Source organism: Procambarus clarkii, chromosome 43, assembly GCF_040958095.1.
Source record: "Procambarus clarkii isolate CNS0578487 chromosome 43, FALCON_Pclarkii_2.0, whole genome shotgun sequence".
In the NCBI taxonomy this organism is placed as follows: Eukaryota; Metazoa; Arthropoda; class Malacostraca; order Decapoda; family Cambaridae; genus Procambarus; species Procambarus clarkii.
In genome coordinates, this window is record NC_091192.1 from 38,631,487 (window position 1) to 38,775,665 (window position 144,179).

Here is a 144,179-nt window from a genome sequence, read left to right on the forward strand (position 1 = left end):
GACGAGGCTTCTCTTGATGATGTCATTGACCTCGTTGTGTCTTGCATGCCAGCCCTTTGTGCTTCCGCAATGCAACCCATGCAGTCCGTATTGGTCTGCTTCCACCCTGTTGCAAATACACTTGTATTCAGTGTGAATTGGGGCACCAAGGCGGAGGGCTACTGCTACACGAAGGGATTCTGGATCTAGGCGCGTGCCCATTGCTGACATGGGTACTGCCAGGAGGAAGTCTCCTGCATGGGGGGCACGCACTGCTCTGAGGCGGGCTTTCTCCTTGTCTGATGTTGCGACGCTGAGCATGGCATCAGCTACTTTTTCCACTAGAGGGTGGTCCCAGCCGGTCTGTTTGTGTTGTTTTGTTGGCTCTATAATGGTTGCTGGGGCTGCAAGAACATCCCACTGATTTGAACATTCAGTGAAAGCAGGATCGTGTATTCCTGCTGAATCTCTCAGGGTTGCAGGTAAAATATCTCTGACGAGGTCGTGCGATGCATGAGAGGAGGAAAGGAAGGCTGGTAGAGCAATTTGGGAGGCTGTCCGGACACCAAGGCCGCCGAGTCTTACAGGAAGGGTTGCTTGCTCCCACTGAGAGTCGTCCAATGGCAGGTTCAGGACTTTCACCAGCATGGACCTCAGAAGGGTGTCATACACATTTAACTTAGGGCTGCTGTAGGATGGAGAACATCTCAGAAAGTAGGTCAACTTAGGGAGAGACAGGCATCTTGTAAGGAGAAAGAGAGCATCGTGGGCATCAATCTTGTCAATCCTGTCCTGCATTCTCTTTAGGTCAGTGATTTTTGCAACCAGGACCTCCTCGATTGCTCGTGGGCCAATGGGGGCACCCAGGAGAGTGCAGTCCGGTGGCTCGACAACGAGAATGTCTGGAAGAACATTTTGTATTTGCCCAGTGATGTCTGGGTTGCAGGAGATTATTTCACATTTGGATGCATTGAGAATGAGGCCTAAGGCTGCTCCCTGCTCCTGGATTTTCCTTATATCCTCCAAAATGGTTTCCGGAGTTCCAGCTAGAGTGCCATCATCCAGGTACCAGATGTTTAGCTCGCTTGTCAGACTATCAGTGACCTCTTTGATAGTTAGGCAGAAAAGGAGGGGGGCTAAGGGGTCACCTTGTTGGACACCTTCACAGGAGTTTATTTCATGCTCCCCAAAAAGAAGCTTAGAGTCCCCACTGTAGCACGATCGGATGAATGGGTAAAGGGGACGGAAATGGTTGTGTACAGCCCTGAGGACAGCGTCTCGTCTGACTTGATTGAAGGCATTTTTGAAGTCAAGCTTTCAATTATATATATATATATATATATATATATATATATATATATATATATATATATATATATATATATATATATATATATATATATATATATATGCGGAAAATCCACAGAGAAATATGAAATGAGGTGAACGTTTCGGCTTTGTTAAAGCCTTTGTCAACACCAGACTGACTGAGTCAGTCTGGTGTTGACAAAGGCTTTAACAAAGCCGAAACGTTCACCTCATTTCATATTTCTCTGTGGATTTTCCGCATAAAATGATCAGTGTTTTGTGATCGTCAATTGCATATATATATATATATATATATATATATATATATATATATATATATATATATATATATATATATATATATATATATATATGTCGTACCTAGTAGCCAGAATGCACTTCTCGGCCTACTATGCAAGGCCCGATTTGCCTAATAAGCCAAGTTTTCCTGAATTAATATATTTTCTCTAATTTTTTTCTTATGAAATGATAAAGCTACCCATTTCATTATGTATCAGGTCAATTTTTTTTTATTGGAGTTAAAATTAACGTAGATATATGACCGAACCTAACCAACCCTACCTAACCTAACCTAACCTATCTTTATAGGTTAGGTTAGGTTAGGTAGCCGAAAAAGTTAGGTTAGGTTAGGTTAGGTAGGTTAGGTAGTCGAAAAACAATTAATTCATGAAAGCTTATTAGGCAAATCGGGCCTTGCAAAGTAGGCTGAGAAGTGCGTTCTGGCTACTAGGTACGACATACATATATATATATATATATATATATATATATATATATATATATATATATATATATATATATATATACATATATATATATATATATATATATATATAATATATATATATATATATATATATTTAGCACACTGCCTTACCAAAGAGCTAATTGACGTTCATTAAGAAAGAAGGCGGTTTGAGCTCTTATTATTATTATTGCCTTTACTTTTAATTACCTTACTGCTGATGTTGACAATATAACTAACATTAATACCGCTCCCTTTAATACTATTACGACTCCTACCACTACTACCACCACTACTACCACCACTACTACCACCACTACTACCACTACTACTACTGGGAATGTAACTAGCATTGAGAACATGAATGAGTCACTAGGAGGACTCATAGTTCATTCACTTGAATAAGAAAATCAACTGGAGCTCTGAGGGGGGACTCGAACCCGCGACCAAGGCACTGCTAGCCACAAACTCAACCACTGTACCCTCCCTACCTCCCTGACTTACTATAATTTATACAACCTGGGATAACCCGACAGGAAGTCTGGAGACCTCTACTGAACCCGTTCCGAATATGACACACAAACACCCAAGCCCTCTGGTGCGGGTAAAGTAGGCCAACAGGTTGTATAGCTTTTACCAAGTCAGTGAGATCGAATAATGGTGAAGGAAGCAATATATGTACTCAGTTCGTGCTAAAGGCTCCTGAACGATCAAACACTCAGTAACTTGACCCTTATGAACGCTAACCAGAAGACACAGCTCACTATATATGCTGCATGGGTAACAACTTGCTCAAAAAGAACTCGTCCAACACTAACCGGTACGACCTGCAAGAGACTAATGTTTTTTTCTATGTCTTTACATGCTCACTTTAGGGGCCCCTCAGCCCCCCAGCGTTCTCAATATATAGACAAGACCACAACATCTCTTTCAAAGACCCTCACAATGCACGAGTAAAAGGATATGAATTTATCTGAATTTACCTGACACTCTATTCTAGTATCCTGGACAAGGATAGGAAGCCGATGACTTGTCATGGAATCCAATATTTGTCCTGATGATTTTATCCAACTGGATTTGAAACACGAGAAATGTTTTGATATTTACGGCTTCGGCGGGTAGGCGGTTCCATGGGTTTATAACCCTGTTGGTTCAAAAGCATCAGCTGCTTTCTGTACACTCTGGCTTGTTGAGCTTGTTGCCGTAGCTCCTTGTCTGTGTCCCGTCTCAACTTTTAAGAAGCTGTCTGTATCATTATTCTTCAAATTATTCAGTATTTTAAAAGTTTTGATGAGATCAGCCCTGTCATGTCTGGTTTGTAGTGGTGTTAGCCCCGTCGAGGCCCCTCAACCGTTCTTGATACGAGGGATGACAGTTCTAGGATGATTTTTATTTCCCGGTGTTGAATTTTCTCCTAAGCAGCCTAAGGAGCCGGTCGGCCGAGCGGACAGCACACTGGACTTGTGATCCTGTGGGCCTGGGTTCGATCCCAGGCGCCGGCGAGAAACAATGGGCAAATTTCTTTCACCCTATGCCCCCTGTTACCTAGCAGTAAAATAGGTACCTGGGTGTTAGTCACCTGTCACGGGCTGCTTCCTGGAGGTGGAGGCCTGGTCGAAGACCGGGCCGCGGGGACACTAAAGCCCCAAATCATCTCAAGATAACCTCACGATAAGCAACCATATGTCCTTCTGAAGATGAGGTCTCCATGCTTGGCTACAATAACTCAAGCGGAGGCGCACCAGAGATTTATAGAGTTGAATAACTACCATCTTTTCCTTGGAGTCAAAGGATCGTCTGATTATTCCCAGGGTTTGGTAATTGTTTTGAAACGCAGCTTCCACTTGTGCAACTTTCAATTAAATAATGGAAACTCAAGTTGAGGTTGAGAGGTAGTTTAAAACAACTCTCAAATAGCTATGAAAACAGTCATTACAAAATAATGATTTCATATTCCGCAGGTCATGACCTATCACGTGACCTGGGCCAGCCTTGTGACGTCACTTAGATACAGAGAGAATACCGTCGGTTATTCCGAACAGGGAATATTGGGCACATCAAACACCGCTTAAGTCGACCACCTTAACCGACTCGCAGAAGAACGCTCTTGAGGCATTCTGCCAGTCAGGACCGTGAGGCGAAGTCTGAGTGGCAGGGGGAGAGGCGGAGAGAGAGAAGGATGAGAAGAGAGGAATAGAAAGAGAGAGGTAAGTGGAAAGAGGGATGGAAAGAGCGAAGGAAGGGGAAAAAAGAGTTGGGGGAGGGTGAGAGAGACAGATCTAGAGAGAGAGAGAGAGAGAGAGAGAGAGAGAGAGAGAGAGAGAGAGAGAGAGAGAGAGAGAGAGAGAGAGAGAGAGAGAGAGAGAGAGAGAGAGAGAGAGAGAGAGAGAGAGAGAGAGAGAGAGATAAGAGCAGAGAGGCTGGCAGGTTGGAGGTAATATCATCACAAGACCATAGATATTTTGCCCTCAAAGCTATCAGCTGATTGCCCTCCCGAGCGCTCATTTGAGCACTAATGGTGTGCTGAACTGTGCTCAAACCATCCACCGCTCAATACCATACCAAATACATGTTCCCTCTGTATACCGTATACTCCAGGCGCCTCTCACATCTGCTGTATGCCAACACTGTTCTTGTATCACCAAGTCTCCCATCACACAGTCCTAAATCAACATTTCAGGAATGGCTGTAACTTAGAGTATCTTGAACTGTATCTCCGAGCGTGTCGGGGATCCTTACATAGGCTCACACACACACACACTTGTGTAACCTACACTCACAGGACTCCCTCACACTTGTGTAACACTCACAACACTCCCTCACACTTGTGTAACACTCACAACACTCCCTCACACTTGTGTAACACTCACAACACTCCCTCACACTTGTGTAACACTCACAACACTCCCTCACGCTTGTGTAACACTCACAACACTCCCTCACACTTGTGTAACACTCACAACACTCCCTCACGCTTGTGTAACACTCACAACACTCCCTCACGCTTGTGTAACACTCACAACACTCCCTCACACTTGTGTAACACTCACAACACTCCCTCACGCTTGTGTAACACTCACAACACTCCCTCACACTTGTGTAACACTCACAACACTCCCTCACACTTGTGTAACACTCACAACACTCCCTCACGCTTGTGTAACACTCACAGGACTCCCTCACACTTGTGTAACACTCACAACACTCCCTCACACTTGTGTAACACTCACAACACTCCCTCACACTTGTGTAACACTCACAACACTCCCTCACGCTTGTGTAACACTCACAGGACTCCCTCACACTTGTGTAACACTCACAACACTCCCTCACGCTTGTGTAACACTCACAACACTCCCTCACACTTGTGTAACACTCACAACACTCCCTCACACTTGTGTAACACTCACAACACTCCCTCACACTTGTGTAACACTCACAACACTCCCTCACGCTTGTGTAACACTCACAACACTCCCTCACACTTGTGTAACACTCACAACACTCCCTCACACTTGTGTAACACTCACAACACTCCCTCACGCTTGTGTAACACTCACAACACTCCCTCACGCTTGTGTAACACTCACAACACTCCCTCACGCTTGTGTAACACTCACAACACTCCCTCACACTTGTGTAACACTCACAACACTCCCTCACACTTGTGTAACACTCACAACACTCCCTCACGCTTGTGTAACACTCACAGGACTCCCTCACACTTGTGTAACACTCACAACACTCCCTCACACTTGTGTAACACTCACAACACTCCCTCACACTTGTGTAACACTCACAACACTCCCTCACGCTTGTGTAACACTCACAGGACTCCCTCACACTTGTGTAACACTCACAACACTCCCTCACGCTTGTGTAACACTCACAACACTCCCTCACACTTGTGTAACACTCACAACACTCCCTCACGCTTGTGTAACACTCACAACACTCCCTCACGCTTGTGTAACACTCACAACACTCCCTCACACATGTGTAACACTCACAGGACTCCCTCACACTTGTGTAACACTCACAACACTCCCTCACACTTGTGTAACACTCACAACACTCCCTCACGCTTGTGTAACACTCACAACACTCCCTCACGCTTGTGTAACACTCACAACACTCCCTCACACTTGTGTAACACTCACAGGACTCCCTCACACTTGTGTAACACTCACAACACTCCCTCACACTTGTGTAACACTCACAACACTCCCTCACACTTGTGTAACACTCACAACACTCCCTCACACTTGTGTAACACTCACAGGACTCCCTCACACTTGTGTAACACTCACAACACTCCCTCACGCTTGTGTAACACTCACAGGACTCCCTCACACTTGTGTAACACTCACAACACTCCCTCACGCTTGTGTAACACTCACAACACTCCCTCACACTTGTGTAACACTCACAACACTCCCTCACGCTTGTGTAACACTCACAACACTCCCTCACGCTTGTGTAACACTCACAACACTCCCTCACACTTGTGTAACACTCACAACACTCCCTCACACTTGTGTAACACTCACAACACTCCCTCACGCTTGTGTAACACTCACAACACTCCCTCACACTTGTGTAACACTCACAACACTCCCTCACACTTGTGTAACACTCCCTCACACTTGTGTAACACTCACAACACTCCCTCACACTACGGGGGGACTGACTGTGTGTGTTGACCTTAAACCTACAGGATTATTCAGGCCTAAATTGCCTTAGGGACCAAGCAGGCAGTATATATATACTTCGGTCCTGGACGTAGTCGCAGGTCTACAGTAAACTCTTGAGTGTATACATATATAGAAGCGGGGTACACCTCTCTGTGTATATCCCTGAGGATTTACAGCATTGTCAGTTACAATACTTTACTGAGGACCTTAAGGTTAGGACGAAACAGGTGTGGGAATGTACAAGCCGCAGTGTCTCTGTGCTTTATAGACCACGCGGGTACCAGTCGTATCGTACACAAGGCGATTCGTCAATGAAAAATGCCTATCTTGAGGTTATCTTCAGATGATTTCGGGGCTTTTTAGTGTTCCCGCGGCCCGGTCCTCGACCAGGCCTCCACCCCCAGGAAGCAGGCCGTGACAGCTGACTAACACCCAGGTACCTGTTTTACTGCTATATAACAGGGGCATAGGGTGAAAGAAACTCTGCCCATGGGGTCCCTCGATTGTTTCAAGCACGGGTTGGACAAGTATATGAGTGGGATTGGGTGGTTATAGAATAGGAGCTGCCTCGTAAGGGCCAATAGGCCTTCTGCAGTTACCTTTGTTCTTATGTTCTTATGTTCATTGTTTCTCGCCGGCGCCTGGGATCGAACCCGGGACCACAGGATCACAAGTCCAGTGTTCTGTCCGCTCAGCCCCCTGTTACCTAGCAGTAAATAGGTACCTGGGAGTTAGTCAGCTGTCACGGGCTGCTTCCTAGGGGTGGAGGCCTGGTCGAGGACCGGGCCGCGGGGAAACTAAGCCCCGAAATCATGTCAAGATAATCTATAGCTACCTCTTGTGGACGAGTTCTCCCACTACCTGCCCCTTCCTCGTCCTCACTTCCTTCACTTCACTTCACTGCTGTTCCTCGTCCCTTGATCTGGTTTAAAACCTGTCCCAAACTCTGTACTCTCTCATGTGCTCTCACAAACCCCAATGTACCTTGTTCAATATATAAATAAATTAATCAAATAAAACATAAGAACATAAGAACAAAGGTAACTGCAGAAGGCCTGTTGGCCCATGCGAGGCAGCTCCTATCTATAACCACCCAATCCCAAAAGAAATCAGATTACGGAACCCTTTAGAACTTTTTGCTCACGCGTCTTCTGCTTGCTTCCATCATCAGAAAAGCCAACTGCTGAGTAGTTCACTGGTGTTCACTGTCCATCTCTCGTTACAAAATGTCATGAATAATGAAGAGTATTGGCTAAGAAATCGTGGAAGAGTCCCTCCCAAACAACTCTCTTTCCACGATCAGCGTTTCTTATGATATACAAGAATTTTGTTATATGATAAATATATCGTTACCTCATTCGCCTGTTCTTCCCCAGTGGTCACAGCAGCAGCTCCACTCCTTGTTACACACACACAACACACACACACACACACTGCGTAATGTGACCGCACATCCCACCCCCGGCTGGTAAGAGCGTTTGGTTGTACACAAAGCTGCGGTTCTTCACACCGTCACCTTGAGAGGCCTCGCCCCACACATCTTATCTCCTGCAGGAGGAGGCAAGGCCAGCTCTCCTTTAACGCCCTCGCCGCTGTCTCTTATCTGTCAGTCTCCGCCCAGCCTCAAGTTTACATCCACTTTGGCTACTTCCAATGTGCTGATAACTCCCTCCAGTTCCGCCCAGACAACATTCCAGTTTACTCTTCACCACAGTTTACTGTCTTAGCTAACTTACTCTAGCTTAGCCTAACCTGACAAGCTTAACCTATCCTAGTTTAGCCTAACCTGACGAAATTTACCTATCCTAGATTAGCCTAACCTAACAAACTTAACCTAGCCTAAGGAAACCTAGCCTAATCCAACGAAAAAACAGCCTAACGTAACTTAATCTAACCTAGCTTAGCCTAGCATAGTCTAACGAATATTAATCTAACCGAATGAAACTTAACGTAGGCTACCCTAACTCAAGCCCAGTTTAGTGTCCCCCCCAAACACCTCCAATGATTATCTATGAACTCACGAATTCGCTCGAGGTCCACCTTGTATGTGAGAGGTTGCCAAAGCGTGCACATGCGCGCGCTCGTACGCCTCGCTGTTCAGAGTGCGTATCGACGCCCAGTATCCGGAACGCATCTAAAATGCTGACGCCATGACACCGCCAGGAACACGTGTCAACGCTGACCTGTAATTATGACCGAATGAGACCGAATTTCTGCCTCATGTCTGTGCCTATGCCAAGTGTACTATTGTCATCAACCTCATTAATGTGATTTATTTGTGCATGTCTTTGCGCTGGAGGTGCAGCTCCTGGACCCCAGCCAGAGGGGATGCGAACAATGTGTGTGGCACTCTTGACTTGGCTATAGTGGAAGCCTCACGATTCGTAGAGGATTCACTTGAATCCCACGATGCTTTGTTTTTCAGCATGTGGTGGTGAAGTGGTGTAATGCGCGTGCTTGGGAGTACCCAGAGTGCAGGTTCGAATCCTCAACATGGCTCCTACCGATTTTCACGTCCTTATTTATATGATAATTGGGTGAACCAGTTGGAGCAGTATGGGGGAGTTGAACCAGCATACAGGCGTGGTGAACCACTAGCACCTGGAGCTGAACCAGACGTGTGCCTTAACCCGTCTAGACCACTAGACCTGATTGAATACCTTTATGCCCTGTCGTAATGGTCTACTAGTGAGCTAATGTGCATGCCTGGTAATCACCGGGACGCTGGTTCAAATCCCCCGCAGTTCCAACATATTGTCCCATTGATATTTCAAGCCACGGTGATTTCTTTGTTGTATTGAGCGCCTGACAGCGCTTCGGATTCATAGTCCTGAGGTTCCGGGTTCGATCCCCGGTGGCGGCAGAGACAAATGGGCAAAATGTTTCTTTCACCCTGATGACAAAAAAACTCAGCCTCCGGAGAGTGTCACAAGCCTCCGGAGAGTGTCACAAGCCTCCGAAGAGTGTCATAAGCCGCCAGAGAGTGTCACAAGCCACCGGGGAGTGTCACAAGCCTCAGGAGAATGTCACAAGCCTCAGGAGAATGTCACAAGCCACCAGAGAGTGTCACAAGCCACCAGAGAGTGTCACAAGCCACCGGAGAGTGTCACAAGCCACCGGGGAGTGTCACAAGCCTCAGGAGAATGTCACAAGCCTCCGGGGAGTGTCACAAGCCTCAGGAGAATGTCACAAGCAACCAGAGAGTGTCACAAGCCACCAGAGAGTGTCACAAGCCACCAGAGAGTGTCACAAGCCACCAGAGAGTGTCACAAGCCACCAGAGAGTGTCACAAGCCACCAGAGAGTGTCACAAGCCACCGGAGAGTGTCACAAGCCACCGGAGAGTGTCACAAGCCACCGGAGAGTGTCACAAGCCACCAGAGAGTGTCACAAGCCACCGGGGAGTGTCACAAGCCACCAGAGAGTGTCACAAGCCACCAGAGAGTGTCACAAGCCACCGGGGAGTGTCACAAGCCACCAGAGAGTGTCACAAGCCACCAGAGAGTGTCTCAAGCCACCAGAGAGTGTCACAAGCCACCAGAGAGTCTCACAAGCCACCGGGGAGTGTCACAAGCCACCAGAGAGTGTCACAAGCCACCAGAGAGTGTCACAAGCCTCCGGAGAGTGTCACAAGCCACCGGGGAGTGTCACAAGCCACCGGGGAGTGTCACAAACCTCAGGAGAGTGTCACAAGCCACCAGAGAGTGTCACAAGCCACCGGGGAGTGTCACAAACCTCAGGAGAGTGTCACAAGCCACCAGAGAGTGTCACAAGCCACCGGGGAGTGTCACAAACCTCAGGAGAGTGTCACAAGCCACCAGAGAGTGTCACAAGCCACCGGGGAGTGTCACAAGCCTCCGGAGAGTGTCACAAGCCTCCGGAGAGTGTCAACAAACGTCAGACCAGGCACAAATTGAGCAGTAAACGACAACTCGACATATGAGAGAGGCGTCACTGCTCTCCATAATGACCCCGACAGAATAATGAGTGAAGCGACACAGGACAGGTGGGATCCAACATAAACAAATGTTAGTGTCAGCAGTTAAGACCCTAACACCAATTATGCATCAATTAAGCAACAATTATGCACCAATTACACACACCAATTAAATAACAAACAACAGTTAAACACCCATCACCAATTTCATACTCAATACAAATTATGCATCCAACATCATTTAAGCAGTAAACCAATTAGGCACCAAACATCGCTTCAAAAACCAATTAGGCCCCAAACATCGCTTCAAAAACCAATTAGGCACCAAACATCGCTTCAAAAACCAATTAGGCACCAAACATCGCTTCAAAAACCAATTAGGCACCAAACATCGCTTCAAAAACCAATTAGGCACCAAACATCGCTTCAAAAACCAATTAGGCACCAAACATCGCTTCAAAAACTAATTAGGCACCAAACATCGCTTGAAAAACTAATTAGGCACCAAACATCGCTTGAAAAACTAATTAGGCACCAAACATCGCTTGAAAAACTAATTAGGCACCAAACATCGCTTGAAAAACTAATTAGGCACCAAACATCGCTTGAAAAACTAATTAGGCACCAAACATCGCTTGAAAAACTAATTAGGCACCAAACATCGCTTGAAAAACTAATTAGGCACCAAACATCGCTACAAAAACCAATTAGGCACCAAACAAACAAACAATAACTAAGCCTCAGGCAGGAACAGAACAACCACAGTGGCTGGGAACGCGCGAATCAACATCCATCTTGCAAAAGCTTTTGCAACAAAAGAACTATTGAGTTTGGCGTCAAGAGATAGTGACATGTCAACGAATATTTGCATTTGTGAAATTGGGCACTTGGACACCCCCCTCCCCACTGTTTTTAAGATTAACATGCAAATTATATATATATATATATATATATATATATATATATATATATATATATATATATATATATATATATATATATAATGTGTGTATATCACGAAAATAAACACGTGATTAAGAATGTGACAATGTCAGACCACGGAGGAAAAATGAAACAGGAAATTTCCTTAAGTACTTTCGTATATTAAATACATCTTCAGAAGGTCATTTTACAGATCGAGTGATGGGTATAAATAGGCAGGAAGGAGTGGTGAAGTAAGGTGAGGTACAATACTTGGACAACGCAGACGGCCCATTGGCCCATCAGATGCACCCAATTGACACATCCGATGTAGCCCAATGGCCCATCTGAAACAGCAGACATACAAGCATAATATATAGGTAATTATAACTTAAAGAAGTAAATATATACAATAAATTAGTGAGACAAATGTTTTTCAATGATTCTACTTAAATCGCCCTTTAGCTGATCTATTAGAAATGGATCTAAGTTATATAGACCACTGCTAATATTCAAATTACTTTCTTTGGTGATCTGTATCAAAGCAGATTCAATTATGTTTCTGTTATAGGTGCTTTTACAATTTGTAAAATACCTTGTAAGGAATGTAATAAGTTCTATGTCGGGCAAACATCTAAAGATTTAAAATGTAGAATATCGCAACATAAATACTCTGTAAGACATGGCCAATTGTCTAATGCTTTGTTTGTGCATTTGTCAGAAAAAGCTCACCAAATTGATTGGGAGAGTGCTTCTTCAATAACAAATTGTAAAAGCACCTATAACAGAAACATAATTGAATCTGCTTTGATACAGATCACCAAAGAAAGTAATTTGAATATTAGCAGTGGTCTATATAACTTAGATCCATTTCTAATAGATCAGCTAAAGGGCGATTTAAGTAGAATCATTGAAAAACATTTGTCTCACTAATTTATTGTATATATTTACTTCTTTAAGTTATAATTACCTATATATTATGTTTGCATGTCTGCTGTATCAGATGGGCCATTGGGCTACATCGGATGTGTCAATTGGGTGCATCTGATGGGCCAATGGGCCGTCTGCGTTGTCCAAGTATTGTACCTCACCTTACTTCACCACTCCTTCCTGCCTATTTATACCCATCACTCGATCTGTAAAATGACCTTCTGAAGATGTATTTAATATACGAAAGTACTTAAGGACATTTCCTGTTTCATTTTTCCTCCGTGGTCTGACATTGTCATATATATATATATTATATATATATATATATATATATATATATATATATATATATATATATATATATATATATATATATATATATATATATATATATATATATATATATGTTGTACCTAGTAGCCAGAACGCAATACTCAGCCTACTATTCAAGGCCTGATTTGCATAATAAGATAAGTTTTCCGGAATTTATATATTTTTTCTAATTTTTTTCTTATGAAATGATAAAGCTATTCATTTCACTATGTATGAGTTAATTTTGTTTAGTTTGAGTTAAAGCTAACATAGATATATGACCAAACTTAACCATCCCTACCTAACCTAACCTAACCTTGTTCGCATTTGTGATCCTTACGTGTGCCCCAAAGAATGAGGTGATTTGATAAAATACCATGCCCAAGATTACCAACAGAGTGCCGGCGGGGGGGATGGGGAATTAGCCTCGGCTACCATCCTCTTTTGTCCGGTCGTGTTGGTCGAGCGGTTAAGGGATCCTGTACATCAGATGCATTGCTTCTGGCAGTACGGGTTCGAGTCACTTCTGGGGTGTGAGTTTTCAGTTGCATATATACCTGGAGACCGTTCAGGCTTGTTCGCATATATATATATATATATATATATATATATATATATATATATTATATATATATATATATATATATATATATATATATATATATATATATATATCAACTCTTATCATATAACTTAACTCTAAAACAAATGTAACATTGTTATATATTTTACAATTTAACGCAGTTCGCTAGTGTTGTGTCGAGTCATTACGGTCCATTGTATACTTAATTTAAGCATTGGGCAATTGGAGTCCGGGAGATGTGCATCCGGATGTGCGGAAACCAATCCGGTTTTGTCCATTTGCATTTCAAGTGGTATCTGGATGATTGGTCTTATCACTGATTGCATCCAGATAAGTGTTCTTATTACTGATGGTATCCGGATAACTCAGAGTTCAGTGTTGAGAGGTCCAGCAGGCCAAGTGTGGGAAGTCATAATGAGTATAAAGTGCTAAGCCAATATGACTACATAGCACTTGGAAAAGATATGAGAACAAGGAGCTGGGATATGAGGGCAGGGACCTGGGATATGAGGACAAGGAGCTGGAATATGAGGACAAGGAGCTGGGATATGAGGGCAGGGAGCTGGGATATGAGGGCAGGGAGCTGGGATATGAGGACAGGGAGCTGGGATATGAGGACAAGGAGCTGGGATATGAGGGCAGGGAGCTGGGATATGAGGACAAGGAGCTGGGATATGAGGGCAGGGAGCTGGGATATGAGGACAGGGACCTGGGATATGAGGACAAGGAGCTGGGATATGAGGACAAGGAGCTGGGATATGAGGACAAGGAGCTGGGATATGAGGACAAGGAGCTGGGATATGAGGGCAGGGAGCTGGGATATGAGGACAGGGACCTGGGATATGAGGACAAGGAGCTGGGATATGAGGACAAGGAGCTGGGATATGAGGACAAGGAGCTGGGATATGAGGACAAGGAGCTGGGATATGAGGACAAGGAGCTGGGATATGAGGACAAGGAGCTGGGATATAAGGAGCGGGAGCTGACGTAAATAAATTTACCAACGAGCAGCCTGTTGATGTAGCGGGTAATGTCGTTGCCCGCCATTTTGTTGGCGCGGTGAAGGAGGCCGGGTAAAAGGGTGATCTTGGTGGAGGCAGCAGACTGGGCCGGCGGTGGTGGTGGTGTGGATAGAGGTGGTGCGGTCGGCCGGGCGCGGCGTCCCCAGGGGCCGGGCGCGGCGTCCCCAGGGGCCGGGCGGAGGTGAGGGAATAGCATGTGTGTGTTCCCGGAATTCCCGGGTAAGACCGGGAATTCCGATGGGAGTGAGTTTGCTGGTCGAGGTATGATGGTGGAGGAAGCGGTAACAGTTGTCAGGACAGCGCTTCGGATTCGTAGTCCTGTGGTTCCGGGTTCGATCCCCGGTGGAGCAGGAGACAAATGGGCAAAATGTTTCTTTCACCCTGATGCCCCTGTTAACTAGCAGTAAATAGGTACCTGGGAGTTAGACAGCTGCTACGGGCTGCATCCTGTGGGGTGTGTAACTAAAAGGAGGCCTGGTCGAGGACTGGGTCACAGGGACGCTAAGCCCCGAAATTATCTTATGATAACCTCAAGATAACCACCATCTTTTGGATTATGGCTACTGCCACATCAGAGTTACCCTCGTAACTCTGAGACGAGCCTTGTCGCAAACTTCTGAATCTTTTCCAGTTTCCTTATGTGTTTCTTCAGATGGGGGCTCCATGATGGCGCGGCATACTCTAAGACTGGCCTCACGTAGGCAGTGTAAAGCGCCCTAAATGCCTCCTCACTTAGGTTTCTGAATGATGTTCTAACGTTTGCCAGTGTAGAGTACGCTGCTGTCGTTATCCTATTTATATGTGCCTCAGGAGTTAGATTAGGTGTCACATCCACTCCCAGGTCTCTTTCTCGAGTCGTCACAGGTAGACAGTTCCCCTTCATTGTGTACTGTCCCTTTGGTCTCCTATCACCTGATCCCATTTCCATAACTTTACATTTGCTCGTGTTGTGTGGGAGTGTGCGTGCGATAGCCATCATAAACTGCCTAAAATACACAATATCGCCGTCATTCCCACAGTAGTTATGTCAATATTAACACAACCTTTTTTAAAACTTGCACGGTGCATAAAAAAAACATATAGGAAGGAGCGCATGTTTTACCCGTTGAGGCAGATGCAGGTTGCGGCGGGCGGAGATAAGGGCCCCGGCCGCTGTAGCCTCTTGTCGATACCGAGCGAGGCGCCCTTGATGGACAAGGCCAACCCCAGCCTCAAGAGCCTCCCGCAACACTATACTCGATAAAATATATATTCCTGTATTATTTATCTTGTTTTTACCCTTTTCCAAAGTAATTTTTTTGGCAATTAATGCAAAACACTTTTATAACAAATTCACAAAGAAACAGTCAGAAACGGACGCGGGAAAAATTCGCGCCATTTTTTGTTAATGTTGTGTATCTTTTATTCCCGCTCTTTTTTATACACAGAAAATGAGAGTTCTGTCAGTATACGCGCGACTTAAATCCTCAAACGGCATTTAGGATCGCAATCTCGGCAACTCTAAAACTTATTTAATGTAACTTAAACCGAACTTTTCCCGCAAACTTGGAATCTCAAGTAGAGAATTCCCGCTTATTAATTAGACAAAAATATCTGGACAATGGCACTCCGAGCTGGGAGGTTTCAGACGCCGCCATCTGCAGTGTCTCGTTACCTTTTATTTACCAACACTCTGGCTTGGTCGGTTGTGATCCTGTGTTGGAGAGACTGTCTCGGCTTGAACATTCTCGGGTTGGTATTTCCATGACCTTTCTTGAGTGGTATTTCAGTGACCTTTCTTGGAAGGTTCGCTCTGTTTGTCTTGTGTAGTTCTTTCATGACTTTCCTTGGTGTTTCTAAGACCTTTGTTACATAATAAGCCACAGGAAGAGCAATCCGAAATACCATAGAGCTTAATGACTTCAGCACCCCTAAATAATTTACATAACGTGATTTGTTTAAACTAAAAAATATATCTATATTTTATATAGCGATGTCTGCATCTAGAAACTTATAGCCTCTTGCAGCTTTTAGTTCCAACACAACTGCAACATATGAACCTACGTGTAGTCTTACAAGTCTAGCAACTTGTAGTCTTACATGTTTGCAATATCAGCGCCATTAACTTACCTCCAACCTACATTTGTGCAATGTCGACACCTGCGATATCAAACCCTGTATCTTGCAGTATTGGCATATGTAATTTGCAATCTCGGCATCAACAAGTTTCAAATCGTGAATCTCTGGAAATGTTGTATGCAATGTTGGAGTACCACAGCCTTATGGGGCGTGTTGCCCAAGTCTGACCCCCACCCTGCTGACCCCAGCCTCGACCCCCTGCCTGTTGACCCCAGCCTCGATACCCTGCCTGCTGACCCCAGCCTCGACACCCTGCCTGCTGACCCCAGCCGCGACCTCCCCTACCTGCTGACCCCAGCCGCGACGCCCTGCCCTGATTTTTATATTAATCAAATATAAAAATACGGTACTGAAGTGCTTAATAAAACTAACCCAGTGTAGCAAAATAGGGTTAAATAATACTCAAATTAACGAAACAAGAAATATAATTATCCCGTTATAAAACCGTAGGTAATTAGGCTCACTAAAACCGAGTTAATTTAGCCTGAGCAGAGCGCACCCATATGGAGACATTAATCATCCATAACGGGTAAATAATGAGTCAATAATGTTTAGAGCTGATAACAATGACATTATGGCTGTAAACAATGAATACATAATGTATATAGCTGGTAAACAATGAGTCATTAATGTTTAAGAGCTGGAAAACAATGCGTCAAAAGTTAAGTTTCTTCAGTACCAGACAAATCCGTCCTCTCATTTCATTTAAGTGGAAAATAGAGAAAACGGAGTGCAAGCTGACGGTTAAGCACAGTTACCCTAACGGTTAATCAGTTAATCAACCAGTTACTCTAACGGTTAATCAGTTAATCAACCAGTTACTCTAACGGTTAATCAGTTAATTAACCACAGGTACTCTAACGGTTAATCAGTTAAGCACAGTTATTCAGTGTAACAGGTGGACTGTTAAAAAGCATAATTAGTTTACTATTTATGACAGCTACTATGACATTAATTAGTCCCACCAATTACCCATTTTTTGACAATTATTCTGGAGGCCATATTCCAACCCGTTCTCACGGATTGCCGCTCCGTAAAAAAATATCCAACTAAGTTATCCAAATATCCATTTCTGCCTAAGTAGAAATGTAAGAATTCCCCCACTCCCTTCAGCAACCATTCCTAACCTGCATAAAAAAGTCAAAATTACGGTGTTTTAATATGTACTATTACGTTGCATTTTAAGAGACTCGTCGATTTTGCGTCAAAAAATGCGACACGTTGAGCGCGAGGACGGATGGTTTTAATACAACCCGTTCTCGCAAATTTAATAAGTCAATATTGACTTATTAACTACGTGCATAGGTGATATACTAAACGTAATAGATACCCTTAAAAAGATTCATAGAAAACACCGACCTTACCTAACCTTGTTAGTATCTTAAGATAAGCATCTTATTGCTTCGTAATTACAATTATTACTTAACCTATACCTATTATAGGTTAGGTAATAATTGCAATTACGAAGCAATAAGATGCTTATCTTAACATATTAAGTAGGTTAGGTAAGGTCGGTGTTTTCTATGAATCTTTTTAAGGGTATCTATTATGTTAAGTATGTCACCTATGCACATATTTAATAAGTCAATATTGACTTATTAAATTTGCGAGAACGGGTTGTTTAATATGATGACGGAGCCCGTTCTCTCTAGATCTTAAAAACGTTCTCTCTCTAGATCTGTTGGCCTACCCAACAGCTTACGTACGAACTTAGGCGACCCCACATAATCTATCGAGGCCGAAGCGCATTAGTATGATGGAGTATCACGGTGGATTAAGTGTGAGGATAGGTAATAATTATAACACGGCAGTTATGCTATATAATTACTTATTTAATCATGTGAGTTATTGCATTTAACATTTACTCAGCCTCATTACCACCAGACACACACTCATTCTTGCTAAAACCTAACGAGTAATTACAGATGTCGGCATTGTCCTCACCTGTTCAAACATTTGTTTACAATTCACATCTAATAATTCATGGTAAAGAAACTTTCGTAATAATTGAAGGATTTATATTCTACAACGTTTCGTTTCCCTCTGGAACATCTTCAGGTAAAGTATGAAAACATAAGATGCAATTTTGGGTTAAAAATACATCTGGAAGGGGTGAAGTTGTGTGAGGGTGAGGTGAAAGGTCGAAGGAATATGTGGGCACTCAAATATAAGGTAAGGAATTGGGGTATAAGGTAGGAATAAGGGGAAAAGGACACTCAAACTTTGGATAAAACATTGCGTAAAACTCTGATACTCTCGGTGGGTGGGGGAGAATGTTACGAATCCGGATTCAACGTCCGAGCCTGGAGCAGTGACAACCACGCCATCTGTGGGTCAGCTCCCGAAACCCCCGCCAAACGAACGACGACACCTAGTGAGGACAGCGTGTACTGGCCTCGAGGACCAGTTTCCAGTCTGGTTCAGCGCTCAACACCGCCGCTCCTGACCTCTGGTGAGGTGGTGCTCCGACGACAGCGCCATCTATGGACTGGATACGTCAGGTGTTAGTATCTGAGCCTGTGAGTGTGGTGTATTAGTGTCCCAGTTATTGATGACGTGTCTGCTTACAGAGCCGACCTGGGACTACTGTGTTGAAGGTGGAGTCAGTCTACCCGAGGCAGCCAGTCTCCATACTGTGAAGTTTGCTGCAGCTGTTGTGACGTCGTCCCCCCGGAAGAACACTGTGGTGTGTTAAGCCTGCCAGTGGAGTGGCAGTGGAAGGATTTACCCGGGACCGACGGTTGGAGACGGTAATCCACTGGGGTATTGAGGACAGGAGGGTGATTGGTGATATCACACGAGACTCCTGTCTAGGGCGTACCCCTTTTATCGTTCGTGGAGTGGCCGTACCAGCCTTGGTGGCTCAGTACCTGCCGGCAGACCTGCTGGACGTGTGGTTGACGGCCTCCACGACGGTGCCCCCAGTGGACCTGTGTTGTGGCTGACCTGTGGCCAGGGTAGACTCGGCGTTCTCAGAGGACACGTCTTGAGGCCACGAAGAAAGCACCGCGGACTCAGCACCTAGCTTCGAGGATCCATAGTCTCCAGCAGAAGACTACAGTGTTGATCCCCTTGTATAGTGTTAATACCCTCCCCTTGTGCACGTTTTACTTTTATATATTTAATTGGTGTTGGTGAATATTATATTATATTAAGTTCTTAGCTTTCTTTCCCTACTCCCTCTAAGTTACTTGCGTCACGGATCGCATCCCTTGAAAGCCTCTACTGGCTTGGGGTCGGATATATATCTTCCTCTAACGACATCAGAGTAAGAACCCCGTTGCGTCCCGAGAGGGCCGTAACAGAGAATTCGCTAGAGATTTCGTTATCTAGTGATGTTTGATGAGATCCAGACCTGAGTGAGATGTTTTGTTGGTTTTGATCTGAGTTTGGTGAGATCTGAGTTGTCGCTATACTTATAAGATAAAAAAAAGACCCACTCTGAATATACAGAATAACGACTTCGCTACCTTGCCGACACTCAGACCTAGACCTCACCAAACATCGCTGGATAATGACGAAAACCACACTTTATATGCTGAGCGTGATCGGCGACCATGCTGATTGATTGATTGATTGATTGATGAAGATTAAGCCACCCAAGAGGTGGCACGGGCATGAATAGCCCGTAAGTGGTGGCCCTTTTGAGCCATCACCAGTATCAAAAGCTGATACTGGAGATCTGTGGAGGTGCGAAAGCACCCAGCATGACGGGAGATGTCTCCCTTATGAATGTGTTAAGATGAAGATGAAGCAACCCAAAAGGTGGCACAGGCATAAATAGCCCGTAAGTGGTGGCCATTTTAAACCATTACCAGTATCAAGAGCTGATACTGAAGATCTGGAGGTGCGAATGCACCCTGCATGACGGGAGATGTCTCCCTTGTGAATGTGTTATGATGAAGATGAAGCCACCCAAAAGGTGGCACGGGCATGAATAGCTCGTAAGTGGTGGCCCTTTTGAGCCATTACCAGTATCAATAGATGATACTGGAGATCTGTGGAGGTGCGACTGCGCCCAGCGTGACGGGAGATGTCTCCCGGACCAAATGGTGACCAGATGGTGGCGACCATGCTCTCCTCTGTGTGACAATAAACATGGAGTACCTCACATTAATGAGCTCAGCATAACAAACATGGAGCACCTCACTATAATCAGCTGAGCGTGACAAAGCGCCACGCTGAGCGCCACACTGCAGAAGTAACACAATATAGCCCAGCGTACCACTTACAAGCCCGAGGAACATGACTGCCATGTGTAACGACCTCGCATGCTAATTATCAAGTCGTTAGGAAGTGTTGGCCCCGGTGGGATGGGGGTGGGGATGTGAAGCTGTGTCAGGTTTCGTGTCAGCTTAAACCAATGTCTTGCTTGTAATTATGAGCCGTGATATGATTGTATTCTTGGCAGGAAGTACAGTGTGGGGCGAGGCTGGAGAAAGGCTAGGCTACTGAAGCTTACATAACGGCTGAATAAACGATAAATAACAGTAAATTAAGGAAAAAACACACACACACATAGGATAATTTTTTCAAGCTTCTCACCTGCTACAGTTTCCACCACCAGTTAAACTTATATAATCATACTCATCGTCACTTTAAGACAATAAACGTAAAATTTTCAGAAATAACAAAGTTTTAAAAAACATCACAAAGGCATTTTCTCCGGCACTGTGACTTTTAATTTTAAGCAACTCTTTTTAAATTGTATATAGTCGTAATGTCTTGACGCTTTATAATGATAGTTCCCTTCCCTGCTTTTTAAACTTTTACAATGATAAAAATCCACATTTAAAGTGAACAACAAAACATCAACTAATATTTTACAGAATATAACACAAATATAAACCTTTCAGTTTATAGATGGCACAGATTGGCTTAACAACGTCTCGCCTCTCATTCCACCACAACTACTGGTGTTGTTGGTTGCCCTGACTCCTGCAATTGTGTGACAAAGTGGTCATCACCGCAGCATCAATGGGCACGAGCGTGTGTCATGTGCGTAAAGTGAGGAACAATCAACTTGAAGCATTAAAGGTGTATGCGCGGTAATTAAAGTAACTACCTATGTATAATCACACACAGAAATCACATTAACGAGATATTTCAATGACAAAATCAACTGGAGCTTTTAGGTGACTCGAACCCGCGACTAGCAGACTGCCAGCCGCAACCTTTACCACTGGAAGAGGTTACTTCAAGTAGTAGAAAGTGAGTATTGCGGTTGGCAATATTCACTGATTAAGAGTAACTGATTTGTGCAAAGAATATGGCTGAAAACAACCCAACCCCGCATATAAAATGATGGGATGACTGAAACGTTACTTTCATGTGTGGATCGAGTTAATTGGTTTAATAAGCGTCTTATGATACGACACCTCGGGTGTCCTCGTATCTCACGGAAGTTAACAAGCAATCATCAAATGATTAGTGAGTTTGTGTGTTCTTTCATAGCCTATCCGCCTTTCAGTCATCCAAAAGTACTAATACTGTACTTATAGCTACTACTCTATGCATGGAAGTACACAATTTTCAATGTTGCATCCAAAATATTCCGTTTTGTTACTATTAACTTTGGAGAGCCAAAGAAAAGTCAATATCCAAACCTAACTTTGCCTATCTTAAGATTATCTTGAGATTATTTCGGGGCTTTAGTGTCCCCGCGGCCCGGTCCTCGACCAGGCCTCCACCCCCAGGAAGCAGCCCGTGACAGCTGACTAACACCCAGGTACCTATTTTACTGCTAGGTAACAGGGGCATAGGGTGAAAGAAACTCTGCCCATTGTTTCTCGCCGGCGCCCGGGATCGAACCCCGGACCACAGGATCACAAGTCCAATGTGCTCTCCGCTCGGCCGACCGGCTCCTCAAAATCCCCAAGTCTAAGTCTAAATCTTACTCATCTAAGTAATCTAAATCATCTAAATCTAAATCTAAAATCCCCAAGTCTGCCTAAGTCTAATATATAACATACATGTATTAAATCATGCCTAGAACTACCTATTTAGGCCTAGCCCAGCTTAAGTTAGATTTATAGTTACTCTTTAGTTTTGGGTACGCCCTTTAGAATCAAAATATTACAAAACATGAACTTTTGGCTACAAGTCTAGATTTTGTTAATTTCATCTCTATTTAAATAAATGTAATAGCCAGTTCAAAAGCAACATTTAAGTTGTGAGTACTTAAAAACAGTCGAATTAAGCTGATCCACAGAACACCCGTAAGATAGCATAATGTTTTTGTCTACTCTCCTTGGGTATAACTATAGCCTATATTATATATATCCTTATATATAGTTATAACTATAGCCTACTGGCAATGATGCACCTATGCTTGGGGATTATTTCTTCACTGTTTCTTGCAAGCACTGCTAAATTTGTGCCTGGGAAAATAAAATGAAGAAAGACTTTTTCTTGAAATCCGTATCTTAATTAACCTCTTTAAAAATATTGATGCTTGGCTAACTTTGTATATAATTTTATGTATCAAACTTATACGGTATCATAATCAACGATTTTAAGCGTAGGCTATACCCATAAACATTTTCTTTCAATATTCCTGTAATGTTTAGTTCTATAATATTTTACCCAAAGAAAAATATTTAAGCGTGGCAAAATTCTCAGTTCAGTGGCAGCCTTCCATAGAGCTGGTTTCACCCTGCTGTAAAATATGTCTTGTGGCGTGACCATAAACTCAATCACATGTCCAGAGTAAATTCTCAGACCGAGCGGAAAGATTTCACGACGGACATTAATGTGAAGTCTTGGGGCTCGCATACCACAGCAGATCTGTGCTTCGCCTTACTCACGCAACCCACTAACACACAAACACTGACATAGACCCACACACACATACACACGTAACCAAGCAACCACTTTCCTCCTCACTCGCACACACACGCAGTCAACCACATCCCCCCCCCTCCCCTCCCAAACGCAACCAACCACCTTATCTCCACCCTCCCACACACACACACACGCAACCTGCCACTCCCACACTATCAACCACACACACATACACACGCAACCTGCCACTCCCACACTATCAACCACACACACACACGCAACCTGCTACCCCCACACTACCAAACACACACACACACAACCAACCACACACACACGCAACTTGCCACCCCCCACATACAGACGCGTAACTAGCCACCCCACACACGCACTCAACCCCTCCACACCCATCAAAAGCACCCTCGTTACTACCCAACTACCCACCCCAGCACACTGTAACTGCCGTCCTTTGTACCAAAAAGATAAGAAATGCACACAAATGTTCACATTTCCAGTAAACTCGAACATGACAATAGCGCAAGAAAATCCTTTGAAGGTTAAATCCCACAGGTATGAAATACTTGGATTGCTGCTGTGCAATCATACTCAGACTTTTATCCGATTAGCATTGCAACGGTGTATTTCCAATAATTTGAGACTGTTGTATAATGCATGTGACGCCATACAGATCTATGCACAAATATTGTGACGAACAATGAAACAAATCAAGATATATTATCACAGTTGCTACGCACAAAGGAAATTAATTAAAACCAGCTCAGGGGAATTTCAAGTTTTATATCCTCCTCATTACCCACTATAATGTGATGGGGATATCAGAGAGCAGAGTGGAGAAAGACGGTCAAGAATATTCTAAATATATATAACTCAGCCTCCGTGGTGTAGTGGTAAGACACTCGCCTGGCGTTCCGCGAGCGCTATGTCATGGGTTCGTATCCTGGCCGGGGAGGATTTACTGGGCGCAATTCCTTAACTGTAGCCTCTGTTTAACGCAACAGTAAAATGTGTACTTGGATGAAAAAACGATTCTTCGCGGCAGGGGATCGTATTCCAGGGACCATAGGATTAAGGACTTGCCCGAAACGCTACGCGTACTAGTGGCTCTACAAGAATGTAACAACTCTTCTATATATCTCAAAAAAAAAAAAAAAAAAAAACTTCCGTCGAGTAGGGTCTACGACCTGAAGTGAGTTCCATCACTACAACATCGCTTCTCTTCAGCTAGACCCGACCCGACCCGACCTAACGTAGCCAAAAGAAGAGATAATATTTTGTCTGTTATATATGAACAAGGAGTTGCGTCATAATCTTATTCCTGCTCAAGATTCTAGTGGTTCCTTCACGATGTGCTGCAGGTTACATCACGTGTAAGTCCCGGGACCTTAACACACTGACTTGAAACATGCCAAGTATTCCACTGCTCTTGAAGTGATCACATTTATCTTTCTCCCGGTTATGAGTGTTGGCCAAATTCAATCCTCGCTTCCTCACACACCTTGTCAAGTTATACGTGACCTTTCCACTCGGATGGGGAACCTTTACCAGTTATCCGTCCATTCCAAAGGGGCTAAACCCATCCCAATACACTCGCCACAGTCTTAACTTACCGACGTTCGTATTTTATATCCTTCCAGGAGGCAATTAAATGCGTTATCCAACGCACAACAAAATTAGTTTTATAAATAAATGAGTAAAAAGAACCTTTTTTTATTTACATTACAACATTAAAAAATACAACGAATTAAACTACTCACATACATTGCCAACTGAACGCGACACACAAGACGTACCTTAAAACCCGATTGTGGTGAGCAACGGAGACGGGCCTAGTTTGAGGGAAGACGGCGGGGCCGGCGGGTAGGTCCGCACTGCTCGGTGGCTCAAGGCAGACTGATACACCAAATGCATTCCAGCCCTGCAGTTGCCCCGTGTGGATTTTCGTTGTTAATTTCGGCAGTAAGAGTGAGATTGTTCCAGTTCCGGGATTAAAGATGATATAGTTGGATAGTTCATTCCCGGGCAAGGATAATATTCAGGAGTCAACTATGGATATGAGAGAGAGAGAGAGAGAGAGAGAGAGAGAGAGAGAGAGAGAGAGAGAGAGAGAGAGAGAGAGAGAGAGAGAGAGAGAGAGAGAGAGAGAGAGAGAGAGAGAGAGAAAGGATAGTTGGAGAACAAGGAAAAACATGATATAACGATGTTTTATTGATGAAATCCTATTAAGCTAAATGTATATTTTCAGAGGAGGAGGATGAAACAGCAGAAGGCTCTCTCTATAATCTCCTTTCTCTCTGGTAGCAAAGTTGGCACGAAATAGGAGAGAAATCATGTGTGCATATTACAAAACCAAATAGAGATTTAGATTACCTGTCCCAATGATGACCAGAAACAATGTACCAAAATGCAAACAAGACGACAAAACGTTAATAACCATACCAATTATTCGCAGAGACTAAGTCACAATAACAAGGCTAGAAACGAATCAACCAACGCATACATATGGCATGAAAACAGCGACGTTTCGGTCCGTCATATGCAAGGACCTGTAACTTATAAGATCCACGGACCAAAACCTCGTTTCTCATGTCATTGTATGTGTTAGTTGGGTTGTTCATACCAATTATAGTTAAATAACCAAACACGAGGATAATACTATATAAAAATAAATGACAAACGAATGAATAGCCTAATGTTTCCTTATCAAAACCCTAGTAGCCACTCGTATGCAGATCCATGTTTACGTCGTCTGGCTCTAGGGATGAACACCGGCCGATTCCAGCCGAACGTGGGAGATCCTTTGATGATAATGACCTTATTAAACACGATTAAATGCCCCCCTAGCGAGGAGAGGCGGATAGCTGAACCAGACGGCCCAGAGGTCAGAGGTCAAACAATATATATATATATATATATATATATATATATATATATATATATATATATATATATATATATATATATATATATATATATATATATATATATATATATATATATATATATATATACACACACATAATAATAGAGGGGAACCTCTCTCAGAAAATTTGATATTACGACGAACTGAAAAAAAGCCAAGAAACCTCATGGAAAACAAAACTCCGGTTTCAAACCATTGCAATATCTTTTGAAGGGTGGCATTGGGGGGCGACCCCGACTGGCCTATAACACTCCCATACCCCGTTTTTCCCCACGTGTCATCATGGAGAGTTGGGTGAGGCTAGCCCTAAGCGTAGACTTACTTTGGACAGACAGAGACTCTGACAGACAGATATTCTTTTTTATGTATTGATATGAAGCCGTTACTGTGGATATATCTTGTGAAATTTTTAGTTTCCTTAATTCAATCTTCAAATACAGCTTCATTATTATTAAAATCAAATGTAAGCATAGAATTCGTTATGTAACCTCATTGGTCATGCCTTTTGGTGAGCCTAATATCCAACATCATCAACTAGATGATTGGTTGGGAAAGGTCTCAAGAATATAATACAAAGTGTTCTCTTTGTTTTGAATAAATAAACTTCAAATGCATGTTTGCCAAACTGCATACCAGTTAAATGGTGGGGTTTTCCTCCTTGACTGGTGCAACTCTTAATTAATTAATTGCCACAGTATGGTATTCAGCTTTAAATAACCTAAAATCTCACAAAGCTGTCTGAAAACACTAATTGCAGAGGAATAAATATATTTAATACACCAAATATAATACATGGTCGTAGTAAGGACATTATTACGGTCGAAATTGAGTCCATTGCTCTTTTATGTCGGGGTGTACGCCCATGACGACGTCACGTCGCCATTTTTACTCTCATAAGCGACAGCGGTTACGGGGCCAAAACAAGGCAAGAATGAACAATTCCACAAGGGCCGTGATGAGGGTTCGAACCTACGCACGGGATGTTCCCAGCTGCAAGCAAGGCAAGAATGCTGACGAGACTCACGTCACCGCAACATTCAGAAAACTTCCCTCTCTCATGTCCAAAGTAATGAAAAGACACCGTGATTTGGAAGTGACAAAAACTCTTAATTAATTAAAAGGGTTTATACCACCAGGAGGTTCCCGGGTACGTCTGTTTTGCTCCCCGCCCCTCTGCCTTACCTGGCAATCAGCGAGGCTAAATAAAAACAAATTATATATAAATATATATATACAATGTACAAATCCATAATTTAGACGGAATGCAAGCTTAGGGTGAGCCTGGCTAAATCCAGCAACTTGAAACTATTTGGAAATTAACGAGGTTAACTATGTAACTTTTTATGTAATTTAAAGGGTGTATACTAGTAGTGGTGGTCCCAGCCAGGCCCCAGCCAAGCCCCAGCCAGGTCCCAGCCAGGCCCCAGCCAGGCCCCAGCCAGGCCCCAGCCAGGCTTCAAATCATAAACGGTCTGGGGAATTAACACGAGGCGTCCAGACTCCATAATGCAAGAGAATAAGCAACATGCAACCAAACTCAGTTACGTAGACATCTACGCAAGCACTCAGACACGAGAGTAGGCTACAGACATACACATGCAAACGTAGACAGAAATGTATGTGAGTGCAAGAGTAATCAGACAGCAACACCCAACATTATCACTTGCGACAAGAAGGCTCTTAAGCATCATGGCCTTGTGTCAGTCATTTCAGACTTCCACAACTTTTGTTCAAACTTATAATTAGGCAAGTTGAGTTAAATAGTTACACTTCACAGAGTCTTATTGTCCGTTTCAGACCTTTGCGCGCGTGGGCACGCACTCAACCAGGCGGCCTTGGAAGGGGTTCGAAATTACGAGAGAGGAGGTCAAGAGACACCTGCTGGATCTGGATGTGAGAAAGGCTGTTGGTCCAGATGGGATCTCACTATGGGTACTGAAAGAGTGTGCAGAGGCACTTTGCTTGCCACTCTCCATAGTGTATAGTAGGTCACTGGAGACGGGAGACCTACCAGAAATATCGAAGACGGCGAATGTGGTCCCAATATACAAAAAGGGTGACAGACAAGAGGCACTGAACTACAGGCCAGTGTCCTTAACTTGTATACCATGCAAGGTGATGGAGAAGATCGTGAGAAAAAACCTGGTAACACATCTGGAGAGAAGGGACTTCGTGACAAATCGCCAACATGGATTCAGGGAGGGTAAATCTTGCCTTACAGGCTTGATAGAATTCAACGATCAGGTGACAAAGATTAGGCAAGAAAGAGAAAGCTGGGCAGACTGCATTTTTTTGGATTTTCGGAAAGCCTTTGATACAGTCCCCCATAAGAGGCTGGTACATAAGCTGGAGAGACAGGCAGGAGTAACTGGTAAAGTGCTCCAATGGATAAGGGAATACCTAAGCAATAGGAAGCAAAGAGTTACAGTGAGAGGTGAGACCTCAGATTGGCGTGAAGTCACCAGTGGAGTTCCACAGGGCTCTGTACTCGGTCCTATCCTGTTTCTGATATACGTGAACGATCTCCCGGAGGGTATTGACTCATTCCTCTCAATGTTTGCTGACGATGCCAAAATTATGAGAAGGATTAAGACAGAGAAGGACTGCTTGAGGCTTCAAGAAGATCTAGACAAACTAAAGGAATGATAGAACAAATGGTTGTTAGAGTTTAACCCAAGCAAATGTAATGTAATGAAGATAGGTGTAGGGAGCAGGAGGCCAGTTACAAGGTATCATTTGGGAGAAGAAATTCTACACGAGTCAGAGAGAGAGAAAGACCTGGGGATTGATACGCCAGACCTGTCCCCTGAAGCCCATATCAAGAGGATAACATCAGCAGCATATGCCAGGTTGGCTAACATAAGAACGGCATTTAGACACTTGTGCAAGGAATCATTCAGAACTTTGTATACCACCTATGTCAGACTAATCCTGGTCTATGCAGCCCCAGCATGGAGTCCATATCAAGTCAAGCATAAGACCAAACTGGAAAAAGTTCAAAGGTTTGCCACCAGACTAGTACCCGGGCTGAGAGGTATGAGCTACGAGGAGAGACTACGGGAATTAAACTTCACGTTGCTAGAAGACAGAAGAATTAGGGGGGATATGATCACCACGTACAAGATTCTCAGAGGAATTGACAGGGTAGATAAAGACGGGCTATTTAACACAAGGGGCACACGCACTAGGGGACACAGGTAGAAACTGAGTGCCCAAATGAGCCACAGAGATATTAGAAAGAACTTTTTTAGTGTCAGAGTGGTTGACAAATGGAATGCATTAGGAAGTAATGTGGTGGAGGCTGACTCCGTACACAGTTTCAAGTGTAGATATGATAGAGCCCGATAGGCTCAGGAACCTGTGCACCAGTTGATTGACAGTTGAGAGGCGGGACCAAAGAGTCAGAGCTCAACCCCCGCAAGCACAAATAGGTGAGTACACACACACGTGTATATGTGTGTGTGTGAAAGAGAGATAAGATAAATAGAATAGTAAAGCACCTGAGGGGGGCCTTCGTAAAATATTGAACATCGCATCCCCAAAGGAAGAAATATATTAAACAATAGTTTATAAACTTCTCTTACAAGTACCAGCATCAAAAGCCAAACCGCTAGACCCTTGATCCCGATTTAGCCATTTCTAACCTTCCTTCGCCTTTAAGGGACTCATGGGTCCAAGATTCACTGTCTCGCTTGCTTCGTATCGTTCCGTATATCAAATCTTCCATTTATACAGCCTAGCACGTTATTTTTACACTTTAGTTACTCTAGAGATCCCATAAATCTGAGTGTCATCTGCCAATTTCATGATGTGGTTTGTAATATTCTTATAATAATAATTGTGTCGGGTGACAGGTAGCCAGTGTGTATTCATACATATTAGGCTTATATCGAGCCCCCCCCCCTCTTCCTCCAAGGTCGAATTGCTGACCCCGCCCATGATGCAACCCCACAAGAAGTTGACTCTGAGTACCTATACTTACCGCTAGGTGAACAGATACATTAGGTGATAGGAAAAGCGCTCAATCATTTCTGTCCTGCCCGTGATTCGAACCCGGAATTCTTGATTGTGCGTCGGGAAAGAACATTGCTGTACTACCGGGACCATTATATATAAAAGGGCATTAAATTCATCCACCCAGGTAATCAGATCAACCGAAAGAAACTGCGAAAGAAAACTTGCCCAAAACATAAAAAAAATCCAGAGTAGTTGCATGCCTATATAGGAGGTAGAACCAAAACAAAGGATCGGTAGGACCCCTTATAAGGTGTGAAGGATAGAAGAAATTGTTTATGTAATAATCTAAGATGAGGTCTGATAAAGGCCTTTTGTGCCCTCTGTAATGCTTTTTGCGCTACCACTCACAGGATGAGTATGGGGTGCACAATACACTAGCCGCCTCCGGCGGCAACAATCAATCCTTAAAGGATGAGACTAACCATGTTATAATGGACGATAAAGGGGCAGCAAACACTCTGAATGAATACTTTACATCAGTCTTCACACTAGAAAGATTAGCCTACATCCCATCACCCTCACAGATGATTGAAGGAGGTGAAGAGACAGCAATAAGGGATATACCCATAATATGTGACGCAATCAGGAAGAGCACTGACACACTAAAATACTCAAAAGCCCCAGGTGTGGATGAAATTCAGTTCAAAGTCGTAAAGGAACTGGCAGAGTAATTATGTCTACCACTGAAACTCCTTTTCAGAAAATCTCTTAACCAAGGGATAGTTCCCCTAGATTGGAAATATGCAAATGTTACCCCTATTTTAAAAAAAAACGGCAGAAAGAGCTCAGTAGAAAACTACCGTCCGATTACTTGACATCACACATCTGCAAGCTGTTGGAGAGAATCCTAAGGGAAAGAATAATTCACCATTTCACAGTGAATCAACGGAATCAGGAAGAAATCTTTTAAAAATCAACGCAACATTTTGTGCGTCGTTTAATTATAAAACCCCATGTTTAATTATAACATTTTTATTTTTTCAAAAATAGATCCTGCCTTACAAAGCTGCTCACATTTTTGGAAACGGGAACCATCTTCTCAAAGAACTTCCGGCAGATGTAATATTAGATATGGATAATATGGGTAACATGATTAACACTTTAATGTTCATCGTAGATTCATACCTTCTCCAGGGGTTCCGCTTAGTTATAAACACTTACCTTTACTACCCGTGTCATCCATTTCTGTTCTTCCAACTTTTTGGCGCATATTTTTGAACGAGTTCCATGACGACTTTCATGAAATTTTCCACTGATGCTTTCATGCCATGCTATTAGTTCCTTACAGGCGTTTCCAGTTCCCCTCTCATTGTGGGATTATTTGGCTGGCTAAATATATATTTTATTTTATTAAGTGGACTGAAATTTAAGTTTATTGAGGTATAAATACTGTATACACAAAGGGATGAGGTAGCTTATTAAGTGAACTGTATGTTTAAATATATTGTTCTGCTTGTGATGCTAGATTTACCCAATCTATGGTCTCGTGGTTAAAGGCCCCCATTATAAGGATTTGGGTTTCTAATGCCGCACTGATCATGTTATGCAAATCAGCAATTTGGGAAAATGAAGGCAGACATAACCTATTCTATTGTGGGCGAGTGGGTAAAGGCAGGTGTCTGGGAATCACCAGAACATCAATTTAAGTTACTGCATTGCCCTAAAATTATTTGCTTGAACTGTATATCATATACATACATACATATATATATATATATATATATATATATATATATATATATATATATATATATATATATATATATAATATATATATATATATATATTATATATATATATATATATATATATATATATATATATATATATATATATATATATATATATATATATGTGTGTGTGATTAAGGTGTCCTGTACACACCAGTTGCGTTGCTCCTGGCAGTATGGGTTCAAGTCACTTCTGGGGTGTGAGTTTTTAGTTGCATATAGTCCTGGGGACCATTCAGGCTTGTTCGCATTTGTGTTCCTCACGTGTGCTCCAAAGAATGAGGTGATTTGATAAAATACCATGCCCAAGATTACCAACTGAGTGCCGGTGGGGGGGGGGGGATGGAAATAGCCTCTTCTACCATCCTCTTTTGTCCGGTCGTGTTGGCCGAGCTGTTAAGGGATCCTGTACGCCAGCAGAGTGCTCCTGGCAGTATGGGTTAGTCCCTTCTGGGATGTGAGTTATATATATATATATATATATATATATATATATATATATATATATATATATATATATGTCGTACCTAGTAGCCAGAACGCACTTCTCGGCCTACTATGCAAGGCCTCATTTGCCTAATAAGCCAAGTTTTCCTGAATTATTATATTTTCTCAATGTTTTTTCTTATGAGATGATAAAGCTACGCATTTCATTATGTATGAGGTCAATATTTTTTTATTGGAGTTAAAATTAACGTAGATATATGACCAAACCTAACCAACCCTACCTAACCTAACCTAACCTATCTTTTTAGGTTAGGTTAGGTTAGGTAGCCGAAAAAGTTAGGTTAGGTTTGGTTAGGTAGGTTAGGTAGTCGAAAAACAATTAATTCATGAAAACTTGGCTTATTAGGCAAATCGGGCCTTGCATAGTAGGCAGAGAAGTGCGTTCTGGCTATTAGGTACGACATATATATATATATATATATATATATATATATATATATATATATATATATATATATATATATATATATATATATATGTCGTACCTAGTAGCCAGAACTCACTTCTCAGCCTACTATTCAAGGCCCGATTTGCCTAATAAGCCAAGTTTTCCTGAATTAATATATTTACTATAATTTTTTTCTTATGAAATGATAAAGCAACCCTTTTCTCTATGTATGAGGTCAATTTTTTTTTATTGGAGTTAAAATTAACGTAGATATATGACCGAACCTAACCAACCCTACCTAACCTAACCTAACCTATATTTATAGGTAAGGTTAGGTTAGGTAGCCAAAAAAAGCTAGGTTAGGTTAGGTTAGGTAGGTTAGGTAGACGAAAAAACATTAATTCATGAAAACTTTGCTTATTAGGCAAATCGGGCCTTGAATAGTAGGCTGAGAAGTGCGTTCTGGCTATTAGGTACGACATATATATATATATATATATATATATATATATATATATATATATATATATATATATATATATAAACCTAGAAGGGGTACCACCTCTGGTGCAAGTGTAGGGACCCATAGCCTCGGAGAAGAAAATAAAAAGTACTCAGAGAAGACCTTGTGGATCCTCACTGAACACTTTGATATTTTCTTCTCCTACCACCCCTATTCTTTTGTTAAGTGTGTATATTTATCTAACTTTAATTTAACAGAGTGTATATATATATATATATATATATATATATATATATATATATATATATATATATATATATATATATATATTATTAAATATGACCGAAAAAGTAAGATTAATAATTCTAACACGAATTTTCTCAATCTTTCGTACATTTCTTTTCATTGTTGGAGGTAAATCAAAAATCAATTCTCCAAAATTCATTTTTATTTCTAGTCTGACGCGACACGAGCGCGTTTCGTAAAACTTATTACATTTTCAAAGACTTTAGTTCACAAATACACAACTGAATAGAACTTACGCATCTCCGATTTTATATCTACATTTGAGTGAGGTGGAAGTGGTGATGTGGCATTAACACAAGACAGAACAAGATGTGGCATTAATAGGGTATTAATTTCATCAACACAAGACAGAACAAAAGGTGGTATTAATAGGGTATTAATTTCATCAACACAAGACAGAACACGAAACAATGGATATTGAATAGAAGTGTTCAGATTCAGATTCAGATTCAGATGTTTATTCAGGTAAGGTATATACATACAAGTGATGTTACATTAATGGATTGATATATAGATAGAGCTAGTACATACAATGCCTAAAGCCACTATTACGCAATGCGTTTCGGGCAAGAAAAACATTAATATCTAGAACTTAATACTAATTGAGCATAAAGAATAAAAAGTGTTGAGAACAAATACAAATAAAGATAAAAAAAGGGGGAACATGACTGAAAAAGCAGCACAAATACAATAGGTTGACAAACAGTGTTGATTAAAAAAAAAGAAAATAACAGACATGGGTTGACAATAGAGGAGTGAGGTAGATTACAGGGAATTTATTAGGTAGTGTTTAGTTTTTATCTTAAACTGGTTGAGAGAGGTACAGTCTTTAACATGGTTGGGAAGGTCATTCCACATTCTGGGCCCCTTGATTTGCAGAGCATTTCTAGTTTGATTAAGACGTACTCTAGGAATATCAAAACTGTATTTATTTCTGGTGTGGTGCTCATGGGTTCTGTTACAACCTTCTATGAAGCTTTTAAGATCAGGATTGGCATTATAGTTTAGCGTTTTATATATGTATAATACACATGAGAGAATGTGCAGAGACTTAATATCTAACATATTCAGAGATTTGAGTAGGGGTACCGAGTGATGTCTGGGGCCAGAGTTGGATATTGTTCTAATAGCAGCTTTGTGTTGGGTAATTAGAGGACGTAAGTGATTTTGGGTAGTAGAACCCCAAGCACAAATACCATAGTTGAGATAAGGATAGATAAGGGAGTAATAGAGAGTCCCCAGGGCAGGGCGTGGTACATAATATCTGATCTTAGAAAGAATGCCCACAGTTTTTGAAACTTTTTTTGATATATTTAGAATGTGTCCCTGGAAATTCAGCTTGTGGTCAATGAGAATGCCAAGGAATTTGCCATCTAATTTGTTACAAATTTGGGTATTGTTTATTTTGAGATTTATATGACTAGAGGATTTATTGCCAAACAGAATATAGAAAGTTTTGTCAATGTTAAGGGTGAGTTTGTTGGCAGTTAGCCAAAGATGGACTTTATTTAGCTCAGTATTTACTGTGGCATTTAGAGCAAGAGGGTCAGGACTGGAGTAAATGAAGGTTGTGTCGTCAGCAAATAGAATTGGTTTGAGGTGTTGGGAGGCTTTGTATGTAGAAAGCTTTGTTTGTAGCTTTGTTTGAAAGCTTTGTAGAAAGGCTTTGTTTGTAGAAAGCCTATTGGTCCATATTTCTTGATGCTTCTATATTGGAGCGGAGTCTTGAGGTGGGTAGAATATAGTTGTGCAATAATTGGCTGTTGATTGCTGGTGTTGACTTCTTGATGTGTAGTGCCTCGCAAACGTCAAGCCGCCTGCTATCGCTGTATCTATCGATGATTTCTGTGTTGTTTACTAGGATTTCTCTGGCGATGGTTTGGTTGTGGGAAGAGATTATATGTTCCTTAATGGAGCCCTGTTGCTTATGCATCGTTAAACGCCTAGAAAGAGATGTTGTTGTCTTCCCTATATACTGGGTTTTTTTGGAGCTTACAGTCCCCAAGAGGGCATTTGAAGGCATAGACGACGTTAGTCTCTTTTAAAGCGTTCTGTTTTGTGTCCGGAGAGTTTCTCATGAGTAGGCTGGCCGTTTTTCTGGTTTTATAGTAAATCGTCAGTTGTATCCTCTGATTTTTGTCTGTAGGGATAACGTTTCTATTAACAATATCTTTCAGGACCCTTTCCTCCGTTTTATGAGCTGTGGAAAAGAAGTTCCTGTAAAATAGTCTAATAGGGGGTATAGGTGTTGTGTTAGTTGTCTCTTCAGAGGTTGCATGGCTTTTCACTTTCCTTCTTATGATGTCTTCGACGAAACCATTGGAGAAGCCGTTATTGACTAGGACCTGCCTTACCCTACAGAGTTCTTCGTCGACTTGCTTCCATTCTGAGCTGTGGCTGAGAGCACGGTCGACATATGCGTTAACAACACTCCTCTTGTACCTGTCTGGGCAGTCGCTGTTGGCATTTAGGCACATTCCTATGTTTGTTTCCTTAGTGTAGACTGCAGTGTGGAAACCTCCGCCCTTTTCCATGACTGTTACATCTAGAAAGGGCAGTTTCCCATCCTTTTCCATCTCGTAAGTGAAACGCAGCACAGAACTCTGCTCAAATGCCTCCTTCAGCTCCTGCAGATGTCTGACATCAGGTACCTGTGTAAAAATGTCGTCAACATACCTGCAGTATATGGCCGGTTTCAAGTTCATGTCGACTAAGACTTTTTGCTCGATGGTACCCATGTAGAAGTTTGCAAACAGGACACCTAGGGGAGAACCCATGGCGACCCCATCTACTTGCTTATACATGTGCCCATCCGGGCTCAAGAAGGGTGCCTCTTTAGTACAAGCTTGGAGTAGTTTCCTCAGAATATTTTCTGGTATGTCAAGAGGAGTACAGGCTGGATCACGATACACTCTGTCGGCTATCATTCCGATTGTCTCGTCCACAGGTACGTTGGTAAACAGAGACAATCCGTTTACACAGAGATACAGAGATGTCTGTATCTCTGTATCTTGTACAGCTCCTCCAGCTCCTCAGATGGCGGGCAGGAACTATGGATGCAGTGAGCATTTCCTCTCTGGATTGCCACACTAAGGCGCTGAAAAAAGAAAACTGGTGGCTCTAGGGTCTCTAGTTGTTTCAATTAGCTTGGACCCCAGTTCTTTAAAAAAACTTGCAGCACTTTTACCCCAGGCACCAAGTGTCTGAGGCAATGGGGACAAAATTGTAGTGGTGATCAAGGTCTCCATATTTACGTGACTTGGCTGCTTCCCGGTGATTGGCAGCACCTCCTGCCTGTGCAGCACTGAAGTTAACATAGGTGTTGGCTAAGGTTGAAACGCAAGTGTAGTCTCACACCAACTGTCTACCATTCTTCCAGGGGTTCACCGTGATCCCGTCTGGGCGACCGACAGGCTCATCTGAGTTGTGGGGCATTAGGTAACGGGGCTCTCTCTCTGCTGGACAACCGGCCGTGGTAAGGCTTCTCATGATAATGTTGTTAACCTCGCCATGTCTTGCATGCCATCCTCCTGTCCTTTGGCAGAGAAAGCCATGCCGTCCGTACCTGTCAGCCTCTGCCTCGCCGCAAATACACCTGTATTCGGTGTGGATTGGGCAACCCATTCTCCGAATTGACAGTACGATTTAATACTAAGTGTAATAAGTGCACTTTCTTAAAGTCATAAACAGTGCATAATTGCACTTATGGGGCTGTTACATTTACCCAACTCCCTCCCTTGATTTAATTCTCCTAGTTTTCTGTTAAGACACTCAGAATTTTAGGATGAAGTTTTCCTTTTCAATTTGCAATTCACAAGGTTTAAATATCAGGAATTTCTTTTTCAGGTTTATTAAACAATATAGATTTTATACAAAATTTTAAAATATCCTGAGTTACTTTACAATTTATTGATATATTTTAGTTTTGCTTTATTAGTTTTATAAAACTGTAATATCAATATAGCTATAGGTTAAGTACTAATTGTAATTAAGAAGCAATAAAATGATCTTCAAAAACTAAGACGGTTAGGAGAGGTTGTGGTTTTCTATTCAGTTTTTCAGGTAAACTCAAATATTCACAATATATTTGACAGTACGATTTAATACTAAGTGAAAATAAGTACAATTCCTAACTGATATGAATAGTACGTAATTGCACTTATTTGTCTTCTTACATTTACCGCCCCATTTTTGGAGGACGGGCTGGGATTGGGGCAGCGAGGCGGAGAGCCATAGCAATTCGGAGGGCATGCGGTGTGAGACGAGTGCCAGTTGCTGACATTGGGGATGCTAATAGGAAAAATATAAATATATATATATAGATGTTGTACCTAGTAGCCAGAACGTCATATTCGGCCTGTTATGCAAGGCCAGTTTTGCCTAATAAGCCAAGTTTTCCTGAATTAATACATTTTCTCAAATTTTTTCTTATGAAATGATAAAGCTACCCATTTCATTATGTATGAGGTCAATTTTTTTTATTGGAGTTAAAATTAGCGTAGATATATGACTGAACCTAACCAACCCTACCTAACCTAACCTATCTTTATAGGTTAGGTTAGGTAGCCGAAAAAGTTAAGTTAGGTAGGTTAGGTAGTCGAAAAAAACATTAATTCATGAAAACTTGGCTTATTAGGCAAATCGGGCAGTGTATAGTAGGCTGAGAAGTGCGTTCTGGCTACTAGGTACGACATATATATATATATATATATATATATATATATATATATATATATATATATATATATATATATATATATATATATATATATATATATATATATATACATATATATATATATATATAGACAGCAGGCAATTGTTTAAGCATATTTGCTTAAATATGACCGCACTGCTGACATTGTTATCACTATCCACGGATCTGTAGCCAAGAAGAAACTGTGGAAGTCTACATGGAACTTGGGAAAAGGGTCCAGCTCATTTATTAGAAAAATTATTGGTCATAAATGTCCATTAGTCAGAAAATTGGTTGGTAAATTCACGAGCTTGGTTGCCCACTGTACAAATCTTAGGCGAAGATGAAAGACAGTAATCCATAAAAGAATTAAAGTAAATCAATTGTACTCATGCTATGGAATTCCACCCACCAGGGCAGTAAGGGGTGCCAAGCAGAAGCTGAGAGATGGGGCTCCTAATCCCCAGTGAAGCTCTCCATTTTTAACTAGGAAGGTCAGTGATGTGATTGCTTGCCCATGCCTTGGCTATCTCATCCATTCATCCCTGGGTTGATCTGGGTACCCATATAGTAGTTCTCATGCAGTTAGACATTTGCTACACACCAGTTTGTCATCCAGGAGAGGGGGCTTCAGGAGTCTCATGCAAATATCCCGCAGGCTGCATCAGTGCTGTGCCTTTGGGAAGGCCATACATATAAGCCTCCCAATACAAGATGGTACCAATGGGAAAGCAGAAGATTTCTTGTATGTGTAAACAAGAACATTATTTGAAATATTTAATAACTTGAAACTCCATTACTGAAAAACCAAATCCTCATTTACATAATGCCTAACAAAGGCCAAGGATGCCACCATTACAGATTGTCTCTTTGTACTGAGGCACAAAATTAATATTCTATTGTTTATTAATACAGTATATAAAATACATAGACATGAAATAATATTCAATAAAAAAATGAACATTCTAAATGACTGTTGTTGATATATTTTAATTATATCATTATATATTTTAATTGTACAAAGTTTAAAGTTAAATGTATACATTTCATTTCCCATTTATATTTTAGTTCATTAAATAATTGTATGTAAAATACAAAGTTAAGAAAAGAATACAATTTGCATCTATGAATTTTGTTCTCTAATTTGTACATCTGTACATGCATGGATACATGTGTACATGCATGGATACATGTGTACATGCATGGATTCATGTGTACATGCAAAGATACAAGTGTACCTGCATGGATACACATGTACATGCATGGATACTTGTGTACATGCTTGAATATCTTTCAATCAGTTGTTGGCCACAAACATTGCCTGTTTCACTCAGACTAACCTTAGCGATTCTTACTCACAACATTCACAGAAATTTTTATGCTCTCTGGTTGTCACCAAACCCCTCTGTTATATTTTCTCTAATACATTTAATAATTTCTGCACATTGCTTACCCATACATGTAGCTTTCCTCACATGTCACCTTTAACACTAACCTCTGTTACAGGTATTCTATTTTGTAATCATCTCAACAGCCATACTAATCCCCAAGCATTTTTGTCATCAATTTTACCCATTAGACATTAAAAATACCATAATCTTCACCTACTTCTAGTTCTACTTTATTTAAGCAGCACTAATGCTTATCTTTAATATTCACATTTGCTTTCAAGGTAGCAGCAAATAAAATATTCATGCAGTTTTTATTAACTCAAAACATATGTGGAAATACCTTAAACCCCCCCCCCCACCCCTTTGATATATTTATGAATTCCTTAAAAATACTGTGGATTACAAGTGACCCAGTGAGCACTCTGTTTCCTCTGAGCTGTTTTGTGGGTGTCAAAGAGAGACTTGAAGACTTCTGAAGCCTTTGGGTCTGAAGCGACACTAAAACCTGCTGATCGAATCTTCTCAAAGTCTTTATCCCTCAGAACAGCTGATGCCATGCCTTGGACACGGAGAGATGACTTACTGATATCACTGCTAGAGCTGGCACCTAAAATAAATTCATATTTAGTGTGATTAAAGCAGTGTAATCATTATTATTTGACACTAACTTATTCATACTGAATAGCACTGAATTCAAGAACAGCAGCTTCAGTCAGCACAACATTAGATGTCTTATTGCTAATGCTTCTAGATATGAATCTCAATCTCTCATTTGCCTTAATTTTAGCAATTATATATTGATTTTTTGGCTTAAGATCCCTACTAATCATGATTCTCAATATGGTATAAAAACCACACTCCTCAGTTAACAAATAATGAAGACTAACTTGAGAAAATTATGTAAACTATGTGTATAGGATATACAGAAAATGAATTTCCAGTGAAACATTTATACTTAATTACTTTAACTGAATCTGGGTGAAAAATCAATTCATACAACAGAGATAAAATAGTTTCCTCAACAGGCTAAGGTAATATAGTATATAGTAGTCTAAAAAAAATCTCAAGGTGTCAGTAGAATAAGAACTCATAATGTTTGCACAAGTACAGTACATGTAAATAATAATATTTGTGTTTAACAAGTGGTGGTCAAGTATATTACTGTGCTTTGTGTCAATTTAGATTGACACTACAATTCAATACTTTTCCTATATGAACCCATCTACTTTCAAGTGTAAGAAAGGTTTCCAAGATTAAAATAACATAAGAAGACTGAATGCTGCACTTACCATCAGACAATTTTGCAACCTTCTTTCCCTTGCTGGTGCTAGTTGTAGGTGCATCATCATCCTCCTCTTTAATTGCCCTCTTTTCAATCTTCTTAGCCTTTTTTGCAACCTTAGCCTTGGCACGGCGAGAGATCATGCGTGCCTTAACAGCATCTTGTTCATCCACAGAAGGATTGAGAGGAATTACATCCTCCTCCTGATAAGGCTGCCCACACTTGTGACACACCTCGGATTTTACCTCTTTCAAGGCTCGCTCGGAAACTACACAGCCACAGGTCCACACAAAAGAAAAGGGGTATTTGCCATTCATCTCCAAGGAGGTGACTGGGCAAATGTACTCTGCTGCTTGATGATCAGTGTAAGCATCTCCTTTGTTGGCTCCCTCATGCCTGTAGCCAGGGTTAGAGGTCAAATTCAACTCCTTTATATCCTTTAATCCTCGTATATGTGACATGCCAGGCTCAGATGATCTGTCTAACAGCCGGGTGAGGACTACTTCTTTGTTATACATGCGACCCAATTCACATGCAACAACAGGTGTCTTCAGAGGGGTTTGAGATATGGAACAATGACGCCATCTATAAAGACGCTCCGAGTTTTTGTCTTTCTGTTGGGAAGAAAAAATATGGTTCTCAATATGAAAAGCACCTTTCTCTGCCTAGGGATTTAGTTGCTTTCTAAGGAAAGAAATTGTTGTGACAAGAGATGCACTAGATAAAAAGGTCAATATTTTATATTACAAATCGCTGCTTGTATGTTATCCTACTTAACTGTTCATGAATCCTCCCTTCTGGTACAGCAAATTCTTACCTTAAGATACAGCCAAATATGCCAGCTCAAAAAAAAAACTTGTCTCTGATACTTTCCAATCCCCATGACTTCAGGGTTACATCTACCACCAGTAAACAGTCCAACTATTGACATTAAAGCCATCAACCTACTGAATATCTAAAAAAGTAATGAAATATATTTCCCCTGATTAGAAAATACAGTACACCTTAATACTGTAGTAATTCACCCAAGAATGCCAGTGAATATTATTTTAAATTGCATAATAGCGTTTGATACCTGCTTGATGGGGTTCTGGGAGTTGTTCTACTCCCCAAGCCTGGCCCAAGGCCAGGCTTGACTTGTGAGAGCTTGGTCCACCAGGCTGTTGCTTGGAGCGGCCCGCAGGCCCACATACCCACCACGGCCCGGTTGGTCTGGCACTTTTTTGGGAAAACAATCTAGTTTTCTCTCTTGAACATGTCCACGGTTGTTCCGGCAATATTTCTTATAGTCGCTGGGAGGACGTTCAACAACCGCGGACCTCGGATGTTTATACAGTGTTCTCTGATTGTGCCTATGGCACCTCTGCTCTTCACTCGTTCTATTCAGCATTTTCTTCAATTTTGTTCCCTCTAGTATGTTGTTATTGTACTGTGTAGATTTGTGACCTGGCCCTCCAGTATTTTCCATGTGTATATTATTTGGTATCTCTCATCTCCTTTCTAGCGAGTACATTTGGAGAGCTTTGAGACGATCCCAACACTGTAATTGAGGTGCTTTATCGCATCTATGTGTGCTGTATATGTTCTCTGTATTCCCTCTACTTCAGCAATCTACCTTGCTCTGAAGGGGAAAGTGAGTACCAAGCAGTACTCAAGATGGGACAGCACAAGTGATTTGAAAAGTACAACCATTGTGATGGGATTCCTGGATTTGAAAGTTCTCGTAATCCAACCTATCATTTTTCTGGCTGATGCAATATTTGCTTGGTTATGCTCCCTAAACATTAGGTCGTTGGACATCACTATTCACAAATCCTTGACATACTGTTTTCCTACTATGGGGAGATTCGATTGTTTTGTACCCTGTATTATGTTATTAAGTTTCAGTAATTATTTGAAATGGTTTTCCACGCACTACTAAATATGGATGTATCAAGGCCACTGTGTGTTGACCTCAGTATTAAGGCAATGAGATCATGTTACTTAAGGATCTTAATCAGTTTTACTTTGGATATTTTATTACTGATGCGTAACAGATATAGTCATGCTACACTTGCCATGAAAAAGAAAATATTTCTTAATTAATGTGAAAGGACAACAAAATTTAGAACATTTATAAAGGGTAGGAAGTGAAGAAATGGACAGAACAATTTGAAACTGGTACTTCAACCATTTGTGATATAAAAAAAAACTAAGAATATATTTTGGAGCCAATTGCAATGAAAGAATGTTCTTGGGCCACAATACCCAGAAATTTTTTTTTACAAGAATTAGGACTCCATTGGACTTAGGACACATAGGACTTTCCTCAATTTCCATTGAGGAAAGAAAAAAATCTTACCATATCTGTATTCAGTATATTTATATTCAAAATACATTATTAATATGCTGGCTTTGTATGTTAAAATATACAATGATGCAGTCTATCATTTGTGATAGGCAAAGATACAGTATCTGAAAACTGGCAAAGGGAACCTTTAAAGGCAAAACCTTTAAAGTTTATAATTAGTGAGGTCCCAATTAGTCTGTTCTATAGAAATTCCACTGTACATAACAAATGTCAGTTTTGTCAAATAGTAAAGTGCTTCAAAGTCCCATATAAAACATGGCCAGAATCCTTAAGTAAGGAAAAGTACTCTGACCCAAGTATCAGTTGGGTCAACCCATGCGTCGAATTCCAAAAATGTGCAGCCATGATGGCACAGACGAACGCCCGACAAAAATTGTTGAAAACATCTTGATAACTTGGTAAAGAAAAATTATTTATACAGTATATCGGAAGAAAGATGGAAACAATCTACGTAAACCATTAAGCTATGTAAAACTTTTACCAGGAAAATATTTTAAGTAAAACCGAAGATATATGTAGTTGTATAAAAGTTGCAATTTTCATTGCTTGTCAAGCTTGGAACCAACAATATTCATCTCAGAACAATGCTTATTTCATGTAGATACATTTTTAAACTGTAAGTGTTTTATATGTTGCAAGATAGATAGAAATATAAGCTTCATTTTAAATACCTTACCATAGGCATATTTCAAACACATGTACCTAGCGAAGGTACATGCGATCTTATAACCCGCACAGGTCGACCCCGCACAGGTTGATCGATGGAGCAACTCTCTCTCAGATTAATGTTTATTTTCATGTAAATATGTTGACAATCGTAAATGTTTTATATGACTCAAGATAGATATAAGCTTCATTTTAAATAAATTTCCATGAACATATTTAAAATTCAAATGAAGATACATGTGTTTTTATAATTGCCGGGCTCTGACCCCGCACTGACTGATTGACAAAGCAACTCTTTATCTCTGAGAACAATGTTTCTTTCATGTAAATGTGTTAATAAACATAAATGTTTTATGTCTCGGGAAAGATAGAAATATAAGCTTCCTTTTAACTCCTTTATCATAGACATATTTAAAGCTCGAGTGAAGATATATGTGTTTATATAATCACGACCAGTAGGTTGTCAGTCATGAAGTTTAGAAGCCTACACACTGGCTGATATATTGTGTAATTAACAGAGATACACTAATGAAGCCTAAAATATTATATACCTTCTTTCTATTGACATATAATTTTTGTTTGTCAAGTTATCAAAATGTTTTCAAAAATTTTCTTTGAGCATTTGTCTGTTCCAATATGTTTTCACTTTTTAGAATGTGCAACCCGATACATGGGTTGACCCAACTGATACTTAGGTTAGATTCCAATATGGTGTCAGACAGTTTCACTTACTCTGCACCTTGCTAGCAATTTGTTTATAACATGGTTTAGAAATCATCAACTGTGTAAAAAATACAAAAAAAAAAAAGATAGCAATAACACAGAATGACTACTTTAGGGTCTTGTTTTTTAACCCTAGCCCCATTCACAATCACTGATACAATTAACACTGAGACATTGGTTTAATATAAAAACTTAGTTCTGGTGGTATTACAAAACTCTGTAAAAGTCAAAACTTACCTGTTCTGGTTTTTTCTTGGTCTTGACCAGCTCGTCTCTCCTGGGGATGGTTCCTCCGTCACAACCCATTGTTGTCTTATTTCCCTCTTCCTCAGGCTACGGGCAGTGTGAGCATGTAGAGGTAACAGCTGGAACGAGGTAAACTATTAGATGCAGGTAAACAGGTGGATGTTGGTGGTGATTAGGGGCGACGACGCTCGAGGGATTGGATGCGCTCCAACAACTGGAACTGAAAGACTCAGGAAGTCTACGTCTGGTTTATAAACAATATGTCCGAATCCTGTAGCGCTGGCTTTAACTTGGTATTAACTATTTGCAGTATTATTTAAGAAGACGCTCTACGTATTTAATTCTTATAATTAATATTATCTTCAAGAGCTATACACTATAGGCAATGTGCATTATTACTAAGTTTCTTATTTGTTAATTTTTATAGTAATGTAACGTTTCTGTTGTTACGTCAAATAAGGCGACTATAAACACTATCTTGGCCACGAACTCAACTTCCGAAGAGCTGGATGAGGGCTTCGAACAGTGTGTGTTTTCTGTAAACTGTAGCAATGTAATAAAATAAAATAAAAGGGATAGGGGCGGCAGGAAAGAAAATATTCAAGTGTTCAGTAAGAATCCACAAGGTCTTCTCTGAATACTCTATATTTTCTTCTTCGAGGCTATGGGTCCCTACAATGACAGTTGAGTGCACTGAGAGTCGGTGTTGAAGGGTACAGTATCTCTCAGGCGTCTGCACTAAACCACTCTTGAAAATAGACTGCTGATTATTGATTGATTAATTGATAAAGATTAAGCCACCCAAGAGGTGGCACGGGCATGAATAGCCCGTAATTTTTTATGGTACAATTTTTTTTTTGTTCAGTCAGGTATTCAGAGGTTGCATTTAAATAGTTAAGCTGTTATCGCGGGGGAGGATACTGCTTGACAGTCTTTATGAGGGTGTCCAGCTGCTGGACACCTTTTTTGACCAGATGCTGATTATTGATTGATTGATTGATAAAGATTAAACCACACCTCATCTCACCATCTTAGTTTTACACCTGTGACGTAGCAGGTTAGGGAAAAGGAATGAACTGTACATTTGGGAAGAGGTATTAATTGTAATTAGTGGATTACGTAGACTTAACAAAACCATTTCATTAAGCTAATGAGAGTGGAGCGGGTATATTATTGGCATAATATACTCGCTACATATTGAACAAACCACACACTAGAAATTGAAGAGACGATGACGTTTTATCTGCATACTCGCTACATGCAGATAGAAAAAAACAAAACTCCTCCATCCCAGGAAATGAAAGGAAAAATACTTGATAAAGGAACCTGGTTGGTCGCCTAATTATACCCCCTGCTCGCGTTGTATAATCCTGGAAGTTAACTTCCTCCTCTTCGTTGTCATCTAACTGGGGTTGTAGATTGGGAGTTCCAAGTTACAGCCCCGCTCCTGTGCCAGGTAAGTCCACTACGGGCTCACCATAGCCCGTGCTACTTGCCCCGCTCCTGTGCCAGGTAAGTCCACTACGGGCTCACCATAGCCCGTGCTACTTGCCCCGCTCCTGTGCCAGGTAAGTCCACTACGGGCTCACCATAGCCCGTGCTACTTGCCCCGCTCCTGTGCCAGGTAAGTCCACTACGGGCTCACCATAGCCCGTGCTACTTGCCCCGCTCCTGTGCCAGGTAAGTCCACTACGGGCTCACCATAGCCCGTGCTACTTGGAACTTTTGGTTCCCAGCAGCTGAATCTTAAACAACAACAACAGTTGGGAGTTCGCACAGGATTGTCCGTCATCGTAGGATCAGTTTTTTTTATAAAGCACAATAAATACAATAAAACAGTCTGACAAAAAAATACAAACAAAGCACATGTAAAGCACAAAAACAAAACACAAAACTGAAAAACAAACAAGCACATAACAGGAAACACTGAAATGAAGCACTAACGATGCACTTATTAGTATGATTAACTTGATACATGCAGCTCTTGATAAAAATGAGTTCCCTATTGGGATATTTGTGGACCTACGGAAGGCTTTTGACACTGTCAACCACCAAAACCTTCTTCTTAAATTATATCATCATGGAGTCAGAGGTCACTCCCTGCAATACCTTCAGTCCTACCTTACTGACAGGCTCCAGTATGTTTCTGTGAATAATTCCATTTCTCCGACACTACCTATAAACATCAGTGTTCCACTGGGCAGCATACTTGGCCCTCTCCTCTTTCTCATCTACATTAATGACCTTCCAAATGCCTCTCAACACCTCAAACCAATCTTATTTGGTGATGACACAACTTTCATCCTCTCCAGTGCTGACCCTCTTGCTCTAAATGTCACTGTGAATACAGAACTAAATAAAGTCCATCTTTGGCTAACTGCCAACAAACTCACCCTTAACATTGACAAAACTTTCTATATTTTGTTTGGTAATAAATCCTCAAATGAAATTAATTTAAGAATAAACAACATACAAATCAGTAGTAAAGTTGATGGTAAATTTCTGGGTGTCCTCATCGATAACAGTCTGAATTTCCAGGGACACATTCTAAATATAACAAAAAAAGTTTCTAAAACTGTTGACGTTCTTTCAAAGATCAGATATTATGTTCCTCGCCCTGCCCTGGTGACGCTCTATTACTCTCTCATCTATCCTTATCTCAACTATGGTATTTGTGCTTGGGGTTCTACTACCCAAAATCATTTACGTCCTCTAATTACCCAACACAAAGCTGCTATTAGAACAATATCTAACTCTGGCCCCAGACATCACTCGGTACCCTTACTCAAATCTCTGAATATGTTAGATATTAAGTCACTGCACATCCTCTCTTGTGTACTCTATATATTTAAAACTCTGAATTGTAATGTCAATCCTGACTTTCAACGCTTCCTAGAAGGTTGTAATAGAACTCATGTGCACCACACCAGAAACAAATACCTATTTGATATTCCAAGAGTTAGTCTTAATCAAACTAGGAATGTTCTACAAATCAAGGAACCCAGAATGTGGAATGACCTTCCCAATTATGTCAAAAATTGTACCTCTCTCAACCAGTTTAAGATGAAAACTAAGTACTACCTAATTAACTCCAAGTAACCTACCTCACTTCTAAATGTCAACCCATGTCTCACTATTTAAAAAAAAAAAAAAAAAATGCTGTTTGTTGACCAACTTATATATCGGCTATTTTCTACCATGTTTCCCCCCTTTTTTTTTATCTTTTATTATTTTTTCATTCAACACAATTTATACTTTAAGCTCAATTACTATTAAGTTTTAGTCTAAGTATTTTTCCCCACCACTCCTTGCCCAAAACGCCATGCGTACTAGTGGCTTTAGGTATTGTATGTACTACCTCTATCTTTAAATCTAACAATGTTTGTACTGTAACGCTGCAACTATGTATGTACTGTTCCTAAATAAATTATTATTTTATTATTATAATTACATTTACAGGCGAGTGTCAGTCTGTGATTTCAGTCTGTCCTGAACTATCACCAGCACCAGCTTTTTTCACTATGTTATTTTGCTTAAATGATGACACATTATGTCATCTACCCACCAAAACCGTAAACGCTAAATCTGCTGAATTTTAAAATACAGCTGGAAAAGATCATCAGGGCAAATGGGGAAAACTTTGACAAGCCGCCAGTTTTCTTTCCTCATTGAGAACACTAGTATTAGTGGCCCTCAGGTAAATTATGTAAAATTCTCAACAAATTATTTTAAATGTACCGTACTTTTAGTTATTGGCAATGAAGGCCTTTAAAATATCTGGAGAAGGTTCTGTGCAGTCAGTTTTCCCCTCAAGAACCTGAAGTTTCCACTAGCAACAAGGATTGAAGGATATATAAAGACTGAAAATAATTTATTCATGAGATTTCATAAACTTGGTAGAGAGCATTTTCATTTCGTTATCAAACATATATATAAATGTCCAGAACGATACTTCTAGAACATATTTTGTTTTGCAAATATAAGGTACTGTAATTAATATGAAAAAAAGGCAACTAACAGAAAGAAGAATGGAGCATTATCACTACTGATACACTAGACAAATATGTTATTTACTAATAGTTAATAGTTCCTATCATGTCTAACTGCCTCTTGAAAATATATTGCCACGGTAAAATCTCTAGGAAGAAATTCGGCCTGCTCCATCATCACCTATTTTATCATATCACATCTATATATTCAAGAACTGCAGCCACAAGAGCAACAACTACTACTTTCCAGACGTCTAGACACTACCACCAATCTCCCCCCTACACCACGGTCCGTCACCCACCTCACCTGGTCGCTAAGAGCTCACACCACCGGCTGAAACAAGCAGTTAACAAGCTGGTTTCTAGTTATCCACGACTACCAGCGCCACCTGGACAGCCACTGTTCCATATATATAGGGCTACCTAGCCCACCACGATTCAGATTACTCCTGAGTGCTCTACTGAGTAAACCTGTTGACATATCTTGGTGTGGTAACAGGTTTATGCAGTCTAGCTCATAGTATTCTAGCACTATATTTTATTTGCACATTAACGTAACGTAAATTTGATTGTTCATCTTGTTTGTTTTGCACACGTTGTATTAGAGCCAAGCCTGGATATTATTTTGTGTTTTGTAATTTGTTTAACATCATTTTTTCAAAGTAAAGTATTTTTAAATGTTTTTTTCCCTCTGTCTTATCCTACAGTTTCCTCACCGTGAAGACAACTTGCAGTCAAACTTTTTTTTTCCTTTTTTGCTTTTGTTTTTGTTTTATATGACTGGCATTCCATCTGCCTAGAGAGACTGCACCAACACCTATTTTTCTCGCCATAATATCGACAATGGCTTTCATTATGAAGAAATTCTGGCAGGCTCTTAGGCCAAGCACTAGCACAGGCAGGCATTCAGTGCCTGCCTGTGCTTGTCCAGAAAGACTGAAGCTAACCCATTTGTGTAATTGAAGAGTGCTTAGGGAATATTAAATGGGGGGGGGGGGGTTTGAAATATAAAGTAAATTATAAAAGAGCATATTATTATATGTAACTTTAACAATATTGGGGTAAACACCTTAAGCCTCCTACACATTTTTGTTTCAAACTTGGTGCTTTAAATTATAAAAACCCCAATTTCCAGATAATTCAATTTTTTACCCCCTCATAATACCTCTAACCACTTTCTAGTTCCCTACTCCCTAGTGTTTAGTTGCTGGACTACACAGAAAGCCTGTAGTAACAATTAAATGTTGTTTGATCACATAGAAACAATCAAGGACACTACCTTCATATCTTATGCTGGCATGTCATATGGGACAATCAATACCTATCTTAAGAATACCCTGTACAGTACCTGTATATTCAAAAATACTGTACGTATATAATAATACTACAGTATTGATAAACATAATATGTTTATTCATTCTTATTTTGTTGACAATTACAATAATGTATAATTATCCTATATGTACAGATAGTAAGTTAAAATAATGTGGCTAAAAATTATACACCCAACCCCTGGTGGCACAGTGGCAAAACACTCACCCCACGCCTTGTGAGCATTATGTCTCAGTTAGAGTCCTGGCCAGGGAGGATTGTCTGGGCATCAGTCCTTAAATGTTCACCTCTGTATTCCAGCAGTTATTGGGTACCTGGTTATTAACCAATTGGCAGGTCATGTTCCAAGGCAATCTAATGGGGAAGATGAGCATAAGTTATGAGAAGGGAAAGCTCTCATTCTGCTAACAGGAGTCAGAAGTTGTCTGTTCCTGTACTCACCTGTGTAAAAAAAAAAAAAAAAAATATATAAAAATAAATAAAAAATAAAGGCAGTGACCAGGTTTCTCGAGCACTCTTTCTGTACATGATTTGATAATGGTCCAGGATAGACCAAAACGTCCTTACTTCATTTATTTTCATATATGTGGGCTGGGTGTCAAAACTCTATACAACAGTTAGTGGATAATAGTAAGTAATTATCAAAAAGTGCTCAGCCAAAGGCTATATAGCACTGGCTGCAGTACAGATATTCAAGACTTCCTAGATACAGTATCATTTATGCTGTCAAGACAAAAACAGAAAGACATAATTTGGGCGATGGAAAGTGTCAGTGGATATACTTTAGTTAAAGGCCAGTATGGATTAACAGTATTGTATATACAAACCAGAACTGTACTGTAAATATAAACTGAATTACTGTATCTACTCTAATATTAAATCAAGTAGCAGAATGGCATCATTAAGTGCTGGTCCAGTCAAGCCTTGGAGAGCTGCACCAAGCCTCTGAAACCCACCCTTAGCATACCAGGAGCTAGGGCCAGGCTCTGGCTCTCTCTTTCTCTCTACTTGGTAAGAAGAGCTTCAGGATCAGAGAGTATCCCAAAATTAAGAAAAAATGCCAAAATGTATAAAGCTCAACAAGCTCAGCTTGTTGAGTAGTGTAAGTATATAAGCTCAGCTCAATAGCTTTATCACAAGCTATTGCTTGAAAAAAATTAGGCATTTTTAGTTAAAGTAAATGATTGTTGCAGTGGTGTAAACACCCTAACTGTGACGTGTCTGACTGTTTTGTTATACCTATGCTTTCTGGTAGGTTTTTGTTTTGGTAGATGAGGGTACATCTCTATAAGATTTGACTGGATCACTGCTTAGTTTGAGGAGCTTCTAGAAAATACAATATCAATCAAATATTCATTAATGCATGATTTTTTAATTTCTAAGTACTACTGTTTAATAGTAGTACTGTAGTATGCGTCCTGCAGTCTCGGGGAGACTATGGAGTTGCCCTCTGGTTGTCGAGGCTAATGTTTAATAATACATTATCAAACTGTCCATAGATAGCCTAAAGCTTAGGATAAAAATAAATATCAATAATAAAAAGTACTTCCAAGGACTCCACTGACCTCCTTGGAAGTCAGTATGTCTTCGTATTGATTGAGCTTCTGTAAGCTCAATGAATGCAAAGAAATATCCTAAAGATACTGCATGGAAACTTCAGTATTAAAAAAAATACACCAGAGGACTACATTGCTCTTTCAATAGAGGAACTACTTTTATGGTCATACATGCCTATGTATTGGAAATTTTTTATTTAATATAAAGACAGGTTCTAAAGATATCACAGAAATACTGCAGAAAAATTAAAAATTATAAGGTATACTCCTACCAAGGAGACCTAATAAAAGACTATCAAAGAGTTGATTGTTTGGCCTCGGACTGGACATGGAAGCTTCACCAAGGAGACCATTTCTCTTAACTTGATTTTATTTTCATTCACTTATGCTGCTTACTGGTCTATGACAAGGATTGTAGGCAAAAAATAAAAGAGACAGATCTTACTTTCCTGTAGTTACCATTCATCATGTACACGTTTTCCAGTTCCACACTACTTTTCCAATGAAGTTTTCCCATTATAGTTTTAATGCCGAGCCATTTGGAATTTCCTAATTTTTTTTACTGTATTTCAGCACCAATAAGCTTGCTATGGCACCGGAAATATTATTAATAAAACAATCTAATTTTTTAATTGTATACGCTTCCTGAAGGAATTTTTTCACCTTACAACTTTTTTTAATGTGAACAAATTTATTTATTTATTTATTTATGCGCAAGACAATCCAGGGTGTGGAATTCTTTGGAAGATGAGTTACATGCTCTTTCTAAGAGCTTTAACTGGTTACGATTTCAGATATCCGGAGATTTAAGCTCTTTTCCCTCAAGGAAGATTTCTGAGAGAGAGAGAGAGAGAGACTATACTATATCATATTATACTATAAACTACAATGTACTGTACTACAAAGCACCACAATGATTTATCACATGAGACAAATATATATCCCCTTATTCATCATTTAACACAATCAATAAATATTACTTACAAGACCCAAATTTACAACTTCATATTCACAAACCAAATCGAATAAATAGCTCACCAACATGACTCACCCAATTAACATCTTGTACCTATGAATAACTTTCAGTTGTGTGTGAATAAAATGAGTCTTGATCTTTAAAAGTGTGTGCCTAAGAATTGGATTTAACATTAGCACTGACAAAGAACACAAACTTTCTCCCAAAAATATGCAGTATTGCAAATCCTGATCGGTAAACCAGGAAATACTTTTGTGCAAGGAAAGAATTTGTATTTTAGACAGAACTCCTGAAATTACTAAATCCTGTAGAACAGCCTGCAAATTGGCACCAAACAATTCAATAGTTTTAAGATTTGGAGCAGCACGAACCAAACACTTTAAGCAGGCCGTTTCAGAGGTATTTAATGACTTCACACTCATACCTAAAGACTGTAATTTTGGGAGGGTCTTCAACCCTACAAATGGATAACCAGAATGCATCTCAATCTGTGAGGCATTAACCGAGAAAACAGTCAATGTCGAGCACAAATCTAAGCATTTAAAAAGTATCCTTGCATCTAAAATTTCAAATGTGCTTAAATGTACTTCACTTAAAGTAGCTCCAAAAGACTCGAGCACTGGAATACAAACACCGAGTGTGTCTAAATGATCTTCAACAGGAGGAGAGGAATAGGAGAAGCTCGTACATCCCAGTCGTCCAACAATATCTTTGATTTTATCACTTAATACCTTAGGCTCAGACATATCATGACACGTATGAAAAATTGAAACATGCTTTACTCTAGGGAATGTTAATGATGAGGGTTCATCTTTATTCCAATTAGTCAAAGTATTTCTCCTCATTGTAAACTCTGCAATATCAAGCTGATAATACCCTTTTCCTTGTAGACTTAAAGGTGGGTCAAGCAGAAACTTGAGAATGGATGGAGTGAGTTTACTCTCAGCAATACTCTTGGTCCAACTAATTTTTATATTTGGGTAAAAATATTGAAGGTAAAACATTATATCATCATTATCTAAATCCATTAATATATGGATACTCTTTAATTTTAGAAATGAGAGTTTCAACTTCTCCTTGCAGTCCACATAATTCATGACCTGAGTTTTATCTTTGCCACTGAAAAAGGATTTAAAGAGATACTCTTCACTCACTACATTATGTCCACTTAGTGTTATGGATTCAATGTTCGGGCAGTGTTTTCTTAGCTGTATGAGAACATGATTACTGAGGTTCTTGTAAAGATGAATATTCTTCAAATATGGTGAATTCTTTATCAAAACAATGATAGGCATAGCATTGCGAAAATTTATACAAGTAGTATAAATTGTTTCTAAATTAAACGGCTCCAAGAACTGCAGGAATTCGGCAAAGCTTCGGCTTAGTCTCCCATCATATATCTGAAACAAAGTGAAAACCTTTAAATTAAGAAAATTCATTGCTAAAAATTGAAAGCAATAAATTTATAAAAAATCCAGTATTGAATATAATGAAATACCTCTTACTGGAGGAGCCACAATGGCTCCCTGAAGCTATCTTGCCGAGATTGCTCCATGCTAAAAGGTCATGTCAGTTACATACGCTCTGTTTGGCCTACCGGGTACCAGATTTAGTACCTGCATCCCTCCCACAGAGGTGCAGAGAGTGTGGTGGCAGTTCATCACCCCATCAGAAAAAGTCTCCAGAAAATCAGCAAAGCTTTACAGACAACTGGGGGTTCACAGAAAACAAAGCTTTGACATCGGTAAACAACTCCACAAATGATTCACACAGAACAAGGAATTCACTCAAACTAGTTTGAAACTCATTAACACTTTCGCGGCCTGATGTCAATGTCATAAAAGCAAAATACAGAGTAGGCCCGATGATGCAAACAGCGTCAAATATTTAAAAATTTGTAAAAATTTCATTTATTGTCCCGAATACTGCAGGACTTGTTTTAAAACGCTCGCCAACATCTTCTCATACTCTGTATATCCCACGTGGCATCCCCACCCCGTGGTCAGGAATGAATAATAACCGAAAACGATGAAGAAAATCAGGTGTTGTTCACATGACTTACGAACTTTATCTTATACTATTGGCATCGTTGTTCTAATATTTGTTCTTATATGCAAATATTCCTTTAGGGCATTCTATTGCAAACAATTTGATACCAAATTGAACGATGCAGCACAAAAATTGACGTTGGAAAGCTGATCAGAGTATAAACATCTGCAGGTGGTGGCGAGCTCACGGGTAACGCACGGACTACCTGGTGGTGCGCGGCAGGTCTAAAGTATAGAAAAGTGAGACTTATATGTTCTTATATGCAAATATTCCCTTTGAGTATTCTATTGCAAACAATTTGATACCAAATTGAATGACGTAGCACGAAAATTAAGGTCACAAAGCTGAAAAGAGTATAATCATATTTATGTGGTGGCGAGTTCACGCTCAATGCTCTGCCTTCCTTGAAATGCAAGAGGGGCCATGCGCCTGTCGCACAATTGCATCCTGGCAAGGGTCAGTAGTTCAAATTTGGGAGGACCTCAATATAAAGTAAGCTTAAAATGTATATATATGCAGGCTGCCTGTCCCCAGACAAAACAAATTAATAACATTCAGTGTGGAATGGGAATCCAATAGTACTTTTAAACCACTAAAACAGGTAAACAAATTTCAAGAAGACATGTTGCCTAGGTCCATGTACCAAAATAAATGGAAGGCATGCCAAGGGCAGGAAAAAGGACACAATTAATCAATCATGATGAAAGGTGTATAAAGCCATGGAACAATACAAATAATCTTTCACTGAATGGTACTCAGTATCACACTTGTGAACAGACAAGAAACACCAACACCATTGGGTCAGGATCAAGTGCACATCAATAACAATACTGTAACTAGACTACAACCTAACAAACAAGGAAATCACAATAGCATGATATATCAATGAGAAAATCCCTGCAGCAGAGCAGGGATCGAACCATTTAGCATTCATCAGAAAACTGATTCAATCCCTGCTCTGCTCCAGTAATTTCCCCACAGTCTAACACTAACTATATCCACTCCTTGCCATCTTTCAAGGAGTAACATGTAACTAGAAATCAGTGTCTCATCAAATTTAATGCCTCTTTCTGGTGGATCCATTCTGTGGCTCCCAACGCTACCCATCTGGTGAGTTCCAACCCCAAAGTACCCCACCAGGCCCTAGTGAGTCAAGAGTGGGGACCATAGGGAGCAGAATCTGACCCCCATCAACAGAGACAAGGAAGTCTTGAGATACTAAATCAGGCCCCCCCAAAAAAAAGAAAGGTAGAGTACGCCAAAATGAGCAATGGCATGGTAAGATTGGCAACCCCTGGCACAAACTGTAACATAGTCATTATCCAGACCCACCTGGTAGTTAGATATTCATTGTGATATCACCCAGGGTAACCCACCCTCAATCATTTCTAAATTCACCATGGGGCTATGTGACCCAATTACAATAAGAACCTTCCTTGCATGTACCAAAAATCAGTTTTTATAGTTTCAAGCCAATAAACAAAAGCATTCTCTTGGTATTATGCAAACACCACAAATTTTGAAAAAACAAATAACAATTACTGTATATGACAAATTAAAAGGTATCTCTTTGTGGTATACATAATAAATAAATACTAAGCATAAAGAAAGTTACCTCTCTACTTTGGCTAAAGAATCCAGCTTCAAGGCAAAACATAATTTGTAGAGTAAGAACAAAAAGTGGCTCCGAGTCATCCACTGGCATTAAAGCTGGCAGAGCCTCGGCTATTGCTTCACACACGAGTCGACGTATTTCTGAAGCATGACTTGACAGACACTCATCAATATGATACCATCTCTGCACACCCTGGAGGTATTTCTGAAACACAATGAACCGACAGTAATTTGTTATGTATACATACTACATAAAACTATTATAGAGTTCTATTTCCACCCAAATTGAAAGTTTACCATTCCTAACTTAACTCTGCCATCACAACATACATAGCAATTCCTAATATATCATGATATTAATATTATGGCTTTTCATGATTGCTGGGAAATTCTATTAACCCTTTAACTGCACGGCCTATAAATATAACATCCCCCCAGTGCGCAGGAAATGAAACCTTGGGAAAAAATTATTTTTTCCTCGGAAAGTGTCAAAAACCCCTCCCTGTATATGGGTATAGCAACGCAAGTTCGAAATTGTACTTACTTTGGCTGCTATGGGGTCCGAAAGGTGGGCCATGACTTCATAATTCCCCGTGCGCCAGAGCAGTATGCACCCGGGGCTGGTGGGGCGCCCGGGGCGGGGCGTGCGAGTTGCCGCGAATATATTTTTGCACATTTTTTGCGCACAGTTCCAAATACATTTTATTTGTTTTTACATGCTAATCCTATGTATAATGAACACGTACACTATATTATGGCAGTAAAACATCCGTACTGTCCGAAGACACTGTGTTACGTGCATGACACTTGTGTACACATATGTTGCACATATTTACCATGTATCATGCTAATTTATGTATATATACAATTTATGTACAGACAATACACTGTCACACACTATATACATTCATCATCAACACATTCAGAACACCGCGAGTGTGAGCAGCCACACCCAGCCAGCCCTCCCTCACTCCTCCAACTCGGCAACATTGCTCCTCCAAATCATACAGTTATTCACACCAATGTTTCATGTTCATTTATGTATATTTACAACATATGTACACACGCTACACTGTCACACACTATATACATTCACCATCAACACACTCAGAACACCGCGAGTGTGAGCAGCCACACCCAGCCAGCCCTCCCTCACTCCAACATCTTACTCGCCAACATTGCTCCTCCCACCATACTGTTATTGTATTTATTACACAATTTACACATGTTATATATACCTATCTACATGTTTTATTTACCAGAACTATGCAAGTAAGCCGGTATTGTGTCCAAACAGTATAGTGGCCACCATACACTGAATGACAAATCACACAGCAGACGACGCCACGATTACGACGTCACCTCCCTCACCAAAATAGCTCCTCACAACATACTCCTGGTGCTGTTAGTACACTATTCCACACACACTGTATATACCCATGTACATGTGTGTTCCCCATAGCGAACCACGAAGCAAGTATGGTTAGCAAAACAAGAGTTACTGCCACACAGTGAGGCTACCTCAATTCTCTTCCTTCCTCCCTCCCTCACCAAAATTTCTCCTTCCTACGCACAACGCTCATTATAACCACAATCCTGGTCACTAATACCTGTAAATGAATAATTGACCATAAGTTTATTTTGAAAAGGAACCTAAAAAGTCGTTTGAAGATTCCTAAATGGACGAAATAATGCTGTGGTGCTGTGGCTAACGCTGTGAACATCGTGAACAGCATTGAATCACTGATATTTGAACATTGTACCCAGTCATTATCACACTCGGGCTCTTCTATAATACTATCATGGCTAAATAAAACAGATTATATATATATTTTGACAATATTAGGCAATGCTGTGGTCATACGCTGAACAGCAGTGCTGTGCGTTCATGCTGCGAGCGCCAGCCTTGGTTGCTCACTCACTACTGAGGCTCTGACACCCGGCAATGTGGACCATGATTTTTTTTTTAAGATGGCGTCTGTTTACAAGACCCCTGAGGAAGCTGATGTGAACCCCATGTAGCCGCGGGAGTTTTGAATGGAACGTGAAAAATAAAAACACCCGGGGGTGCGTTGTGCACCCTAAGCCTGGGCCTGCAGGCGCGTTGCGCAGTTAAAGAGTTAATGAGCTACTGAAACCAAATGGATATCATAGATATTTCAAAATTGGTGCAAAACATAATTTTGTTCTAGGATGATGATTGCAGTCACCTAGAAAATCAACATATGACAATAATAGCTGTCTAAGGGTTGCAAACAATTTTGCACAATTACAATTTTGTTTATAGATACAGTATAAACAAATCTATAAAATTATAATAAAAGTACAGCATTAGTACATTTGAGTTTTCATTCATACTTACAATTAAAGCCTTCTTATTTGGATCTTTTTTCTTTGTAAATTTAGAATCTCCCTTTGGCCTTATCTCTCCCTCCCAATATTTTGATATTACTGGCAAAGAAATGTTAATCAACTGGTGGGCAATGCTGCGTGAAGCCTGTTTCACAAGACTTGCCGGTGTCCTTCCTGGAGTAGAGGCTGGGTCATCAGGCAACTCCATTGCTGATCCACCATCCTGTGGCAGTAAAACTTGCATTACTTATATACTATTCAAATTTTAATTCATATATTGTAACTAGCAACAATTTATGAAAATAAATTAACAAGTATAAGTGTAACTAAGAGGATCTTTCAACCTGGGAAAAAGTTGTCTAAGTAAAATAATGAACTTATCAAGTTCATTATTTTGTGTAATATATATATATATATATATATATATATATATATATATATATATATATATATATATATATATATATATATATATATAACTGAAAACTCACACCCCTGAAGTGACTCGAACCCATACTGCCAGGAGCAACGCAACTGGTATGTACAGGACACCTTAATCCGCTTGACCATCACGACTGGACATAAGGAAGTGATAGCCGAAGCTATTTGAACCACTTCCCCGCCGGCACTCGGATGGTAATCTTGGGCATAGCATCACGACCATCCGGTTGTGATGGTCAAGCGGATTAAGGCGTCCTGTACATACCAGTTGCGTTGCTCCTGGCAGTATGGGTTCGAGTCACTTCTGGGGTGTGAGTTTTCAGTTGCATATAGTCCTGGGGACCATTCAGGCTTGTTCGCATATTATATATACATATTATATATATATATATATATATATATATATATATATATATATATATATATATATATATATATATATATATATATATATATATATATATATATATATATGACAATGTCAGACCACGGAGGAAAAACGAAACAGGAATTTCCTTAAGTACTTTCGTATATTAAATACATCTTCAGAAGGTCATTTTACAGATCGAGTGATGGGTATAAATAGGCAGGAGAGAGTGGTGAAGTAAGGTGAGGTACAATACTTGGACAACGCAGACGGCCCATTGGCCCATCAGATGCACCCAATTGGCCCATCTGATGTAGCCCGTAGCCCAATGGCCCATCCGTGACCAAGTCATGGATGGGCCAAGTCACCTCCATAATGACCAAGTCACCTCCATAAAATTTACTATGGAGACTGAAATTGATAAATGTTTGCCATTCTTAGATGTGCTTATTCATAGGGAAAACTCTTCATTAAAGTTTAGTGTTTACAGAAAACCTACGAACAATTTATCTTATGTTCATTATTTTTCAGGGCATAGATACAATATAAAAAAGTCAATTTTTTCTTCAATGTATCTAAGAGCTCTTCGAGTTGTGAGTCCAGAATTCTTAGACGAAGAATTTAAGAATATTGATTCGATTGGTCTTAAGCTTTGTTACCCACTGAATTTTTTGGAAGTTTGTCGTAACAAAGCACGTCGTACATATTATAATAATGTATGCAGTGAAAGGATTCGCCCAAAGAATGTGTTATGTTTACCATATTTCTCTGGGTTTGAGAATATTGTCAAGGCCTTGAAACTTTTTAATATAGATGTAATGTTTAGCTACGAAAACACTGTTGGTAAGCTATTAGTTAGGAACAGCCCTCGTAGTGATAATTGCGTCATTTATAAAATACCTTGTAAGGAATGTAATAAGTTCTATGTCGGGCAAACATCTAAAGATTTAAAATGTAGAATATCGCAACATAAATACTCTGTAAGACATGGCCAATTGTCTAATGCTTTGTTTGTGCATTTGTCAGAAAAAGCTCACCAAATTGATTGGGAGAGTGCTTCTTCAATAACAAATTGTAAAAGCACCTATAACAGAAACATAATTGAATCTGCTTTGATACAGATCACCAAAGAAAGTAATTTGAATATTAGCAGTGGTCTATATAACTTAGATCCATTTCTAATAGATCAGCTAAAGGGCGATTTAAGTAGGATCATTGAAAAACATTTGTCTCACTAATTTATTGTATATATTTACCTCTTTATGTTATAATTACCTATGTATTATGCTTGTATGTCTGCTGTATCGGATGGGCCATTGGGCTACATCGGATGGGCCAATTGGGTGCATCTGATGGGCCAATGGGCCGTCTGCGTTGTCCAAGTATTGTACCTCACCTTACTTCACCACTCTCTCCTGCCTATTTATACCCATCACTCGATCTGTAAAATGACCTTCTGAAGATGTATTTAATATACGAAAGTACTTAAGGAAATTCCTGTTTCATTTTTCCTCCGTGGTCTGACACTGTCACATTCTTAATCACGTGTTTATTTTTGTGATATACACACACACACACACATATATATATATATATATATATATATATATATATATATATATATATATATATATATATATATATATATATATATATATATATATATAACTGAAAACTCACACCCCAGAAGTGACTCGAACCCATACTCCCAGGAGCAACGCAACTGGTATGTACAGGGACGCCTTAATCCGCTTGACCATCACGACCGGACAATAAGGAAGTGATAGCCGAAGCTATTTGAACCACTTCCCCGCCGGCACTCGGATGGTAATCTTGGGCATAGCATTTTATCAAATCACCTCATTCTTTGGGGCACACGTGAGGAACACAAATGCAAACAAGCCTGAATGGTCCCCAGGACTATATACAACTGAAAATTCAGTTGTGAGTTTTGTGAGCTGGGGTGTGAGTTTTCAGTTGTATATAGTCCTGGGGACCAACTGAAAACTCAGTTGTATATAGTCCTGGGGACCATTCAGGCTTGTTTGCATTTGTGTTCCTCACGTGTGCCCCAAAGAATGAGGTGATTTGATAAAATGCTATGCCCAAGATTACCATCCGAGTGCCGGCGGGAAAGTGGTTCAAATAGCTTCGGCTATCACTTCCTTATTGTCCGGTCGTGATGGTCAAGCGGATTAAGGCGTCCCTGTACATACCAGTTGCGTTGCTCCTGGGAGTATGGGTTCGAGTCACTTCTGGGGGTGTGAGTTTTCAGTTGTATATAGTCCTGGGGACCATTCAGGCTTGTTTGCATAATATATATATATATATATATATATATATATATATATAGTACTGTACAGTACAGTACTTGTAAATATTCAGTGACAGAAAGTAAGCATTTAACTGCACTTTTCAGTAGTCTACCCTGATCTTCTTTATCTGAAGAGTGGTGTACTCCTTCTGCAAGTATGTTCTTGTAATACTTGTAGACTACTGCAGTTTCTTCTCACAGTTTCCGTACATCATCAACTAATCCAAGAAATAAATGCATTTTTTTTTCTATTAACACAGATATATTAATAATTAAAAAATACAGTACATTAAATTTTATTAATAATTAAAAAATACAGTACATTAAATTTAAGAGCAATTCTAGTTAGTCGTGAGTCAAAATTTAAATTTTTTTATTCATGTGAAATGGTAACCATTAAGTCATCCCTCAATGATAAATAAACCTCATCAAATAAAAATGCTACTTGCATCTGCTACAGTATTTAAATAATAATTTGCTATAAAATCAAGCAAAACACAATGTAGGGACAGAAAAGTGTATATGTTCATACTTATATACATGGTAATCCAGTATCAAGCCATCTGCCGCTGGAGTCACATCATGTCTCAAGGATGGCCCACTGCTCGGTCTACTTTCTCAAAGCATCTTACAAAGCCCTCATAATTAAATAAAAAACATATGCTGTATCTTACAGTTAAGTGAACTAGTGTATTGTATTATTTTAAATTTAAATGTGCTTATTACATACTATTGATGCAACAAGCAACACAATAAGATAAAAATAAGTATACAGTACTGTATAATATATTCCGGGTGAGTCTACCCGGTGAGTCCGGGCGAGATAACCAGTGGGGAAGACCAAGCCGGCTGATCATAAACACTGACAAACCCACGGAAATTGCCAGAATAACTAACTAAATACAGTACATAAATATACACAATATACCATTCTACAGTACTACATAAAAAAGGCAACTTAGTGTCATAGGAATATCAGAAAGCTATGTCAAATGTGGCCAGTGTAATTATGCCCTAGAACCCAGGACAAAATTATTAATCAGATTTGATAGTTGCAAACTGAGCTACCACAGTAATTGTCTCAAGATCTCAGATGTCGTATGCAATGCGTACAACACAGAGGAAACTGAAGGCAAAGGCCTCTTAAACTTTTAATGCATTACATGCAATGACAAACACAATAAGCTTTGGACTACCAGGGAGAATAATGAGGTAACAGTGGATATGAATGTTTAGGTAAAAATTATGGGAATAAAGACAAAACAATTGATGAGAAAACAATAAAGACCTCCATAAGGGTCACAAGGTAATAAAAGAACTACAGGAAGGACAGAAGGTACTGATGAAACAAGTTATGGTCTTCCAACAATCAACAAATAGAAATCATATAGGCGTGTTTCCCCCATGACCAATCAGGAGAATCCAGAGGGTAATCAGACATTCAAGGGGAACACAGTGAATGCAGGCAGAGTTCAGGATAGGGATTCAGATGCTCAGAAGGGGGATTCAGAAGCCTTGGATAGACAAAGATGAAAACACAACCTGATTATAAGAAACCTTGGAAAAGAAGAGGACAAGAATAATCAGCAAATCATTGAGGCAGTCATAGAGAAACTCATAAACAAGGAGGAGGATCTAAGTATTTCCTATATAGGGAAGTTAGGCAAACCTGAAGCAAATCTGGTATGCCTATTCATTGCAAATTTTTAACACAGAAGGATACTCAACAGTGCACATAAACTAAAATATCTGGGAGGGTAAAACTAAGTTTACATTTCCCCAGATCTCACCGTAGAACATAAAAAAAAAGCAACAATACTGTACTAAAAAACAAACTAAAGGATAAGAAACAAACTAAAGGAGCTAAGAAACACAGACAAATACAAAGATTCAAAGCTAATCAGGAGAGGGCAGATGATCATGATAGTAGATGGAAGAGAGGACATAATCCTTCACCAAGCCAGGCAGAACTAACCTTATATATCTTGAATGACAAGCAGACACAAACCAGAATGTCAATGTATGGAATGGCAATATGCAGAATGTGGCAGCAATCTCTCAGCCTCCTATGCCAGTTTAAATTGTTTCTACACAAATGCCAGAATTCTAGTAAATAAATTTTATGTGTATACATGGAGGCTGAGAATCCCAACATCATTGGCATCGGCAAAACATGGGGATAAGAGTAAGACTACATGATCAACCAGGCTGTGAGTCATATGTCGGGCTGCAAGCAGCTGCGTCCAACAGCCTTATTGTGACCAGACGACCAACTGGGAGGCCTGGTCAGAGACTGGGCCTCAGGTCTGTTGATCTCTGGAAGCTACACAAGGTAGAGAGGCCATAATTGGAGGGGAATTCCATCTTCCAGGATACCATCCACCAATCAGAAAAAAAGATGAAACAAGAACAAGTGGTGCAATGCTATCTGTTAAAGAGGAATTAAATGCAAACAACAATGAAGTGAACATCATGGGATCCTCAGAATCTGTATGGTGCAACATACTCGCTCAAATTGGCAGCAAATTGAGAGTGGGAGTATCCTACAAGGTTGATACAGCAACAGCAGAGGAACTTCCTGTTCTTCATAATGTGATGAATGCACCATCAGAAACCCAAAGCCTTATAATAGAGGACTTTTACCACAAGACAATAGATTTGGCAAGTCTAACATCACAAGCAGAAGGAGAAAAATTTCTTGACTTCATACAGGACTCCATTCTCATGCAGCATATGGCATGGTCCACTTGAGGTACGTAGCAGCATTCTAGATCTTGTGCTAACATCAGGAGAGGGCATGATTGATCAAATTCAGGTTGGGGAAAAGCTCACGCCTTCATGTGATCACAATATTCTAAGAAAAATTACAATTAATGAAACCAATGTAAAGATCCAGGATGAAGACTTTCTTGATTAACCTTGATGAGACTTTCAAGGAATGAGAGAGGTATTACAAAACATCTCCTGCAGGGAGCTGATCATGGCATGGAAGTCATGGGAAATTTTACAATGTTTTTGAATGAACTTGTTCAAAAATGAGAAAGAAAATAAAAGGAACTAGATGAATGACATTAGCTTGAGACGATTTCGGGATTTTAGTGTCCCAGCGGCCCGGTCCTCGACCAGGCCTCCACCCCCAGGAAGCAGTCCGTGACAGCTGACTAACACCCAGGTACCTATTTTACTGTTAGGTAACAGGGGCATAGGGTGAAAGAAACTCTGCCCATTGTTTCTCGCTGGAGCCTGGGATCGAACCCAGGACCACAGGATCACAAGTCCAGCATGCTATCCGCTCAGCCGACCGGCTCCCATAAGCAGGCAAAAAAAAAAAAAAGTTTTAATAACTAAGTGTAACCTCTGGAGAAGGTACAAATTCATAAAGAACAACACAGATTATGATATATATATATATATATATATATATATATATATATATATTATATATATATATATATATATATATATATATATATATATATATATATATATATATATATATATAAAAGGGTGCTAAATTCAGCCATCCAGGATCATATCATCCAAAAGAAAACTTGCCCAAAACAAAGAAATATCCAAAGTCATTCTATACCTTTACCATTAAACCTAAACAAGACTGTAGGACCCTTAAAAGACCTTATAACTAACCAAGTTATAATAGACAATAAAAGGGCAGCAAACACTCTGAATGAAAACTTTACATCAGTGTTCACACTACAGAGGTTAAACAACATCTCATTATCTACACATATGTTTAAAGGAGGCGAAGAAAACAAATTAATGAATATTCCCATAACTTGTGACATAATTAGAAAAAGCATTGACAAACTAAGATTCAAAAGTTCCAGGTGCTGACAGTATTCAATCCAAAGTTGTTAAAAAGCTAGCAGATGAATTATGCCTAAACTATGGCACTGAAACTCTTTCAGAAAATCTCTGGACAAGGGGATAGTCCCCCCCCTGTATTAAAATATACAAATGTCACCCCCTATTTTTTAAAAAGGTAGAAAGAGCTCAGTAAAAAATTACTGTTCAATCAACTTGACCTCATACATCTGCAAGCTCATGGAGAGAACCAGTCACCATTTCACAGTGAACAATCTAGTAAATTAAATGCAACACGAGTGTGTTAAAAAAAATAGATCCTGCCGTACAATCCTGCTCACATTTTTTGAAATAGTAACCAACTGTTCAGAGAAAGGCTTCCAGTAGATGTATAATTTATAATTTTATAGTTACTGTATGATTTAATTATAAATTATACACAAACTTTGTTAAAAGTTTTTGATAAGGTACCACATGAAAGACCAGCAAGGATATTAAGGCATGTAGAACAAATGAAAGAATACTAGAATGGATAAAACAATGGTTAAAACAAATAAAGCAAAGGACAGGTTGAATCACTAGTCCCAACACAGCAATCACTAACCACAAGCCTCCACACGTCAATCACTAACCACTAGTCTCCACACAACAATCACAAACCACTAAGTCCCCAAACAACAGACAATTACTAACCACTAGTCTCAGCATGTCAATCACTAACCACTAAGTCGCCACATGTCAATCACTAACCACTAGTCTCCACACAACAACCACTAACCACTAGTTTCCACACAAAAATCACTAACCAGAAGCCTCCACACAACAATCACAAACTACAAGCCTCCACACAACAATCAAGTCTCCACACAGTCACTAACCACAAGCCTCCATGCAACAATCACTAACCATAAGCCTCCACACAACAATCACTAACCACAAGCCTCCACACAACAATCACTAACCACAAGCCTCCACACAACAATCACAAACCACAAGCCTTCACACAACAATCAAGTATCCACAGTCACTAACCACAAGCCTCAACACAACAATCACTAACCACAAGCCTCAACACAACAATCACTAACCACAAGCCTCAACACAACAATCACTAACCACAAGCCTCAACACAACAATCACTAACCACAAGCCTCAACACAACAATCACTAACCACAAGCCTCAACACAACAATCACTAACCACAAGCCTCAACACAACAATCACTAACCACAAGCCTCAACACAACAATCACTAACCACAAGCCTCAACACAACAATCACTAACCACAAGCCTCAACACAACAATCACTAACCACAAGCCTCAACACAACAATCACTAACCACAAGCCTCCATGCAACAATCACTAACTATAAGCCTCCACGCAACAATCACTAACCACAAGCCTCCACACAACAATCACTAACCACAAGCCTCCACGCAACAATCACTAACCATGAACCTCCACACAACATTCACTAACCACAGGCTTCCACACAGCAATCACTAACCACAAGCCTTCATGCAACAATCACTAACCACAAGTCTCCACACAACAATCACTAACCACAAGCCTCCACACAACAATCACTAACCACAAGTCTCCACACAACAATCACTAACCACAAGCCTTCACACAACAATCAAGTATCCACAGTCACTAACCACAAGCCTCAACACAACAATCACTAACCACAAGCCTCAACACAACAATTACTAACCACAAGCCTCCAAGCAACAATCACTAACCATGAACCTGCACACAACAATTACTAACCACAAGCTTCTACACAACAATCACTAACCACAAGCTTTCATGCAACAATCACTAACCACAAGTCTCCACACAACAATCACAAACCACAAGCCTTCTCACAACAATCAAGTCTCCACACAGTCACTAACCACAAGCCTACACACAACAATCACTAACCACAAGTCTCCACACAACAATCACTAACCACAAGCCTTCATGCAACAATCACTAACCACAAGCCTCCACAACAATCACAAACCACAAGCCTTCTCACAACAATCAAGTCTCCACACAGTCACTAACCACAAGCCTACACACAACAATCACTAACCACAAGCCTCCACGCAACAATCACTAACCACAACCTCCACACAACAATCACTAACTACACTCAACAAGAAACACTTCGACTGTTATTTCGTACACGAGTGATCCAAGAAGTTATTTCGCCTATTTTCCCTTATTGTGTTTAAACTTATATTTCACAAATTGCAGTTATTTCACTCCTTCACATTATACACAAAAATTCACACTAACATTTATATTATGACCCCATGCTCTTCTTTCTTTTTGCAAGTGATGAAACCTGAAAGAATTTTGTTACCCTCTGTATACGAAGTGAACAGCATCTTTGTTTACTCGCCTCTGAAGGCTACGGACTTAAGATATTTTTTTTATTTTTAATACAATATGTAATCTATTATCAGTAATTAAGAATAAATATATTGTAAACTATTTGTGTGAATTATAATAACAGAATAATTAAAACTTTATGTAATATATAACTTGCTCTTCTCAAGTAAAAGCTGCATTTAGTAACAACAAATTATAATTAGAATATTACGCGTCTGTTAATTGAGAATTATTCATCCAAATAAGTTACTATATATAAATAGAATGGATGACAGGAGAAACAAAATACCAATACAAAAATATGTCCCAAATACTTGTCGAAACTTTTTTGTACGAAATAGCCGAAGAATCCGACATCATTTTTGGTATACAAAATTCTCAGTTGAAACATAAGGGCGTTATCTAAGATAAAATACACATTAAGAATATTAGCAGTACATAATACAATCTTGGTATCCAAAATACAAAATAAAGTTATTTAAATAGAGGAATAAATATATATATACATAGCTTCTGTGTACGAAATAACGGCAGGTATCTTTCCCATAGGCATATAGTCTATTTCCTATTGTCTTCCGGCGGCTTCACTCTTCCTTCTCCGCGTCTCGGGCTCTTTGGCAGGGAGTCTGCAGGTAAATACAAATATATTTGCACTAATACACTTTTTTGATTCGTGTAATGTTTTGCAGTAATGCAGGTATCACGTTCCACTGTTATGATAGGCCTATTTAGGCCTCTTCTGGTCAGATTTAAAGCCTGTTTTGGCGTTATAACAATGGCCTCGGTGGCGTCACAGCTTGTGCACATGTTTGAAACAATCTTTTATTCTTTTTCTTTAGGTTATGTTAGGAAAGGTTGAGTTAGGAAAGTCTCGGTTGGGATACATAATTTATTATGGGATTCAAAACATGTTTTATTCTCGACTCAATCGGGAATTTCGGGTTCGGATCCTGGGCGGAACGCAAATGGTTGGGCACGTCTCCTATCACTTAATGTACCTATTCACCTAGCAGTAAATAGGTACCTAGGAGTTAGTCAGCTTGTTGTGGGGTTGCATCCTGGATTCGAATCCAGACAGTCGGGCTTCTATGCATCTTGGCATGTCCAGTACTTTCACCATTAAGCCACACTGACTGTACAAGAATTGGAAGTCGTTTGAGCCTTGACGCAATTCCCGACAGCTCTGTGACTTTTTTTGGGCATAGATATTTTATCAAATCACTTCATCATGCTGGGGCCAATTCTTGTACAGTCAGTATGCCTAGTGGTGAAAGTACTGGACACACGAAGGTGCATGGAGCCCTGGTTGTCTGGGTTCGAATCCATCGGGGGTGAGGAGTTTTCTGTTGCATATAAGCGTAAGGACCAAGCTTGCTGCACATTGTATAGTAGTAGTAGGCATCCATCAGTCTCGGGAGACTATGGAGTTGCACTCCGGTGTCGGCCTGATCTGGAGTGGCCTCATATATTATCCTCTATAATATATATATATATATATATATATATATATATATATATATATATATATATATATATATATATATATATATAATAAAATGTGTGTGTGTGCAACAACGATCACAATAACACTGATGCAAGTATGCGGAAAAACCGTATGTGAAAAATAAAGAATGCTTAACATGTTTGCGGCTTAATTTGCCTTCATCAGAGCAAAGTAGAATTAAGGTTTCCCTTCATTCTACTTTGCTCTGATGAAGGCGGATTATGCCAAAAACGTGTTAAGCATTCTTTATTTTTCACATGTATTTTTCCGCATATATATATATACAGTATGTATGTATGTGTGTATGTATGTATGTATATATATATATATATATATATATATATATATATATATATATATATATATATATATATATATATATGTATATATATATATATATATATATATATATATATATGTCGTACCTAGTTGCCAGAACGCACTTCTCAGCCTACTATACAAGGCCCAATTTGCCTAATAAGCCAAGATTTCGTGAATTAATTGTTTTTCGACTACCTAACCTTACCTAACCTAACTTTTTCGGCCACCTATATATATATATATATATATATATATATATATATATATATGGCCACCTATATATATATATATATATATATATATATATATATATATATATATATATATATATATATATATTTTCGGCCACCTATATATATATATATATATATATATATATATATATATATATATATATATATATATATATGTCGTACCTAGTAGCCAGAACACACTTCTCAGCCTACTATGCAAGGCCCGATTTGCCTAATAAGCCAAGTTTTCCTGAATTAATATATTTTCTCAAATTTTTTTCTTATGAAATGATAAAGCTACCTATTTCATTATGTATTAGGTCAATTTTTTTTTATTGGAGTTAAAATTAACGTAGATATATGACCGAACCTAACCAACCCTACCTAACCTAACCTAACCTATCTTTATAGGTTAGGTAAGGTTAGGTGGCCGAAAAAGTTAGGTTAGGTAAGGTTAGGTAGTCGAAAAACAATTAATTCACGAAATCTTGGCTTATTAGGCAAATTGGACCTTGCATAGTAGGCTGATAAGTGCGTTCTGGCTACTAGGTACGACATATATAATATATATATATATATAATATATATATATATATATATATATATATATATATATATATATGTATGTATGTATGTATGTATGTATGTATGTATGTATGTATATATATATATATATATATATATATATATATATATATATATATATATATATATATATATATATATATATACATACATACATACATTCATATATATATATATATATATATATATATATATATATATATATATATATATATATATATATATATATATATATATATATTATATATATATATATATATATATATATATATATGTCGTACCTAGTAGCCAGAACGCACTTATCAGCCTACTATGCAAGGTCCGATTTGCCTAATAAGCCAAGTTTTCATGAATTAATATATTTTCTCTAATTTTTTTCTTATGAAATGATAAAGCTACCCATTTCATTATGTATGAGGTCAATTTTTTTTTATTGGAGTTAAAATTAACGTAGATATATGATCGAACCTAACCAACCCTACCTAACCTAACCTAATCTATCTTCATAGGTTAGGTTAGGTTAGGTAGCGGAAAAAGTTAGGTTAGGTTAGGTTAGGTAGGTTAGGTTGTCGAAAAAACATTAATTCATGAAAACTTGGCTTATTAGGCAAATCGGGCCTTGCATAGTAGGCTGAGAAGTGCGTTCTGGCTACTAGGTACGACATATATATATGTATATATATATATATTGTATCAACTTTTGTCTTGTTTAACAGCTTTTCAATTCCGTAATGGTGGAGTTTAACCCTTCGGCTGCTCAGCCTTAGGGGTCAAGAAGCAAAAAAATATTTGAATTATATAAACATTACTTATAAATGTTAAACAAATCACTAACTTATTGGCGTCAGTGTCGTGAAAGTTTCATCAAAATATTTTCAGAAATAGGTTTTAGACAAATTTTTTAAAAAGAAGAACGTTTTGTTGATAAGAATAGTTCCTATTAACTGGAGGGATAATTGGAGCTGAGGAATAATGCATTAATAAAGAGATGCAAGCACCTGTCCGATGCACAAAGAAGAAGAAAAATAGTAATAAGTGTCCACAAAGTGGATATGCAGCTGGTGCCTTTATAGCATTGCTGAGTAATACATAATAACACAAATAGTAATGGGCTAGTATGTTCATATGCTCTATTTTGTCATATATATTATATAGATACATTGCCCAATGTTAATATCTGTTACTTTCACCAATGTCCAAAAAAAATTTTTTTTTAGGGGAATTTTGTTTTATTTATTTATTTTTCTCTGTTTATTATTTGATTGTGTTCTAACCTCTACATCCTGGAGGGTGTATATCCATCCCTAATTATGTGAAGATAAAATGAAATTGGTCAACAAATAAATCTGCTACAACTGGCAGAACTTGGAACTTTGAATTTCTTTGTCTGATTTTTTCACGGAATTCAAACTCTGTTTTCTTTGTCTCTTTTGGTTGCTTTGATGATTAGGGGAACAGATTTGGCCTTTTTCACTTAAATAAAGTATACCCTAAATATATCATTATAATATAATTATCCCTATATTTTGTTTTTTTGGGGGGTTTATTTTTTCTTGGCTTCATTTCAACACATATTGACCTACAACTTTCACATATTCGAGTACGAATGCTAAACAATATTTATTAAAACATACAAGAAAATTTATGAATTAGAACTACCTTATTCATTGTCGATAACTTCAACATAATTATTCTTTCTACTGTAATCAGCATAAAAAAATCCAGTTTTTGACCGATTCTCAGTGCATAGCTTTCTGTTCTACAATCCCTTTAGAATGAATTTTTCATAAACCGTAAGCGTTTGGAGTTATAAATTTTTTTGTCAAAATTTGGTGCGTATTTTCAAATGCCATATTGACGATTTTTTTTTTTTTACAGTAAACTATACTGAAAACCTATATTCTTAATCTATTAAAAGATCATATGCTATTCTGAGAGCATAATAACACCAAAATTGGTGATATTTTAAATTTTTTCAGCTTATTTCAAAACCTGAAGTTTTCAATATTCAATTTTAGAATTATTTTTATTATCTTGTTTTTCTATAATTGTTGATGTCTGCCAGATTGCCTCCTTTAAGAACTGACATTACGCGTGCTTTTTTAGGGATGTCAAGGAAGGTATGACTAGAGATTTGTTGGACAGTATGGAGCCCTGGCTGTGTGGGGTTTGAATCCATCAGGGGTGAGGAGTTTTCTGTTGCATAGTAGCTTGGGACCATCCAAGCTTGCCATACATATATACAGTACCCCTGTTTATATAATGTAATAATTCACTAATATGCAAAGGTTAGGTAGGGAACGGATAAGTTTAGTTAGGATAGGTTCAGTTCAGTTAGGTTCAGTTTGGTTAGATTAGGATAGGTTGGGTTTAATTGGGTTAAGACAGGTTGAGATTTGCCCAAAATGCTATGCATATTAGTGGCTTTAGGTATTGTATGCACTAGCTCTATATATAAATCCAACATTATTTTTGTAACTCTTCATCTATGTATGTACTCTTACTTGAATAAAAATTTGAATGGGGGATTCAGGACGCAGGGAGAGCATATCCTCAAGAGTGTTCATCGACCTTGTGCCACCCATAACAGAGCTACGTTGATGTTGTTAGAATCATCTCTCTCATCAGTAGATGAATATGAATCATCAGTAGACAAATCATCTGTATTTTGTATATCTCTCCATGCCTTCTGGGTTCATGAGGAGTTATTACCATGTGCAGACCTGGATCCAGTCCCTCTTAATATTTTCCAAGTTTAAATGATTATGTATCTCTCTCACCTGTTCTCTAAAGAATACAAATTTAAAAATGTTAAATGATCCCAATAATCCTGTTTTCTACCAATCTCATACTTGACTTATCTCAACTGACTACTGACTGCGGCATAGTTGGTTATTTCATACTTGAAAACTCTGTAATTGATTATCCCTTATTGTGTTATCTTGCATCTTTTTTATATATAACCTTTTTTTTTTTTACATGCAACTTGTAACCATCTTAGGCCTCAACACTTTAATCCAGCTCAAACATTGTGGGCCAGAAAAACACTTAAAGCAAAGTTAATGGATGTATAATAATAATGTTAATATAATTATAAGATCATACAAATTAAAGACGAATATTCATATAAGAAAGTTGCATTATTCTTACAAAATATATGTGGCAACCTAATTCAACCATTTGCTTTAGCTTGTAAAACTCTCTTATCTACCAATGATGTATAAAGAATTTTTAATTTAACTTAAGAGATGGGAGAGATACAAAGGTTCATCTGATACAGGGGTAAACAGATAGTACATAATAAAATTGTTTAAACACAATACAAACTTAATTTTTTTTCAAAGGTGAATGTTTGGTTATGTTAAATGCTCCAATTTCCTCAGGAATTACTCTTTTTCTATTGTTTATTTTGAATGTTTCAGTATGCAAATTACTGTACATTTTGGCTAATAATATACATCCTGCCCATGTGCTTGATACAGATTGATGGTTTAAGTTACATGTTGCACAATTAAATGCTGTTTGGACATTTATTTATTTATATATATATTTTTTTTTTTTTTTTTTTTTTTATTTATACTGTATATACAAGAAGGTACATTGGGTTTATGAATGTACATGGCATTGATGTTTTTACATTCTTATAAAGCCACTAACATGCATAGCATTTCAGGCAGGTCCTTAATCTTACAGATAATTTTAAGTATGTAATTTCTAGTAAAATTGGAAAATTTTAACAGGTACATTGTAAAAAAAATGTGATGAAGATTAGTAGGTACATTATTGTAAAATTTGAGGATTATCAGCACGTACATTGTAGCATAATTTGAGGATTATTTCTAGGTATATTGTAGTAAAATACATGTTCAATATAGCAACCATGATATAAGATGATAGCAGTGATTACAATGGTGAAGTTGTTTGGCTAAGGGGGGCATAACATAGGATATTAAAAATTGTTCAATTTCAACCAAACTTTTTTGACTAGTTGTATATAAAAAGGGCTTCAACTGGTCTAAGTTTCAGTATCACAGCCTAAATAAAAAGGGAGAAAAAATATGTAATATTTTTCAATGAATTTTCAGTATTTTCAAAATTACTCTACAACCACAAGTTTCAAATAAAATAATTTCTATGACACTCGTCTATCACATCAACATATAATAAAAGATTTTACCAAATGGATTATCCAAAATATTTTTGAATATTTCTATCAGTAAAACTAAAGTTCCCCCAAAAATTTATGCAAAATATTAGGTTTATAAATATTTATAAAATCAATAAATGAACTTAGGAATAAAATACCTGAGCTTAAATGTAGAGACTTGAATGAACTCTCTATATAAGGTGTAAGTTTCATGTAAATTAAATAATAAATGAAAGAGTCGAGTCACTTTTATGTAACTTGAAAAAAAAAATGAAGCCAAAGGTTCTGACACCTGTGGCTGAGGTTTATATCAACTGATGTCCTCCAAAATTTGCACCCTAACAGATAGGATTCAGTAAGGTGTATAAGTTTAATGCAAATTGCCCGATAAACAAATGAGAAAAAATTAGAAGGAAAAAAATCCCAATTTTTTAACTTTTTTAACTAAATATATATTGGATAAACTAATTATTAAAATCCTTTATTATATGTGATTGTGATAGCTGAGAGTCATAGGCATGATTTCAGTTGACACTTGTGTTTGATGTTAATTTTTTATCATTTTTTTTTAAACTGACACATAAGTAAATATTTTTTTCCATCTTTCTATTTAGGCTACGATGATGAGACTTGGCCCAGTTGAAGCCCTTTTCATATACAACTATTAAAAATAAATATGATTGAAATTGAACTTTTTATTGCATATTTTAAAGTTATGCCCCCTTAGGCACATATATTGGGGGAGTGGGTAACACAAGATACAGTACGAGTTTAAAGCACTAGGTAGGAAATTATGAGAATGAAATTAGGTACTTTTTGGTTTTATTTTTGAATAAGCCATAGGTTGGACAGCTTTTCAATTCATTAGGGAGTGAATTCCATAGATTAGGTCCTTTTATTTGCATAGTGCGTTTTACACAGATTTAGTTTGACCTTGGGGGATATCTGAGATATTTATTTTTGGTGTAGTGATTATGGGTTCTATTACAGTACATCTGTCAAAGAAGAGTTTCAGATTAGGATTTGCATTTAGGAACAAAGTTTTGTACATGTAAATGGCACAAGAGAATGTGTGGAGCGAGTTTATGTTTAGCATGTTTAGGGATTTAAACAGGGGGGCTGAGTGTTGTCTGTGTGTTGAAAAGTTTGTTATTGTTCTGATAGCAGATTTTTGTTGGGTGATGATGGGCTTGAGGTGGTTTGCAGTGGTTGAACCCCATGCACAGATATCGTATGTAAGATAGGGATAGATTAGCGCATGGTATAATGGGAGGGGAGCAGAGTTTGGAACATAATATCTGATTTTAGAAAATATACCAACCATTTTTGAGACTTTCTTGGTTGTGTTGTTTGTGGGTGCTGAAGTTGAGTCTCTTGTCCATGTATAGGCCAAGGAACTTCCCATCATTTTTATTGCTGATGTTAACATTGCCAATCTGAAGCTGAATTGCATTTGTTGATTTGCTTCCAAATAAGATGTAGTAGGTCTTTTCTATGCTTAGTATGAGTTTGTTGATTGACATCCATGAGTGAACTTTTTTAATTCATTATTTACAACATTATTTAGTGTATGTATGGGGTTGGGGTCTGAGTAGATGAGGGTAGAATCGCCAGCAAATAATATAGGTTTAAGAATGTTAAGAGACATTAGACAGATCACTGATGTACTGTATATAAGAAATAGGAGAGGTCCTAGGATGCTGCCCTATGGCACTCCTATGGTTAATGGTAGAGTGGGAGAGGTTATATCTTTGATGGCTACATATTGGAGTCTGTCACTAAGATAGGATCGAATATAGTTTAGGACAAGGCCTCGGATTCCATAATGGTGGAGTTTAAGTAAGAGTTAGTTATGGTTAACATTATCAAAGGGCTTTCTCAGGTCTATGAAGAGCCCAATTGGGAACTCATTTTTGTCAAGGGCTGTGTAGATTATATCAAGCAGACTAACAATTGCATCATTGGTACTCTTTTATGATTGGAAGCCAAACTCACAGGGACATAATATGTTGAATTTTATGAGGTATGAGTAGAGCTCCTGAACAAGACATGTCACAAACCATATAGGGACCAATCACAGAGGGTTTCTCACATTCAGGTTAGAATCTCTTGCAAATAATGTTATTTCTTATTCTTCAAATACTGTCACTTCATGACAAATTTTATTTATAACAGTAAAACATTAAAAATCCTACTTAGGATAACCTTCCTATATAGTCATTGTTAACAGGTAATTGTAATGGCTTAGTGTTTTCTCCTGATAATTGCCTTATCCTCCTCATAATGTTATTCAGTATACTGTTTTTATATTTGAAGACTCCCATGGGTGTTGCCTTGTCTTGGTTAGGGGGGAGGGGGGCATGTGCTATTTTTTTTTAGTCCAGAAGACAGATGAGTTTGGCTTAAGAAGCCTGACCAAAGGCTTTGTGTGGTTTACAAAACCTGTACCCACTTTACCTAGATTACTTGGTACAACTACCATGAGAAGACGGTAGGTGCTCAGTCACCCTACAACTTTTTTTTCTTTATGTATGTGGTGATGACCCCCATGGACCTTTTCTTGATTACAAGTCTTGGAATTCATACCCCGATTTTCATGTTTTGCCTCACTCTTACTCTACTACATTGGGGCAGAGGTATTGCATTAGTCACAGAATGTGTAACATCACCCCCAAACCCATTCCAAGTTAAAATTTGTTTACAAAAATTAATAATTATAAACTTTGTAAACATTGATTGCTAGCATGTCAGTAATTAGTTACATGGCATTAAAAGGATTTATCACTACTGTATTGTTTTTGGAGAAACTTCCTTCAATGCCATAGTGATTAAATGAAGATGAAAGACCCAATATATTGATTGGTCTTCTTCTAAAATAATCTTTCCTGTCTCTGCTCTTCACAGACACCGTCTTGTCGAATTGGCTCCGATACACAACATACCCAACATGAACCTTAGTCCTGGCTTTGTTGCTGTTGATTCTTCCCTTTCACAACACATACTCAGATGCTCTAACCATTTTAACAAACGTGACCTAACATGAGCCTACCCATCCTTTTTCTCTTTCTTGCTCCTCTTATTCTTACATTCCCATTCTTACCCACTTCTATAAATAAATAAATAAATGTTTATTTAGGTAAGGTACATACGTACAAGAGATTTTACAAAGATTGATGGATTTATAGATAGAGCTAGTACATACAATGCCTAAAGCCACTATTATGCAAAGCATTTCGGGCATGAAAAACATTAATGACTAAAGCTTAATACTAATTGAGTATTAAGAATAAAATGTGTTGAGAACAAATAAAAATAGAGATAAAAAAGGGGGGAACATGGCTGAAAAAGCAGCACAAATACAATTAGGTCGACAAACAGCGTTGTTTAAAAAAAAACCAGACATGGGTTGACAATAGAGGGGTAAGGTAGGTTACATAGAATTTATTAGATAGTGCTTCGTTTTTATCTTAAACTTTTATCTTAAACTGGTACAGTCTTTAACATGGTTGGGAAGGTCATTCCACATTCTGGGTCCCTTGATTTGTAGAGCATTTCTAGTTTGATTAAGTCGTACTCTTGGAGTATCAAAACTGTATTTATTTCTGGTGTGGTGCTCGTGGGTTCTGTTACAACCTTCAATGAAGCTTTTGAGGTCAGGATTGGCATTACAGTTCAGCGTTTTATATATGTATAATACACATGAGAGAATGTGCAGTGACTTAATATCTAACATATTCAGAGATTTGAGTAGGGGTACCGAGTGATGTCTGGGGCCAGAGTTGGATATTGTCCTAATAGCAGCTTTGTGTTGAGTAATTAGAGGACGTAAATGATTTTGGGTAGTAGAACCCCAAGTACAAATACCATAGTTGAGATATGGATAGATGAGGGAGTAATAGAGTCACCAGGGCAGGGCGGGGTACATAATATCTGATCTTAGAAAGAATGCCAACAGTTTTTGAAACTTTTTTTGATATATTTAGAATGTGTCCCTGGAAATTCAGTTTGTGGTCAATGAGAACGCCAAGGAATTTGCCATCTAATTTGTTACAAATTTGGGTATTGTTTATTTTGAGATTTATTTGATTATAGGATTTATTGCCAAATAGAATATAGAAAGTTTTGTCAATGTTAAGGGTGAGTTTGTTGGCAGTTAGCCAAAGATGGACTTTATTTAGCTCAGTATTTACTGTGGCATTTAGAGCAAGGGGGTCAGGACTGGAGTAAATGAAGGTTGTGTCGTCAGCAAATAGAATTGGGTTGAGGTGTTGGGAGGCATTTGGAAGGTCATTAATGTAGATAAGAAAGAGGAGAAGGCCAAGTATGCTGCCCTGAGGAACACCAATGTTGATGGGTAGGGTGGGAGAAATTGAATTATTTACAGAAACATACTGGAGCCTGTCAGTAAGGTATGATTTGAGGTATTGCAGGGAATGTCCTCTGACTCCACAATGATGTAATTTAAGAAGAAGGTTTTGGTGGTTGACAGAGTCAAAAGCCTTACGCAGGTCCACAAACACCCCTTTATTACACCCATCCCATCCGTACCTTTTGCCTTGCTCTTACCTTCCTCTAGAAAATTTCCTCCTCCTCATCTCTCTCCACCTCTCTCTTTTGCCTTGCTTAATGCCAGTGCCTCCCTCGCTTCCATCACAATCGACTTGATAATGGTCCAGGACGGACCGAAGTGTCGTCATCTCCTCATCTTCTGGTGTGTGGTTTAGTCTCCATATCTTCAGCCACATTATTGTGACTCATCGTCTGCTTGTGTAAGTGTATTAAATACCAAATTTTTGGATGTAACCTACATTCTTTCTCAAGGTACTGTATACAGTGTTCAAAATCCAGAGAACACAGGGAAATTGAAATTTTGAATTTTTTTGCTGACCAATTTGAATTGGCTAGTAAAGAATAACTTGTGAACAATTAATGGCAAAAAAATCTCTGCATCTTACATTTCAGATTGCATTCTGCTTAGTTATTTACAGTTTAGTACTGTACTGTATACTATATGTATCTTGACGGAAAGCAAAAATTGTGAGGGTGTTAAGAAAATCTGTATCTCTAGAATTCCCTTTATAGCATAAGTATGTTACTAGATAAAATCCTCGTCGAATCTGATTAGTAAAGAGAAACATTTTTCTGCTCCTGACTAAGTACCATTAGTGTTATGTAGTGCACATTTAATAATTTATGAACTGGATAGTGTTATATATTGCCAGATTTGCTTTACATTTTTGATAATTCTAATACCTGTACATTTTGTAACTGAAACCAGCTTCTTGTGTTCCACAGGTGACTTACCAGCTAATTATCATAAGTAAAATTAATGAGCAGCTTAAATACAAAATATATTCTGCTGTAAGAAAAACACCTGGCAACTACTGTAGTTGGTTTTTAATTTATTCAAGTGTGTCATTATGAGACACCATAAACAAGCTGGAGGATGCCAACAGGATGGAGGGCACCAGAAAACCAGTAAATACCAACAGGCTGGCCAGCATCAAGAGACCAGTGAGCACCAACAGATTGGTGAGGACCAACAGACTGGCAAAAACCAACAAGCCAGTCCCTGGTACCCTGACCAAAGCCAGAATCCATCGCTGTAACATTTGCCAGTTGACGTACTCTACAACATCAAGCTTTCAAAAGCACGTGAAGAGACATGAAGTAGACAAACCACATGAGTGTCAAGACTGTGATAAGAAGTTTGTAACCAAATCTGGCCTCAATATTCACAGAAAAAAACATACAGGTGAGAGACCATACAAGTGTGAAAATTGTCCGAAGGCCTTCACAACACGATCGGTTCTTATTATGCATATGAGAAGCCACACAGGAGAGAAACCTTATGAGTGCAAGGTTTGTGGTGCAAGGTTCACGCAAAGTTCAACTCGAGCTGACCACATGAGGCGTCATACAGGAGAAGAACAATACCAGTGTACTACTTGTCAAAAGAAATTTGTTACTAGACTTGGTTATCGTACACACACAGCAGTGTGTCAAAGAAAAAGTAAGTTTGTTTGTAAAATATGTAACAAAATATGTCCAAACACACATTCATTAGAAATTCACACAAAAACTCATTCAGGCAAAAAGACACTTGAATGTAAAGTATGTGGGATGAGGCTTTCAAGTAAACAAAGCTTGTCAAGCCATGTTCGTTTAAAACATTCAAATGAGAAACCTTTCAAGTGTGACATGTGCATGAAAAGTTATCCACTTAAAAGTGCTCTCACTCATCATATTAAAATTCATTTCAATACTAACCGTGTTAAGTGTGATAAGTGTGGAAGGAGATTTACCAATAGGCGCATTCATAGTCACCAAGCACTGTGCTGCAAGAAAGTTTTAGCATTTAAAAAGTTCATGTGTATAATGTGTGGAAGGCAGGTGAGTTCAAAAGAAACTGTTCAAAAACATGTAAAGAAATGCTATAGTAGAGAATTACAAGTAAGTTTCCTATGCAACTTCTGTCATCAAGAATTTGGAACATACAAAGCTCTGGTAACACATCTACTCAAACATGCTAAGCCTCAGGGTCTTGATTATGGGAACTTGCTATATAAGATGAGTGCTTATCATGAGTACTGCAACCCAGCCTTGGTTGTCCAGAAGTACAACGAATTACAGAATCACTGTTTGTCTGTGACAGACAGACAAAAGTTAGAGAGATATTTTGCTAACAATTCAATTGGTATATGTCAGGTCACAAGCTCACCTGGAATTCATGTACCAGCCCTGGACAGCAATAGGATTGCTGGGGAGGACAACCAAGGAGCAAATGATGGCAATTACAGAATACCTATAGGGAACCACGGAACAGCACTATTCACTGACAAGATACAACCATTAACAATTTCAAATTTAAGTAACCACAGAACACGTATCATAAATAATGGAATTGCTGTACACCCTGACCAAACATGCAATCAGATACAAGTCACAAATGCAGCTAAGCAACATCAGGATGACAATGTAAAAGAAAATTTCACAAATGTTGCCAGTGGCCCACAGGTGAACCACCTTAGTGTGCACTATCAAGTTGTGAATGTGAAAGAAATGGTAGTTGAGGATCAGTATCTCATGAGAGCATCTGAATCATTGGTGAATAAAAAAGGTGTAATTCTCCTTGAAAACATCCCTGATAAAAAAGACATTATATGTTCTACAAGTAAAATTCATTGCAATAAAACAAATATGAATGATAAGCTACACAAGTATGAGAACAGAAAATATCTTGGAAATTTAGAAGCAAATTATAATAATTTAGACACTACATGTATATATAAGAGTGCTAAATGGGAAGCGTGCCAAGATCTTGATAACCAATGTAGTAAGACTGGTAAACAAAACTGTATAGATGACAATCAATCTGCCTATGATAATTATGACAGAGAAGTGAACAAACATATTTGCGTGATGCAAAGAAATTATCCCATGATTGAGGAAATGCAAGAAATGTGTATAAAGGAAGAAAAAGTGTTCGAAAATGTGAATAAGTACTTGGAAGAAATGAGCGAGATGACAATGCCTAACTTGCAACTTGTAGAAAATACATCACTTCTCAGTGTTAATGGCATCACCACCATCAAGTGTGAATTGCCATGAATTGCTTTCCAACCTTATTTTTTACTATCTCAAATGAATACCTCATAATTGACTGCTGCATACTTGGCCACTTCATATTTGAGTAGCTTTTAATTAATTATCTCAATGCATTTGATATATTTTTTGTTTACTATCATTTTATAGTATAATTACTTTGATGTAAATTCTGCAGTAATATTTTTAACCAGTTTTGCAGAAAAAACTGTACTGTCTAGGAATCCCAGATTTTATACTTATATGAAAATAACTATGATTCCTAAATATCTATTTGAGAGGCCAAGTAGAGTACATTTTCATATACAATATATTGTAATTGCTCCTAAAGTACTGACTTTATAACTGAAAAATCAGGAACCTGTTTTATCATTCTATAACTGTGCCTTAAATATAAATATTGTTATGTTTATTACAAACATTTGTGGTAAACATTCTGTGTTTGCATTATACAGTGTGTAATTATATATATATATATATATATATATATATATATATATATATATATATATATATATATATATATATATATATATATATATGTCGTACCTAGTAGCCAGAACGCACTTCTCGGCCTACTATACAAGGCCCGATTTGCCTAATAAGCCAAGTTTTCCTGAATTAATATATTTTCTCAAATTTTTTTCTTGTGAAATGATAAAGCTACTTATTTCATTGTGTATGAGGTCAATTTGTTTTTATTTGAGATAAAATTAACGTAGATATATGACCGAACCTAACCAACCCTACCTAACCTAACCTAACCTATCTCTATAGGTTAGGTTAGGTTAAGTGGCCGAAAAAGTTAGGTTAGGTTAGGTTAGGTAGGTTAGGTAGTCGAAAAACAATTCATGAAAACTTGACTTATTAGGCAAATCGGGCCTTGCATAGTAGGCTGAGAAGTGCGTTCTGGCTACTAGGTACGACATATATATATATATATATATATATATATATATATATATATATATGTCGTACCTAGTAGCCAGAACTCACTTCTCAGCCTACTATGCAAGGCCCGATTTGCCTAATAAGCTAAGTTTTCATGAATTAATTGTTTTTCGACTATCTAACCTACCTAACCTAACCTAACCTAACTTTTTCGGCTACCTAACCCAACCTAACCTATAAAGATAGGTTAGGTTAGGTTAGGTAGGGTTGGTTAGGTTCGGTCATATATCTACGTTAATTTTAACTCCAATAAAAAAAAATTGACCTCATACATAATGAAATGGGTAGCTCTATCATTTCATAAGAAAAAAATTAGAGAAAATATATTAATTCAGGAAAACTTGGCTTATTAGGCAAATCGGGCCTTGAATAGTAGGCCGAGAAGTGAGTTCTGGCTACTAGGTACGACATATATATGTCGTACCTAGTAGCCAGAACGCACTTTTCGGCCTACTATGCAAGGCCTAATAAGCCAAGTTTTCCTGAATTAATATATTTTCTCTAATTTTTTTCTCATTAAATGATAAAGCTACCCATTTCATTATGTATGAGGTCAATTTTTTTTTATTGGAGTTAAAATTAACGTAGATATAGGACCGAACCTAACCAACCCACCTAACCTAACCTATCTTTATAGGTTAGGTTAGGTGGCCGAAAAAGTTAGGTTAGGTTACGTTAGGTAGGTTAGGTAGTCGAAAAACAATTAATTCACGAAAACTTGGCTTATTAGGCAAATCGGGCCTTGCATAGTAGGCTGAGAAGTACGTTCTGGCTACTAGGTACGACATATATATATACATATATATATATATATATATATATATATATATATATATATTTATATTTATATTTATATATATAATAGATATATATAAAATATCACTATTATGTTCTATTATTAATGAATTAAATCAGCCTATTGACTGAAATACTGTATATTTTTTTAACCTAAATTTTATTTTATTTTAATAATTTACTTAAATATTTTAATAGTTTTGTCCTGGATTATGTTAAAGATTAAAGTATATTTGCTGGTTTGCTAGGATGCTGTTTTGGTGGTTTTCATAACCATAACCCTCCCACAGTGAATAGGACATCAGCCCAACCCGAAACTAAACTACCTGAGGTTTGCTTTTGCAGGCAATTGTAGACTAGACTCGTATCACATGTATGACCAAACATCCAGTGCAATTATGATATTAAGTAAACTTATAGCTAGCTCTTGCAGCAAGAGTGCTACGTATATATACGGAAGATTTTAATAGTTCCCATTAACTGTTGCAAACAAAAGGCCTGTTATAGGTTTATATTGAGTATCCCTTAGACCTGTGACTGACCTTTCCCAGGGAGGACCCCACAACAGTCACTTAACTCTTAGATATAGGGATTTAATTGCTGTGCGAACAGATATCACACTGATGTCCACTTAGGCCAACAACTGACATACAGTTCTGTTTGTTCTCGACTCACAATCGGAAATTCCTGGTTGGGACAGGTTTGACACATTTACTATCACCTAATGCACCTGTTCACCTAGCAGTATATAGGTACCCAAGAGTTAGTTAGCTTATGGGGTTGCATCTTGGGGAGAGTCAGTACATCTTTGGAGGGGACCCGGATATAATTTGCCTTGAGGGCCACAATCTCCCTAGTGGCCTCGAAAAGGACAGGAAGCCAATAGTTTGTCAAAGATCCTCCCATTTATCCTGGTGATTTTATAAAGCTGGATTTATATAGCAGCATTTTAGCATTTATGGCTTCAGCGGGATGCCAGTTCCACGGGGTTGTAACCCAATGGGTGAAAAAACATCTTATGTTTTTTGTCCTACATGGTGAATTGTTGAGCTCAAAACTGTTGCTCCTTGTTTGTGTTACATCTGACCTTAGGAAGAAGTTGTCTGGATCAATATCCTCTAAATTGTTCATCATTTTAAGTTTCAGTGAGATCCAATCTGTTATGTCTGGTTTGCAATGCTGTTAGCCCTGTGGTCGCCAACTGTTCCTAGTATTAAGTGCACAGGGGTATCCAGTGATCCATGCGTATCATATAAATTGCTGGTAGGTGAACAGTGGGTGAAATGTTATACACGTTTATTCTGGTTAGTAATTTATATAACTGGCTCGGATCGCCTAATACCTCTGTATTAAAGTGGTCTAAAGGCCTAAAGTCTCAATTGGATTTGGATACCAGTTGTGTATCATTGAAATCCTCTCTTATTGTGGTGTGTTCATCGGCGCAGTGGTATATAGTGGTTGGAGGCTCCTATTGCCTAAGTGGATGAAATGTTAGCCACATGTATTGTGGTTAGCAATATATATATATATATATATATATATATATATATATATATATATATATATATATATATTGTGTGTGTGTGTTGTTAAATATGACTGAAAAAGTAAGATTAATAATTTTAACACGAATTTTCTCAATATTTCTTATGTTTCTTTTTACTGTCGATGGTAATTGAAAAATCAATTCTCCAAAATTCATTTCTATGCTCAATAAGCAATCTCCGAAGAAAGACTGACAAAGCTTAAATTACATTCTCTAGAAAGGTAAAGAAATAGGGGGACATGATAGAGGTGTGACTGAATGGACATGATAAAGGGGGATATTAATAGTCTATTAAACGTATCAACATGAGACAGAACATGAAACAATGGGTATAAATTGGATAAGTTTAAGATTTAGGAAAAAATCCTGGTAAATACTGGTTTGGTAACAAGGGGAGGACGCTGAGATACATGATAGTTCATGCTCTGTGTTCCTTCCCCGTTTGCAATGGACGTTGGTTGGAAGTATATAGGAAATTTAAAATAGACTAGGGATGATGGTATTATACATTAGGTTTCAGAGTCACTGTTTTAACGCACAGAAACACACGACTCATAGACCAGTTTTTTAATCCCCTTGAACGTGCCTGTGCAGGAACGCTGAGCGGCTAGCTGGTGACGTCATTGATCATTAGCAATGCCTGTGCATGGGCTACTGGGGTAACGAAAAACGTGTATGACTACGAAGGATCTTTTAATCCCCTTGAGCGAAATTTTCATGGACTATAAGGCTATCACCCGCTGGGGTAATGGAACATGACTGGGACTACGAGGGGCCGTGGCCAAATGAGCAAATTCTTAGACACTACCAACACAAACATTTTTGCTTTCTCCTCACTTGCACAACAGCTACCAACATCAAAGGTAAAATATTATTCATATATATATATTTTTTAATTCTGTATACCGTTTTAGTTAACCTTTGTTTCAACATTTGTCACTACAGAAGGTTGAACACCGCTAACACTACTAGAAAGTTCATTTTCCTGACTATCCTCTATCATCAATACGTCATGTTCTACCTTACTTTTTTCTACACACGTTTCACTTTCCATTTCACGTCCTGTTTCATCTTTTATTTCACGTCCTGTTTCACTTTCCATTTCACGTCCTGTTTCACTTAACATTTCACGTCCTGTTTCACTTTCCATTTCACGTCCTGTTTCACTTTCCATTTCACGTCCTGTTTCACCACCATCTTCACTCCCGTCTACCCTCCATAGCTAATTTTTCTAATGCACTATATTGTTCACTATATTGTCACTATAAGTTCACTATATTGTCCTGAACCTTGTCTCCACAAGGTTAATTTTTTCAGCTGCATTTCCTACTTTCCCTAGGCTTGCCTTAATTGTCTCCGTTCCTTTCTCCCACACATTGTCCATAAGGGCTGTCATTGGCTTCCAGCTGTTTCCTCCATGTTCTTGCTGCACAATCTTTCCTTCCTTCGAGGATACATCTATCCTACCTGTAGGACCCGTTCTGGAGTCTCTCAGATGAGGCTTCATGCGGCATAGATAGGAACCAGCATTGTGGCTGCCTCGACAATTGCAACAAGATGGGACGATTTTTTCACCGTTTTTAATCTTGACCCTACACTCTCGAGAATCGTGTTTTTTACCACAGCACCGACACCTGGGGTCAAACTGGCAATTCCAAGCCATATGTCCCCAACAAGAACACTTTATGCATAATATGGGCTCCTCAATGAATTTTGCAACTTTCCTGTAGCCTTGTACAAAAATTCTTTCTGGAGCCTCGCCCTTTACCAAGGCAACAACTTGACTTTGTTTTTCACCACCAACACTGTTCCTCCTTGCCCAAACAACACTATCATTGTTGAGAAGAAGATAATCAGGATCCAAATAAGTTGTATACTTAAAAACTATGATCTTGGTGTGCATCATACCTTCTTCAGGAGTAACCTATCACAATATTCTCAAACCCATCCGTCGTTAGGTGTTCCACGGCCTCTTAATTCTGTCCCAACTGTTATGTAGGGCCGGTGAGCACCCTCCTTGAATAGTGGTTCATATTTAAAAAAAACTCCTTAGCCAAACGAACTGTCCATTCCAGCTTTTGATGAAAGTTCAGTTGACACGTTGTAGGGAATAACAGCCTCTTCCTTCGATTAGTCTGCGTCTCTTGCGTCCTGCTGAGTAGGGTTTCATTTTTTGGTCTCTTTGTTATTTCATCTTCACTGTCACTGTCTCGCTGTCTGTGAATATTTCGCCGTTTATATCTGTTCATTACTGCTTGATACGGCCTGGTATCATCTTGTCTGTCATCCTCACTCTCATATTCTTCAGGCCCAGTGCAGGATCGTCTATCACTTAGGCAGACCGCCTCAGCCATTTCCTCGACACACAAAGGCACTGTATCACTGCAACAGTCGAGAACAAATTCACAATATCCATCTATTGAGACATTACAACATGGCGGATGATGGCAAGAATGATGATATTATGAGACAGTATAGGCGCCAGTCGAGGCCTGGCTGCCTCAGTCTCCACCTGTGGACGCCAGGTGCCGCCACGCTGCTGCGGGTTTACACAACGTTTACATAACAGTCTGGCTATTACAACGTGTGGACGCCAGCGCTGCATGGTGTGATCGACACCGTTGTGGTATGTAGCTGCATTTTACATTCCTGTGCCGTATACCCGTCATAATTCTCGACTCAGTCGGGAAACCTGTCTTCAATTCTTGGGCCGCAGAGAAATAGGCACATTTTCTTTAACATAATGCTTCTGTTCACCTAGCGGTAAATAGGTACTCGGGTTGAATTGAAATTGAAATAAGTTTATTGAGGTAAAATACACACAAAGGGATAAGGTAGCTCAAGCTATTCTCACCCCGTTCAGTACATGTGTTAATACATACATAGACACACATCACAAACAATAAACATATTACCAAACATTCTGAGAGATAAACATATACATTCCTCCCTTACACAAGTAGTATGGTATCTGACGTACACACAAATACTTTTATGACCTAGGCATACTGTATGAACAATTTGGTACTTGGGTGGTATAGGCAGGTGTTGTGGGGTTCCATCATGGGGGGTGTCTGTATAGCGCGACCTTGGAGGGGAGGGCGGGGCTTTGGTAAGTTTTTTTTTTACATATGGAGGTGTGTGTGTGTGGGGGGGGGGGTTATAACGGCATCTGTTGGATATAGTGCCCAGTGTCTTATCAACACGAATAATTTAGCAAGAACAGCCATATTTATAAAAAAAAGGTAGATTAATAATTGTTGAGACTGTATAAGCCTGACAGGTATGTCAAGAGGAAGAAGGCAGCAGCTAAAGCTGGCCCCGGCCTGGGCTCTATAGGTGAAACACTGCCGTCGTGTATGGGAGGGGGAGATGGGAGAGAAAGGCATCTGGCGTTACCACACTCCTCTTCCCCCCCCCCCCCCTCCCATCCTACCAAACCCATTCCTCGGGGTTAGAAGGAATGAATTTAGAAGGGTGTATGGGCTTATGAAGGCGTGAAGGATAGATGAAATTGTTTATGTAATAATCTAAGATGAGGTCTGATAAAGACCTTTTGTGCCCTCTGTAATGCTTTTGCGCTACCGCTCACAGGATGAGTATGGGGTGCACAATAAACTAGCCGCCTTCGGCGGCAACAATCAATCAAAAATCATCATACAAATGATGTTGGTAGCTTAGCCATCTAACATGGCGGCTGCGGCCATGCTATTTTACTCTTCAGGTTAATTGTAAATTTATGATGTACCTATTAGTTTTCGTAAAGAAAAACCTTGCATGTAATTAGATATCCATTTTGCCACCCATTGTGAGAGTTTGGCCTTTTAGTATTCTAAGATAGAGAAATGACTGATGCTTTATCATGCATCTGGCAGCCCATAGTTTGTACCAGGCCTATCACTGGTCCTGTGAAATGTTCTATGTTTAAATAGGAAAGGGCTAAGAGTACTGTTTCATATGTTTAAATGATTGTTAACTAAATTACCAGCTTAGATCTGCTTAACAGTTCTAAGCAAATGATTAAGAAGATGGACTAGTATTAACTAATATTAATTACTAACTCGACCGGCGTCCGAACGCATTTCATGCTCGAACACGGTACCCGTGCCCATATAAGGAAGGAGCACCCATACCTCTCCACACACGGGAGACATCTCCCGTCACGCAGGGTGCAGTCGCACCTCCACAGATCTCCAGTATCAGCTCTTGATACTGGTAATGGCTCAAAAGGGCCACCACTTACGGGCTATTCATGCCCGTGCCACCTTTTGGGTGGCTTAATCTTCATCAATCGATAAGACCTACCATTAATGTATAATGACTTTACTGTAAATATATAACTCTTGAACTGGAACATTCTCTGTAACTAGCTGACATGTAACTATAAGGTGTGAAGGATAGATGAAATTGTTTATGTAATAATCTAAGATGAGGTCTGATAAAGACCTTTTGTGCCCTCTGTTAATGCTTTTGCGCTACCGCTCACAGGATGAGTAAGGGGTGCACAATAAACTAGCCGCCTCCTGCGGCAACAATCAAATCATGCAGGGCTTCACTAGTGGTGAAGTCCTGCCAGTGGGTATCGAACATCCATCTTAGGGCCTTGTTCTGGGTACGCTGGAGTTTTTCTTGTTGGTGCTGCAAGAGACAGTGGGATCAGAGCATATGTTAGGAGCGAAAGAATAAGTGCTTTATATAGATAAAGCTTGGTGGCTTGGGAGGCATGTCTGAGGGGGAAGAGTCGGATCGGTTGTCACAGAATATGAGAGTGCTGGCGCTGCTCTTTGCAGGGCCAGCGAACAGGCATATTGGAGACTAGGAGGACCAGTATCATCAAACCAATGATTATTACGGTCGATTACGGCAGTGTCTGGGACCCACTCGTACGTAGTTTCGAACCCTCGTCACGGCCTTGTGGATTTGTTCATCCAAACTGAGCTGTTTGCCATACAACAGGCATTCGCATATGTGATTGCACAAAACACTCAAAATGCAATCATACACACAGACTCAAAAGCTGCACTTCAAATATTAAGACAAAAACAGTGGAAAGGTAACGTGGAAATAATTACCACCATTTTGTATCTTGGAGCAGTCGCTAAAGGCAAAGGACTCAACAGCCTTAAACTGGATCCCATCCCATGTTTAATGCCCCAGGACAGGGCCACTTCAGTTTATTATGACCCAGGGCGGGGCCACTCCCATTTTTGAATCCCATTACATGAGAAAGCCGATGCAATTGCTAAATTGGCAACTCGTCATACAGTGATACATAAAACAATTCAACCCAACTTATAGTACATAAAAAACATCACCAAAAAACTCTCACACCTCAACAAAGCCTATCTACACCAGAGAGTAGCTGAAGGTTCGCCCTCTGCAATATGGTATCTTCAGGCAACCAAATTAGAAAGGTTAAATATCCCAAAAGGAATCCACAGAGGAATAGCAGTTCGGTTATATAGACTACGTCTAGGTTACAGATGCAACTGGGAGATTGGTGAACCCCGACAGAGAGAGTGCATCTTCTGCCAAACTGTCACAGAAAAGTCACTAATTCACTATCTCCTGGAATGTGAAGCAACCAACGACCTTAGTAGAGCTTTAAGAGTCCCTGAGTCTTGCAGTAACCAGCCTGAACCCATCAGCACAACCACTCTTCTGGTCAAAAAAGGTTTCCAGCAGCTGAACACTCTCATAAATGCCGTCAAGCAGTATCCTCCCCCGCGATAGCAGCCTGACGATTAAATGCGACCTCAGCACACTGAATAGATTTATTGAACAAGAAACTGTACCACTTACGGGCTATTCATGCCCGTGCCACCTCTTGGGTGGCTTAACCATCATCAATCAATTAATCACCTCTCTCTCTCTCATTTGTGGCCGGTGCAAGGTGGAGAATGGTGATCTGATCTCAGTGAAGCCATGAGGCTATTAGGTTAAGTGTTACTTTATTGTTTGGAAGTATTACATAAGTTTTTAAAGTGTGTGTATGTTGTATGTTAGTGATAAGTACAAGCCCATTTTATTGTCAATTCCCAGTGCGTGGAACTTGCATATTTAAATTCATAGATAACTCTTTGCCCATGGCTGTGTCCTTCAGAAACGCCACATGTTGTACTGTAGAATTCTGTGCCTCTCATTATATTTAACTGTATGCACGTCCCTAGAGCATAAACTGGAAACTAGGAGGCCCCAAACTATTTCATTCTCCTCACCATCTATGCCTACTGTATGGAGTGGGGAAATTAATGGAATATTGTGTTAGTTTCAAGCACAATACATTTTCGAGCGCAAATGGGCACATGACATTGCACAGTCTGTAAACGTTCATTATCCTCTTAACAGAACTTAAATCAAATTATAGATGTTGGATAAAAATGTGTACAGATTTTTAACAATCGGATGCCTTATGATAATCCCCGCACGTCTACGAGTCATCCAATAAGGTTAGCAGACTTCTAGATGTTTCCACTGCTAGGCTTAGGCTCGGCTACAAGTACCTCTGGGAGTTTGTAACATCTGCTGATGTAGATTTGACAAAATGTAAACTCAGTCAGCAGAACTAGTCGCATACTTTGCGTCATTATATAATGGAATGTGAAAAAATCGCGGAATTCAGAGCTCTGAGAGAGATTCTGGATTCCTGGATTCTGAGAGAATTCAGAATCCAAGAAATGTGTAAGTTTTTCATTCATAATGATGTAATGCCGGGAATCTTAGCCAAGTATACAAAATTTGCTTACTGTAAGCAGTGCATGCACATGACTGAAAAGCTGCCGCCCAGTTAGGTGGGTGTGGAGCAAGACTAGTAACTGTATGACTCACCATAAATGTAGAGTGAATCGTATAGTGACTGTTGTGAGCCTCTTGTTGATTCATTTGTGATACAAAAGATTATCGATGGGTATATGTATTTGCGTAAGTGATTCATATCTATCTATCTATTTATCTATCTATCTATATATATATATATATATATATATATATATATATATATATATATATATATATATATATATATATATATATATATATATATATATATATGTGTGTGTGTGTGTGTGACCGAAAAAGTAAGATTAATAATTCTAATACGAATTTTCTCAATATTTCTTATGTTTCTTTTCACTGTCGATGGTAATTGAAAAATTAATTTGCCAAAATTCATTTTTATTTCTAGTCTGACACGAAACGGACACTTGAACGCGTTTCGTAATAACTTATTACAGTTTCAAAGACTTTAGTTTACACACATACAACTATAACCTGCAAACACTAAACAGAGTTTAAACAGCTTTCATTTTATACCTGCATTTGGGTGAGGTGATATGTTACAACAGTTTTGGATGAGGTGAAAACAAACTTTCAACACAAGACAGAACACGAAACAATGGGTATAATATTGGGTAAGTTAAAGGGAAGAATAGAAGTAACTGCAAAGGGCCTATTGGCCCATATTTCTTGATGCTTCTATATTGGTGCGGAGTCTTGAAGTGGGCAGAATATAGTTGTGCATTAATTGGCTGTTGATTGCTGGTGTTGACTTCTTAATGTGTAGTGCCTCGCAGATATCAAGCCGCCTGCTATCGCTGTATATATCGATGATTTCCGTGTTTTTTGTTAAGACTTCTCTGGTGATGGTCTGGTTGTGGGAAGAGATTATATGTTCCTTAATGGAGCCCTGTTGCTTATGCAATGTTAATCGCCTGGAAAGAGATGTTGTTGTCTTGCCTATATACTGAGTTCTTTGAGGCTTACAGTCCCCCAAGTGGGCATTTGAAGGCATAGACGACATTGGTCTCTTTTAAAACATTCTGCTTTGTGTCTGGAGAGTTTCTCATGAGTAGGTTGGCCGTTTTCTTGGTTTTATAGTAAATCGTCAATTGTATCTTCTGATTTTTGTCTGTAGGGATAACGTTTCTATTAACAATATCTTTCAGGACCCTTTCCTCCGTTTTATGAGCTGTGGAAAAGAAGTTCCTGTAAAATAGTCTAATAGGGGGTACAGGTGTTGTGTTAGTTGTCTCTTCAGAGGTTGCATGGCGTTTCACCTTCCTTCTTATGATGTCTTCAACGAAACCATTGGAGAAGCTGTTGTTGACTAGGACCTGCCTTTCCCTACAGAGTTTTTCATCGACTTACTTCCATCCTGAGCTGTGGCTGAGAGCACGGTCGACATAAGCGTTAACAACACTCCTCTTGTACCTGTCTGGGCAGTCACTGTTGGCATTGAGGCACATTCCTATGTTTGTTTCTTTAGTGTAGACTGCAGTGTGGAAACCTCCGCTCCTTTCCATGACTGTTACATCTAGAAAGGGCAGCTTCCCATCCTTCTCCATCTAGTAAGTGAAACGCAACACAGAATTCCGCTCAAATGCCTCCTTCAGCTCCTGCAGATGTCTGACATCAGGTACCTGTGTAAAAATGTCGTCAACATACCTGCAGTATATGGCCGGTTTCAAGTTCATGTCGACTAAGACCTTTTGTTCAATGGTACCCATGTAGAAGTTCGCAAACAGGACACCTAGGGAAGAACCCATGGCGACCCCATCTACTTGCATATACATGTGCCCATCCAGGCTCAAGAAGGGTGCCTCTTTAGTACAAGCTTGGAGGTAGTTTCCTTAGAATGTTTTCTGGTATGTCAAGAGGAGTACAGGCTAGATCACGATACACTCTGTCCGCTATCATCCCGATTGTTTCATCCACAGGTACGTTGGTAAACAGTGATTCTACGTCCAACGAGGCTCTTATCCCTGTGGCCCGTGTTCCCCGCAGTGAGTCAACAAATTCCTTTGGAGACTTCAGGCTGAAGGCGCAAGGGACATAAGGAGTCAGCAAGCTGTTGAGTCGCTTCGCCAGTCTGTATATGGGTGTGGGTATCTGGCTGATGATTGGCCAAAGTGGGTTTCCAGGCTTGTGTGTCTTGACATTTCCTATGTTGTTTTTTTTTTAGATATATACAAGAGTTGTTACATTCTTGTACAGTCACTAGTACGCGTAGTGTTTCGGGCAGGTCCCTGGAATACGATCCCCCTGCCGCGAAGAATTGTTTTTTCATCCAAGTACACATTTTACTGTTGCATTAAACAGAGGCTACAGTTAAGGAATTGCACCCAGAAAATCCTCCCCAGCCAGGATACGAACCCATGACATAGCGCTCGCGGAACGCCAGGCGAGTGTTTTACCACTACACCACGGACACTATGTCTTGACATAGACAAGAAATAAAAATGAAGTTTGGAGAATTGATTTTTCAATTACCATCGACAGTGAAAAAAAACATAAGAAATATTGAGAAAATTCGTGTTAGAATTATTAATCTTACTTTTTCGGTCATATTTAATAATATATGTCTACAGGAAAGACTGCTACCAAAATATACTAATACATTTTATATATATATATATATATATATATATATATATATATATATATATATATATATATATATATATATATATATATATATATATAATAATAATGGGTTCAGGAACGAACTATGGTGGTCAGGTCCTGAGCCCATTACGTGCCTCTGTAACCATTTCCACCACCGCTCACGGGATGGGTATGGGGTGCATAATAAAGAAAGAAATTGAATTATGATAATCATTCGTGTATATTTCAATCTTTCATTTGGTTTCAGAGAGGCGACAATCATGGGACGGAGCCGCAAACTGGCCAGAAAGCTCCTCAAACGGACAGCTGAGAACCGACAATCGGCTGATGAGAAACAGTGTAACGAGGATGAGAAACACACTGAGAAACACCAGGAGAATGGAGACCTGCAACAGACCGGCGAGCACCAACAGCCTGGTGCTCTGACCAAAACAATAATCCATTGCTGTAACATCTGCCAGTTGACGTTCACTACAACATTGAGCTTTGAAAGACACATGAAGAGACATGAAGCAGACAAACCACATAAGTGCCAACACTGTGACAAGAAATTTGTAACCAAATCTGGCCTCGATATCCACAGAAGAAAACACACAGGTAAGAGACCATACAAGTGTGACAATTGCTCAAAGGCCTTCACAACACGATCAGTACTCATAATGCACATGAGAGGCCACACAGGTGAGAAACCCTATGAGTGCAATATTTGTGGTGCAAGATTCACTCAGAGTGCAACTCGAGCTGACCACATGCGGCGTCATACAGGAGAGGAACAATACCAATGTACCAATTGCCCAAAAAAATTTGTTACGAGAATAGGGTATCGTGGACACATATTGGTGTGTCAAAGAAAAAGTAAGATTGAGTGTAAAATATGTACAAAACAATTTATCACCAACAGTTTACTTAAAGCACATATGATTACACATTCAAATGAAAGACCATTTGAATGCGGAGAATGTGGAAAAAAGTTTAAAAGCAAATATTCGTTAGCACTCCATCTTAAATTCGTACATTTAAAAGAAAAACCTTACCAGTGTGACATATGCATGAAAAGATATTCAGCAAAAAAGTCTCTCATCATGCATACGATGACTCATACTAATATTGGCAGATTTCAGTGTGAACAATGTGGAAGGATGTTCAACTCTAAGAGACATGTTCTCCGTCACCAAACTTCTCAAAATGGATGCAAGAGAAAGTATGTTTTTAAACCATTCTTTTGTAAGCAATGCGGAGCCCAGTTTAACAGTGACGCAGCCGTTCGCAAACATAAGAGGAGGACCCCGGATTGCACAAAAACACATGTACGTTTCTTATGTGATTTCTGTCGTGAGGATTGTAAAACATACGAAGGACTTGTAACGCATCTGCTTGATCATGCTGAACCTGGAAGGAAAGGTTATGACAACTTACTCAATAGAATGACTCATGGCAAAAAACGTGTCAACCCAGCCTGGATAGTGAAGGTTTACAACTCGGGTAAAGTTAGTACGCCGAGAGACAACATTGGTGCTCACATTAATATCGATCAACGGCAAGCCACAAGCGTCCCTACTGACCATTCACAAGTTGTGCACAACAACACAGCTGTGGACCATCAACGAGGCAATGCAGACTATCACAAAACAGCTATAGACCATCACGACAGAGCTGTAGATCACCACAAAACAGCTGTAGACCATCACGAAACTGGTGTAGATAATCACAAAACAGCTGTTAACGTCTTCTCTCAGGATACGTGTTTAACTAGTGAAACTAATTTTGATAACATAAACACGAATGATAAGCTAAATAAGGATGAGGGAAGAAAATATCTCGGAAATACAGATGCATATTGTAATTTAGACAGTAATCACGTGAATGGTATATGGGGAACATGTCAAGATCTTGGCAACAACTATATTTCAACCAGGGAACTGCAGGTGAGGGATAAATGTGACATAGAAGTGATCAAACATGCTTGTGTGATGCAGAGAAGTTATCCAATGATTACGGAAGCAGAAGAAGTGGGTTTGAAAGAGGAGGAGGAGACAGAGGATTATAATTTAGAAAGTAAACACATTGATGGTATATGGGGAACCTGTCAAAATCATTGCGACGACTATTATTCAACTAGGGAACACAAGGTGAAGGAAAAATGTGACATAGAAGTGATCAAAGATGCTTGTGTGATGCAGAGAAGTTATCCCATGATTAAGGAAGCAGAAGAAGTGAGTGTGAAAGAGGAGAATGAGACAGTGGAGAAGTGGGTAGAAGAGCCGGAGATGCAGAAGACATCAGATAGACAGTTCCTAAAGAGCACCTCACTCCTCATCGTCAACGGCATCACCACAATCAAGCGTGAAGCGTGTCATCCTGCTCCTCACACTTCAGTACCTCATTATTGATCATATGTTCGACCATCCAACAACTGACTACCTCACAGCCTCTTGGCTACCTAAGGCTTGGCTCTCTTGTACTCTATTACCTTTATATACGTTTATCATTAGAAACAAATGTGAGAACATCTCACATTTGTTAGTTTACGTCTCATTTAGTATTGTCTTAACTCCATTTTATGTATAACAAAAAATTAACTGAATTATATTAAGTTTTGCCTGAAACGCTTTGCGTATTAATGGCTTTATTTATTATCATTAATATTATTATTACTATTATTATTTACACAAGCAGATCACACTAGCGTGATATATCAATGAGAAAAATTGGAGCAAGAAGTACTGTGGATTCGATTGAATCTCATGTTGTATAACTTTTACCATGTTGTGGTCCAGAGGTAAGGTGCATGGCTTGGGAGTACCCAGGTCGAGGGTTCAAATTTATTCGAATTTCGGATATCTCTTTCTCCTCTCGTAGAAAGGAGTGAACCAAGTATACTACTCTATACTAATAGATATACCAATTAGTATACTAATTGGTAAAGCAGGAGAAGTAGCCTCTTTCATTGAAACATACTGCTGTCTGTCACTAAGGTAAGATTGCAAGTACTGTAGGGAGTGGCCTCTGACTCCATAGTGTTGGAGTTTGAGAGAAGGTTAATGTGGTTGTCAAAAACATTACCAAGGTAAATAAATAGACCAATGTGGTACACATTTTTGTCAAGGGCTGCATGTATTAGGTTAAGCATATTTATAAGAGCATCATTGGTGCTTTTATGGGGAATGAAGCCATATTGGCTTGAACTGAGAACAGTATATTGTGTTTATCGAGAAACGAATAGAGTTGTTTGTATATGAGTTTCTCAAAGATTTTGGACAAGGTGGGAAGGCCTGATATTGGTCTGAAATTCTTGATTTCGGTGAGATCTCCACTCTCATGGACTGGAATGACTTTAGTCATTTTAAGAGCATCTGGAAAGTCTTCGAACTCCAATGATTTATTGTAGAGCAATGCTATTGCAGGAGCTAGAAACCTTGAGAAGTTTTTATAGATTAGGGTTGGTATCTCAGAAGGGTTACAGGATTTAGTTTTAAGTGACAGGGCAATATAAATATTATATGAGGAGTTAGGTGGGGACAGGTACAGAGGCTCAAAATAGTTGCCAGAGGTAATCGCTCACATTACTTGGGGGAGCTGGGAGGTGCCAATAGACGAAAAGAAACTATTGAATTTAGTAGTCGTGTCAGCGCAGTTGATAAAATTCCACTATTTCCAGCTAGGATTATTTTTTTTTTTTTATCCAAGTTCTTCTTTGACTCTAATATCTGGGAAATAGTATTCCATGTTTTCTTTTTGTTACCTTTTATAAATTTAAAATTATTTTCATAGTGGGTTGTCTTGGCTTTTTTTAATATCTTAGAAAGCAGTGAGGAGTATTGCTTAGCCAGTTCTCTGGGAATGATACCAAGCCTGCATTTCTTCTCATATTCATTTTTTTTTATTAATTGAAGTAAGTAAAACCTCATTGAGCCAATGGTTGATGGCACTTTTAGTTGTGACTTGCTTACTAAGTAAAGGACAGTGAATATTATAGAGGCTTAGAGTTTTGCGAAGAAATGTCTGCACTCTTAGATTAATATTTGTCATATTTCCGAATTCCGTTTCCCAGTTTATGTTATCGGCAGCAGCTGTAAAGGTACTTATGGAAGCTTCAGTAAGCAGTCTAAAGCTTGTTTTCTTTGTTTGAGGAGAAGGTTTAAAAATGTTAGGAGAAATGTTGGGTAGTGGTCTGTTGTATCATCAGTGATTATTCCAGAGCTTAGTGGAGAGGTTACGGTAGTCCAAATGTGGTCAAGGGTGGAGGCAGTTTCAGTAATTCTCGTGGGTTTAGTAATCAAAGGCAAAAACACACAGGAGTTCATACAGTTGAGGAAGCTGGCAACAAAGGGGTTACCTGGCTGGCATAGGTCAGTATTGAAATCTCCAGTTAATTTTAGTTGATTTTTATTGAGCTTTTTCCTTATTATTAAGTTTCTAAGATTCGAATTTAATTCAGCTACATCGGTATTAGGAATTCTGTAGACTGCTCCCAAAGTAAAGTTGGTGATCAGGCCCTTCAGTTTGAACTGGGAAAATATATGTTCTCCATGGGTTTGATCATTTTTGTACATAGTTCCTTATGGTAATAAATTAAATGGAATCAATTAAATAATTAATTTGATGTACCACCACCTTTCTGGTAAGATCTACAGCTGTGGATAGCAGAACAATTAGGAATATTATATAGTTGGGTAATGTCATCATTCAACGAGGTCACAGTAATAACAACAAAGAAAAATTGGTAATTTAGCGCTTGCAATAAGGCACCAACATCATCATGGTGTTTGCTAAGAGACCTTACATTGATGTTAATTAGACACATTGGTGTTATTTAGACACATTATGGTTATTTGATAATAAATTGTTGGCAAGTTTTGCTGTGTAATACTTACAGTTATTATCATTAAATTGATGATTGTGATAGACAGTAGATAAGAGATTCAGTTGAGGGTTATTATAGTTGAAAGTAATTCAGTTTCGAGCAGCCTGTATGTCAGTGTTCTGTTTCACGTGAGTTTGTTTACAGGACAATTTACATTTTTATATCTATCTTTTACGCTATTATTAGTGTTATATTTCTAAATAAATTGTTGCCACTTTGCCCGACTTTCATTCACAGAAACTCCGTGATCAGGAGCTAGGACTAGCGTCACTCTACACGATGTTAGTGAATGTCCGTTATCAAGGATTTTAGACCAAATAGCATAAGATAGTGGAGCTTTTTCCCAGTGGGTACCGTTGGTTGAAAGCGACCGACGTTACACACTGTTTATTGTATCACGTCGGTCGCTTTCAACTAACGGTGCCCACTGGGTTATAACTATTTCATTCACTCAGGAATATTCTCCTACCTAATGAACATTAGAAGATATTCTCATACTCTAACCCGCACGTGTTCAGGGATATATCAGGAACAGTTGAGGGGCCACAGGGCTAACAACACTGCAAACCAGGCATTACGAGGCTGACCTCATTGAAACTTTTAAAACATTGAACAATTTGGAGGATGTTGATCCGGGCAATTTCTTGAAAAGGTCAGATGTAACACAAACAAGGAGCAACGGTTTCAAGCTCAACAAGCCACAATGTAGGACTGAGAACAGGAGAGGCTTTTTCATCCATTGGGTTATTAACCCATGGAACCGCCTACCCGCCGAAGATGTATATGCCAAAACTCTTTTAAATTTTAAAGTCCAACTGGAAAAGATCATCATGTCGAATGGGGGAATCTTCGACAAGCATGTAGATACAGAACAACATGGTATAGCAGACGTTCGATTGTTCCTAATATATCATTGTTAAAAATAAAAATATGATGACTGCAAACATCATACCATAATTACCAATCAGTCACTAACTACCAGTATCTACGGGAGAGTGAGGTCAAGCTCTTCATGCCCCGCCTATCAGCCTTCTTAATCATACCTGTTGAGTTATAAATTAACTATTCTGAGGTTCGAATTCTTTGTCGAATCTGACCTTAAAGTTGTGGCTTCTACAACTTTCTTCAAAGCATTTAATTGTACTTTTTTTTGCCTTTAATCATATACGTATATTGTATAATTAGCTTTATCTTATATAAAATTTATGTGTAATAATTAGCCATTGCAACATATTCTTATATATATTTTTTTATAAATAAGATTATTTTCATTATTATTGTTTTATTATTATTATTATTATTACTATTATTATCATCATCATCTTGTGTAAACAGGTAACGTGTACACATAATATTTATTATTTATTTATTTATTTATTTATTTATTTATTTATTTATTTATATACAAGAAGGTACATTGGGTTTGTGAGAATACATAGCATGGTATTTACATTCTTGTAAAACCACTAGTACGCGCAGCGTTTCGGGCAGGTCCTTATCTAACAGATAATTTTAAGTATGTAAATTCTAGCAGAATTAATAAAATGCTAACAGATACATTGCAAGAAAAAAATGAGATGAGAGAGATTAGTAGGTATATTAAAGCACATTGGTAGCTCTGATTGATTGCATTGACAGCTTGATTGGTAATTTAAACAAAGATTAATAGGCACCATACAGCAAATTCCTTTACATATAAGAAGACAGCAATGATCACAATGGTAAAGTTGTTGCATATTAATATAGAGTCTTAGACCACATAATATATTAAATATACAAGAAGCATAAATAATGCATTGAAAGTTATTGATATGCCAAGAAAAATGCATGGAGGCTACATAAAGATTTAGGCTGGTCCCCCGTCAGCTGTAAGTCAGCTGGAGGAGCGTGTCAAGAGTTGGAGCAGGAAACATGGCGACGGGTGCAGAGACACGCGGCGTCTCATCGCCTGAAAACTTTGAAAATGTTGAGTAACGTGGAGACTTGCCGGCACCAAGCACACACTCGGATAAAGATGGTTCCCCCGTGCTTTAAGGAGGATCAAGAAGGAGCCTGATGACAAACATCAACCAAAGGTAGGCCAAATTCTCCTGGCTTTAAAACTGTTATCATTTCATTTGGTGACCAGCTTCTCTGGATATTAGAGTTTTCGACAACAGCAGGAACACAGAGTATAATTTACAATGGCATTCAAACAAATTCTTCGGGATTAAGGTGCACGATATCAGGCCAAACAAGCGAAAGAAGTGATGTAGTCCACATCACTGTGAACTACAGTCCCTACACCCCTCCGTGGTGCTTCCTTGTCGTGGTGAGGGCTCACGTATACCTCCTTGTGACCGGCGTGGGTTGCTTTTGTCCCCCCTCCTGCCTCCTCTTTGGGTGGTGTACGTACTGAAGGGCACCACGTAGGGGCCTTGTCAGCCATCGAACCACCTGCTGGAGAGGTCGCCCGTGAGGGGCCGCCCTGAGTGCATGGTTGGGTGTCCAGGCTGGGGCGATAGGGGAAATGGGGTCTTAGCACCAGTGTGGGAGAATGGACGATGTAGTAGGACTCCCCTGTTGAAAAGGGGGAGCACCGCTGTGGACGACGCTACCTTCCTGCACTGGCCCGCGCTCGGCCTCCCTGGCTGCCCTGGTAGGTGGTTTGGGACCCTTGGTTCCGGGTCCCAAACCTTTCAATTGATTGATGCATGGATGATGACACGACTTCTCTTACCCAGGTTCATGGGGTGGGCGACCAGGCCCCAGGCCCCTGAGTCGGACTGTCCTGGAAGACCGGGCTCTGTAGCCCCCGCTGCAGGGCCCGGTTTAGGCTCAGACCGGACTACTTCCTGCTCCCCTCCCTCCTCTGTGGATGGGTCGAGCCTCAAGCCTGCTGTGGTGACCACAGCAGCTTGCATTCTCTTATACTCTTATTCTCTTGCACGGCTCCATCTCTCATTGTGACTACTGTGCCTTATGACCCATCTCTCTCTAGAGGTTCTCACCGCCGTCCCCGCCACGGCCGCTCTCGTATGCTCCCTTCCCATACTAATTCGTACCATGCCTTGTTTGGTCCTGCTATGTGGACTATGTACTTTGACCTCCATCCTTAAGATTCAACTCCTCCTGACGACTTTTCCCTTCATAGGCATCTTGTTGATTCAGTAGATGCCTCTGTTATTTTCAACTCCACTCGTCTTGGTACCTGTGTCATTGCTGCTCCTTCTCAGGATGCAGTCACCCGCTTGACCGCCTTATCCTGCATTGGCGAGACCCCTGTTCGGGTCTCCAAGAACGCTCTGTTAAATGCCAGTGTTGGCAATGTTCTCCTCCCGCACCATGTTGCAACCAGAGTTAGAAATCTAAAAGACTGCCACGAGGATATCAAGCATATCCTCGAGGCCCAAAGCCATTCCGCCCTTCAGGTGGATACGTTTGCTCGTCCCCCTCGTGGCTGTCGCCGTCTGCCCCTTCGGGCTGTGAAGATTTTCTTTGATGGTAGGACCCTTCCGCCCTCTGTCATTCTTGCTGGGTGCCAGATGCTCCATTCAGGAGTATATTCCATCTCCTCGTCTCTGTAACAAGTGCTGGAAGTTTGGGCATGGTGCCCTCAAATGCTCTAGTCCTGTCTCTCTCTGTCCATTGTGTGGGGATGAGGGTCACTCCAAGTTGGAGTGCACTTCTCCCCAGGCCCGCTACTTCAATTGCGGTGAGGCCCACCCTACCTTCTCCTGCACGTGTATACGTTACAAACTTTAGGCAGCCGTCCTCAACTTGAAGCACCGGGACCGTTTGTCTTTTCCTGAGGCAAGGCACCAAGTTTACCATCATAGTGCCGGCGGGCTGATGGGCTAAATAGCCTCGGCTACCATCAGTTTTTGTCCGGTTGTGATGGTCAAGTGGATTAAGGCGTCCTGTACATACCAGTTGCGTTGCTCCTGGCAGTATGGGTTCGAGTCACTTCTGGGGTGTGAGTTTTCAGTTGCATATAGGCCTGGGGACCATTCAGGCTTGTTCGCATTTGTGTTCCTCACGTGTGCCCCAAAGAATGAGGTGATTTGATAAAATGCTATGCCCAAGATTACCATCAGAGTGCCGGCGGGCTGATTTGCTAAATAGCCATGGCTACCATCAGTTTTTGTCCGGTTGTAATATATTTATACACTATATGAATGATATATATATATATATATATATATATATATATATATATATATATATATATTTATATGATATATATATATATGCTATATGTATGATATATAAATATGATATATATATATACACTAATAATATATACACTTTGCAACTGGTGTACAGGGTACTTTATCCACTCCACCATCACGACTGGACAAAAGCTGATGGTAGCCGAGGCTATTTGCCCATCAGCCCGCCGGCACTCTGATGGTAATCTTGGACATAGTATTTTATCAACTCCCCTTATTCTTTGGGGCACACGTGAGGAACACAAATGCGAACAAGCCTAAATGGTCCCCAGGCATACATGCAACTGAAAACTCTTCTTCTGGGGTGTGAGTTTTCAGTTGTCGAGTCTACTGCCTTCGCTGTATCTATCGATGATTTCTGTGTTGCTTGTTAAGATTTCTCTGGTGATGGTCTGGTTGTGAAAAGAGATATGTTTCTTGATATATATATATATATATATATATATATATATATATATATATATATATATATATATATATATATATATATATATATATATATATGTCGTACCTAGTAGCCAGAATGCACTTCTCAGCCTACTTTGCAAGGCCCGATTTGCCTAATAAGCCAAGTTTTCATGAATTAATATATTTTCTCTAATTTTTTTCTTATGAAATGATAAAGCTACCCATTTCATTATGTATGAGGTCAATTTTTTTTATTGGAGTTAAAATTAACGTAGATATATGACCGAACCTAACCAACCCTACCTAACCTAACCTAACCTATCTTTATAGGTTAGGTTAGGTTAGGTAGCCGAAAATGTTAGGTTAGGTAGTCGAAAAAGCATTAGTTCATGAAAACTTGGCTTATTAGGCAAATCGGGCCATACATAGTAGGCTGAGAAATGCGTTCTGGCTACTAGGTACGACATATATATATATATATATATATATATATATATATATATATATATATATATATATATATATATATATATATATATATATATATATATAATATACTACAAATTGTATCTATTGAGACATCTACAACATGGCGTATATGGCGGATGATGGCAAGAATGATGATATTATGAGACAGTATAGGCGCCAGTCGAGGCCTGGCTGCCTCAGTCTCCACCTGTGGACGCCAGGTGTCGCTACGCTGCTGCGGGTTTACACAACGTTTACATAACAGTCTGGCTATTACAACGTGTGGACGCCAGCGCTGCATGGTGTGATCGACACCGTTGTGGTATGTAGCTGCATTTTACATTCCTGTGCCGTATACCCGTCATAATTCATTCTCGACTCACAGTCGGGAAACCTGTCTTCAATTCTTGGGCCGCAGAGAAATAGGCACATTTTCTTTAACATAATGCTTCTGTTCACCTAGCGGTAAATAGGTACTCGGGTTGAATTGAAATTGAAATAAGTTTATTGAGGTAAAATACACACAAAGGGATAAGGTAGCTCAAGCTATTCTCACCCCGTTCAGTACATGTGTTAATACATACATAGACACACATCACAAACAATAAACATATTACCAAACATTCTGAGAGATAAACATATACATTCCTCCCTTACACAAGTAGTATGGTATCTGACGTACACACAAATACTTTTATGACCTAGGCATACTGTATGAACAATTTGGTACTTGGGTGGTATAGGCAGGTGTTGTGGGGTTCCATCATGGGGGGTGTCTGTATAGCGCGACCTTGGAGGGGAGGGCGGGGCTTTGGTAAGTTTTTTTTTTACATATGGAGGTGTGTGTGTGTGGGGGGGGGGTTATAACGGCATCTGTTGGATATAGTGCCCAGTGTCTTATCAACACGAATAATTTAGCAAGAACAGCCATATTTATAAAAAAAAGGTAGATTAATAATTGTTGAGACTGTATAAGCCTGACAGGTATGTCAAGAGGAAGAAGGCAGCAGCTAAAGCTGGCCCCGGCCTGGGCTCTATAGGTGAAACACTGCCGTCGTGTATGGGAGGGGGAGATGGGAGAGAAAGGCATCTGGCGTTACCACACTCCTCTTCCCCCCCCCCCCCCCCCCCCTCCCATCCTACCAAACCCATTCCTCGGGGTTAGAAGGAATGAATTTAGAAGGGTGTATGGGCTTATGAAGGCGTGAAGGATAGATGAAATTGTTTATGTAATAATCTAAGATGAGGTCTGATAAAGACCTTTTGTGCCCTCTGTAATGCTTTTGCGCTACCGCTCACAGGATGAGTATGGGGTGCACAATAAACTAGCCGCCTTCGGCGGCAACAATCAATCAAAAATCATCATACAAATGATGTTGGTAGCTTAGCCATCTAACATGGCGGCTGCGGCCATGCTATTTTACTCTTCAGGTTAATTGTAAATTTATGATGTACCTATTAGTTTTCGTAAAGAAAAACCTTGCATGTAATTAGATATCCATTTTGCCACCCATTGTGAGAGTTTGGCCTTTTAGTATTCTAAGATAGAGAAATGACTGATGCTTTATCATGCATCTGGCAGCCCATAGTTTGTACCAGGCCTATCACTGGTCCTGTGAAATCCTGAAAAACGTGTGCCCCAAAGAATGAGGTGATTTGATAAAATGCTATGCCCAAGATTACCATCCGAGTGCCGGCAGGGAAGTGGTTCAAATAGCTTCGGCTATCACTTCCTTATGTCCGGTCGTGATGGTCAAGCGGATTAAGGCGTCCCTGTACATACCAGTTGCGTTGCTCCTGGCAGTATGGGTTCGAGTCACTTCTGGGGTGTGAGTTTTCAGTTGTATATAGTCCTGGGGACCATTCAGGCTTGTTTGCATTTGTGTTCCTCACGTGTGCCCCAAAGAATGAGGTGATTTGATAAAATGCTATGCCCAAGATTACCATCCGAGTGCCGGCGGGGAAGTGGTTCAAATAGCTTCGGCTATCACTTCCTTATGTCCTGTCATGATGGTCAAGCGGATTAAGGCGTCCCTGTACATACCAGTTGCGTTGCTCCTGGCAGTATGGGTTCGAGTCACTTCTGGGGAGTGAGTTTTCAGTTGTATATAGTCCTGGGGACCATTCAGGCTTGTTTGCATTTGTGTTCCTCACGTGTGCCCCAAAGAATGAGGTGATTTGATAAAATGCTATGCCCAAGATTACCATCCGAGTGCCGGCGGGGAAGTGGTTCAAATACCTTCGGCTATCACTTCCTTATGCCCGGTCGTGATGGTCAAGCGGATTAAGGCGTCCCTGTACATACCAGTTGCGTTGCTCCTGGCAGTATGGGTTCGAGTCACTTCTGGGGTGTGAGTTTTCAGTTGTATATAGTCCTGGGGACCATTCAGGCTTGTTTGCATTTGTGTTCCTCACGTGTGCCCCAAATAATGAGGTGATTTGATAAAATGCTATGCCCAAGATTACCATCCGAGTGCCGGCAGGGAAGTGGTTCAAATAGCTTCGGCTATCACTTCCTTATGTCCGGTCGTGATGGTAAAGCGGATTAAGGCGTCCCTGTACATACCAGTTGCGTTGCTCCTGGCAGTATGGGTTCGAGTCACTTCTGGGGTGTGAGTTTTCAGTTGTATATAGTCCTGGGGACCATTCAGGCTTGTTTGCATTTGTGTTCCTCACGTGTGCCCCAAAGAATGAGGTGATTTGATAAAATACTATGCCCAAGATTACCATCCGAGTGCCAGCGGGGAAGTGGTTCAAATAGCTTCGGCTATCACTTCCTTATGTCCGGTCGTGATGGTCAAGCGGATTAAGGCGTCCCTGTACATACCAGTTGCGTTGCTCCTGGCAGTATTGGTTCGAGTCACTTCTGGGGTGTGAGTTTTCAGTTGTATATAGTCCTGGGGACCATTCAGGCTTGTTTGCATATATATATATATATATATATATATATATATATATATATATATATATATATATATATATATATATATATATATATATATATATATATTAGTATATTTTGGTAGCAGTCTTTCCTGTAGACATATTTTATTAAATATGACCGAAAAAGTAAGATTAATAATTCTAATACGAATTTTCTCAATATTTCTTATGTTTCTTTTCACTGTCGATGGTAATTGAAAAATCAATTCGCCAAAATTCATTTTTATTTCTAGTCTGACGCCACACTTGAACGCGTTTCGTAATAACTTATTACAGTTTCAAAGACTTTAGTTTACACACACACAACTATAACCTGTAAACACTAAACAGAGTTCAAACAACTTCCATTTTATACCTACATTTGGGTGAGGTGATATGTTACAACAGTTTTGGATGAGGTGAAAACAAACTTTCAACACAAGACAGAACACGAAACAATGGGTATAATATTGGGTAAGTTAAAGGGAAGAATGGAAGTAACTGCAAAGGGCCTATTGGCCCATATTTCTTGATGCTTCTATATTGGTGCGGAGTCTTGAAGTGGGCAGAATATAGTTGTGCATTAATTGGCTGTTGATTGCTGGTGTTGACTTCTTAATGTGTAGTGCCTCGCAGATATCAAGCCGTCTGCTATCGCTGTATATATCGATGATTTCCGTGTTTTTTGTTAAGACTTCTCTGGTGATGGTCTGGTTGTGGGAAGAGAATATGTTCCTTAATGGTGCCCTGTTGCTTATGCAATGTTAATCGCAAGGAAAGAGATGTTGTTGTTTTGCCTATATACTGAGTTCTTTGAGGCTTACAGTCCCCCAAGTGGGCATTTGAAGGCATAGACGACATTGGTCTCTTTTAAAGCATTCTGCTTTGTGTCTGGAGAGTTTCTCATGAGTAGGTTGGCCGTTTTCTTGGTTTTATAGTAAATCGTCAATTGTATCTTCTGATTTTTGTCTGTAGGGATAACGTTTCTATTAACAATATCTTTCAGGACCCTTTCCTTCGTTTTATGAGCTGTGGAAAAGAAGTTCCTGTAAAATAGTCTAATAGGGGGTACAGGTGTTGTGTTAGTTGTCTCTTCAGAGGTTGCATTGCGTTTCACCTTCATTCTTATGATGTCTTCAACGAAACCACTGGAGAAGCCGTTGTTGACTAGGACCTGCCTTACCCTACAGAGTTTTTCATCGACTTACTTCCATCCTGAGCTGTGGCTGAGAGCACGGTCGACATAAGCGTTAACAACACTCCTCTTGTACCTGTCTGGGCAGTCACTGTTGGCATTGAGGCACATTCCTATGTTTGTTTCTTTAGTGTAGACTGCAGTGTGGAAACCTCCGCTCCTTTCCATGACTGTTACATCTAGAAAGGGCAGCTTCCCATCCTCCATCTAGTAAGTGAAACGCAACACAGAATTCCGCTCAAATGCCTCCTTCAGCTCCTGCAGATGTCTGACATCAGGTACCTGTGTAAAAATTTCGTCAACATACCTGCAGTATATGGCCGGTTTCAAGTTCATGTCGACTAAGACCTTTTGTTCAATGGTACCCATGTAGAAGTTCGCAAACAGGACACCTAGGGAAGAACCCATGGCGACCCCATCTACTTGCTTATACACGTGCCCATCCAGGCTCAAGAAGGGTGCCTCTTTAGTACAAGCTTGGAGGTAGTTTCCTTAGAATGTTTTCTGGTATGTCAAGAGGAGTACAGGCCGGATCATGATACACTCTGTCCGCTATCATCCCGATTGTTTCCTCCACAGGTACGTTGGTAAACAGTGATTCCACGTCCAACGAGGCTCTTATCCCTGTGGCCCGTGTTCCCCGCAGTAAGTCAACAAATTCCTTTGGAGACTTCAGGCTGAAGGCAAGGGACATAAGGAGTCAGCAAGCTGTTGAGTCGCTTAGCCAGTCTGTACATGGGTGTGGGTATCTGGCTGATGATTGGCCGAAGTGGGTTTCCAGGCTTGTGTGTCTTGACATTTCCTATGTTTTTTTTTTTTTTGAGATATATACAAGAGTTGTTACATTCTTGTACAGCCACTAGTACGCGTAGCGTTTCGGGCAGGTCCCTGGAATATGATCCCCCTGCCGCGAAGAATTGTTTTTTCATCCAAGTACACATTTTACTGTTGCGTTAAACAGAGGCTACAGTTAAGGAATTGCGCCCAGTAAATCCTCCCCGGCCAGGATACGAACCCATGACATAGTGCTCGCGGAACGCCAGGCGAGTGTTTTACCACTACACCACGGACACTATGTCTTGACATAGACAAGAAATAAAAATGAATTTTGGAGAATTGATTTTTCAATTACCATCGACAGTGAAAAAAAACATAAGAAATATTGAGAAAATTCGTGTTAGAATTATTAATCTTACTTTTTCGATCATATTTAATAATATATGTCTACAGGAAAGACTGCTACCAAAATATACTAATATATATATATATATATATATATATATATATATATATATATATATATATATATATATATATATATATATATATATATATGTCGTACCTAGTAGCCAGAACGCACTTCTCAGCCTACTATTCAAGGCCCGATTTGCCTAATAAGCCAAGTTTTCATGAATTAATTGTTTTTCGACTACCTAACCTACCTAACATATTAAGATAGGTTAGGTTAGGTAGGGTTGGTTAGGTTCGGTCATATATCTACGTTAATTTTAACTCCAATAAAAAAAAATTAACCTCATACATAATGAATTGGGTAGCTTTATCATTTCATAAGAAAAAAATAGAGAAAATATATTAATTCATGAAAACTTGGCTTATTAGGCAAATCGGGCCTTGCATAGTAGGCTGAGAAGTGAGTTCTGGCTACTAGGTACGACATATATATATATATATATATATATATATATATATATATATATATATATATATATATATATATATATATATATATATATATATATATATATATATATATATATATATATATGACAATGTCAGACCACGAATCATTCCTTCTGAAGATGTATTTAATATACGAAAGTACTTAAGGAAATTCCTGTTTCATTTTCCTCCGTGGTCTAACATTGTCACATTCTTAATCACGTGTTTATTTTCGTGATATACACACACACACACATATATATATATATATATATATATATATATATATATATATATATATATATATATATATATATGTCGTACCTAGTAGCCAGAACGCACTTCTCGGCCTACTATGCAAGGCCCGATTTGCCTAATAAGCCAAGTTTTCCTGAATTAATAAATTTTCTCAATTTTTTTTCTTATGATATGATAAAGCAACCCATTTCATTATGTATGAGGTCAATTTTGTATTATTGGAGTTAAAATTAACGTAGATATATGACCGAACCTAACCAACCCTACCTAACCTAACCTAATCTATCTCTATAGGTTAGGTTAGGTTAGGTAGCCGAAAAAGTTGGGTTAGGTTAGGTTAGGTAGGTTAGGTAGTCGAAAAACCTTAAATTCATGAAAACTTGGCTTATTAGGCAAATTGGGCCTTGCATAGTAGGCTGAAAAGTGCGTTCTGGCTACTAGGTACGACATATATATATATATATATATATATTATACATATATATATATATATAAATATATATATATATATATAATGGGTTCAGGTACGAACTATGGTGGTCAGGTCCTGAGCCCATTACGTGCCTCTGTAACCATTTCCACCACCGATCACGGGATGGGTATGGGGTGCATAATAAAGAAAGAAATTGAATTATGATAATCATTCGTGTATATTTCAATCTTTCATTTGGTTTCAGAGAGGCGACAATCATGGGACGGAGCCGCAAACTGTCCAGAAAGCTCCTCAAACGGACAGCTGAGAACCGACAATCGGCTGATGAGAAACAGTGTAACGAGGATGAGAAACACACTGAGAAACTCCAGGAGAATGGAGACCTGCAACAGACCGGCGAGCACCAACAGCCTGGTGCTCTGACCAAAACAATAATCCATCGCTGTAACATCTGCCAGTTGACGTTCACTACAACATTGAGCTTTGAAAGACACATGAAGAGACATGAAGCAGACAAACCACATAAGTGCCAACACTGTGACAAGAAATTTGTAACCAAATCTGGCCTCGATATCCACAGAAGAAAACACACAGGTGAGAGACCATACAAGTGTGACAATTGCTCAAAGGCCTTCACAACACGATCAGTACTCATAATGCACATGAGAGGCCACACAGGTGAGAAACCCTATGAGTGCAATATTTGTGGTGCAAGATTCACTCAGAGTGCAACTCAAGCTGACCACATGCGGCGTCATACAGGAGAAGAACAATACCAATGTACCACTTGCCAAAAAAAATTTGTTACGAGAATAAATTATCGTGGACACATATTGGTGTGTCAAAGAAAAAGTAAGATTGAGTGTAAAATATGTAAAAAACTATTTATCAACAAGTTTACACTTAAAAGCCATATGGTTAAGCATTCAAATGAAAGACCATTTGAATGCGGAGAATGTGGAAACAAATTTAAAAGCAAAACTTCGTTGGCAAGTCATCTAAAATCCGTACATTCAAATAAAGAACCTCACAAGTGTGACATATGTATGAAAAGTTATACAACAAGAAGGTCTCTCATCATGCATACGATGACTCATACTAATATTGGCAGATTTCAGTGTGAACAATGTGGAAGGATGTTAAACTCTAAGAGACATGTTCTCCGTCACCAAACTTCACAAAATGGATGCAAGAGAAAGTATGTTTTTAAACCATTCTTTTGTAAGCAATGCGGAGCCCAGTTTACCAGTGACAGAGCCGTTCGCGATCATAAGCACCGGACCCCGGATTGCACAAAAACACTTGTACGTTTCTTATGTGACTTCTGTCGTGAGGATTGTAAAACATACGAAGGACTTGTAACGCATCTGCTTGATCATGCTGAACCTGGAAGGAAAGGTTATGACAACTTACTCAATAGAATGACTCATGGCAAAAAACGTGTCAACCCAGCCTGGATAGTGAAGGTTTACAACTCTGGTACAGTTAGTACGCCGAGAGACAACAGAGCTCAGTGTGAACAATGTGGAAGGATGTTCATCTCTAAGAGTCATCTTCTCCGTCACCAAACTTCACAAACTAGATGCAAGAGAAACTATGTTTTTAAACAATTCTTTTGTAAGCAATGCGGAGCCCAGTTTAATAGTAACAGTACCGCTAGCCATCATAAGTACCGGAACCCGGATTGCACAAAAACACATGTACGTTTCTTATGTGACTTCTGTCGTGAGGATTGCAAAACATACGAAGGTCTTGTAACGCATCTGCTTGATCATGCTGAACCTGGAAGGAAAGGTTATGACAACTTACTAGACAGAATGACTCATAACAAAGAACGTATCAACCCAGCCTGGATAGTGAAGGTTTACAACTCTGGTTCAGTTAGTACGTCGAGAGACGACAATGGTGCTCACATTAATATCGATCAACGGCAAGCCACAAGCGTCCCTACTGACCATACACCAGCTGTTCACAAGAACACAGCTGTGGACCATCAACGAGGCAATGTAGACGAACACAAAACAGCTGTAGATCATCACGAAACAGCTGAAGATCATCAGAAAACAGCTGTAGATCATCACAAAACAGCTGTAGGCCATCACGAAACAGCTGTAGACCTTCGCAAAACAGTTGTAGAGCATCACGAAACAGATGTAGATCATCACAAAACAGCTGTAAATCATCACAAAACAGCTATAGACCTTCGCAAAACAGCTGTAGACCATAACGAAACAGCTGTAGATCATCACAAAACAGCTGTAGACCTTCGCAAATCAGCTGTAGGCCACCACGAAACAACTGTAGATCATCACAAAACAGCTGTAGACCATCACGACACAGCTGTAGACCATCACGACACAGCTGTAGATCACCACAAAACAGCTGTAGACCATCACGACAGAGCTGTAGATCATCACAAAACAGCTGTAGACCATCACGACAGAGCTGTAGATCATCACAAAACAGCTGTAGACCATCACGACAGAGCTGTAGATCACCACAAAACAGCTGTAGATCATCACAAAACAGCTGTAGACCATCACAAAACAGCTGTAGATCACCACAAAACAGCTGTAGATCAACACAAAACAGCTGTAGATCACCACAAAACAGCTGTAGACCATCACAAAACAGCTGTAGATCACCACAAAACAGCTGTAGATCACCACAAAACAGCTGTAGATCATCACAAAACAGCTGTAAACGTCTTCTCTCAGGATACGTGTTTAACTAGTGAAACTAATTTTGAAAGCATAAACACGAATGATAAGCTAAATAAGGATGAGGGAAGAAAATATCTCGGAAATAATGAAGCATATTATGAAAATGCAAATGAAAAACCTCACAAGTGTGACATATGCATGAAAAGTTATACAACAAGAAGGTATCTCATCATGCATACGATGACTCATACTAATATTGGCAGATTTCAGTGTGAACAATGTGGAAGGATGTTTAACTCTAAGAGACATGTTCTCCGTCACCAAACTTCTCAAAATGGATGCAAGAGAAAGTATGTTTTTAAACCATTCTTTTGTAAGCAATGCGGAGCCCAGTTTAACAGTGACGCAGCCGTTCGCAAACATAAGAGGAGGACCCCGGATTGCACAAAAACACATGTACGTTTCTTATGTGACTTCTGTCGTGAGGATTGTAAAACATACGAAGGACTTGTAACGCATCTGCTTGATCATGCTGAACCTGGAAGGAAAGGTTATGACAACTTACTCAATAGAATGACTCATGGCAAAAAACGTGTCAACCCAGCCTGGATAGTGAAGGTTTACAACTCGGGTAAAGTTAGTACGCCGAGAGACAACATTGGTGCTCACATTAATATCGATCAACGGCAAGCCTCAAGCGTCCCTACTGACCATTCACAAGTTGTGCACAACAACACAGCTGTGGACCATCAACGAGGCAATGCAGACTATCACAAAACAGCTATAGACCATCTCGAAACTAGTGTAGATAATCACAAAACAGCTGTAAACGTCTTCTCTCAGGATACGTGTTTAACTAGTAAAACTAATTTTGATAACATAAACACGAATGATAAGCTAAATAAGGATGAGGGAAGAAAATATCTCGGAAATACAGATGCATATTGTAATTTAGACAGTAATCACGTGAATGGTATATGGGGAACATGTCAAGATCTTGACAACAACTATATTTCAACCAGGGAACTGCAGGTGAGGGATAAATGTGACATAGAAGTGGTCAAACATGCTTGTGTGATGCAGAGAAGTTATCCAATGATTACGGAAGCAGAAGAAGTGGGTTTGAAAGAGGAGGAGGAGACAGAGGATTATAATTTAGAAAGTAAACACATTGATGGTATATGGGGAACATGTCAAGATCTTGGCAACGACTATTATTCAACTAGGGAACACAAGGTGAAGGAAAAATGTGACATAGAAGTGATCAAAGATGCTTGTGTGATGCAGAGAAGTTATCCCATGATTAAGGAAGCAGAAGAAGTGAGTGTGAAAGAGGAGAATGAGACAGTGGAGAAGTGGGTAGAAGAGCCGGAGATGCAGAAGACATCAGATAGACAGTTCCTAAAGAGCACCTCACTCCTCATCGTCAACGGCATCACCACAATCAAGCGTGAAGCGTGTCATCCTGCTCCTCACACTTCAGTACCTCATTATTGATCATATGTTCGACCATCCAACAACTGACTACCTCACAGCCTCTTGGCTACCTAAGGCTTGGCTCTCTTGTACTCTATTACCTTTATATACGTTTATCATTAGAAACAAATGTGAGAACATCTCACATTTGTTAGTTTACGTCTCATTTAGTATTGTCTTAACTCCATTTTATGTATAACAAAAAATTAACTGAATTATATTAAGTTTTGCCTGAAACGCTTTGCGTATTAATGGCTTTATTTATTATCATTAATATTATTATTACTATTATTATTTACACAAGCAGATCACACTAGCGTGATATATCAATGAGAAAAATTGGAGCAAGAAGTACTGTGGATTCGATTGAATCTCATGTTGTATAACTTTTACCATGTTGTGGTCCAGAGGTAAGGTGCATGGCTTGGGAGTACCCAGGTCGAGGGTTCAAATTTATTCGAATTTCGGATATCTCTTTCTCCTCTCGTAGAAAGGAGTGAACCAAGTATACTACTCTATACTAATAGATATACCAATTAGTATACTAATTGGTAAAGCAGGAGAAGTAGCCTCTTTCATTGAAACATACTGCTGTCTGTCACTAAGGTAAGATTGCAAGTACTGTAGGGAGTGGCCTCTGACTCCATAGTGTTGGAGTTTGAGAGAAGGTTAATTAATGTGGTTAAGGGTCAAAAGCATTACCTAGGTAAATAAATAGACCAATGTGGTACACATTTTTGTCAAGGGCTGCATGTATTAGGTTAAGCATATTTATAAGAGCATCATTGGTGCTTTTATGGGGGAATGAAGCCATATTGGCTTGAACTGAGAACAGTATATTGTGTTTATCGAGAAACGAATAGAGTTGTTTGTATATGAGTTTCTCAAAGATTTTGGACAAGGTGGGAAGGCCTGATATTGGTCTGAAATTCTTGATTTCGGTGAGATCTCCACTCTCATGGACTGGAATGACTTTAGTCATTTTAAGAGCATCTGGAAAGTCTTGGAGCTCCAATGATTTATTGTAGAGCAATGCTATTGCAGGAGCTAGAAACCTTGAGAAGTTTTTATAGATTAGGGTTGGTATCTCAGAAGGGTTACAGGATTTAGTTTTAAGTGACAGGGTAATATAAATATTATATGAGGAGTTAGGTGGGGACAGGTACAGAGGCTCAAAATAGTTGCCAGAGGTAATCGCTCACATTACTTGGGGGAGCTGGGAGGTGCCAATAGACGAAAAGAAACTATTGAATTTAGTAGTCGTGTCAGCGCAGTTGATAAAATTCCACTATTTCCAGCTAGGATTATTTTTTTTTTTTTATCCAAGTTCTTCTTTGACTCTAATATCTGGGAAATAGTATTCCATGTTTTCTTTTTGTTACCTTTTATAAATTTAAAATTATTTTCATAGTGGGTTGTCTTGGCTTTTTTTAATATCTTAGAAAGCAGTGAGGAGTATTGCTTAGCCAGTTCTCTGGGAATGATACCAAGCCTGCATTTCTTCTCATATTCATTTTTTTTTATTAATTGAAGTAAGTAAAACCTCATTGAGCCAATGGTTGATGGCACTTTTAGTTGTGACTTGCTTACTAAGTAAAGGACAGTGAATATTATAGAGGCTTAGAGTTTTGCGAAGAAATGTCTGCACTCTTAGATTAATATTTGTCATATTTCCAAATTCCGTTTCCCAGTTTATGTTACCGGCAGCAGCTGTAAAGGTACTTATGGAAGCTTCAGTAAGCAGTCTAAAGCTTGTTTTCTTTGTTTGAGGAGAAGGTTTAAAAATGTTAGGAGAAATGTTGGGTAGTGGTCTGTTGTATCATCAGTGATTATTCCAGAGCTTAGTGGAGAGGTTACGGTAGTCCAAATGTGGTCAAGGGTGGAGGCAGTTTCAGTAATTCTCGTGGGTTTAGTAATCAAAGGCAAAAACACACAGGAGTTCATACAGTTGAGGAAGCTGGCAACAAAGGGGTTACCTGGCTGGCAGAGGTCAGTATTGAAATCTCCAGTTAATTTTAGTTGATTTTTGTGAAGGTTGTTCATTATTATTAAGTTTCTAACATTCGAATTTAATTCAGCTAATTTAATTCAATGTATTAGAAATTCTGTATACTGCTCCCAAAGTTAAGTTAGTGTTCAGGCCCTTCAGTTTGAAGTGATAAAAATATACTCTCCATGGGTAGATTTGATAAGTTTTGTGCATGATATATTCTTTTGGTAATAAATTAAAATGAATGAATTAAATTATTGGTGGACCGCCACCTCTCTGGTTAGGGCTACAGTTGTGGATAGCAGAATAATTGGGAATATTATATAGTTGGTTAATGTCATCACTTAACCAGCACTCAGTAAGAGCAACAAAGGAGAATTGGTAGTTGAGTGTTTACAATAAGGTACCAACATCATCATGGTGTTTGCCAAAGAGGCCTTACATTGATGTTAATTAGAGACACATTGATGTTAATTAAAGATACATTGATGATAATTAGAGACACATTGATGTTAATTAGAGACACATTGATGTTATTTTAAGATACATTGATGATGATTAGACACATTGATGTTAATTAGAGACACATTGATGTTAATTAAAGATACATCGATGTTAATTAGAGACACATTGATGTTAATTAAAGACACATTATGGTTATTTGATAATAAATTGTTGGCAAGTTTTGCTGTATAGAACTTACAGTTGTTATCATTAAATTGATGATTGTGATAGACAGTAGATAAGAGATTCAGTTGAGGGTTATTATAGTTGAAAGTAATTCAGTTTCGAGCAGCCTATATGTCAGTGTTCTGTTTCCCGTGAGTTTGTTTACAGGACAATTTATATTTTTATATCTAACTTTTACGCTATTTATATTACTAAATAAATTGTTACTAATTTTACCGATTTTCATTCCCAGAAACTCTGTGAGCAGGAGCTAGGACTAGCGTCACTCTACACGATGTTAGTGAATGCCCGTTATCTAAGATTTTAGACCAAATAGCATAAGATAGTGGAGCTTTTTCCCAGTGGGTACCGTTGGTTGAAAGCGACCGACGTTACACACTGTTTATTGTATCACGTCGGTCGCTTTCAACTAACGGTGCCCACTGGGTTATAACTATTTCATTCACCCAGGAATATTCTCCTACCTAATGAACATTAGAAGATATTCTCATACTCTAACCCGCACGTGTTCAGGGATATATCAGGAACAGTTGAGGGGCCACAGGGCTAACAACACTGCAAACCAGGCATTACGAGGCTGACCTCATTGAAACTTTTAAAACATTGAACAATTTGGAGGATGTTGATCCGGGCAATTTCTTCAAAAGGTCAGATGTAACACAAACAAGGAGCAACGGTTTCAAGCGCAACAAGCTACAATGTAGGACTAAGAACAGGAGAGGCTTTTTCATCCACAGGGTTATTAACCCATGGAACCGCCTACCCGCCGAAGATGTAAATGCCAAAAAACTGTTAACTTTTAAAGTCCAACTTGAAAAGATCATCATGTCGAATGGGGGAATCTTCGACAAGCATGTAGATACAGAACAACATGGTATAGCAGACGTTCGATTGTTCCTAATATATCCTTGTTAAAAATAAAAATAAGATGACCGCAAACATCATACCATAATTACCAATCAGTCACTAACTACCAGTATCTACGGGAGAGTGAGGTCAAGCTCTTCATGCCCCGCCTACCAGGCTTCTTAATCATACCTGTTGAATTATAATTTAACTATTCTGACGTTCGAATTTTTTGTCGAATCTGACCTTAAAGTTGTGGCTTCTACAACTTTCTTCAGCGCATTTATTTCTGTTTTTTTTTTGCCTTTAATCATATACGTATATTGTATAATTAGCTTTATCTTATATATAATTTATGTGTAATAATTAGCCATTGTAACATATTCTTATATATATTTTTTTATAAATAAGATTATTTTCATTATTATTGCTTTATGATTATTATTATTATTATTATTATTATTATTATTATTATTATTATTATTATTATCATCATCATCATCTTGTGTAGACAGGTAACGTGCACAAATAATATTTATTATTTATATATTTATTTATTTATTTATATACAAGAAGGGTACATTGGGTTTGTGAGAATACATAGCATATTATTTACAATCTTGTAAAGCCACTAGTACGCGCAGCGTTTCGGGCAGGTCCTTATCTAACAGATAATTTTAAGTAGGTAAATTCTAGCAGAATTAATAAAATGATAACAGATACATTGCCAAAAAAATATAATAATAATAATAATAATAAAACTCTTACAAAAAAATATAAAACCAAAAAACCCTTTGTCGTGGTACCAGAAGTGTAACTACCCTGATGTTGCTAAGATTAACCTCCTTCAGCCAACTCCATCGGCTCTAGTGCTTTAGGACACCAACAAGGTCACAAACACTAGCCCCCCCAGCCAATGTACTGACAACCCAACATAACACACACGCAAACAAACAACACATACAAAAATGTCAACCCATGGTGGACAGCCCACCGAACTTTCAATCCTCCTCTCTCTCTACACCCGCATCCTCTTCCTGAATTTCATCTCCCCATCCCTCTACCTCCCCCATCCTTTCCAATCCCTTTGGACATCAAAGCTAAAGCTACATTGCAAGAAAAAAATGAGATGAGAGAGATTAGTAGGTATATTAAAGCACATTGGTAGCTCTAATTGATTGCATTGACAGCTTGATTGGTAATTTAAACAAAGATTAATAGGCACCATACAGCAAATTCCTTTACATATAAGAAGACAGCAATGATCACAATGGTAAAGTTGTTGCATATTAATATAGAGTCTTAGACCACATAATATATTAAATATACAAGAAGCATAATTAATGCACGAAAGTTATTGATATGACAAGAAAAATGCATGAAGGCTACATAAAGATTTAGGCTGGTCCCCCATCAGCTGTGAGTCAGCTGGAGGAGCGTGTCAAGAGTTGGAGCAGGAAACATGGCGACGGGTGCGGAGACACACGGCGTCTCATCGCCTGAAAACTTTGAAAATGTTGAGTAACGTGGAGACTTGCCGGCACCAAGCACACACACGGATAAAGATGGTTCCCCCGTGCTTTAAGGAGGATCAAGAAGGAGCCTGATGACAAACATCAACCAAAGGTAGGCCAAATTCTCCTGGCTTTAAAACTGTTATAATTTCAATTGGTGACCAGCTTCTCTGGATATTAGAGTTTTCGACAACAGCAGGAACACAGAGTATAATTTACAATGGCATTCAAACAAATTCTTCGGGATTAAGGTGCACGATATCAGGCCAAACAAGCGAAAGAAGTGATGTAGTCCACATCACTGTGGACTACAGTCCCTACACCCCTCCGTAGTGCTTCCTTGCCGTGGTGAGGGCTCACGTATACCTCCCTGGGACCGGTGTGGGTTGCCTTTGTCCCCCCTCCTGCCTCCTCTTTGGGTGGTGTACGTGCTGAAGGGCACCACGTAGGGGCCTTGTCAGCCATCGGACCACCTGCTGGAGAGGTCGCCCGTGAGGGGCCGCCCTGAGTGCATGGTTGGGTGTCCAGGCTGGGGCGATAGGGGAAATGGGGTCTTAGCACCAGTGTGGGAGAATGGACGATGTAGTAGGACTCCCCTGTTGAAAAGGGGGAGCACCGCTGGGGACGACGCTACCTTCCTGCACTGGCCCGCGCTCGGCCTCCCTGGCTGCCCTGGTAGGTGGTTTGGGACCCTTGGTTCCGGGTCCCAAACCTTTCAATTGATTGATGCATGGATGATGACACGACTTCTCTTTCCCAGGCTCATGGGGTGGGCGACCAGGCCCCAGGGCCCTGAGTCGGACTGTCCTGGAAGACCGGGCTCTGTAGCCCCCGCTGCAGGGCCCGGTTTAGGCTCAGACCGGACTACTTCCTGCTCCCCTCCCTCCTCTGTGGATGGGTCGAGCCTCAAGCCTGCTGTGGTGACCACAGCAGCTTGCATTCTCTTATACTCTTATTCTCTTGCACGGCTCCATCTCTCATTGTGACTACTGTGCCTTATGACCCATCTCTCTCTAGAGGTTCTCACCGCCGTCCCCGCCACGGCCGCTCTCGTATGCTCCCTTCCCATACTAATTCGTACCATGCCTTGTTTGGTCCTGCTATGTGGACTATGTGCTTTGACCTCCATCCTTAAGATTCAACTCCTCCTGACGACTTTTCCCTTCATAGGCATCTTGTTGATTCAGTAGATGCCTCTGTTATTTTCAACTCCACTCGTCTTGGTACCTGTGTCATTGCTGCTCCTTCTCAGGATGCAGTCACCCGCTTGGCCGCCTTATCCTGCATTGGCGAGACCCCTGTTCGGGTCTCCAAGAACGCTCTGTTAAATGCCAGTGTTGGCAATGTTCTCCTCCCGCACCATGTTGCAACCGGAGTTAGAAATCTAAAAGACTGCCACGAGGATATCAAGCATATCCTTGAGGCCCAAAGCCATTCCGCCCTTCAGGTGGATACGTTTGCTCGTCTCCCTCGTGGCTGTCGCCGTCTGCCCCTTCGGGCTGTGAAGATTTTCTTTGATGGTAGGACCCTTCCGCCCTCTGTCATTCTTGCTGGGTGCCAGATGCTCCATTCAGGAGTATATTCCATCTCCTCGTCTCTGTAACAAGTGCTGGAAGTTTGGGCATGGTGCCCTCAAATGCTCTAGTCCTGTCTCTCTCTGTCCATTGTGTGGGGATGAGGGTCACTCCAAGTTGGAGTGCACTTCTCCCCAGGCCCGCTACTTCAATTGCGGTGAGGCCCACCCTACCTTCTCCCACACGTGTATACGTTACAAACTTTAGGCAGCCGTCCTCAACTTGAAGCACCGGGACCGTTTGTCTTTTCCTGAGGCGAGGCACCAAGTTTACCATCAGAGTGCCGGCGAGCTGATGGGCTAAATAGCCTCGGCTACCGTCAGTTTTTGTCCGGTTGTGATGGTCAAGTGGATTAAGGCGTCCTGTACATACCAGTTGCGTTGCTCCTGGCAGTATGGGTTCGAGTCACTTCTGGGGTGTGAGTTTTCAGTTGCATATAGTCCTGGGATCCATTCAGGCTTGTTCGCATTTGTGTTCCTCATGTGTGCCCCAAAGAATGAGGTGATTTGATAAAATGCTATGCCCAAGATTACCATCAGAGTGCCGGCGGGCTGATGGGCTAAATAGCCTTGGATACCATCAGTTTTTGTCCGGTCGTAATATATTTATACACTATATGAATGATATATATATATGATATATATATATATATGCTATATATATGATATATAAATATGATATATATATGCACGTGATATATATATACACTAATAATATATACACTTTGCAACTGGTGTACAGGGCACTTAATCCACTCCACCATCACGACCGGACAAAAGCTGATGGTACCCGAGGCTATTTGCCCATCAGCCCGCCGGCACTCTGATGGTAATCTTGGGCATAGTATTTTATCAACTCCCCTTATTCTTTGGGGCACACGTGAGGAACACAAATGCGAACAAGCCTAAATGATCCCCAGGCATACATGCAACTGAAAACTCTTCTTCTGGGGTGTGAGTTTTCAGTTGTCGAGTGTCCTGCCTTCGCTGTATCTATCGATGATTTCTGTGTTGCTTGTTAAGATTTCTCTGGTGATGGTCTGGTTGTGAAAAGAGATATGTTTCTTGATATATATATATATATATATATATATATATATATATATATATATATATATATATATATATATATATATATATATATATATATATATATATATATATATGTCGTACCTAGTAGCCAGAATGCACTTCTCTGCCTACTTTGCAAGGCCCGATTTGCCTAATAAGCCAAGTTTTCATGAATTAATTGTTTTTCGACTACCTAACCTACCTAACCTAACATAACCTAACTTTTTCGGCTACCTAACCTAACCTATAAAGATGGGTTAGGTTAGGTTAGGTAGGGTTGGTTAGGTTCGGTCATATATCTACATTAATTTTAACTCCAATTAAACAAAATTGACCTCATTCATAATGAAATGGGTAGCTTTATCATTTCATAAGAAAAAAATTAGAGAAAATATATTAATTCAGGAAAACTTGGCTTATTAGGCAAATCGGGCCTTGCATAGTTGGCCGAGTACGACGTTCTGGCTACTAGGTACAACATATATATATATATATATATATATATATATATATATATATATATATATATATATATATATATATATATATATATATATATATATATATATATATATATATATACACATATATATATATATATATATATATATATATATATATATATATATATATATATATATATATATATATATATATATATATATACAAATAAATCTATTGAGACATCTACAACATGGCGTATATGGCGGATGATGGCAAGAATGATGATATTATGAGACAGTATAGGCGCCAGTCGAGGCCTGGCTGCCTCAGTCTCCACCTGTGGACGCCAGGTGTCGCTACGCTGCTGCGGGTTTACACAACGTTTACATAACAGTCTGGCTATTACAACGTGTGGACGCCAGCGCTGCATGGTGTGATCGACACCGTTGTGGTATGTAGCTGCATTTTACATTCCTGTGCCGTATACCCGTCATAATTCATTCTCGACTCACAGTCGGGAAACCTGGGTTCCATTCCTAGGCCGGAGAGAAATGGTTGGGCACATTTCCTTTAACATAATGCTTCTGTTCACCTAGCAGTAAATAGATACCCAGGAGTTTGGCAACTGTTGTGGGGTTCCATCGTGAGGGGTGTGTGTATGGCTCGACCTTGGAGGGGCGGTGCTTTGATAACGGGATCTGTTGCATATAGTGGCCAGTATCTTATCTATATGAATAATTTAGCAAGAACAGCAATATTTATAAAAAAAAGGTAGATTAATAATTGTTGAGACTGTATAAGCCTGACAGGTATGTCAAGAGGAAGAAGGCAACAGATAAAGCTGGCCCCGGGGCTCTCTACAGGTGGAGCTGTGCTGTTGAAGGGGGGGGGGGGGAAGAGGGATTGAGTGAAGCGCACCTGCGGTGACAACACAAACCCCTCCCTATGTAAAGAACATATCGACCACTTTATGTAGGGCAGACGTAACTCTGTGTATCTATGTATTTATGTCTGTAGGTTTGATTAGCATTTTAAAAGCACTACAATCACCTTTAGTGGTTGATTGTTCGATCAACTATATGTTTAACAGATCTCACATCCTGTCCATGGAGGACAGAAGAAAATGTATATATGCTGGTTAGCATTGTAAATGTGTGGCCACGTCTGTGGTAGAAAATAATAATAAATAAAAAACACCCCCTCCCCCCCAATCCTACCAAACCCATCCCTCGAAGTTAGAAGGAATGAATTTGGAAGGGTGTAGGGGCTTCAGACCTCCCAACCTCTGCCCGCTAGATGTAGGCCACACCTGTTTACTGACCAGTCAGATAGTATAGTTTTGTCCTGAATATAGAGCAGGACTTAAATAAATTGTTGTTTGTTGTTGCTATTTTAGATTCAGCTACTCTAAATAAAAAGTTCCAAGTAGCAAGGGCTACGGTGAGCCCGAAGTGAACATAGAACATAAGAATGAAGGTAACTGCAGAAGGCCTATTGAACCATATGACTTAGATGACCTTAACTATTACCACATGATAATGAGGGCAAAAATTGCGTAGAAGTAGAAACCTCTCCCCTTTCTCTCAGCTTTCCTAATAAAGCTTACTGAAGGTCTTATGAGCGCTGTTGTGTACATTTCGACTCATAAATTAATATTTGTTGTTGTTAAAGTTCAAAATATTCAGAGGAATGTGTATGAACGTATGCTTGAATCCTGCGTCTATATAGATCAACCTTTTAATAAATCCTGCCTTGACTGTTGAACAGATACACTTATTCTAACCTTGACTGTTCAGCATGTTCACGTAAACATTCCATGACTGTTCAGCATGTTCACGTAAACATTCCTTGACTGTTCAGCATGTTCACGTAAACATTCCTTGACTGTTCAGCATGTTCACGTAAACATTCCTTGACTATTGAACATGTTCACGTGAACGCGTACCATACACAGACGCTGACAAAGACCTATAGTGACGTCACGGTAAGTGCTAAACAAGACGCAGGCAGCGACAGGCAACACACAACAGTTGCCTAACTCTCGAACTCAATTTAATTCACCTAACTCAGTTGCCTGTTTACTTCTAGTTGAACAGTGGCATTAGGTGAAAGAAAACATACCCAATCATCTCTGTCGCGCCCGAGGATCGAACCCGGGATACCCGATTGTTCGTCGACAATGTTAGGATTGAACAGTCTTTAAACGTTCATTATCTTCTTAACAGAACCTAAATCAAATTATAAATGCTGGATAAAAATGTGTAGACACAGATTTTAAACACTTGGATGCCTTATGATAATCATTTGTGTATAATTCAATCTTTCATTTGGTTCCAGAGAGGCGACAATCATGGGACGGAGCCGCAAACTGTCCAGTAAGCTCCTCAAACGGACAGCTGAGAACCGACAATCAGCTGATGAGAAACAGTGTAACGAGGATGAGAAACACACTGAGAAACACCAGGAGAATGGAGACCTGCAACAGACCGGCGAGCACCAACAGCCTGGTGCTCTGACCAAAACAATAATCCATCGCTGTAACATCTGCCAGTTGACGTTCGCCACAACATTGAGCTTTGAAAGACACATGAAGAGACATGAAGCAGACAAACCACATGAGTGCCAAGACTGTGACAAGAAATTTGTAACCAAATCTGGCCTCGATATCCACAGAAGAAAACACACAGGTGAGAGACCATACAAGTGTGACAATTGCTCAAAGGCCTTCACAACACGATCAGTACTCATAATGCACATGAGAGGCCACACAGGTGAGAAACCCTATGAGTGCAATATTTGTGGTGCAAGGTTCACTCAGAGTGCAACTCGAGCTGACCACATGCGGCGTCATACAGGAGAAGAACAATACCAATGTACCAATTGCCCCAAAAAATTTGTTACGAGAATAGGGTATCGTGGACACATATTGGTGTGTCAAAGAAAAAGTAAGATTGAGTGTAAAATATGTAAAAAACTGTTTATCGCCAAGGTTACACTTAAAAATCATATGGTTATGCATTCAAATGAAAGACCATTTGAATGCGGAGAATGTGGAAAAAAGTTTAAAAGCAAAAATACGTTGGCAAGCCATCTAAAATCCGTACATTCAAATGAAAAACCTTACAAGTGTGACATATGTATGAAAAGTTATACAGCAAGAAGTTCTCTCATCATGCATACGAAAACTCATACTAATATTGGTAGATTTCAGTGTGAACAATGTGGAAGGATGTTCAACTCTAAGAGACATGTTCTCCGTCACCAAACTTCACAAACTGGATGCAAGAGAAACTATGTTTTTAAACCATTCTTTTGTAAGCTATGTGGAACCCAGTTTAATAATGAGAGCACCGCTCGAAAACATAGGAGGATCACGGATTGCACAAAAACACATGTATCTTTTTTATGTGACTTCTGTCGTGAGGATTGTAAAACATACGAAGGTCTTGTAACGCATCTGCTTGATCATGCTGAACCTGGAAGGAAAGGTTATGACAACTTACTCCATAGAATGACTCATTGCCAAAAATATAGCAATCCAGCCTTGATAGTGAAGGTTTACAACTCGGGTACAGTTAGTACGTCGAGAGACAACAGTGATGCTCACATTAATATCGATCAACAGCAAGTCACAAACGTCCCTTCAGACCATTCACAAGTTGTGCACAACAACACAGCTGTTGACCATCACGAAACAGCTGTAAACGTCTTCTCTCAGGATACATGTTATACTAGTGAAACTAATTTTGATAACATAAACATGAATGATAAGCTAAATAAGGATGAGGGTAGAAAATATCTCGGAAATAAAGAAGTATATGATAATTTAGACAGTAATCACGTGAATGGTATATGGGGAACATGTCGAGATCTTGACAACAACTATATTTCAACCAGGGAACTGCAGGTGAGGGATAAATGTGACATAGAAGTGATAAAAAATGCTTGTGTGATGCAGAGAAGTTATCCCATGATTACGGAAGCAGAAGAAGTGGGTTTGAAAGAGGAGGAGGAGACAGAGGATTATAATTTAGAAAGTAAACACATTAATGGTATATGGGGAACATGTCAAGATCTTGGCAACGACTATTATTCAACTAGGGAACTCAAGGTGAAGGAAAAATGTGACATAGAAGTGATCAAAGATGCTTGTGTGATGCAGAGAAGTTCTCCCATGATTAAGGAAGCAGAAGTGAGTGTGAAAGAGGAGAATGAGACAGTGGAGAAGTGGGCAGAAGAGCTGGAGATGCAGAAGACATCAGATAGACAGTTCCTAGAGAGCACCTCACTCCTCATCGTCAACGGCATCACCACAATCAAGCGTGAAGCGCCTCATCCTGCTCCTCACACTTCAGTACCTCATTATTGATCATATGTTCGACCATCCAACAACTGACTACCTCACAGCCTCACTCTTGGCTACCTAAGGCTTGGCTCTCTTGTACTCTATCACCTTTATATTGTTTATCATTAGATACATTTCTTGTACTCTATCACCTTTATATACGTTTATCATTAGAAACAAATGTGAGAACATCTCACATTTGTTAGTTTATTTCTCATTTGTGTATTTGTGGCTTTATTTATTATTATTATTATTATTATTATTATTATTATTATTATTATTATTATTATTTACACAAGCAGATCACACTAGTGTGATATATCAGTGAGAAAAATTTGGAGCAAGAGGTACTGTGGATTCGATTGAATCCCATGTTGTGGTCCAGAGGTAAGGTGCATGACTTGGGAGTACCCAGGTCGAGGGTTCGAATTTATTCGAATTTCGATTATCTCTTTCTCCTCTCGTAGATATAGGAGTGGACCAAGTATACTACTCTGCGGAACGCCAATGTTAATTAGTAGAACGGGAAAAGTAGCCTCGTTCACTGGAACATACTGCTTCCTGTCACTGAGATAAGATTGCAAGAACTGGAGGGAGTGACCTCTGACTCCATAGTGTTGGAGTTTGAGAAGAAGGTTATTGTGGTTGTCAAAAGCATTACTAAGGTCAACAAGCAGACCAATGTGGTACACATATTTGTCAAGAGGGGCATGTATTAGGTTAAGCATATTTATAAGAGCATCATTGGTGCTTTCATGGGGAATGAAGCCATATTGGCTGGAAGTGAGTGCAGTATATTGTGTTTATCGAAAAACGAATAGAGTTGTTTGTGTATGAGTTTCTCAAAGATTTTGGACAAGGTGGGAAGGTCTGAAATTGTTGATTTCTGTGAAATCTCTACTCTTATGGACTGCAATGACTCTAGTCATTTTAAGAGCATCCAGAAAGTCTTGGAGCTCCAGTGATTTATTGTAGAGCATCGCTATTGCAGGAGCTAGAAACCTTGAGAAGTGTTTATAGATTAGGGTTGGTATCTCAGAAGGGTTACAGGATTTAGTTATGAGAGAGTAATATAAATAATATATGAGGAATTAGCTGGGGACATGTACAGCGTCTCAAAATAGCTGCCAGAGAGGTAGTCGCTCACATTACTTGGGGTGCTGTGATCTCATTTGCAATGGAGGTGCCAATAGACGAAAAGAAGCTATTGAATTTAGAAATCGTGTCAGCGGCTGATAAAATTCCATTATTTCCAGCTAGGAATATTGTTTCTGTTATCCAAGGTCTTCTTTGACTCTAATATCTGTGAAATATTGTTCCATGTTTTCTTCTTGTTACCTTTTATATGTTTAAAATTATTTTCATAGTGGGTTGTCTTGACTTTTTCTAACATCTTAGAAAGCAGTGAGGAGTATTGCTTAGCCAATTCTCTGGGAATGATACCAAGCCTGTATTTCTTCTCATATTCATGTTTTTTATCAATTGAAGTAAGTAAAACCTTATTGAGCCAATGGTTGATGGCACTTTTAGTTGTGACTTGCTTACTAAGTAAAGGACAGTGAATATTATAGAGGCTTAGAGTTTTGCCAAGAAATGTCTGCACTCTTAGATTAATGTTTGTCATATTTCCGAATTCCGTTTCCCAGTTTATGTTACCGGCAGCAGCTGTAAAGGTACTTATGGAAGCTTCAGTAAGTAGTCTAAATCTTATTTTCTTTGTTTCAAGAGGTTTAAAAATGTTGGTTAGGAGAAATGTTGGGTAGTGGTCTGTTGTATCATCAGTGATTATTCCAGAGCTTAGTGGAGAGGTTACGGTAGTCCAAATGTGGTCAAGGGTGGAGGCAGTTTCAGTAATTCTCGTGGGTTTAGTAATCAAAGGCAAAAACACACAGGAGTTCATACAGTTGAGGAAGCTGGCAACAAAGGGGTTACCTGGCTGGCAGAGGTCAGTATTGAAATCTCCAGTTAATTTTAGTTGATTTTTGTGAAGGTTGTTCATTATTATTAAGTTTCTAACATTCGAATTTAATTCAGCTAATTTAATTCAATGTATTAGAAATTCTGTATACTGCTCCCAAAGTTAAGTTAGTGTTCAGGCCCTTCAGTTTGAAGTGATAAAAATATACTCTCCATGGGTAGATTTGATAAGTTTTGTGCATGATATATTCTTTTGGTAATAAATTAAAATGAATGAATTAAATTATTGGTGGACCGCCACCTCTCTGGTTAGGGCTACAGTTGTGGATAGCAGAATAATTGGGAATATTATATAGTTGGTTAATGTCATCACTTAACCAGCACTCAGTAAGAGCAACAAAGGAGAATTGGTAGTTGAGTGTTTACAATAAGGTACCAACATCATCATGGTGTTTGCCAAAGAGGCCTTACATTGATGTTAATTAGAGACACATTGATGTTAATTAAAGATACATTGATGATAATTAGAGACACATTGATGTTAATTAGAGACATATTGATGTTAATTAGAGACACATTGATGTTAATTAAAGATACATTGATGATAATTAGAGACACATTGATGTTAATTAAAGATACATTGATGATAATTAGAGACACATTGATGTTAATTAGACACATTATGGTTATATGATAATAAATTGTTGGTAAGTTTTGCTGTGTAATACTTACAGTTTGTAATCATTAAAGTGATGGTTGTGATAGACAGCAAATAAGAGATTCAGTTGAGGGTTATTATAGTTGAATGTAATTCAGTTTCGAGCAGCCTATATGTCAGTGTTCTGTTTCACGTGAGTTTGTTTACAGGACAATTTATATTTTTATATCTAACTTTTACGCTATTTATATTACTAAATAAATTGTTGTTAATTTTACCGACTTTCATTCACAGAAGCTCCGTGAGCAGGAGCTAGGACTAGCGTCACTCTACACGATGTTAGTGAATGTCCGTTATCAAGGATTTTAGACCAAATAGCATAAGATAGTGGAGCTTTTTCCCAGTGGGTACCGTTGGTTGAAAGCGACCGACGTTACACACTGTTTATTGTATCACGTCGGTCGCTTTCAACTAACGGTGCCCACTGGGTTATAACTATTTCATTCACTCAGGAATATTCTCCTACCTAATGAACATTAGAAGATATTCTCATACTCTAACCCGCACGTGTTCAGGGATATATCAGGAACAGTTGAGGGGCCACAGGGCTAACAACACTGCAAACCAGGCATTACGAGGCTGACCTCATTGAAACTTTTAAAACATTGAACAATTTGGAGGATGTTGATCCGGGCAATTTCTTCAAAAGGTCAGATGTAACACAAACAAGGAGCAACGGTTTCAAGCGCAACAAGCCACAACGTAGGAGTAAGAACAGGAGAGGCTTTTTCACTTAGGGTTATTAACCCATGGAACCGCCTACCCGCCGAATATGTAAATACCAAAACTGTTAAATTTTAAAGTCCAAATGAAAAAGATCATTAAGTCAAATGGGGGGACCTTCGACAAGCATGTAGATATAGAACAACATGGTATAGCAAACAAGACTTGAATGTACCTAATATATGCTCGTTAAAAATAGAAATAAGTTGACTGTAATGCTGCATTTGACTAGTGCTTTATATATAAAGCTATGTATACATACTAAGCAAACATCATACCATAATTACCAATCAGTCACTAACTACCTGTATCTACGGGAGAGTGAGGTCAAGCTCTTCATGCCCCGCCTACCAGGCTTCTTAATCATACCTGTTGAGTTATAATTTAACTATTCTGACGTTCGAATTCTTTGTCGAATCTGACCTTAAAGTTGTGGCTTCTACAACTTTCTTCAGCGCATTTAATTGTGCTTTTGTTTTGTTTTGTTTTTTGTCCTTTTATCATATACGTATATTGTATAATTAGCTTTATCTAATATACAATTTCTGTGTAATATTTAGCCATTGTAACATATTATTATATATTTTTTATAAATAAAATTATTTTCATTATTATTGTTTTATTATTATTATTACTACTAATATTATTATTATTATTATCATCATAATCATCTTGTGTAGACAGGTAACGTGCACAAATAATATGACTATTAATATAGAGTCTTAGACCACATAACATATTAAATATAAAAGAAGCATAATTAATGCACGAAAGTTATTGATATGACAAGAAAAATGCATGAAGGCTACATAAAGATTTAGGCTGGTCCCCCATCAGCTGTGAGTCAGCTGGCGGAGCGTGTCAAGAGTTGGAGCAGGAAACATGGCGACGGGTGCGGAGACACACGGCGTCTCATCGCCTGAAAACTTTGACAATGTTGAGGAACTTGGAGACTTGCCGGCACCAAGTACACACTCGGATAAAGATGGTTCCCCCGTGCTTTAAGGAGGATCAAGAAGGCGCCTGATGACAATCAACTAAACCAAGGTAAGCCAAATTCTCCTGGCTTGAAATCTTTTATCATTTCATTTGGTGATTAGCTACTCTGGATAGGAGTGTTTTCGACAACAGTAGGAACACAGAGTATAATTTACAATGGCATTCCAAATAATCTTTGGGATTAAGGTGCACGATATCAGGCCAAACAAGAGAAAGAACTTAATCACTGATGTGGACTACAATCACCACAAGGTAGCTTTCTACCATTGCTGAAATCCGGGGATATAAAATACGTTGTTATGGACCATTAGGTAATAGATTAAAGAACTGTATCATCAAATATGTCCTCGACATTAACGAGGAAGATTTCAAAAGGTAGAAGGTTCCATTAGCGAGGAAGATATCAATAGCTGCTATACAACGATAGCAGGAGGCTCGACATCAGCGAGGCACTACACATCAAAAAGTCAACACCAGCAATCAACAGCCAATTAATGTACATCTATATTCTACCCACTTCAAGACCCCGAACCAACATAGAAGCAGGAAGAAGAGGGTTGGGCCATTAGGCCTTCTGCAGTTACTTCCATTCTTATGTTTTCATACCCAATTTATACCCATTGTTTCGTGTTCTGTCTTGTGTTTGTCACCTGCACCAATGATCGTCTGTGGTCACGGTACTGTGATATATCAGGGGCGGGGGTATATATTACTACATGGGGAAACTCACACATCCTAAAATTATGCTACAACACACCTTTTGATAATCCTCAAATTTCAATATAATTTACCTACTAATTTTCTTTAAATTTTCTTACAATGCACCTGTTAATATTTTTCAATTTTGCTACAAATTACCTAGTTAAAATTACCTGTTAGATTAAGGAAGGACCTGCCCGAAACGCTATGTGTGTTAATGGCTTTACAAGAATGTAAAAACATCAATGCTAAGTACTCTCATAAACCCAATGTACCTAGAAGGGGTACCACCTCTGGTGCAAGTGTAGGGATCCATAACCTTGGAGAAGAAAATTAAGAGTACTCAGAGAAAACCTTGTGGATCTTCACCCTTCTTGTATATATATAAATAAATAAATTCAAGGAAGAGAGAAAATGCCAGGGCTTGACCCAGCTATGTTTGGTTGTGGCATTCGAGGCAAGTACTCGGGTCGAGTACTCAGGTCGAGTACTTGAGTGTCGAATACTCGAGTGTCGAGTGTTTGAGCGACAACAACAGTGACATCACCGAACTCGCACATCATCGCAGTTTTTTTATTATTATTATTTTCAACCACAGACGTAGCCACACATTTACAATGCTAACCAGCATATATACATTTTCTTCTGTCCTCCATGGACAGGGTGAGAGGTTTGTTAAACATATAGTTCAGGAATTTATTGAACAATCAACCACAGAAGGTGATTGTATAGTGCTTTAAAAATGCTAAGCTAAAATACATACGTATATCTCGAGATGATTTCGGGGCTTTTCATTGTCCCCGCGGCCCGGTCCTCGACCAGGCCTCCACCCCCAGGAAGCAGCCCGTGACAGCTGACTAACACCCAGGTACCTATTTTACTGCTAGGTAACAGGGGCATAGGGTGAAAGAAACTTTGCCCATTGTTTCTCGCCGGCGCCTGGGATCGAACCCAGGACCACAGGATCACAAGTCCAGTGTGCTGTCCGCTCGGCCGACCGGCTCCCTGATGATGTAAATGAACAAATTTACGTATATAAAATTTACGTAATTTATTTACATACGTAAATACATAGATACACAGATTTACGTATGCAGTGATTGACTCAAAGGCGTCAGGGCTGAAATTTACGGATGGTAGGTGCTGGGTGTTGTGAGTTAGAAATCAACGAAATACAGCATTAAGAGGAGGATCATAGACAGTGGAGAAGAGATCGGGTGTGTTGCGTGTGAACGTCTAAGAGTGTAAGAGAAAGTCAATGTGTTGTTCGTGATAAAAGAGGAGTCTGTCAATCTGTCTAGTAAAGTTATCCAATAAACATTGATAGTAGAAATGTTAGTACTGTCGTCAAATCGTTTAACAACCAGATGCCCATTTTACTGTTGGGTAAACAGAGGCTACAGTTAAGGATTGGCGCCCAGTAAGTCCTCCCCGGCCAGGATACGAACCCAGGCCAAAGTGCTCGCGAAACGCCAGGCGACTGTCTTTCCACTACGCCACGGGGACTGCATTTACTTATAATTTACGAAGAGTGTCAGAAGACGGGTTGACAGGGGCCGAGAGGGAAGTGTCAAACGTTGTAGGATTTGAAGTGAGATTGGCAGAAGAGGGAACGGTGTGGGGAGAGGAAGAAGTAGGGAGGGTTTGGGACTTAGGTAGGCTGGTTTGGGAGAGTTTAGCGTTGTCAGTCTGGTCAGGGGTTCCGTTTTCTGTATCAGGCGGGATTGGGCTGGTGGGAGGTTCTGGGGAAACTACAGTAGTTGCAGCAACTGAAGTCAATGGTGTTTTGTGGAGTGTGGACTTTAGGTGAGAATGGAGCAGAGCGCAAGAGACGAGGAAGAGGAGGGATAGAGATACTAGGAAGACCATTGTGAGTGAGAAAAATGAGAAGATAGTCAGCAAAGTCACGCCCATCATCCTTAGCTTTCAGGTACCCTAGCAGTAAATAGGTACCTGGGCGTTGGACAGCTGCTACTGGGTACTTCCTGGGGATATGTGTGTGTGTAAAAATTAGGATTAAGGTCTTGCCCGAAACGCTATGCGTGCTGGTGGCTGTCCAAGAATTCCAGAATGTAAGAATTCCTGTATAATAAATAAATATACAAATAAAAAAGGTAAGCAGCTCAAACACAGACGGTGACTTGTTTATATAAGAGGTTCTGAAGAGGAGAATAAGGTGTAGGTGGTGAGTGTGAGAAGAGAGGTGGAAAGGTGCAACTTTGATGGACAGTGGTGGGGTGGTGAGGAGAGGTTATGCAGGGCACTGGTATGCCTCGTTACAATACTACCTTACCATACCTACCTTACTCTTCTATTGTCAACCCATGTATGTTTTTTTTAAACAACGCTGTTTGTCGACCTAATTGTATTTGTGCTGCTTTTTCAGCCATGTTCCTCCCCCTTTTTATTTTTATTTGTTCTCAACACATTTTATTCTTTATACTCAATTAGTATTAAGTTTTAGTCATTAATGTTTTTCCTGCTCGAAATGCTTTGCGTAATATTGGCTTTAGGCATTGTATGGACTAGCTCTATTTATTAATCTATCCATTTTTGTAAAATCTCTTGTATGTATGTACCTTACCTGAAAAAACATTTATTTATTATTATTATTAATAATAACTTTATTGTGACATTTCGTCCTGAGTAGCTAAATCTAAAACAGCAACAACACAACAGTAGAAATTGTCTTTGAGAATGTGAGGTGAGACCTTACGAAACGCATCACTAGGCGTCAGACCCTAATAAAAAGTAACAATGAACTTTGGAGAGTTAATTTTTACACTTCTTGCTTCAGTGAAGAAAAACATAAGGAATATCGAGAAGATTCGTCCCAGAATCATAAATCTAAAACTTTCTGTCGTTTTCAACGAAATATGTTTAAAAAGAAAGGCTGCTACCAATATATATATATTGGTAGCAGCCTATATATATATATATATATATATATATATATATATATATATATATATATATATATATATGCAACAATGATCACAAAAACACTGATCCAAGTATGCAGAATAACCACATATGAAAAATAGAAAATGCTTAACGCGTTTTCGGCTAATTCGCCTTCATCAGAGCAAAGTAGAATGAGGATAAGATTGCTGATCAGACCTTTATATCCGCCTGGGCAGATCACCTGACCACCAAAAATAAGTGGAGGAAAGGAATTATAAGAAAGAAGGTAATTGCAGAAGGCCTATTGGCCCATACAAGGCAGCTCCTATTAATATCTCCAAGTGCCATACGTGTTTAAATGATTGCTATATTGTTTTGACGTGCTATATTGAGGCTTAAATAGGGATCCAACTTGTACATACCGGGGCTCACATTAAGGCTGTTGTTACAACAGCCTACTGTTGTTGTTACAACAGCCTACGACTCATTCTACTTTGCTCTGATGAAGGCGAATTAGCCGAAAACGCGTTAAGCATTTTCTATTTTTCATATGTGGTTATTCTGCATATATATATATATATATATATATATATATATATATATATATATATATATATATATATATATATATATATATATATATATATATATGTTGTACCTAGTAGCCAGAACGTCATACTCGGCCTGTTATGCAAGGCCTAATTTGCCTAATAAGCCAAGTTTTCCTGAATTAATATATTTTCTCTAATTATTTTCTTATGAAATGATAAAGCTACCCATTTCATTATGTATGAGGTCAATTTTTTTTTATTGGAGTTAAAATTAACGTAGATATATGATCGAACCTAACCAACCCTACCTAACCTAACCTAACCTATCTTTATAGGTTAGGTTAGGTTAGGTAGTTGAAAAACAATTAATTCATGAAAACTTGGCTTATTAGGCAAATCGGGCCTTGCATAGTAGGCTGAGAAATGCGTTCTGGCTACTAGGTACGACATATATATATATATATATATATATATATATATATATATATATATATATATATATATATATATATATATATATATATATATATATATATATATATATATATAAGTCGGCTGCATTGCAAAAGTCCTTCATAACCTTATCGCTCCAATTATACCAGGATAAAATATTTACCTTTAACAGAGTATAAAAGCATAAAATTGTCTCATTTGGCACGATGCTAATTAGTATCTCCTGGCTGGACGCCGATCCTGTGAGCAGCTTAGTCTTGTGATATATATTTATATATATGTATTCATATGTGTGTGTTCATTGTAATAGAAGCATGATTAGTTTGCATAATTGTTCACGTGTGTGTCCCAGATAGAAATTCAAGTTTAAAGTATGTTTACTGAGACAAGAAAATACACGTCAAAAGGATAGAGTAGCTTAGGCTATTTCTATCCCCCCCTTCCTAAAGAAAGAGATTGTAGTTGACCAGTATTCGTCATGGTCCGGCAGCCTGTTGTTGTTGTTATAGATTCAGCTACTCGGAACCAGTTCCAAGTAGCACGGGCTATGGTGAGCCCGTAGCTTACCTGGCACAAGAGCGGGGCAAGAAGAACGGGCTATGGTTAGCCTGGTGGACGGGAGATGTCTCTTGTCATGGACCGGCAGCCTAACTGCACTATACAAATACAATTATACCGTGCTGCCCAAAAGTTTATAATTCATGAATACAATACCATTTTATGCAAAATAAAATCAACTTATTCATAATTGTATAGTCTACATTTCAGGAACAAAATTTCCGAGTTGATTTCAATAAATTTATAAATAATTCATGCCTGTTAATGCAAATGACTTATTGTTGATCATGAATGCTAGAGCACATGCAACACATAGGCTCTATACATTTAGGCTCTATATACATTTAGTCTCTCTCTCTCTCTCTCTCTCTCTCTCTCTCTCTCTCTCTCTCTCTCTCTCTCTCTCTCTCTCTCTCTCTCTCTCTCTCTCTCTCTCTCTCTCTCTCTCTCTCTTGCTGGCTTTGTTGATCTTATAGTATAAGCTCTTTATGCTTCTATTTTCTTATTCTCGGTATTAAGAAGCACAATCGTTACCGAAATTCACGGTAAAGGAACTCTAATGAATGATGAAGAATATATTCTCTACAACGTTTCTTTCCACACTGGAACATCTTCAGGGAAGGAATGTATATACAGGTTTGACTGATTGATGAAGATTAAGCCACCCAAGAGGTGGCATAGATAGCCAGTAAATAGTAGATGTCTGGAGTGAATGTGATCTTTGGTTGTGAAAGGATATACTGTGTGCTGAGCGCCCATTTAAACTGTCAGTCCTTACTATGAGGCTGCTATCGCGGGGGGAGGATACTGTTTGACAGTATTTATGAGGGTATCCAGCTGCTGGACACCTCTTTTGACCAGTAGCGTGACAGTGTTGATGGCTTAATATACAGATTAATCGATGAAGATTAAGCCACCCAAGAGGTGGTACGGGGATGAATAGCCCGTAAGAATAAATTATGTATATGCAGAGTTGTTGTTTTAGAATCAGCTAGCCGGCTACAAAATTTCCATGTAGCACGGAATATAGTGAGTCCGTAAATATAGGTATGGGGGGATACTCGGAAGAAATGTTGTTATCCGGTGTTATATGGTCACCATACAGCGTTATCCAGTGTTATATGGTCACCATACAGCGTTATCCAGTGTTATATGGTCACCATACAGCGCTATCCAGTGTTATATGGTCACCATACAGCGTTATCCAGTGTTATATGGTCACCATACAGCGCTATCAGGTGCTGTATAAAATAAAATAATAAGTTTAATATTTTGCAAAATTGAGAATCACGTTGTAGCCTCGCACATACTACGAATCCTCTGTGTTCCTTAACTTTTGTCACTAAATAAACTTTGTATAGTAATTTATAGTTGTTGGACGTTTGTAACTGTGTCATCTAACTAGCAGCTAATATTTTGTTTATTGAATGTTTAAATAAACATTCAATATATATTGAATGTTTAAATAAACATCAACAAGATATTTCTGAAGATTAGACGTCCAACCCACAAATCTGAAAATGAAGGCATTAACGTTTCGGTCCGTCCTGGACCATTGTCAAGTCGTGTAATGAAACAAGAACGAACCGAAACGTCGTCAGATTTTTATATTTTCAGACTTGTGGTTTTGGCATTTAATTCTTAGCGACGGTATTGTGTTTAGTATCATACTGTTTGGTATTTCTGATGCTGTGATCACTGTTTCTTGGGTCACATGCCAGACTCTGGGGTTACTGAACAAATCTTTGGAAAAGGCCAGCTTTAGTTCATAAATTAATTTCGATAGACTTTTTTACTTTTTCAGCGCCGCAAACAATAAAAAAAGGAAGAAGACTATTTAATACAATCACGCCGTCTCAGCTTTCTTAATTATTTCCATCAGTACTATTAAAAAAATCCTATTATTCCTCCCTTCTCCATTCCAGCGCTGGCATCATTAGCTGGAAATTGGCGAACTTTGAACTCTTACATCCTGGAAGAGTGCAAGTGGCCGTCTTTTTGTATTTTTTAACTTCTTGGTCACTTTTAATGAAGACCAGAGTGACTCGTTTTCTCCAGGCTTCGCGAAAAGATAGTATATATATATATATATATATATATATATATATATATATATATATATATATATATATATATATATATATATATATATATATATATATATATATATATATTATAAAATAATAATTCCCATTTGCGTGCAGATGATCCGCCAGAGAGAGTCTAGCTGTGTAAAATATTAAACATATTAGTTTCCCCTTGGCTTGAGTAAACTGTTGGAGGATCGTCTGTTTTACGCTGCTCCGGGCAAGGTATAATGGTCAGAAAATTGTAATATTTTCCCATGATCAGCGCATAATTATTCACATTACTATAAGAATTGTTTCTTACTGGTTAACTTTTATTTTATAAATATTTAGTCAGGCATAGCTAGCAGGCAGTGCCAAGATCAGTCATGGGAGGATGTAACTGTGGCACGCTCTTCCGTTTTCAGTTCTGGCGAGTAGCCTTTGTGCATCCCATACCTCAGACCATTCCCTCTGCAAATTTGGATGAGGCTACCTCCAAGCGTCTGACCTCCAATCTTAGACACAAAGACAGACATTCTTTCTGATACATATAGATATATATGTCATATCTAAACAAATGGTCATTTTTGTAAACCGGTGTTTCCCAGTCTTTGTCATTTCTCTTTCTGTCCGCGAAGCCCTCTTGATTACTCTCCATCATTCTGTCTCCTCCCATCTCCATCATTACCTATCTCCTAGCCACTCTGGCTCTCTCCACAGTCTTCCCTCTCCTGGCTACACTTAGCCTCGCCCGACACTCCCCCACACACCCCGCCACGCACCATTTATTGACCCTAATAGTCCAACAAAAATGCCCCCAAGAGTAACATTTTAGAAGTGGACATTTCGGAAGGCATTTTACACGCAACTGATTATAGCTTTTCGATACCGATGGCAAGCAGGAAATTTGGGGTTAAGTTTAGTGCTAGGCTTATGTGTTATCAACCTCCTGGAGGGATGTTAGGACAATCACAAGTGCGCAGTCACCAGCCACAAAGTATACTGTAGTCCTGGACATTGTCCAAGACTAAAGTAAACTCAGTGGATATACACCGAGAAACAGGGTATACACCTCTTGGTGAATATATCGCCTTTACTTAGCGGACAAAATGTTCAAGCAGAAACTGCAGGTTTATAATGAAAAAAAAATTATATATATATATACAGTATATATATATATATATATATATATATATATATATATATATATATATATATATATATATATATATATATATATATATATATATATATATATATATATATATATATATATGTGTGTGTGTGTGTGTGTAAATAATTTAAAATACTAATTACGATGATTGCAAAAGCAGTTATAATAATAATAATAATAATAATAATAATACACGCGGAAATCACAATAACGTAATATATCAAATGAACAAATCCAAAAGGGCCTTGAAGAGGGTTCGAACTTGTTCCCTGGACACCTCTAGTCAACTATACCGAGACATGGTCAAAAGAATTGCAACCTGGAGTGCTACTGCCTTCACTAGGACCCCGAGGCTTCCACTGAAGCCATTTCTGTGTGTATTGAAGTATAGAAGTCAGTGGTAGAACTGGTTGACAGAGCCCGAGTGCAGGGGGGGGGAGTACTCCCGTGTGAAACCCCTGTTAGGTTTCAGTGGAAGCCTCGGGACCACCCTCGTGAGGGCAGTAGCACTCCAGGTTGCAATTCTTTTTACCATGTCGTAGTGCAGTGGACTAGAGCGCGTCTGGGAACACTCAGCGCGTAGGTTCGAATCCTCATCGAGGTTATTGTGGATTTGTTCAATACTAATAATAATAATATTATTATTATTATTATTACTACGAGAAAGAAGACTACAGTTAAATCACCTACCTAAACAACATTGTATGTGATTTCATCATTAATCATTATTACGGTATCTCTCTAACATTGGCAATAAGAAAAATAAATCCCCCAACTCACAAACAATTTGATCTCCGTTCGAGGCCTGACCTGGGAGGATTGACTAGGCACCAATCCCTAACTGCTGGCCCCACTGTTCACTCAGTAATTGGGTTCTTGATTGTTAAGCAATAGGCGGGTCGTGCTCCAGGGAAAATCTGTGAGGGTAAGACTTACCACGAGCTGTGGGGAAGGGAAAGCTCTAAGCCTGATAACAAGAGTCAAATGTCGTCTGCTTCTGCACCCACCGAACAACACTCGATCCTAATTTTTTATTTAAAATATGATTTAAAACCTTACAATTTTTTTCTACTCTATTAATGTCTAAACGGCAATTTGTAGCACATAAAAAGTTGTCCATGTGCAATGTGTATATGGTAAATATACACCGAGAGTGTATATCGCTTCTTGGTGTATATACAATTGAGATTTGATTTTAGATCTGGATTACTTTCAGGACTTAAAAATATACTTGCTGGTTGGTCAGTAAGCTTTTATGACGGCTTTAAGCCGTGCCAGGGTTGATAAGCGTTGGTTTTTGATAGCACAAATGCGATCATACTTTAAGCTCCCAAATCAATGTAATTTTGACGGTAGCATTTTCCCAGTAGCCTAGTACCTCAATCTCTTCATTCGTACCTTGCTTGCTAATGCTAAAATGTTTCTCTTAACTTTGTCACCTCAAGCATGACTCATTCAGTGTTTTCAGGAAGAACTTCCTGCACTCTCCAAACTTTCCTCTGATTGGTGGCTTTTATCCCACTTCAGTAGTGTGTAGAATTTCAGAGTACATGCTCTGTTTTCTGTTATTTACCCCATCATTTCCCACTCTCCCATTTTGCTTCCTTCTCCCCCTCCCATTCTCTGTCCTTCCCTTCCGCCCTGCCATTCTCCCTCCCTCTCATGCTCCCATTCTCTCTCTCTCCCATGCTTGACGTTGAGCCAACATTATCGATGTTTAATCGCCGACCCCAACTGGCCTATAACATTCCCATTCCTCCTCTGTGTCATCTTTGAAAGCTGGATTAAGCATCTGGCCTCCTACTTTATACAAACATACAGACATTCTATATTATAAATATTGATGACCAGTTTCTGTAGCAATGTGGTTTCTCTACCATGTATAGACCTGCTTTCAGTTTTCAGTTGAGCCTCCAGTAAGTACCCTTGCTATGTTTATCATGGTTTCCATTTGTGTTCCCCGGTTTTCCATTGGTTACGCGTGTGAGCACAATTTCCCGAAGCCATATACCTGGCCCGCTTCCGGAGGCAACCCAACTCTTTTATAAACCACTTCGGATGAACGGTTTTGCTGTAACGGGAGTCGTATTTTGGAAAGCCTTAACCAGGGCGCATTTCGTTACGTATTGAATTCAGGCGAGATGAGATGTTAGTTTGAAACCGTGGGAGAATATGGTTGATAGAGAGGGAGAGAGAGACAGAGAAATAAAGAATATATATATATATATATATATATATATATATATATATATATATATATATATATATATATATATATATATATATATATATATATATTTTTTTTTTTTTTTTTTTTTTTTTTATAAAAGTTTGTGAGGGTACCACCTCTGGTGCCAATGTGGGGACCCATAGCCTCGGAGAAGAAAATAAAAAGTATTCAGAGGAGACCTTGTGGTTTCTCACTGAACACTAATATTATCTTCTCCTACCACCCCCATTCTTTTGTATGTACACATATATATTTACTTTATTTGAACTTTGTTACAAAAAAGGAGTTACATATGGGTTACAAAGATGGTTGTCATAGGTTGTCGAGTTCCTCCAGCTCCTCAGATGGCGGGAAGGAACCCTGGATGCAGTGCGCATTTCCCCTCTGTATCGCCACACTGAGGCGCTGGAAAAGAAAGCTTGCAGCTCTCGGGTCCCTTGTTGTTTCAATGAGCCTAGAACCCAGTTCCTTCAAAAAACTGGTAGCACTTTTACCCCAGGCGCCGAGTGTCTCAGAAGCAATGGGGACAAAATTGTAGTGGTGATCCAGTTCTCTATACTTACGGGATTTGGCTGCTTCCCTGTGGGTGGCAGCGCCACCTGGTTGTGCAACACTGAGGTTAATGTAGGTGTTAGCCAGGGTTGATACGCACGTGAGTCCCATACCAACTGCTTGCCATTCTTCCAGGGGTTCACTGTGATACCATCCGGGCGACCAATAAGAGCATCAGAGTTACGGGGCGTTAGGTAACGGGGCTCTCTTTCAGCTGGGCATCCAGCTGTGGTGAGGCT

The 144,179-nt window shown here is 39.2% G+C and overlaps 6 protein-coding genes across 12 annotated transcripts in view; 3 read left to right on the forward strand and 3 right to left on the reverse strand.

The window, feature by feature from the left end:
• Positions 1 to 25,251, reverse strand: part of LOC123755810 (uncharacterized) — a 195,400-nt gene extending 170,149 nt beyond the window's left edge. The window contains exon 1 of the mRNA XM_069300307.1: positions 25,161 to 25,251. The gene's annotated coding sequence lies outside the window, so the exon portion shown is untranslated. The remainder of the gene's footprint in view (positions 1 to 25,160) is intronic.
• A 13,912-nt stretch (positions 25,252 to 39,163) lies between these two features.
• LOC123755814 (replication termination factor 2) lies at positions 39,164 to 45,701 on the reverse strand. Its single transcript, XM_045738659.2, has 3 exons — positions 45,047 to 45,701; positions 41,078 to 41,684; positions 39,164 to 40,395 (listed from the first exon to the last, which is right to left on the reverse strand). The coding sequence occupies exons 1-3, from the start codon at positions 45,113 to 45,115 to the stop codon at positions 40,172 to 40,174; spliced, it is 900 nt and encodes a 299-aa protein (XP_045594615.2). The 5' UTR covers positions 45,116 to 45,701; the 3' UTR covers positions 39,164 to 40,171.
• A 3,212-nt stretch (positions 45,702 to 48,913) lies between these two features.
• Positions 48,914 to 68,261, reverse strand: LOC123755813 (uncharacterized). Of its 2 annotated transcripts, none has more exons than XM_069300309.1 (4): positions 68,158 to 68,261; positions 58,934 to 59,146; positions 56,573 to 56,776; positions 48,914 to 54,308 (listed from the first exon to the last, which is right to left on the reverse strand). In XM_069300309.1, exons 2-4 carry the CDS (start codon positions 59,129 to 59,131, stop codon positions 52,980 to 52,982), a joined length of 1,731 nt encoding a protein of 576 aa, XP_069156410.1. In that variant the 5' UTR covers positions 59,132 to 59,146; positions 68,158 to 68,261; the 3' UTR covers positions 48,914 to 52,979. The 2 variants fall into 2 exon arrangements, with proteins under 2 accessions (XP_069156410.1, XP_069156409.1); XM_069300308.1 differs by lacking the exon at positions 68,158 to 68,261 and adding an exon at positions 67,292 to 68,119.
• Positions 68,262 to 68,620: 359 nt separating this feature from the next.
• On the forward strand, positions 68,621 to 100,424 carry LOC123755812 (zinc finger protein 37-like). Of its 5 annotated transcripts, none has more exons than XM_069300312.1 (3): positions 68,622 to 68,885; positions 77,948 to 79,812; positions 95,590 to 100,424. In XM_069300312.1, exon 3 carries the CDS (start codon positions 95,603 to 95,605, stop codon positions 97,730 to 97,732), a length of 2,130 nt encoding a protein of 709 aa, XP_069156413.1. In that variant the 5' UTR covers positions 68,622 to 68,885; positions 77,948 to 79,812; positions 95,590 to 95,602; the 3' UTR covers positions 97,733 to 100,424. The 5 variants fall into 5 exon arrangements, with proteins under 5 accessions (XP_045594613.2, XP_069156413.1, XP_069156411.1 ...); XM_069300310.1 differs by lacking the exon at positions 95,590 to 100,424 and adding an exon at positions 80,339 to 83,176 and having other exon boundaries at positions 68,626 to 68,885; XM_045738657.2 differs by lacking the exon at positions 77,948 to 79,812 and having other exon boundaries at positions 68,621 to 68,885.
• Positions 100,425 to 105,477: 5,053 nt separating this feature from the next.
• On the forward strand, positions 105,478 to 118,813 carry LOC123755811 (zinc finger protein 62). The gene is made up of 2 exons (XM_045738655.2): positions 105,478 to 105,615; positions 112,026 to 118,813. Exon 2 carries the CDS (start codon positions 112,039 to 112,041, stop codon positions 115,939 to 115,941), a length of 3,903 nt encoding a protein of 1,300 aa, XP_045594611.2. The 5' UTR covers positions 105,478 to 105,615; positions 112,026 to 112,038; the 3' UTR covers positions 115,942 to 118,813.
• Positions 118,814 to 120,917: 2,104 nt separating this feature from the next.
• LOC123751430 (zinc finger protein ZFP2-like) lies at positions 120,918 to 132,360 on the forward strand. Of its 2 annotated transcripts, none has more exons than XM_069300313.1 (2): positions 120,918 to 121,072; positions 126,386 to 132,360. In XM_069300313.1, exons 1-2 carry the CDS (start codon positions 121,053 to 121,055, stop codon positions 128,415 to 128,417), a joined length of 2,052 nt encoding a protein of 683 aa, XP_069156414.1. In that variant the 5' UTR covers positions 120,918 to 121,052; the 3' UTR covers positions 128,418 to 132,360. The 2 variants fall into 2 exon arrangements, with proteins under 2 accessions (XP_069156414.1, XP_069156415.1); XM_069300314.1 differs by lacking the exon at positions 120,918 to 121,072 and adding an exon at positions 124,338 to 124,499.
• The last annotated feature ends 11,819 nt before the right edge of the window (positions 132,361 to 144,179 follow it).

Bases quoted from the DNA above. Each gene is read 5' to 3' on its own strand.
- LOC123755811 (XM_045738655.2), top strand. From the start codon at position 112,039: ATGGGACGGAGCCGCAAACTGTCCAGAAAGCTCCTCAAACGGACAGCT.
- LOC123755813 (XM_069300308.1), bottom strand. From the start codon at position 67,339: ATGTTGTGTGGAGGTTCATGGTTAGTGATTGTTGCGTGGAGGCTTGTG. The intron at 56,777-58,933 runs GTAAGTATGAAT...ATTGTGTTTCAG, and splicing joins CAAATAAGAAGGCTTTAATT to AAATACCTCCAGGGTGTGCA. The intron at 54,309-56,572 runs GTAACTTTCTTT...ACTTTGTTTCAG, and splicing joins TCTTTAGCCAAAGTAGAGAG to ATATATGATGGGAGACTAAG.
- LOC123755814 (XM_045738659.2), bottom strand. From the start codon at position 45,115: ATGGGTTGTGACGGAGGAACCATCCCCAGGAGAGACGAGCTGGTCAAG. The intron at 41,685-45,046 runs GTAAGTTTTGAC...TCTTCCCAACAG, and splicing joins CCAAGAAAAAACCAGAACAG to AAAGACAAAAACTCGGAGCG. The intron at 40,396-41,077 runs GTAAGTGCAGCA...AATTTATTTTAG, and splicing joins GGTTGCAAAATTGTCTGATG to GTGCCAGCTCTAGCAGTGAT.
- LOC123755812 (XM_069300310.1), top strand. From the start codon at position 80,501: ATGGAGGGCACCAGAAAACCAGTAAATACCAACAGGCTGGCCAGCATC.
- LOC123751430 (XM_069300313.1), top strand. From the start codon at position 121,053: ATGACAAACATCAACCAAAG. The intron at 121,073-126,385 runs GTAGGCCAAATT...ATTTGGTTCCAG, and splicing joins ATGACAAACATCAACCAAAG to AGAGGCGACAATCATGGGAC.